Source organism: Aythya marila (genome assembly GCF_965140915.1).
Source record: "Aythya marila genome assembly, chromosome: 8".
NCBI classification, from domain to species: Eukaryota; Metazoa; Chordata; class Aves; order Anseriformes; family Anatidae; genus Aythya; species Aythya marila.
In genome coordinates this window covers 15,368,649-15,478,549 of record NC_139049.1, presented here as the reverse complement: position 1 = coordinate 15,478,549, position 109,901 = coordinate 15,368,649, and the positions used below count along the sequence as shown (strand labels likewise).

Sequence of the window (109,901 nt, the reverse complement as noted above, 5' to 3'; positions counted from 1 at the left end):
ATACTGAGACAATCTTCTCTGCCAAACACCCAGCTGTCTCTTGTTCATGGTGGGTGTCTTTTACATAACAGCAAAGAGAAAAACCACAGTACAGCAGAAGTGCATGAAATAAGTTTCAGTGTCAGAAAGTGCATGAAATTTCAGTGTCAGAAAGAAATCAGTGGACTGACATCCCTTTTGAAATACAGATTTTGGATATCTATATAAAAAAGTGTCTCTGTTTTCAACTTAAGTGAAGATATTCTCCATTAAATTAACTCTTCTTTGTCCACAAGTATCAATAGTGTATTTTGTCTTGCAATACCTTATATTTTCTCTTCAGTTGAAAGAATGGCCTCTTTTCCGCTGTACCTTTCCCTACACAAAACCACATCTGGTGCTCTGAAAACTAATGCTGCCAGAATTTAAATTGTCTTCTGTCAGCTACTGATTTCCAAACTGTACTGGGTTTATGTGGCAAGGTTTTGGTAGCAGGGGGGCATAGAGGTGGCTTCTGTGAGAAGAATCTAGAAGCTGCCCCATGTTAGGTAATGGCCCCGCTGTTGACCAGAGATGAGCCAATAAGCGATGTTGTTTGTGCCTCTGTAAGAGCACATTTAAGAAAGAAAAAACAAACAAACAAACAAACAAACAAAACAAAACCAAAACAAACAAAAACACACAAAAAAACAAAAACAAAAACAAAACAAAACAAACAAAACAAAACAAAAAAACCACTGCCTCACAGCAGCTGGGAGAGTGAGCGGAGTGAGGAACAGCCTTGCAGGCACCAAGGTCAGTGAAGAAGGAGGGGGAGAGGTGCTCCAGGCGCTGGAACAGAATTTCCCTGCAGCCTGTGGTAAGGACCATGGTGAAGCAGGCTGTCCTCCTGCAGCCCATGGAGTACCATGGTGGAGCAGGGTTCTATGCTGCAGCCCATGGAGGAGACCACAGTGGAGCACGTGGACCTGCACTGACAGAGACTGCAGCCTGTGGAGGACCCCCACCAGAGCAGGCCCCGGGCCGGAGCTACAGCCCGTGGAGAGGAGCCCACACAGGAGCTAGAAGGACCTAGAAGGAGCTGCTGCCTGTGCTGGACCCAGGTTGGAGCAGTTTGCTCCTGAGGGATGAACCCTGTAGTATGGACCCATATCTGGAGCAGTTCTTGAAGAACTGCTGCCTGTGGGAAGCCCACGCAGGATCAGTTCGGCAAGGACTGCATCCTGTGGGAGGGACCCCACAGCACAGGGCACGAGTGACCAAGAAGCAGTGGTGGAGACCAAATGCTATAGACTGACCACAACCCCCATTCCCCTGTGCCGCTTGGGGGGAGAAGGTGGAAGAGGGCGGATGAGGGGAAGGCGTTTTTGGTTTCTTTCCTTTGTTTCTCACTTCTCTAGCTTGTTAGTAATAGGCAATAAATCTTACTATCTCCCTATGCTGAGTCTGTTTTGCCCGTCACAATAATTGTTGAGCGATCTCCCCATCCTTATCTCAAACCTTGAGCTCTTTGTGTCTTTTTCTCCCCCTTCCTCTTTGAGGAGGGGGAGTGAGAGAGTGGCCATGGTGGAACTCAGCCACCTACCCGAGTAAAACCACCACACAAACATGTCCTCAAGTCCTGCCTGGAAAAGTGGGTTTGTGTGTCATTGTTCAGTACCCAAGTGTTGTTCCTCTCCAAAAACATTAAGCTTTCCTCCAGCTTGTGTTACACTTTGAGCAGGTTTCTGTGATACTCACACCATCAAATTGTTAGATCATCCTTAAGCTAGTTACTCTTGTTGATAAATCATGTTGTATTATAATATACAGAAATCAGACTTTATAGTGAGGTTATAAGCCACCTGTATAAAGTCTGTCTCAGAAGCCTTCTTTATTGAGCCCATGCTGTTTCTGGAACTCTGTGCTATATTTTTCTGCTTGGCAAAATCCCAGTCCATTACATCTGTTCACAAACATAATGAAGAACTCTGCCTCATTCTGCAAAATCTTTTCAAGTGCTGTACTTTGCATCAGTTTTCAATGACCATACAGAATTACACGGGTGATTAAAACTGAAGAGACTAAAACAAGAATGCCCCTGTCCTCTAAGAACTCCATTAAACAGAAGCTAAGTACTGATCATTTCAGTTGAAGAACTCAGACTGTTGTAAAATTATGAATGATCAAAATCAGGTGTTTACTTTAGAAAAAAGACAAAGGCAACTTCCACAAGCCTTTGGCAGCTTCAATGATAGCTCTCACTACTAGTACTAATACATAGTATTCGGTACTGCCAAGGGAGGTTTTTTGTACATTAACGTATTTGTCCTTCAAGACCTTCCTGTTGAATACACCTCAAAAGTTCCAAACAAGAAAAAAATAAACCCTCTCCAAGAAGTATAAATTAATTACTTGTTCTTATATACAGTTATGCTGATCCAGCTACTCTTTCCCCTTGAATACAGACATTTAAACAGACCATTTTTGCTTGAATGCATGAGATGTAAAAGCTTGAGCATGAGTAAAGAGGATTATTTATAGTAGCCTGAGCGTAATGTTTAAGAAAGATGATTCTTCATGTTACAAGAAAATTACTTCATACTAAGTCTGAAAATAAAATAAAGACTTGCAATGATGTCTCACACTTTTTCACTGGTATTTTGCCAATGCAAGGGTGTCATTTGTCAGTCACTTAACGAGTGGTGGCTGTTTCTGGGAAACTTTATTAAGAGTCCTGCAGGTGGTAATGAAATAACTGTATCCTGAAAGAGTTTTCTGCATCTTTCATTCATAAGTTAACAAGGAGCCACTGCTAATTCCACTCCTACTACTTAATTGGGAATTCCCTGTTTAACTCTTCTAGATTTACCTCTTTTTACTTCCCCAGGCACCTTTCTTGTGTTCATTTTCCCTATTCTTATTATTTGATATCCTTTATATGAACCAAACCTTCCATTATTTTTTCTTCCTATAGTTGAACGTCTTGCATTTTTCCTATTATTCACTAGAAGAATCACTCCATATACTATATTGCTAAAAAACAAAACAAAACAAAACAAAACACAATGTGGAATACAGTTCATTTTGAGATATGTTTTTAATGAGACAATAGTCACTTTTTAGCCTGTATGGACTGAAATCAATAAACAGAACGAATTTAAGGGTGAGGAATAATTAGTGTACTTGGAAAGAAAGGAAAGACAAATATTTCTGATTTAGTAACATCCTGCTCTATCAGACCTTTTGCATGGAAGATTTCTCCCTGTAACTTTCTGCCTCTAAAAGTCTGCTCTGTTTACACTCACTGCTTATAAACTCAGATTGTGTATTCCACGCAACATGAGATTCTAGCCTAGTTTAAGTAAACCCATGCTCTAGTTTTGAGGCTTTCTTCTTTTAGAAGAAACTGATAGGACCCACAGAGAAATATTGTAATAGCCATTGAATGATGATCGTAGGGTCGAGGCTCCAGAGGAATTCAAGCTATGCATATCTATAGGTGTAAACAGCCAGCAGACCTGCTCCTCCTCGTCCTGCTGTTCAAGGTGTTCAGTAATGCCTGCAGTTGTGCCGAGTACAGAGAGGCTTCTGCAATAAAAACTTTCTCCTACCGATCTCGATAATACTACAAAAATAACATAAACACCATGCAGATTTTATCCTTCGTCTTCCACCTATCATTATTGCCTCATCTGTTATCTCATTATCTAATCTTGCCGAGGCGATCGGCTCCAGGGCAGACGCGTTCTGCAGCGGAGCAGGGGATCGGACAGGCACGGCTAATTTTCCCGGCACCGAGTCCAGTCGAGGGAGCCGCCAGGACCCGGCAGCCCTCGCGAGGGAGGTGAACGAGGCGAGAACGAGGCGAGGCGTAACCGGCAGCGCCCCCGCCCCGGCCGTTCAAAAGCTGCCCCTAGGGAGCGCGAGCGACCAGGACGGGCAAACAGGGCGTGGCGCGGCAGAAAGGAGGGCGTGGCAGTTCGTGCAGGCAGGGCGAGCAGGAAGGGCAGCAGCGTTCTCCCCCCCGCCCATGCGAACACCTCCTCTAATGGCGGTCTACCGCTAGCTCAGCTGCAATGGTCTCCACCAGGCACGGTGCTCTCTCTAGGAAGTCTGTTCACATCCAGTCTAGACTGCCCGCTCAAAACTGCGGCAGTTCGTGTCTCCGAGTGCACGTGGTAGCCTGTTGCTACCACCTGCGGGGGGCAAAGAGACTGTGTGTGTGAGGTGTGAGCAGGTGGACGACCTGGTCTGCCTGGTGGCAGAACTCAAGGAGGAGGTCGAGAGGTTGAGGGTTATCAGGGAGCGTGAGCGGGAGAAAGACTTGTGGAGCAATTCCCTGCGCGGCCTGAAGGACAGGTACTGGGGTGAGACACCCCAAATGGGGGTGGACCCCCTGCCCTGCTGCTGTCAGGCAGAGGGGGGGGACCTAGGATTTGAGGAGGAATGGAAACAGGTCCCTGCTCGACACTGCAGGCGATGCCCCACCCTACTGACCCCACCTTCCCAGGTGCCCTTAAGCAACAGGTTTGAGGCCCTGCAGCTTGAGAGACCGGTAGCTGAAGAAGAGATAGAAAGTCTACCCAGGAGGATGCTTAGGGTGAAGAAGTCGACTCCATGCCTCAGGACTGCCTCCACCAGGACAGAAAGAAGGGTGATTGTTGTGGGTGACTCCCTTCTCAGGGGAACAGAGGGACCTATTTGTTGGCCTGACCCTACCCATAGGGAAGTCTGCTGCCTCCTGGGGCCAGGGTCAAGGACATTGCCAGAAAGCTTCCCAACCTGGTTCGCCCCTCTGACTATTATCCTCTTTTAATAGTCCAGGCTGTCAGTGATGACATTGAAGAGAGAAGCCTGAAGACTATCAAACAGGACTTTAGGGGACTGGGACGGTTAGTGGATGGAGCAGGAGTACAGGTGGTGTTTTCGTCCATCCCTACGGTGGCAGGGAGGGGTACAGAGAGGACATGGAATGCCCACCTGATAAACACGTGGCTTAGAGGCTGGTGCCAACACAGAATTATTATTTTTTTTTTTGACCATGGGGCACTTTACTCGGCACCCGGCCTGATGACCGCAGACAGGTTCCTATCTCTAAGGGGAAAATGGATCCTAGGCCAGGAGCTGGCAGGGCTCATTGAGAGGGCTTTAAACTAGGTGAGAAGGGGGACAGGGCTGAAACAAGGCTTGTTAGAGCTGTGCCAGGGGGAACAATGGCAAGGCTGGGAGAGAAGGCAATGGCCCAGCTGAAGTGCATCTACACTAATGCATGCAGCATGGGTAACAAACAGGAGGAGCTGGAAGCCATCGTGCGGCAGACAGGCTATGGCTTGGTTGCCATCACGGAAACGTGGTGGGACCACTCTCATGACTGGAGTGCTGCAATGTCTGGCTATAGGCTCTTCAGAAGGGACAGGCAGCATGGAAGGGGTGGTGGTGTGGCTCTCTGTATCAGAGAGAGTTTTGATGTTGTGGAACTTGAGGCTGGGAATGATAAGGTTGAGTCCCTATGGGTTAGGATCAGCGGGAAGGCCAACAAGGGAAGCTTCCTGATGGGAGTGTGTTATAGACCGCCGAACCAGGATGAGGAGACTGATGAGGAGTTCTACAGGCAGCTGACAATAGTTGCGAAATCGTCAGTGCTTGTTGTTGTGGGGGACTTCAACTTCCCAGACATATCCTGGAAGCACAACACAGCCCAGAGAAAGCAGTCTAGGAGGTTTCTGGAGAGTGTGGAAGATAGCTTCCTGATGCAGCTGGTTATTGAGCCTACCAGGGGAGGTGCCCTGCTAGACCTTCTCTTCACAAACAGAGAAGGACTGGTGGAGGATGTGGTGGTTGGAAACTGTCTTGGGCAGAGTGAACATGAAATGGTAGAGTTCTCCATTCTTGGAGAAACCAGGAAGGGGGCCAGTAAAACCGCTGTATTTGACTTCCGGAGGGACAACTTTGAACTGTTCAGGACACTGGTTGGTAGAGTCCCTTGAGAGGTGGTTGTGAAGGGCAGAGGAGTCCAGGAAGGCTGGGCGCTCTTCAAGAAGGAAATCTTAATGGCGCAGGAGCGGTCTGTCCCCACGTGCCCAAAGATGAGCTGGTGAGGAAGACCGGCCTGGCTGAACAGAGAGTTGTGGCTTGAGCTTAGGAGGAAAAAGAGGGTTTACAATCTTTGGAAAAGAGGGCAGGCCACTCGGGAGGACTATAAGGATGTTGTGAGGCAGTGCAGGGACAAAATTAGAAAGGCCAAAGCTCATCTGGAGCTCAATCTGGCAACTGCCCTCAAAGACAACAAAAAATGTTTTTTACAAATATATTAATGCAGAACAGAGGATTAAGGAGAATCTCCGGCCTTTACTGGATGCAGGGGGGAACTTAGTTACAAAAGATGAGGAAAAGGCGGAGGTGCTTAATGCCTTCTTTGCCTCAGTCTCTAGCAGCAAAACCAGTTGCTCTCTGGATACCCAGTACTCTGAACTGGTGGAAGGGGATGGGGAGCAGAATGTGACCCTCACTATCCATGAGGAAATGGCTGGCGACCTGCTACAGCACTTGGATGTACGCAAGTTGATGGGGCCAGATGGGATCCACCCGAGGATACCGAGAGAACTGGCAGAGGAGCTGGCCAAGCCGCTTACTTTCATTTATCAATGGTTCTGGCTATCGGGGGAGGTCTCACTTGACTGGCGGCTAGCAAATGTGACACCCATCTACAAGAAGGGCTGGAGGGCAGACTCGGGAAACTACAGGCCTGTCAGTTTGACCTCAGTGCCAGGGAAACTCATGGAGCAGATTATCTTGAGTGTCATCACGTGGTGAGTGGGTTGTGAGGCATTGGAATGGGCTGCCCAGAAAAGTGGTGGAGTCACCATCCCTGGAGGTCTTTAAAAGATATTTAGATGTTGAACTTAGCGATATGGTTTAGTGGAGGACCTGTTAGTATTAGGTCAGAGGTTGGACTCGATGATCTTGAGGTCTCTTCCAAGCTAGACAATTCTGTGATTCTTTGTGGACATATACAATTTATAAGTCATATTCTTCTCTCTACTTACTTTTAAACCATTCTGTCAACTTTTTAGGTGTTGGAAATGTAGTAAGTCTATATAGACATCAAATGGCTGACGTACGTGTCCACCTGACCCTTATTACAGTAGCGTGCTAGATCAGAATTCATTGCAATATTACTGCTACTCACAATACTCAAAGATCACAGAAAAGCCATAGACTAATACTCCTTTGTCTTAAAAGTAAGCATAAATTCTCTTTGAAATTAACTTCTTTTTTTTTTTTTTTTTTTTTTTTCTCCCTAGAATCTAGTTAAATATGGAAATAAAATGTAGCCAGTTCTGGTATGGAAGAAGGTGCATGGTCATTGAAGGAAATGCAGGGAATTGTCCTTTGGTCAGTTATCAGATGGCTCAGAAGAATTAATTGTAACCCCATGCCCTCCCACATTAGGGCTTCTGCCTCCCCTGCATTGTTCTCCTTCCTCATCCCTGCAAGACAGAAAGCCTGGAAGATCATTAGCAAGAGTGTATCCACTACGTGGATTTAAAAGTGCTTAAAGTGCTTTTTATGTTCTGTTAATCCACTTACTGAATTATCCCATACAGCACACCGGGAAGATAAACCTGCCCGCAAAAGCAGCTTAGTGATGAATTTTTTTTATGAAAAAAGAGACTCTAAAAAAGAATATTTAAAGGTACAGCCTCACAATTCTGGAAATCCTAATTTAACTTTCAGGATAAGTGACTTGGCTAAAACTCATAGACCAAGCCTGCCTCAGAATGGGAAACCAACCTGAACTGATCCTCATTGACTTCCTTAATCTCCAAAGGAAAACAAACAAAAGCCCTTCCCATTTAACCTTCTACCAGTCTTCCAAAAAGTATGCTCTTCTAAGTTAGTTTTTAGTGCTGTAGAGAAAAGTACTACAAAGAAGATTCATTTGAGATTTTAAAATATGTTTTTTGTTTTGTTTTTCTGTACAGGTAACAGAGCAAATGTGTAACAGCCTCAGTTCCCATGCATCACAAAAGTAAACGGAACCCACACAGGTTGATAAAAATCCGACATACTGTCAGATGCTGCTAGCTAAAATTGCACTGACGGGAAAGGAAGGAAAAACAACATTATCATTTTCTATTTGAAGTTCATATAACTAATGCTAAGGAATTAGTGGTCATTAGTGATCACCTAGCAGTCATTCAACTATAGTAAATACAAATGCTGTAGATGTGGATAACTGCAATTGAAATCAGGTCACAGCAGGTTAGGAAATCATCTCACCATTCATACTTTGCAACCCAATATACATCTTACCAATCCAATTACTTAATTCATAAAATAAATGAAACAATACAGCCCTACCAAAATGAACATATCTGTAAAACAAAATATCTGTAGCAGCCAGTCATGACTATCCATATGTTCAAGCTGTGTATGTACCTAATTGGCTTTTGATTTATTCATACTGCCATGTTACAAGATCACGATTAAACATTTAGAGCTTATTTTTGTTTACTTTTTATATATATATATATTTTTCACCTCATGTAGCTGTCCACTATTAACTGGCACTCAGAGCTGTACTGACTGAAATGATAGAAGTGATGAAATCTCCTTTAAAACAAGGATATCAAAATACACTTTACAATGTATTCTTGAATGTTTAGCTTGATCTAACTATAAATGATTTAAGTTACGAGTATTTTAGTATTTTTCTTGAAAATCTAGAAAATGAAGTTGATTCTATTTAACTACCCTAACTTCTTTCCTGGGTTCTAAGTATCTACAGGTTTGTACCTTTCATCTTAATCCACAGAGTTTCTGTGTCAAGTGTATAGTCAGCTCCACTAAAGGCTTAATCAAAGCTCTTATTATGACAAAGAAAGGTAATGTACTTCCTCCAGTGTATTACCTTGAATAAACTCCATGAAATCTCAGGGCCTCAGGTTTCTTTTTTCGTATAGTATGCTAATAGCAGGAAATTATTGGCAGTGTGCAGAAGAGCTCGAATACCAGACTGATACTGTAAGTGCGCCCATTTAATACTTGTGTAAATAACTACAGAAACTTTTGCAAAGATCATGCATGTTCCTAGAGCAATAAAAAAGCACTCTTTTATTGATCAGAATTAATGGAAATGTTGCAGTGACATGAAAGCTATTAGAAATGTCCACAATGCAGAAAGATTGAATGAAATTGCTTCTATTGTGGTAACATATAAATTACAAAGAAATTCTAGCATAAAAAAAGCTATTCAGTCATTGGACTGAGCACAGAAAACATTTGAACCCAGATCTAAACCCATTATTTTTCAGAGATACCTACATTTTTTCTTTAAGTGACTTAAGCCTAATGGTTAAGTGCTTTCCTCAGGTGGGATCAGTGTGAATTGTACATATTTGTTATTTTGGGATATTAAAGTTACTTTGGGATTCAAATAATAGCATAAGACAGGAGTAACAAAGCTCCGTGCCTCTATTTAAGTTAGTTTCTGTGTAAAGAGGCAGCCCCCAAGCCCTGAGAGTCAGGACGACTGAAGTTTCAAAGGGAGTTGCCTTTGGCTCTGAGAGTGCCAAGCAGCCATTTCCAGTAGTCTGAATAGTGAATGGAGAAACGCATAGACCATTAAAGCAATGTAATTCTCTTCCATTCATTCTGATGCTTTGCGTAGAATAGATGCAATAAATTTGAGACTTGACTAAATTGTTTGATTTCTAGCCAACACCTTAGCAACATTTCCATTCAGCTTAGAGGAAAGCAACATATATTCAGTGCAGAACTGGAAAATTATTTATGACTAAGTGAACTGAATCTCAAAAGTTTTTGGAGAAGAAACACCATCAGTAGTGGATAGTACTGCATAATTTTAGGCTACTGTCACCTAAGCTTTATTTGACAGGAATGAAAATATACTCTGCATTTGCCTACAATGAGTTCTTATTGCTATGCAATAACGTCTAATGCCTTCCAGATGCATTCAGGACAATTTGTTCATTTCACTCAGTAATCAAAATGTGTTTTGACTAGTAAGTCTATTTATTTTTTTCTGTAATCATTTTTCTTAATGGGAGTATTTTCCAGATGTTGTGTTAGTCTAGTCATCTGGGACCTCTTCCAATTCATGTGGAAAGTTTGCTGTCATAGGCTGTCATTGGCAGTTTTGTTTAACAAGAAGTCTAATTAGTTAACCCCAGCATAGTTACAAAGAGATATATAAGGCATTTGAACCATCCTTAAGGGCAGACATATCCTCTGTTAGGTAAGTGTAACGCCTCTCTCTACTCAGAGTGTTCTGATCAAAGTGCTCTTCCTCAAAAGGAAAATGATGGGCTGGAAAAAAAATACTTTTCCTTTTGAAAGGAGATTTACTTTTATCCTACATTTCCATTGACTTGCTTAAACACTAATATTTTGATGATAGATTATGGTTTATAAAAGTATGATGCTTAATAATTGTTTTGTCAGTTTAATAATTAATTTGACAGTTTAATAATTGTTTTTGACAATTTAAAAATATAATAGATCTATATTTATCAGTATTGTAGCCTTAGGGACCAGTGTACTAAACTCCATCAAGGTTAAAATAAAAGGAGTAGACTGTGACTGTAGATTTTACCTAATACAGTTCTGCAAAAAATACTTCCATTATTTGTTAATAGTGAATTTTCCAAGTCCTACTACAAAACTTAACAGCTAATCAACTAATAAACATGAGAGAATTTATGGAATAATTCTAAATTACTAACTCTACTTGAATAATTTTAATATGAATTTTATGTTGCTATGAAACTCATGTATAAAGATATGCATTTCAAGTTTAATTGGTTCATTATTTAAAAAAAAAATGAATTGCATGTAGTGATGTGAAATTATTCTTTTTAGGGATGATGTTGTACCTGAAAGTAAATATCAGATGGAACGCACTTTGTGTATCCTTGGTGATCCTTTCATTGTCCCTGATTCAAGAAGTGTCTTCTCAAGGTACTGTAACATACAAAGTTGAGGGGAGGGTGTCTAGGATATCAGACAAATAGTAAGAAAGCTCCAAATGTGTCCTCATAAAAATCCTAAATTCTAGAACTTAGTATTTATTTGTCTGTCTATATATTCAGACAGGCATTCTGATTCAGTTTTATCATCACTGATTACTTTCATACCTAAATTTTGGCACAGCGTGGTCCTCTTTTTTTTTTTTTTCTTTTTAGGAATAACATAAATATGAATATTATGCAAGATACATATAAGCCTATTTCTTTTTCTGTAGACATAGTCTGCAGATCCTGTTGTTCTTAGGTTGACATATTTAACCAAAGTGATTGGCAATATGCTTCAAGGAGAATCTTGAATTATAACACCCATATACTTTAGTTAGAAATGTTTGAATAGAAGAATGGGCTGAAGGAAAGGAACATGCACACCATGGTAAATTCTTTGCCATTAAATACACTGTTCTTATCACTGCCAAGGCAATTTTCAGCATTTAGGTGTCTAATACTACAGAATTTATTTTACTCCCGAGCTCTGTAGTTGACCTTTGATGAAAGTAGCACCATTATGAAGAAATGAAAGAACCTACAACCTGGCAAATCATGTGCTGTCATGGTTCTCAAGTGGCTCTCATGTTATTACAGTGATAACATGGTGTACCACTTGCTAGTAAAATAAAATTTATTACTGCTTGAGTGTAGAAGCATAACATTTGTCCGTCTGAGCAGCTCATCACAGCGCACAGGTGTCAGGCTTTACCTGCAGGTCAGAGGCATCTGGTGCTGCGCCTTCCACAGACAGAAGAACCTTCCTGCTAGCTTAACAGAAACCAGACTCATACCAACAGCAGCTAGAACCATTTGGGCATTTCCTTACAAGTACCTTCACAACTTCCAAGTCATAAACTTAAAAAAATAAACAGATGAAAAGGCATTCTTTTCTGGATTTATCTATATTTTCTTCCCCCAAGGCAAGAAAGGTGCAGCATACTGAACACATACCCAGGAATGAAGATGTCTAGCTTCCCTCTACAGCTCCCCTATTACGAGCCCATTAACTCACACCCACTGACTTCTCCATTTACTCCCCAGCTCCCCTGTGCTGATGACTTGTTATCAGGGCCCCAGCAGTCCTCTTAAGAATGGTAGTACTTATTATTTGTAAAGAAATGGTAAAAAATGTTATACCTAACTGCTGAAAAAAAAACAATATAGATTAACATGCTTAATTTTTTGTTATCTTAGGGTCTTCCTTAATACACACATGCAGAATGTGTGCTGTTAGAAATTATTGTGTTTGGTGTTGTGTTGTGTTACATGTTATTCCTTGTTATTTTCTTGTTGTTCCTCAGTGTTTCAGCTAATTATCCAAAGTCTGTTTTAGCTTGCTGATTGTTCAGCTTCTTTGTTTGTATTTAGGGGCACTCTACTTGTGGTCCTGCATGTTTCATTTCCAGAAGAAGCTGTTAGTGCGTTACGTTAGCAGAGATTTCACATAGGAGGGGGAGTTGTTCCAGGCAAATATCTGATATGGCAGATATTGAAAACTGACAAAAATGGCCCCAGGGACCTGTATTTATCTTAACAATGCTCACCAGTTTAAAAACTAAGCTGGTTTTGATATGAATAACTTTAGCAAAAGTACAATTTGGACAGACCTAATCTGTCCGTCAGGTAAGCTGGCACAGGTGCACTTCTATCACCATGTGTAGGGTCTTAAGACAGAAAATAAATCAGCAAAACAATATAGTTTTGGCTGATATGTTGCCTAAGTCAAGCCTGAGTCTGTCTCAGATGTAGTGCAGCCCCTCTCTCACCCAGAGGGGCCACTAAGCAGCCTGGGGGTGGGCCCTCTCTGCAGGCCATTGGGCGGCACCGGGCCTGCAGCTCCATGACTCCCAGAAAAGAAACAGCTTTCTTTAGGAGAGGGTGAATCTTCCCACCTTGCCCTTCAGTGTTTCCTTGTGTAGCATTTTGGTTTGGCAACGTTCACACTGGTGTCGTGTGATTTTAGATTTATGGAGCTGTACAGGGAGATGTGGGGAAGGGTATTCTAGAGAGCATGGCTGCCACTGTGATTATAACTGCCAATACTACATGGAGTGCTGCGCTGACTTCAAGAAAGTCTGCACGGTGGGTAAGTTCCCAAACACAGCCAGCTCCTGTCAGCAAAGGCTTCTCCTCCTGCTTGCACCAGTGTCTCTCTGCCGAATGCTTAAATGTTTCTTCCACTTCTCTGCCTCCTTGTTCTCCTCGCATATGTGTGGTTCCCCCCTCTAAAAGCTTCAGTGATAACCTCTCATGGACCATTCAATGAAAATTTTGTATCTGCAGTTTATCACCAAGAAAAGTTTTGCTTTTTGGAAGAGCAGAGCAAGAGGGAGATTTTCCCAGCTGCTTGCTTTCTCCTTCTTTGTGCATTTGTACTGTATCTGTTTGTCTTTAAAGCAACAAAACTGTTCAAAGCAAATCCAGGAAGGAAGGAAAGTTTCAGGGTTTTCCAGAGAGAAATTCTGGGACAATCCCATTCAAATGTAACAGATATGGAGACTGGACAGTCTAACCCAAAGTCAGAGGAAGTCCTTCCACTGACTGAAATTAACTCTGGATCATAGCCATGTCTGGAGTGTGACAGAAAAGATGACTGAACAAGTATTATTTATATGCAATATAAAACTGTATAGTGTAAATAAACACAGGTATTCCAAGCTGTTCTACTGAAGAATTCATCAAATATATGATATTCTTATAAATTATCAATATGTCAAAAATACCAGTGATTTAGATAACTGTAGTTTGTTACACTACACTGTAGTTCTAATAAGATTGATGGTGTAAGATAAGACTTCTTAGATCTAGCAATACAGGCTAAGTATTAAAACTCAAAAGCAGCACAACCTCAAATGCTAATTCTTTAAAAAATAAAAACAATTCTCACAGAGGCATGTGGAACGAATACACTGGCATCAACAGATCACACCATCTCTACACTGGTCAGAAACTCTTCAAAATCTGCCTACACAGTAATGCTAACTTTGATAGATAATTACTTAATTATAAAATAGGATTTTATGCCCTGAGTACCAGCAAGACGCTGACTTCAGAGGGACTCATGCACAGTAAAGATACAGGACAATAGATCACATGATAACGCTGGAAATACCAAGTGATAGTTAATTCTCAGCTCAATTCTATGAGATGCTAAGCATCTTAAAAGATATCCACTGCAGGTCTAACGTACTCCAATTTAGCTATCAACTAAGTACCTATTAAAGATATTACTAAATTTCAAAAAATAGTTTGTAATGCAAACATTTAAGGGCAAACTTAATTCTTGACATATATAGCAAGCATGTTTTGCTCAAGTCTATAATAGCTGCACACACACTTTCCAAAACAATCTGGTCATTATTTAGTACAAAACAGACATACCGTGGTCACTAAGGTTATCAGATGTTAACCCTTAATGTAATATTAAAAACATGGTTATTAGTCATCTGTCAAAACATGGCAGATACTCCTCTAGTATTAATAATTTAAGAACTGTATTAGATGGGGATAAAACCTAAAAAATAGTGACTTTGTGTAACTTTGTAGTAATTCATATAACTAAGTTACAGTATTTGCCTGTGGACACCTGGTACACTTAGTCATAATAAATACAGGCCAATTCTTTTTCAGAAATACTTTGGTAGACACATCTGTGTTGCTGCAGAGTGGTGCTCTGAAGCACCATCTTTTTGAAAATGTGGCCCAGAATTACTTTCTTACTGAATTTAAAAATTATTGAGATAGCTGCTGTTTGATTAGGGAAATGGCACAGGCTACCCACAGAGGCTGTGGGGGCTCCTGCTTGGGGAGTTTCCAGTGCTGCCTGGACATGGGGCTGGGCACCAGTTGGGGGGGCCCTGGTAGGGCAGGCCTGGGGCAAGGTGACCTCCAGAAGTCCTTACTGGCCTCAGCCAGTCTGGGAACCCTTCTGTGATGGGGCCTATCTAAAGTGAACTCCAAGGCTGTTTCATTCTACTATGAATTCTAAACGGTCTCACTACACCACCATGGCAAAGTGCTGTTCTGGTTACATGATTTGATGCAAAACTTGATGACTCCACTAGTTAAGCAAGTTTTGGATCAGACCAGAATAACCACCTTGGCAGCTGTTGTTTAAATCAGCTAAAGCAAGTAACTTCACTATAGAAAGGTCCCAATGTTAAATGTGAGCCAGACAAAAATACTAACTCCCTTGTTCTGCCTTAATGTAGCAGTCTCCTGCAAAGGACGTTGCTTTGAAGCCTTTGAAAGAGGAAGAGAGTGTGACTGTGATGCAGACTGTGAAAGATATGGCAAATGCTGCCCCGACTATGCAAAACACTGTAAAGAAGGTAAGAAATTTCTGTATCACAAAAGTTTTCCTACATATATTATAACTTACGTTGCCATAAAATATAAACCACATAGACTTTGTTCTTGGTATGATCCACATTAGTTCTCAGGTGAACCTTTCCATAAAATTCAGCCATGCTAGTACACCCACAGCATGACAGCCCAATAAACAGGAACCAGGAGGCAGAGACTACGTAAATGTTTGCTAACAATTCCATACCACAGAGATCCTGCACAACTTGCTGGTCTTGTCTAAAATCACCAGCACTCAGCATCAGCTATACATAGCATTAGCTGTACAAAAACAAAGAAAACAAAACAAAACAAAAATCATTTTAGAAATAAATTGGCCATTTTCTGAAGTGTGAACACTGAAGCATATAGGTAGATATACTGACATCCATCACATGATATGAATTCCACAGGGAAAGTTTTATTTTGTCTTAGCCTCTCTGGCACTCCATACCTTAGTTCACTATCAGAACCATTACTCAGAACAATACACATAAGGCCAGGTTTGACACGTGTATTTCCACTCGTGCTACTAAAATTATATCAATAACATAATTCAAAGACAGAGGCTGGGCAAAAATGAATGATGCTTTACAGTAAAAAGTCTAGGTCATATATGGAGAAGTGGTAAGGTAGGTCCAAACTCCCTTAAATTGCCCTGCAACCCACCCAGACGTGTGTAATAGCCAGTCCCTGCACTGGGGATAGCACTACTTGAACCTTCAGACCATTTGCTTGTGGTTGCTGCAATCACTGGAAGCACATGGGCAGATCGCCCAGATCTTTCCCATCCTGAATCCAAAACAGGAAGAGCAGCCCAACATAGAACCCCCTCCTGGAGGGTAAGGAGGGCCTCCCTGATGAGATGTGGTTGCACGTTCACACTGCAAGTGAGTCATTTTAAGAAAGTCCCCATTTAGCCTTCAGGCTGTGAATTCAGTTCACCGAATACTTATACTGCCCCACAGTCAAGTCACTTTTGTTTATCCAGCCCTTCACAGACCAGACAACCTAGAAGGCAGCCAATTTTCAAAGCCTGTCCTTTAGCAGACAGGAGAAGTGTTAGGGATTATCATTTGGTTCAAATTACCAACCACTCCCAGTCCCCAAGCCCTGGTATAGCTGCTTGGTTTTGCTATTCAGTTGCATAGTAATTTATACTGAAATAGACTCTGTATTGAGCACTTTTGACTGGATGTCTACGAGATAAATGTCTTAAAAGGGTCATGAGCTGAATTTGCTACCTTTGAGGTTGCTTCTTTCAGCTGGACCTACCAGGATGCCACTTGATTTAAATGACGTTATCTACTATTTTATCAGTGATTACATTCCTTCTTCTTTTTCTTCTTGCTTTTTAATCCCTGCTGTGAAACTCCTTCAGTTAGAGCAAGATTCCCAAAAAGGTGTACAAGTGTAACACTGGGACTGAAGTGGGCAAAGATGACACTAGAGCACCCTGCTTAGAGCTGCCTGATTGACCAAGTATCTCCTTTTGGCTCAGAAATCCCCCAAGAACTTGTAGCTCTGCCTTCAGGGAATGCATAGACCCATCCTGGCTTGGTACCTGGCTCTGTCTCAGCTTCAGGGATGCCCAGAGATCATTGCCATTACATTACATAGCATGACATTAGAAAAGAAGAAAAATTCTGCTGGAAATCTTAGACACATGTGTGATTTATCTGATGTTTTTCCAAAAAAACCTCAGAGAACAGTAGCAGTGGCATTCCAGGCTCGCGAAAGTTCCATTGCACTAGTGCAACCAATTTGGAAGTTCAGCAGTTTAAGATGCATGAACACCCACAGGACATACTTAGCTGTGTCACTTGTTCTTCAGTTCAAGCATAATGAAAAATTATCCAACTGTGCATGGTCTTAGAAAGTTTCTTCTAGGATTTTAGTTTCTTAGTTTTGCTATTAATGTTTGTCAAAACGAACACAAAACCAGACACCCCAAATACACCCTACTCAGTACCCAGTACTTCAGTATTTTTGCTATCTCTGAGTAATTAAGAAACATTTTAAACTTTTTGGAATAATGTAATAACTTAAGGCATGCAGTTACCTTTCACTTTGCTCTGTCTATATATCGTGACCACTTTTTTCTGGACAATAGAGCTAAGTTCATCTAGAGATCATTTTTATCTTTCCATTACTCCAAAAGCCCTCTACCCCAGAACATATACACAGAGTTAAGGACTGATCAAATATCCCTACATTGACTCATCTGAAAGCTGATTCAGCTCCCAGAGTGATTTTGTTCAACAATTGCATTTTCTCTCTCTTTCCTAATAAAAACTTCAGGATATCTGTGCAGAATTATCCCATGTCTGAAGAACTACATCATAACTAAATCTTCAAGGGAATATCAAAGTAATACACCATCTCTCAGATACCCACTATAAAAAACACTCACAAGATAGCCCCAAGATATCTGTATTAAAAAAAAAAATAAAACAAAAAAAGAGAGAAATTCTCAGAGTATAAAACTCCACTCAGAATTCTTCTTTTTCCTGAATTTTCCTGAAAATTCCTGTTAGCTAGGAATGCCTCACCTCACACTTTTGGGAAAAATATTTCTCTGATCTATGACAAACACTTAGGGATCCAAAAGATATTTTTGTCTTTTTTCACAAATAATATTTTAAAGAATATTATAGATGGGGAAAAAAATAAAAGACTTATGTGGAAAAGGGACACTGAAATTCTGTATCACTTTCTTCTTACACCAAACACCTAAAAACACTCCCATTAACAGATTATTTCATTTCTTTCAGCGCACACAGAAAAGACAACACCCAAGACTCCTCCACCAAATAAATCAACATCTAAGAGGTCATCTGCAAATGAAGAAAAGAAGCCAGAGGAAGTAACACAGCCCCATGAAGTTATAGAAGGTAGGAAAGAACACAAATAAAACAGGATGGGTGTTACTTGAAGGAATATTAGAGACCATTTTCCTGCTCTGGAAATAGAAGGGCAATGTGAGACATTACCAGACAGTTACCAAGCTTGGAACCACTCAGTTTATAAACTCATTACCTCACCTAGTTCTCAAGAAAGACTGTACTAATTTTGCAGCGCTCACTTCAGACAGATGTTAGATTGTGGTGATGTTTCCCACATTTCTATTTGATTTCCACATGTATCTTCAAAAACTACATTACATGCCATTGTCAGTTTTGGATAAAATCCATGGCTGGAACAGGAAGGGTGTTGTATTTTGGGACAGTGAAAACTGGCAAAATCAGGCCAGGAAAATCTCCTAACAGGTTTCTCTACCTTTAATCAAGCCCAGCCTCATGTGGCTTCAGAAAACATGAAGAATTTATTTTTATTTTTCAGAATGGAAAACATGTTACATTCCTGTGTTCTTTGATATTCTATTCCAGCATTTAAAATGATAATTTGGGAGATAATGTGAACTTGAAACCTGAAGTAACAACAATGAAACAAGGCTAGAAGTCAATACTGGCCAATACTTAAACTCTTTTAGTATTATTATTGCTATTATTATCATCATCACCATCAATAATAATAATAATAAATTATATATTATTATATATATAATATATTATTACATATTATATAAAATATATATTATATATTATTATATAATGATATAATATAACAAATAATAATAATAATATAATAAAATAATATATTATATATATTATTATATATTATATATTATAAATATACATAATTATATATATATTATTATTATTATTTGGAATACTTACCTTTCTGCTTTGGCAGTTTCCTTTTACGAAATCAATACAGCAGATCAAATGAAACAAAATTAAGGAAATTCAATCAACAAAATCCCACTTGATATACAGAATTACATACACTTTGGGAAGGAGGAATACTATTCTGTAATGCTCTGCTTATACTACACTGTTTCTACAATACATTTACACAGGAATTATTCCTCATACTGCAAGATCCTAAGTGTTTCCAGTCTGATGAGAGAGGCATTGCATCAGTACATTCATCAGGCCATGACTGTCAGCAATCGCTCAGATCTTGAAAGATTTTTTCCGAATACTTGTTCAAAAGATGAACAACATGACCCCAAATCACATGATGCTGCACTTGATTTTCTCAGGTTTTCAAGAACCAAGTGTTATCTCAGTGATAATGGTAGATAGTAAGGAATCATAGAAGTAAGAAGCAAACAAACTAACAAAAAACCTTGAAAACAGAACTAAATGGAAAAATATCACAAAGGTAACACTGAGAGATCAAAAAACATTTTATGTTAGTTTCTGCTGAATATATCTGTAATTTCTTTCAAGTTTGTGTAACTACATATAAAAGTAGACTCTTAACGCTGTAAATCACAAAGAGGAAAAATACCAAGGATATAGAGTATGAGATGTATGCATGTGTCTGTACTCAAAAAGTTTGTTTTCCTCCTGTTTCATTAATCCCCTCCTTCAAGTCCAGGTCACAGGTGCAGGCTTTGTTGTAATTACAGCCAAAGGAACAAATCAAAAGTACAAACTGGGAAGGGAAGTGTCCTATTAGAAGAATTATATAAGGTGGTTCCCCTTCCATGAAAAAGATAGAAACACTATGTGGTCTCACATACAAACACTGAATTAAAATCTGCTGTGCTGCGTTCATAGGTGCTACAGGTTAATCAAAGGTATTAGTTAAAACTTAGTGGACTGCTGTGAAGTCCCAGAAAGGCAAAGGAAATATACAGTCCAAGTTAGTCTGGATCTCTAATATATATGTCTTTTGGCAGTTACATAAGTCCATAACTGGTATTTATCAAATTGAACTTGAGTTTCCATGTATTTATATAAACACACACACAAAAATTGCAATTTTACACATAAGGCTTTTTCTATTTTTAAGCAAAGACACAAAAACAAGATAACACTGCTATTCAAAAAATAAGTAGCTACTTCTAATCAGCATACTAGAAAACAAACAAACAAACACCAAAAAACAGGTGTGTGCATTGAAATTAGAATGTCTTAACATGTATTTTTTCTCATAGACATGGGCAGTGAAAAAATGGTGACCAGTCCTCCTCCAACTACAAAACAGCCTGATAAAACACCACCAATCAAAGCAACCACAATTAAACCATCTACTCCAAAACCTAGTTTAACACCTATCACAAGTATTACCACAAAACCAACAACTTCCAAAGCTGAAGAGACAACCCCTGAAGACACAGAGGCTCCAACAACTGAGGCAGACCCTACCATCACACCCAAAGAGGAAGAGATAACACCTGAAGCCACAGAGGAACCCCTGACTGATACAGACTCTCCTGTTAGCCCTGAAGCTGAGGAGACAACCCCTGAAGCAACAGAAGCACCAATGACAACAGCAGACCCTCCAGCCACACCCAAAGTTGAAGAGACAACCCCTGAAGCCACAGAGGCTCCAACAACTCCAAAAGCCGAGGAGACAACCCCTGAAGACACAGAGGCTCCAACAACTCCAAAAGCCGAGGAGACAACCCCTGAAGACACAGAGGCTCCAACGACTCCCAAAGCCGAGGAGACAACCCCTGAAGACACAGAGGCTCCAACGACTCCAAAAGCCGAGGAGACAACCCCTGAAGACACAGAGGCTCCAACGACTCCCAAAGCCGAGGAGACAACCCCCGAAGCCACAGAGGCTCCAACGACTCCCAAAGCCGAGGAGACAACTCCTGAAGCCACAGAGGCTCCAACGACTCCCAAAGTTGAAGAGACAACCCCTGGGGCCACAGAGGCTCCAATGACACCCATGGCTGAGGAAACATCCCCTGGAGCCACAGAGGCTCCAACGACACCCATAGCTGAGGAGACAACCCCTGAAGCCACAGAGGCTCCAACAGCTCCCAAAGCCGAGGAGACAACTCCTGAAGCCACAGAGGCTCCAACGACTCCCAAAGCCGAGGAGACAACTCCAGAAGCCACAGAGGCTCCAAATACTCTGAAAGCCGAGGAGACAACTCCTGAAGCCACAGAGGCTCCAACGACTCCCAAAGCTGAGGAGACAACCCCTGAAGCCACAGAGGCTCCAACGACTCCCAAAGCCGAGGAGACAACCCCTGGAGCCACAGAGGCTCCAACGACTCCCAAAGTTGAGGAGACAACCCCCGAAGACACAGAGGCTCCAACGACTCCCAAAACCGAGGAGACAACTCCTGAAGCCACAGAGGCTCCAACGACTCCCAAAGCTGAGGAGAGAACCCCAGGGGCTACAGAGGCTCCAACGACTCCCAAAGCTGAGGAGACAACCCCAGGGGCTACAGAGGCTCCAATGACTCCCAAAGCCGAGGAGACAACTCCTGAAGCCACAGAGGCTCCAACGACTCCCAAAGTTGAGGAGACAACCCCCGAAGCCACAGAGGCTCCAACGACTCCCAAAACCGAGGAGACAACCCCTGAAGCCACAGAGGCTCCAACGACTCCCAAAGCTGAGGAGACAACCCCCGAAGCCACAGAGGCTCCAACGACTCCCAAAACCGAGGAGACAACTCCTGAAGCCACAGAGGCTCCAACGACTCCCAAAGCTGAGGAGACAACCCTAGGGGCCACAGAGGCTCCAACGACTCCCAAAGCCGAGGAGACAACCCCTGAAGCCACAAAGGCTCCAACGACTCCCAAAGCCGAGGAAACAACCCCCGAAGCCACAGAGGCTCCAACGACTCCCAAAGCCGAGGAGACAACCCCCGAAGCCACAGAGGCTCCAACGACTCCCAAAGCCGAGGAGACAACCCCCGAAGCCACAGAGGCTCCAACGACTCCCAAAGCCAAGGAGACAACCCCCGAAGCCACAGAGGCTCCAACGACTCCCAAAGCCGAGGAGACAACTCCTGAAGCCACAGAGGCTCCAACGACTCCCAAAGCCGAGGAGACAACCCCAGGAGCCACAAAGGCTCCAACGACTCCCAAAGCCGAGGAGACAACCCCTGAAGCCACAAAGGCTCCAACGACTCCCAAAGCCGAGGAGACAACCCCTGAAGCCACAAAGGCTCCAACGACTCCCAAAGCCAAGGAGACAACCCCCGAAGCCACAGAGGCTCCAACGACTCGTGAAGCCACGGACGCTCTAATGTCTCCCAAAGCTAAGGAGACACCCCCTAAAGCTGTGGAGACAATCCCTGAAGCCCCTGAGGCTCCAATGACCCCCAAAGCTGAAGAGACAACACTGAAAGCCACCGATGCTCCAACGACCCCCAAAGCTGAGGAAACGATCCCAAAAGTTACCAAGGCTCCAATGACCCCCAAAGCCACGGAGGCTGCAACAACCAAGGCTGACTCTTCCACCACCCCTCAAGCCACTGAGGCTCCAACGACCCTCAAAGCTGCGAAGAAAACCTCAAAAGCTACCGAGGCACCAACAACTGAGGCTGAGTCTCCCACCACCCCTAAAGCAAAAGAGACAACTCTTATGGCCACAGAGGCACCAACAACCAAGGCAGGCTCTCCCACCATCCCTGAAGTTGAATTCACTACCCCTGCACTCCTCAACATTAAATCAGACACAACTACTTCAGGTGAGAAGTCTGCAACTACACCTGTTAAAAATGACAAAACGACAACTAAACCTGTAACAACTCCTGTAACCAAAGAGACGACAACTAAAAAGGAAACAACCACAGTGAACAAAGAGATAACAACACCCAAGAAAGACAAAACTACTCTACTTAAAGACATTTTAACAGCAGGTAGGAAAGACACAACCACTGTAACCAAGAAGCCTACCATGGCTGATGACTCTCCTGAAGGTACAGACAATATTCCAAGTATAACTCCTGCAGCCAAACAAGTTGTAACTACAGCAGCTGAATTAGAAGCAACTACTGTAGACAAAAAGACTGCAGTGGCTACAGAAAAAGAAGCAATCCCGGCTACAGAAGACAAAACTCCCAAACCGAGAGAGATTTTAGCACCAACAGTTAAGGAAGAAGAACGTCCACTGGGTACCATGATTGTAACAACACCAGCAGCTACAACTCCCATGCGCAAGCCCACCATGCTGCCAACAAATGCCAAAACAGATTCAGCTCCTAAAACCAGGGAGATTGTGCCAACAACTAAAAGTGATACAACCACAGAGAATAAACAGACTGTAGCAGCAGCACCTAATGAGTGTGTAATTACCAGTAAAGAAACAACAACAGCTGGTAAAAAAGAGATAACTACCCTCACTGATGAAATTAGCTACACAACTGAAAAAGAAATAGAAGATGCCACTGAAAAGGCCCCTAGTCTTGACAAGAAAGAGGAAACTACAGTTACCAGAGGGAGAACTACAACAGATAAAAAAGATACAATAGAAGAAATGTTTATTGTTTCTAGAGGGACATCCAAGCCAGATATACATTTCCAGGAGGTTACTGACACACGTGATGAGCCTCATCCAGCCAACCCTGAAACCATGCCAGTAAAAGAAGAGCCTGATATAAACAAGCCTTTAATACAAACTGTGGACTTGCCAGTTCTACCTGGAGAAACACAAGGTAAGTGTGTTCCAGTAGGTACAAAAACTGGGAGCACAACAAAACCTCAAGAGAAGGATGTGCAAGACCTTTCTATCTGGTGTCAGAAGGAGGCACACCTATCTCAGTGGTTAACTGTGACTGTGGTGATGCAGTTGTCAGCATCTTGAACACTGGTACCTTAATTTTCAGTTGTATTGTTACTGAAATTCTCCACCTCATTTATAGCATGATCTCATTTCAGCAATTGGTCCTGCTGAAAAATATTTGCTGTAAATACCGTGGTAGATGCAGACAAAAACAACAGAAAAAGGAAAAACAAGTTAAATTTCTAAGTCTCATGGAAACACTGTTAGAGCATCAGGTTGAATACCCACTATTAGTTATAGTACCTAACCGGAGATTTTGTAGGCTCATAAGAAAAACAAGAAAGATTTTCCTTATATTCTTTCTCTGTGATTTTTGCCACAGCTATTTTTCATGTCCTCACTGTTGATTATATATTAAGGTACAGCCCATGAGGTTCTTGGGCATTTTTTCATTCATGTTTTGACAGATGATTTGCAAAAACAAAGAAGGGGTCTTCGAGGTTGAAAATATTTGTATTTTTGTCTGAAACATATCCTTCCTTTACATTCAACCTAAAATAAATGTAAATCTATTAAGAATGAAGGAGGGGAAGAGGAACCTACACTGAAAAGGAACCTACATGAAGGAGGGGAAAAGGAATCCATTAAGAATGAAGGAGGGGAAAATGAAGGAACCTACAGAAGTTTGGAGAAAAGAGTAAACATCCATAAGCATGAAGAAATTTAGTATGAGACAGCATATGATGCATTTATAAATATTTTTATGAATTATATAAGGTAAGCAATAAATGACTAGCTGTACCTAGTTATATAAACAGCTAGTCTTATGCTTCTCAGAACAAATCATGAGAGTTAAACTTTTTAACAATATATCTTGAATGAATAATTAAACCGTTTGTATGAAAAAACCTCAGACAGATCTGAGGAGAGCCCTGAACACCATCCTACACATGAAAATCCCATTTAAATGTGGCCAACGCTGCTTCAGGTGGGCAGGGGGAGGCAATGCCCTTTTTTGTTTAAAAACAAACAAAAACTAATCTGAACTATGCTATTTTGCAGTGGGCAAGACCGACGAGAAGGACCTGTGCAGCGGGAAGCCGGCGGACGGCATGGTAGCCCTGCCCAATGGCACCCTGGCTGTCTTCCGAGGTATGTTGGTCCTGCAGCCCTCTGCCCCGGCCTTCACTGGTCCCGGCCTGCCTCCGTGGCTGCCACATTGCCACCTCAGGGTGGAGGCGTGAGGAACAGGGTCCTCAGGGAGGACCGTGAGGAGAGGCAACACAGGGGCGTCCTGCTTTCTAACGCTTTTCTCCCCGTGTCTGTCTGTCCGCCCACGTGTCTCACCATGTGGCCTGCTGTCCCCTCCCACCTGCAGGTCACTACTACTGGCTGCTGAATGGCAGGAGCCCACCGACCACCAACCCCCGCCGGATCAGCGAGGGCTGGGGCATCCCATCCCCCATTGACACCGTCTTCTCCCGGTGCAACTGCGATGGGAAGACCTTCTTTATCAAGGTGGGGAAGTGCAGAGAGGCTTTGAAATGTCGTCCTGCTGCACAGCAGTTCAGTTCAGCCCTGTGCTCCAAGGCCACATTGCTCGTTTTATAGAATAAGCAGCATTTTCACACTTAGAATTGAGTGGGTGAACTGAACATATTCCTTCTCCTGCCCCACCTCCACTGACTTGGCATTGTGCTTCTCAAATAGACTTAATCCAGTGTTTTTTCCCCATAATTCGTTACTGACCGACTAACAAACAAAACCTTTAAATCTGATTATTACTTTGTTTAGTAACCATTATTACAGTTCATTTCCAAGATTTTTCCCATACTCAAAGGCACAGTTAGAAGACTGCAGAAATTTTGTGATGTTGTAATAGCTTGTTTTTGTGGACATAGGAATAGTTCCAGCCAGTTCTACATGGTGGTTATCAAAATGCTAGCATTACAATTAATTATAATGTCTGTATTGAAGCTCAGTTACCATGAATGAATTTCCTCTGAAGCTCATCTTTTGCTTAAACCACTAGGGTAACCTATACTGGCGTTTCACTAATGGCGTGATGGACAAAGGCTATCCCAAACCTCTTGCAAATGGATTTGCAGGGTTAAATGGGAAAATGGTAGCAGCACTCCCTGTGGCAAGATACAACAGCAGACCAGAATCAGTTTATTTTATCAAAAGAGGTATGTCCTGTAGTTCACAGATGATCAAAAGGTGCTTGAATTGCATTAGTGAGGAATAAAACACTGTTTCTCTTGACTGTTTTTTGTTGTCTGTTTTGAACAAAATATGTCTAAGTGATGTAAGAGGACACTAGGTAGTCAAACCATAGCCTGAGGCTTTAAAAAAATGTATTAGAATGTTTAAGTGCTTTTTAAAATAGACCAGACCACAAGGGAACATAATCTTTGCAAACAAATATTGAGGTAAGTTTTATCTGGTGGTAATTTTTTTTTTCAATCTCAAATTAATCTGAGATGGAAAGACTTTAAATAAGCTTATTAGTTCAGAACTATGCATGGAAATCTCCTTCTGTTCTTTCTATTTCTCATTTCATGCTTAAAGTGAATGTAATTTCCTTACCTAATATGAATGATCTAAATCAAAAAAAGCTGAGGTTAATGAAATGTAAATCTTTTTTCTGGACTCTAGCCTTCCTCTTGTGTACCCCAAAGCTATGGTCTTAGCTTCCTCTTTGATAAATAGGTGTGACAGCAGTAAAAGCAGTTCCACTGGAATTGTACTTACTGTAGGAAATTTGATGAGGCTGGAGGAGTTATTGCTACATTTAGAAGCATATATTGGATTTAGAGAGCAACGCTTTTCCATTGCAAGATGTAGGAATACATAGAAAAAGCTGCAGGTTGCAACAGCATTTGACAGTTGTAGATGTATTAAAATGATGCTATTGGCTTTCTGCCTGTGATATTGATGATACTGTGATCTCTGATTTAGCTTTTATTTTTTAATTACACTAATTCTCTTTTAGATGGTAACATGCAACAGTACGTATACAGACAAGAGCCAGCCAAGAAGTGCCAAAGGAAAGCCCGCATTACCATAAGATACCCAGCTTTTGTCCCAAGACTTGTAATAAGGAGACGCTTTCAACGTGCAGTAGGATTGCCAACCGTTATTCAGACTGTCAGAATCAATCCATATCCATCCGGTAGCTTATGTTTATTAAGTTTCTTTTATACAATTATTTTAATCTGAGTAGTCTCTGAAGAACAACTTTGAAAAACAGTGAAGTACTGTGTTAGGAAATAAAACTGTAACAATCTGATGATTCTTGCTTGCTGTAGATTATATAAACAGATGACAGATCTTGTCAGTCATGCTGTAACACTTTCTAAATGTAACACTTTGTTTTGTTTGCAGGAGTTCTGCGTAAAGAAGTAAAAATGACTACCTACTGGAGAGGACTCCCCAAAGTAATTCATTCAACTATATCAGTACCCAACTACAATAAGCCAGACGGCTATGATTATTACGCCTTCTCTTACAGTAAGTTAGAGCTAATGCAAGTTACTCTGTATTCCAAAATGCTCAGTGATAGGAAAGAAAGAAGCCGGTGTACCTATGAGCGTTCTACAGCACAAAGTTACCACTTACTTATGAGTCTGCAAGGCTAATTTTAAGCAAGCACTATTAAGCAGTTCTGAGAAATAAACTGTTGCCTGTAACAAAGATGTTTCTGTTCAAAATCGAGTTACAGGACAGCTAGTAGCAGAGAGGTACAATCATTCAGAATAGCCCTTCATGGAATGCATTGCCATAAGAGTACAGGTTTATAAAATGACAAAAAAAAGCTGACAACTAAATACACAATCATATTAATGATAGAATGAGATCCTTGGACCATTATACATAAAAAGATTTTTCACTGGCTTCTACAGAACTACGTTTCTGACAAAACAACAACAAAAATACAGGGAGGAACACAAAACATTTAGTTTCCCAGGAAATAACTATTTCTAATTCCACGTTAGGTAGATCCTTTCCCTCTCACCAGGCTCATCTAAAAGCATTTGTCAGAATTTTCTTGATTATTCAGGGGAAAAAAAAAAGCTCAAATACTAGACTATCCAAATACAGGATACTAAAGTAAGTCTCTGCCAGTATGATAACTGTATAACCTTCACATCAGCTACTTCACACTCATGGACCACAGAGTTCTCATGTTTACAGTAGCGCAGGATTGTTTTTAGTTTGATTTCCAAATACTTAAACATATTTCTGTGTTGTAGCAGTACAAGTGTAACTCTTCTGTACTCCCTGTTCTTGTAGCAGATTTATTAGCAGTATTGTAAAACTAAGCTGAACATAAAGAAGAACAGATCAAACAGTTGAGGCCAAAAATGGATTTTTATAGCCTCTCAATTCCATATATACATGTGAAATGAAAATCTGCTATTAATCCCTAAATGAAATTAAAAGGCAGGCTTTAATTTCAAGATTCTTTCTGTATACTAAATGTAGCTTCTGGAATTTAATTTTGACATATCTTCATTTCAGATCGGTACTACAGTTTGGATGTGGGCAAAAGAATAGCAAGACCTGTTACCGCTCTCACAGGAAAGACTGTATCCAAAGACTGGTATAACTGTCCTGAAAAGTGATGCAGAGCAGAGGATTTTTTTTAAAAAAAAGATGCCATTTGAATTTTGACAGTTTGTCTGATTTTATTAATAAAGACATTGAAGTGTGTGCACACAAAACTAAGTATAAAATGCTGCTTTAAGCTCTGGCTTCATTACACTAAAGCAACCACGGGCAAACTGGCACATTTGTATACACAGCTGTAATTACTTCACAGATCATTTAACTAATATTGCCTCTGTTCAGGCCTCCTCTGCCTCCCATTGCATGAGTTACACCTGTGTTGGGAAAGAAAACAAATGCATTAAGAGAAATCCTTCTCACCCTTTTAATCAAATATTAGTACAAACGATATTCATCCTTCTGTGAAGAATTTCTACTGCAGTGGAACACTTCCCTTCCGTTAAAATTCAATCTCCTTCTTCTTCCCCTAGATCCTAGTGATATGGATACCTTATTCTTCTGTCATTTAAGGGAATGTTGTTGACTTGTGATCCTGTCTCAGGCTCTATGCCAAAAGAACAAGTACAGGGCTCATGTCATATTTGAAATCCGTTAGCCCCCTCAATAAAGAAATGGTGATAGAGCATAGTGGAAATCTATCCTAGGTCATCTTCCTCATTACTTTTTCTTTCACTTTTTAGTTTAACAACTACACTATATTTCAATACTCATGTCAAATCTTATGGAATGTTAAAATAATGCTAAACTGAATACAATTAATATAAAGATTTTTCTGAATACAGGAATTGCAAACAATTTATTTTCCTGGTTTAACACTACATTGATTAAAAAAGCAACTGTAATGCTTACTTAAATACCTTTTAAAAAACAAACAAACAAACAAAAATAAAATCAGCATAAGACATGGTGAGATAACTGGAACTTCTTGTGTGTCAAGCAGGAAACTGACATATAATCTTAAAAACAGATTTATAATCTTATATTCTACTGTTAATTTTTAAAGCTTCTTTTAAAATTTTGCTAAGGTCTACAGTGCCGTTCACTTTCTCTCCACTGATAAAGCAAGTGCCGCAGGAAAAGTTTGCCTATTATAAAAATGCTCAGACTAATATACTAAAAAAAAAAAAAACACAGAGCTTTTAGGGCAACACACTGAAAGCTAGGGCAGGGTTGCTGTATTATTCAGTGTCTTACAAGCAAACACAAGCATATAAAGTACTGCATATATGGTCAGCAAAGAAGAAAGCAATAAAAACTGGTTTGAAAGAAAAAAGGAGCCTGAATTTGAGCAACCACACTTACCCCTCTGTCTGTTGAACTGACGGCCACGAACTCCGGTTCTTAATGTTGGTGGCTGAAGTCTAACACGTCGAAATGGTTTAGGCTGGTTACTACTTGTGTCTGTGAAGAGGTGGAAATACAGAAAAGAATGTATTTTTCTGGCGTGGTTTTGCACTGTTAATGTTTACATGACTTGACACGTGTTACGGTCTTGAATTTACCTTAAAATTATGAAGGTGAGCACTATTTCATTGACACTTCTGATATAAATAAAAGCCTCACAACAAGTAAGTGTGGCATTTCATTCATTATCTTGTGCTAGCTGGTAAATGGGTAACTGAACAGTCATTTACTTATATTCTGTGATAATTTAATTGAAAACTATTTTAAATCTGACATCAAATGTAACAGTTGATAGATTGATGAGATTCATGCATCATTCATGTATCAGCAGTAAGTCTTGCTCCTTGAAGCATTATTCTTACTATGGATTACTGTAGTCCAAGTAAAAATGATTTGCCATCAAGACTAAAGGCATCTAAACACGTTCTTCTATTCTGAGTTGACAGCTTGTGTTGTATACGCGCAGCAGCACACAATGCTAGTCCAAAGAAGTTCCTACATTTAATGATATAGTTGAAATAGTTGTTTACAGCAATTAACCAGTACCTGCAGATGAACTAGAGGGAGGATCTTGACTAGTAGAAGGAAGATCTGACTCATCAGATGCTTGAACAGATTCTTCTTCTTGCTGGCTATCAATTTCTAGGCCAGCTTCTGAAGTAATTCTAGAAGGGGGTGGGGGATTAGGATGGGGAAAAGAGAGAATTGTATTCATACTGACAAAAAAACTCAGGGAAAGAAAGCATTATTTTAGAGCAGACAGATTCCTTTCCAAACATACTTCCACAGAAGTTTTCATGTTTTCTTCAGCTTTCCCCACCCCCCTTAATTATAACAAGTTTAACTGGCTTTTAGAAAAATAGTGATATAATCCCCTTGTTATGTAGGCCAACTCCACATGCACATCTAACATTAATCACCTCTCAGAGAAAGTTATATAAGCTATTTAATAACAATGACTAAAATCAGAACATGATAGTTGTATGCACATTTAGACAGGGGAAGGATAAAGCTGAGTGACATCTACCCAGTGGTGCAATATCTAAATTTTTTGAACTCTGTCTTTTGAAGACAAAAGAAAAGCAGTATGAGGATGGAAGAGAAAAAGATAATTAAACATTCCATTTAGTTTCAATACAGCTTGCTTTTTGGTATACATTTAATAATCATAAATAATAAATATATTAAATAATAAAGAACATATAAATAATAAATATATTTTACATAATAATAATTTTACATAAGAAATAAATAAAATAAGATAAATAAATAAATAGAACGATAAACTTACATAATAAAAATGTAAACATATATAAATAAAATGTTAGAAGACAACTGAAACTCCTAAGATGCGGGAAATGTTTTTTCTGAACTACAAGCACTATTCTGTGCACCATTTAATTCATACGTGGATTTGTGTCTAACATGTCTATGTTTTGTAGGAAACAATGTGATCTTAACATCAGAAAATCCATCCTCAGCCCTTGCTACTCAAACACGCAGACAGACGATAGTGATGCAGGTTGGTGCTGCATCAAGAGAACTGCATGGCATATTCAACCTGCAGCAGTAACATTTCATTTACTTATGACCCGATCTCCTATAATCAATACATGCAAGTTTGGGTAAATTGTGAAGCACACATCTTTTATAATTATGTAACAAATAAAATTAAAATATATCATAAAATATAGCCTCTGCCCTTTTAGATTTCTAATATATTTGATCATAACACATAATACAGTAATTATTATAAATATAAAAAATGCAATGGCAAAGTAGGAGACAAAGACATTTGTCTACCCCATTTTAAAAAAACATTAATTCCTCTCCCTTGTGCGCTGGCTTAACTGAACGACTTCTGAACTCCTTTTTAGGAGTGATTTTATCTACTGACAACCAGCAATGCTTTAGCCTTTATTCATTCAAACAGGGGCCTTTACGATCTATATTTGACTACAATGGAACCCTCTGCATTCTCAGCAAATGGGGAAAATACCTTTAAAGTGACAAGTATTAGCTATGTTAGCAGAAGAAAAGCTTTGTTTTCACATGAAAAGGTCACAACACTTAGCAAAATTACTAAAGCCTGGTGGACTGACCTTTGTACCAGAACAGGTTAAATGGAAACTCAATGGATCACAGGCATACTTAAAATTAAAATTAAAACTACTATGAATTCAAGTCAAACAATGAAGGTACAGCTTACCCTTCAGATTCTGCCTCTGCAAAAACTTCATCTCCATCATCACCAGCTCCAGCCTCTGTAGTGGTGGACAGATTGCCAGTAGATGTTGTAACCATTGGAACAGACTGAGAAGCATGCTCTGAAGCATCAGCTGAGGTACTTTCAGTAAAAACTGTAACTGTACAGGAAAGGTAGTTCAATAAAGAGTTCGCTTGGACTTCCATAGATTTGCTTTAGGAAATCTTAGGCCCATAAAGAAAAGAGCTACTGGAATGCTCCTGACAGTATATAATTAATTATAATTCCCACAAAAATGATCAGAGGCTGGAGCACCTTTCCTAGCAAGAAAGGCTAAAAGAACCGGGGCTTTTCAGCCTGGAAAAGAGAAAACTCCAGGTGACCTTACTGCAGCTTTTCAATACTTATATGGGTTTTATAAGAAAGATGCAGGGCAACTTTTTGCTTAGTCAGATGATTGGACAAGTGGGAATGGTTTTAAACTAAAAAGGCAGATTTAAATGAGGTGTTAGGAGGAAATCCTTCACTCAGACGGTGCTGAAGTACTGGAACTGGTTGCACAGAGAGGTTATGGATGCTCCATTGCTGGAGGTGTTCAAGGCCAGGCTGGACGAGATCCTGGGCAGCCTGATCCAACCCTGTGTCGGGGGTTGGAACAAGGTGATCTTTAGGGTCCCTTCCAACCCAAGCCATTCTATGATTCTGTGATAATTAATTTCTGGAAAACTGAAATTTCTAACCTTTACTTCAGCTTGCCAATTTCCTGCCACTTACCTGGTGCTGCTACTTGTAAAGGTGTTGTTGGAACGCTACGACCACCTGATTCTTCCTCGTGAGCAAGGAAGAGTGGGGTTTCATACATTCCTAAACCTGCAACACACAAAGTTGTAGTGACAACTTATATAGCCAGATAAAGTACAAATTAACTGCTTTCTTCTCTCTGTACACCTGACAGAATCCAGTGATAGGTTGTTAAGAATGGAGATTTTTGTTATTACAAATGGTTTTGACTTACTGTCATAGCTAATTACAATTTCTTGAAAGGTATAAGCTTGATGAAAATACTAATTTTGATTTAGTCTTTTTCCTTACACCACTGTTTTGCTGTCAGCTTTCTTCAAAGAATAGCAGACTGTTCCATGCTGACATGGATGCAGGGGAAAGAAACTGAGTCAGGACAATAGTAAAGACAATACAGATTGCCTGGCCATCTCCTAACAAGTAAGAATATATCTCAAAGATTTCTTTGCGTTTGCAGATTTCCCCTATTATTTATATCCTTCTGGACAAAATATCCAGGAAACAGCTAGACAAATACATAATACGATGGGCAAACAATTGACTGATAGGTCAGGCTCAAAGAGTTATAGTAAGTGGAGTTGCATCAGGCTGGCAGACAGTCACTAGTGGGGTTCTGCAGGGCTCTATTTTAGTGCCAGTTCTCTAATGGTTTAAAAAAAACGGTCAGTATGCATTCAAGTCCTGCATCCAAATTAACTTTACTGATGATACTAAATTTGGAGGAACTGCTAAGGGTCAAGAGATCTTGCAAAAAGATCTTGATGAATTAGAAGACTGGGCAATCACCAACCATATGACATTTAACAAGAACAAGTGTTGGCTTCTGCACTGAGGCTGAGGCAACCCTGGGTAGATACAGACTGTAGGACAAGAAGCTGGAGAGCAGCCCTGCAGAAAAGGAACGTGGTGTTCTGGTTGACACCAAGTTGAATACATGTCAAGTGTGCCCTGGCAGTCAAAAGGTCCAGTTGCATGCTAGGGTGCCTCAGGCATGGCACTGCCAGCTGGTCAAGGGAAGGAATCAACCCCTCTACCCTGCACTGGTACAGCCTCAGTTTGAGCACTGGGTGCAGCTTTGGGCACCACAACATTAGAATGACATAAAACCATTAAAGAGCATCCACAGGAGGGCTGCAAAGATGGTGAATGGTCTAGAGGGCAAGATGTCTGAGGAGCAACGAGATCATTTGTTTTTTACAGACCAATGCAGAGCAGGCTGAGGGGAGGCCTCATGGCAGCCTGCAGCTCCCTCACGAGGGGAGCACAAGGGCAGACGCTGAGCTCTGCTCTCTGGAGACAGAGACAGGACCCGGGGGAATGGCATGGAGCCAGGACAGGGGAGGGTCAGGCTGGGTGTTAGGGAAAGGTTCTGCACCCAGAGGTGGCTGGACAATGGGAGAGACTCCCCAGTTCCAGTAGTCATGGCACCGAGCTGCTGGAGTTCAAGAAGCATTTGGACAATGCTCTCAGACACAGGGTCTGTTTTTTGGGTGTTCCTGTGTGGAACCAGGTATTAGACTCAATTACCCTTGTGGGTCCCCTCCAACTCAGGATATTCTGATTATGTGATTTTATTGAGAGAAAAAAGCTTATATCAACAGGAAAACTACAGTAAAAAGCCAGTCCTGAAATATTTCAGTTCTCCTTAAAATAAGTGTCTGGTGACCAGCAGGCAATTTGTCCTGTATAAAACTGCAGCTATGTTTCTTCAGTTCACAAGCCTGTCTCTTAGCCACAGAAGTATTCTATTTTTATTATCATTTAAAAAAAGAAGTCTAGCATCTTGAAGGAAAACACCTTTTCATTTTACTATTAATCTTTCTGCTGACAATTATTTAGAAGTCAGAGGTTTCCACATTCCACATGTACCCAAAGGAGAACTGCATTTTAATGGCTGAACTTTTTTTTTTTTTTTTTAATAAACTCAAAAAAACACAGAGGAGGAAGTATAAAAATGATTTACCTCCTTGTGATGCAAGCTGACCAAGGTCAGAGTGACTTGAACTAGTTTGTGGCATATCTTCAGGGGGTCCAAATCTGAAACGAGGAACTCCAGCTACCTGAGGGGAACTATGAAAATAAAAATTTTAATTTAAAAGAATTCTGCAATTTCCAAAGATCAGGGAAAAAAAAATTACTAAACAAAACAAGAGAACAACTTACGTGCGAAACTAAATGAATTAATAGTAACAATCAAAAGAAAGCTAAACTACTACTAATTCAATAGCGACTAGTTTCTCAAACTTATTTGGACTGCATCCAAAAGCAATAAAAAGTAGTAAAAGAGTCCTGAACAGAATATTATTTCCTTATTCATGTGATAAATCCTCACAATTTTAAGTGGATTCGTAGACATGTGCAGAACCATCCCAAATTCAAAAATGGAGGTGAACTTGTGCTACTGTTACTGGTCAGTAGCACACGTAACACAAAATTATCCATGTGTTACTAACTATTAGAATATTAGTATGGGGGCTGAAGGAAACAAATATTGGAGGTGACCTGCCTCCTAATTTGCTGTTAAGTTTCATAATACATACTTCAATGTTTACTTAATAGAGATTAGTCATATTGTATACATCATAGCATGTTACTCCCATTAGAAATTCATTTTGCTTGAATTTATTTTCATTCAAATGACAAAACAAAAAAATAGATGTCAGAATTCTACTTGTTTTTTACATCTACTTACTGAATTGCTTCAGCAAACCCATCTGTACGATGTGGAACTACTAGAGTTGGTGTGCTTGGAACTGTTCTGTCCTCATCATCAAAGAAATGCTGCTGCTGGAAAAAAAAAGACTGATATGAGAGCCTACAATGTATTTCCAGTTCCTACCAAGCCAAGTTAAGGGGTTGTTTGCTTTTTCCACATTGTTAGGAAAACAATGACAGATTTAACTGTAACACAAATTTTATGTCACCTCAGACATCTAAATCTGGGCCACATATATAGGTTGCCCTTACAAGTGACACACACACACACACAAAAAGAACACTTATCCATGACACCCAACATTTAAAGGATTTGTAGACATCTGCTTCAAGAGAAAACCCTGCCAAAGTGTCGACTACAAAGGAATCCTGAGGTGACTCATTCATAAATACATAGGAATTATCTGCCTTAGTTAATATACCTGGATTATGGGATTTTTCACAATGTGAATCAATTTGTATCTTTTGTTCCTACACTACCTACAAAGCCAGACACTTCCACTCCCTCTTCCCTCATCCGTTCCCAATCCATGAAGCATCCTCTTCATCTCCTTGTCCACATCTTTCAAACCTTTCCAAAATACCCAAGCTCCCTTCCATATGCTCATTTATTGTCTAGGCAAGAAAAACAGGTGGTTAGGCCAGTTCCAAGCAGCAACTGAATGCCAGGTACATGCAATGCAAGCAGAATAAAAATATACTGAGCTGATGCCTTTGAACACAGAAAGTATACTTTTTCATCAAAGTCAATCTCTCCCCACCCTCAAAGAACTTGCACTTGTTCTGTCAAACATGGTTGAAATTAGATAAAGGGTCAGAATTAGTTGAAAGAGACCGTCAGCAATCATATATGAATTAGCATTGATCCTTTAGTATGAAGCTGAAAACACTTTTCAAATAATATATCCACTTAAGACTCATTCTAAAAACAAGTAATTAAATCTGACTTGGACGAAGTCAGTTCAACATCTTTTTTCTCAACCAAACTTTTCTAGTATTTGCATTCCATAATTAATATATAAACTAACAGCACTGAGATATTACTTGCAAGAATTCATCTCACTCCTGACCCCAGCAGCTACATTTTTTTTCCCTAAAGATGTCTAAGAGTTATGAATTCCCTCAAGTTAGTAGCAGTAGACTTTCATACACTTACCATCCCACCTATACCAGGAGTTAGCTGAAGTCCACGTCCCACTGACTGTCTTCGAGTCATCTGGATTCTCTTTATAGTAAAGAGAAAAAAAAAATGTGTGAATGCCTCCCTGGAATTCTAATAGCACAGAGTTGTTCAATCATAGCCAAGTACAGTGGTTATATGAGTAAGAGCATAACAATTACATTTCAGTATAGAACACTGCTCAGTACACCATCATACCTTTTTTAAAGAATAGATCGTGGCAGCAGATACCCAATAGCTCACATCTGCTGCCTGGCCTAACCATGAAAGAGAAGCATGTAGGTTTAAATCCTGGGTAAGTAACATTACGATTCTATTTTATTTTCTACTGAGGACAAAAAATTTCAGCACAGAAATTTCGTGGCTCTGAACCACACAACAAGTTAATGGTAAAAGTACAGTTCCATAGTTAGATTATTATTTTATTTCTTGTAAAATTCAGGTTGTGACATTTTCATTTACAAAATCTATAAGTCTATGTCAAAGCATAATTATCAGTCAGACACTTTTGTTGAAAGGTTTAGCTTAGAAAATGAGTAGCAACTTTCCTTTGCCCAGTTTGCATTGGGACAGAGACTAGTAAAAATCCCTACTAGTCTGAGTTACATGTTTAAGAACTTTTTTTTTTTTTTTTTGTAAATAGTGGAAGTATCAGCCCGCAATAATAAATAACATTGGTATAATCATTTCAAGATATGAGTGCTTTACTGCTTTCAAATTCTCCAGCGATAATCTGTAGAATGAGACATGTTAAGTCATTTTGATCAGCTTCCATTTTCAGGATGCTAAATAGATGTGATCTATTTTTACAATATGCAGAGTACTTAGACTTGATTTAGAAGAAATCATACACTTCTTCTGAACTGCTAGGGCTATTTTATACCTGTACTGGGGGACCCAGTTCTTGAGGAGGAGCATGAATAGTTAATCGTGGAGGTAATGGATGTGGTGGTCTGCGTGGTGACTGTGGGGGTCGAGGGGCCTGTCTCTCTGAGGCAGATGATGGTTGCTGTTCTCTTGAACTTTCATGAGGAAAAGTGGACTCAGCAGCACTTGTACTTCCCTCACCTAAAACATATGGAGATATGGAGCAGTAAATGTATGCCATCCTAATATTATCAATTCAGAAAAAAATTAAGGTAGATCTTCAAATTCTGCTACCACATTAAAAAGGACATTTTTACTCTTGCAGAAGTGGGGACAGCACAATACTGTTACCTCAAATCCTTTGAAAGGGAACTTGTGCCAGCTAAGCCAACACTAGTACCAAAACAAGCTACTGATTATTCAAACACTGATTCAATTGAGGGGATTAATCTACTGAGCCATCCACAGCAGTTTCCACAGCAACCAGAGGCTGCAGGGTTATCAAAGGAATGTAGTATGTATCTAGAAGAGAACATTTCAACAGAATCTACATTTCAGGTTAAAATGATCATTAGCACTTTGCCGTACATCCTTAAGAGCAATTTTTAACACATGCAATGTGACTTCTAGATTTTCCCCTTTACAAACAGACTTTGAATAAACATGAATCAACCATACCACTATTTTGAGAATCTGCTGCCCTCTGGTTGCTTTCACCTCCTCCCAGGCTCTCCTCAGTTTCTGTTCCAGGATCTGTACCATCAGCACCCTAAAACCAACAAACAGCGTGTGATTTAGCAGCAAACACCCTCGGCTGTAAAAAAAAAAAAAAAAATATAAAAGCATTGAGAGAGTAAAAAAAAAAAAAAAAAAAAAGTCATATGAAATCTTAAAATATTCCTGTAAATACCTATGAAGTTATGTATATGTATGCAACTGTATGAAATTTCAAAAATTTTGAGTATATGTGCATGCACAAATGTGAACAACATGGTCATCATCATTTAATAACAGACAATGAAATATCCAGCTTTTTGAAGAAAGTGCCTCACTAACGTGGCATCCACATTTTTTGACGCTGGCTCTTACACTTTCCATTTTCATTCAGTCTTACACATTCAAAGTTGATTTTTCTTGTGAAAAGATCAGTTATAACAGAAATTACTACATCTCCTAGCAACCTCAATTTTCTGGGATAAATGACTTTCAAGTATTCAAATGCATTACACCACCAATTTCTTCCAAGTAATTTAGCAGACTATAAAAAGGTACAAGTCTCACCTCAGCATCATCTGCTTCGTACCCATCATTCCCATCAGCACTACCAGTTCCTTCATTACTGTCATCACCTTCATCCCCCATCCCTGTGTCTTCATCATCATCCTCATCTTCCTCTTCCTCATCTTCATAATCCTGCAATAGTATCATAAAAATACCTTTGGGAAACGCTGAAAGAGCGGCAGGAACACTTCGCATAGTCAAGTGGTAAGCTTCGCTTCATGGTACAGAGACCCCCTTTGTTTGTGGAACTCTTTCTGAAGACATTCAGTGTTTATTGCTCGTAGAGTGGATATACGTATTTTTCAACTGCTGTTGTAGGTTGACCTTGGCTGGCTACCATATACCCACCCAGCGGCTCTCTCACTCCCTCTCTTCAGCAGGAGAGAGGCACAAAATAAGATAGAAAAGCTCAAGAAGCAAGACAAAGACAAGAAGTTCACTTACTGATTACTGTCACAAGCAAAACAGACTCAACTTAGAGGGGAAAAAAGATGTGGTGTGAAGAGTCCTGTGGCTGGTATACTGTGACGGACAGTTACAGACACTTCAGGAGAGACAGACAGGGCAGATGAGGTGGAGGAGCAGCACTCTATGGAATGGGTTGGACTGTACAGCATTTGTAGTTGGGGATGACATGGTTGAGATCCACTAATCAGGATTATGAGGAAAGCTAATATAGCAGATTATGGGAGTCTGCTATAGATGACCCAGTCATGATGACAACATCAATAAAAAGTATTAAGGAAAATCTTTAACTTGTAAGGACAAGGGCAACTGATTTATTTCAACTTCCCAGATATTAACTGGGATTATCATAGACATCAACAGGGCCAGGAAACTCCTAAAGCATACTGAAGATAAATTTGACAGAGGGACTAAAGGCGCCAACTATGAAAGCTGCCTACCTCACTCTGTTGTTTGTGAATAGAGATGATCTTGTGGGTGAAGTGATGATTGGTGGCTGTCTTAGCCACAGCAATCATGAAATGGTTGAATTTAAAATCCTTTGGTGATACAAGAAAAACTATCAGCAAAACTACTACCCTGGATTTGGGGAGAGCAGACTGTAGATTGCTCAAGAACTAGTTAGTGAGATCCGCTGAGGTCCACAAATGCTAGCCACCTGTAAAGAATGCAGGAGCAGGCAATTCCCATGTGTCTGAAGTGAAGGAAAGAGGGCATGAGGCTGGCTTGGCTGGGGGTGTGTGTGAAATCTCCTTTTGGAACTCAGAGGCATTGTGGAATTTTATAACTTCAAAAAATCAAGTGGAATTAGCAAGTGTCTTTAAGACACTAAGTCCAGGCTACAGAAGTAGCCTATACAATACCTATACAGCTAAAAGGATGCTCCTAATTACACTGATTGTGCAAGATAAGCTTCACAATTTTATCTTTAATCAAATGTAAGTACAGTAACTGTTAAATAAAGTAAATCTATGGTATACATACTTCCTGCTCGCCTTCATTTTCTTCATCATCATCTTCTTCATCGTCACTATCAATCACAATGACATCATCTCTCTTGGACTGACCATCCTGAGATGAAGAAGTATTTTGTTGATCTGACTGAAGAGGTCCAAGATCTATTGGTATAGACTGAGAAGTTTCTTCGCTATCCTCCATGGGAGTGTACTCTCCCTGTGTAACACCCTGTAAAATATAAAAGTAAGTAATAAAAGGAAAACAAAATGTAGCATATGACAATCAAATACAGACAACTAAAAGTCTCCCCAGGATCAAGGAATAACCATTCCTCTTCTGAGCATCAACTCTGAGCTGCTGTTTTAGAGTTCTTTTAGTCTGGAGGAACAGTAAAGCAATTCACATGATAGCCAGAGTTTTAAAATTTTCTCCTTTCATTCAGCACAAATGTATGTTCAAAACAGTTGAACTGAATCTGACAAATATGACCAGAAATGCTAAGTAAAAAAAAAAAAAAAAAAAAAGGCATCAAGAAGAAAAAGCCTCAAAAAATGGGAAAGAAATTAGGACTCTCCTAACATACTTTTTGTAGCATTCAGGACTTCTGGTTCAGGTAAGGTAACTAGTTTTTGTTACTTTCCAAACAATGTGTCGCTGTAATGTTTTAAATTCTGCTGTAAAACAGCAGAATTTAAAATAATCACATTGAGTACTAGAACTTTTAAAGAAAGTTTAAAGATACCTGTGGAACAGACGTCACACAGACAGGATTTAGTGGGGGGATAAACATCTAAATATATAAAGGTTATTGAGGGAAAATGCCTTACTAAAGACTCAATATCCACTCTACTTAAATGAAATACATTCTACAACTCTACAGGAGACTTTGCTAAATTACAAAATTACCATGATTTGTACATGTTCCTTAAGAGAAAGATTAAATACACATTTTTCACTTGCATTTGGCTTCCTTAACTCTGCTACAATGTGCATTTTAAGTGGCTTTTATTTTAGTATCTTTGTTTGTTGTTTAGCCCACCATGACCCATCTAACACTAATCTTGCTCAAGGATTTGTGAAATCTTTCTCTAAAATTAAAGTCAGAAAGCAAAGGAGTAAATGAAGAAATGAAAATTCGAATTCTAAGACTATGACACATTTAATCTCTACATCTCAGTTTCACATCACAGAATTAGTAAAAAGATACTCTGATTTCTAAACCACATTAAATTACATTCAAAATTGCAAAGCTCCGTTAACATTCCCACAGTTACTTATGTAGCTATATGCTGAGTCCAATAAAAATTCAGTATCTATCCTTGAACATAGGAAATTTAAACTTAAAATGATTTTAACTGCTTTCTATTGAAAATCTGCGAGACCCGATTTGAAATTTCTTTCAAAGACGTTGTTTGAAAAAAAAGCTTATTTTTGCTGAAATTATGATTTTCTTTTTTTCAAATATGCTTACTTCTCCAATTGAGTCTTGTGAGTCTTGATTGTATGTTTGAGCTTCTACCTCACCATCGGTGCTCTCTTCTGCTGTCACTTCCTCCTGAAAGACCATATATTTTTCTCATTTAAAACACATCATTAGTCCTAAAGTTTGATTCTTTAACATAGTAGAGATCATTATAATTATTTTATATAAAGCTTATCTTTTCCCACAAAGAAAACCGGTAACGTTTATTATTCTCCTTTAGCTCTGTTTTTATCTAGCACCTGAAGAAATACAGTTTTCCCATTCCAGTCCACTGGACCTATTCTCTTCTACATCTCTAAAATTTTTCAGAACCAGGAAAGAAGCCTTAGTCTCCCGCTCCATCTCCACCCTCCAAGCAAATTAAGTGATTATCTTCTTACAATCTTGCCCTTCTATGTTATGCAACATCCGTTTCCTACACAGTTAATGAAGTGCCTTTGTCTTGCTTAACATTTTTCATGAGTTGTCTGCTGTGAGGTATCTCAAGTTCAATCCGTTTTTCCAGGATACCCCAACTCTCTCACGCAGTATGTCACATGCATCTTCTCTAAGCTTTTCCATGAAACTTCTAATCTTTGTTTTCTTGGCAGAATGACTGTAGATAATGACCTCCTAGACCACATTTAAAAATACTCTAAATTCTTCCTCTTAAATGCTAGAATATAGCCCCCTCTCTCGATCCACACTACAGCCAAGATGTGAATGTTGCAACTGCAACAACCTCTGCCTTTTATGTTACCCAAACACACTTGCTTTCTTTACTGTCAGAAGAAAAAGTCATGTCAAAAATTAACTGACTTGCTTTGAAGTAACACACTTTCTCTTCCCATTAAAATCAACCGAAGTGGCGGATTAAGTAGTAGCATTTTATGTTCCTACAAACCTCAGCACCAACTCTCTGCATGTTTCTCATTTTCTTTGGAAGAGGTACATCCACTGTCTCCTCTGAAATTTGTTCTGAGTTTTCCACAGTGTTATCCTCCTCTTCCTCTCGTGGACGTTTAGACAGAGAAGAACTAGGGGTAGCTGAAACTTAGAAGAACCTCTCAGTTACTCTAAGAAGCAGAACTACAAATGCAGGAAGCAGAAAATCAAGAGGTTTGGTATTTTACTCTGGCAGACCACCTCTATTTCTGCACTGAAAGATAACAGAATCAATTTCATTTTGCTGTCTCCTACATCATGAAACTATCAGCCTCTTTGGTTACAAGCCTTATGTTTTTGGATCCACATTCACTCCCTAATTGAACCCCAATATAAGATTCTCAGGATTATAGTTAAAATACTTATTCCAACATTTTTGCTTCTGACAAGGGCACCTAAGAATTAACAGAGTATCAGCTGGAAAACAAAAAAAAAAGCAGTTTACAAAAGTCTGTTTTGTGAAGTAAGTATTCTAAACCAAATTCTACACTGTGTGCAGCAAATAGACACACAACAATGCACCACACTGAGCAGTATGTGTTCTCTGTATTTCATATTCCAGCTTACGTAGTTTACTAATGACTCCTAAAATTAACCTTGCTCCAACAGTATGGTGGAAACGGGAGCAGAAGGGTTTAATGTGTTAAACCCCAACACCACTCTGAATAGATAAAGACATGAATTTTTATCTTTAAGGAATATGGTGACATCAGAATTTCAGGGGTAGTGCTTTGGAATGTTCAAGAAAGGAGCCTACTTGTAAAAATGTGTAAAATTTGCAGTAAACTAAGGGGAAAAAAATCACAAGCAAATTCTTTTTCTGAAGCTAGGCCTGTTTTGACAGTAGAGCTACTTAAAATCAATGACTCAAAAAGTTAGGCCTATAAAATGAAACCAACCTGTGCCAAACACTGCTGTAGAAGTGGAGGGCCTCTCTATTTGAGAGCTCTGTACAACTTCTACAATGGTAGGGGATGGCTCCTGATTAGCGGGCTCAATCTGAGGATGACTTTGCTGAGTGGGCTGCACAAATGCAGTCGCTTGAGTCTGCTGCTGAACAGTCAAGATGGGCTGAGAGAGAGATGTCTGAACATTAGGGCTGGTAGAACGCACAGACCCACTAGTGCTTCCAAAGACGGGAACGTGCTCCACGGGTCCTTCTGATTGCATAGCTGAAAGGCAAACAGTAGCACATTCAACTGACTTCATATTATCTAGCACAGTTCACTTTCTCCACTTCAGGATGCCCTGAACAGTCAAACTCAATGTTTCCTAGATTCAGTTAACATTGCTTCTCGTAGCTGTCTTCAGGAATTGAGAACTTATGAACACTTCTGTTGCCTTAAAAAGCACAATATTTAAAAGAGATGCAGGGACAATGAAAGTACCTTCAAGTATCTTTAAACTAATGAGATTTCAAGGGAAAAGTAGCATTTATGTTTACTGTAGATCCCTGTACTACCCTAAAATGCTCACCTTCCTGAGTCTCCACCTGTGTTGTAGGCATAACTGTGGCAGTTGGAGTAGTCGTAGGATTAGTAACTGTAGCAGGAGTAACCATTGGACGGATACTAGCTCTTGGAGTAGACTTATTCCCAGCTATTGCTGCAGCAGTCACTTTACTCGGAGTTGACACAACCGGTGTTGGCTTAATATTTGCTGTTGGTGGATCTGAAGTGCTAGCACTGAAAGACAGGATTCATGATGGTAGCACACATTTTAAAGCAGATTTTAAAATACCAAGTTTAAATATATTATCATAACCATAGCCATTTTTTAACGGTTTTGAATTTAAAAACCTGCAAAGACATAATGTCTTCCAAAATTTGCTAATAGTTTAAAAAAGTGACCCACTATACCATTAGCAGCATTTTGTCCAGCCTAAAGGCTTGACAGATTTCTTAAAGGTTCATCAACTACAAAATCATAAGCAGGTCAAAAGGTGCAGTGCATAGCTCATAACATAAGCTGCACTGGGTCTTTCTTATAATCAGTTACTAAAGCTAACTGGCTCATTCAATACAGAGCAACGTGAAGTCTTGGTTGAGACAAAGATCAGCCAAATTATAAAATGGCATTTTTAAACATCACAGCCTTGGTTTAAATGAATGCTGTTATGAAAAATTAATAGGGAGCTGTTTTTCTAAACTTAGTAATACAGTAATAATCTCCATTTTAGAGCTTGGTTGCTTTTTCATTTGACAATTTTATCTGTTAGGTGCCATCTATTTAGTGCATTTCTCAAGCTTGAGCTCTTTGCACAAGGAAGATTCCGTCCCTCAATAAGGGAAAGGTAATAATCATCTGTACTACTTAAAGATTCTTGAAGTCTGAAAACACTTAAAAAATATTTTATGTTCCACAAAAATCATGTTCCTGGTGATTAATATGCCAATTCAACACCTGACAGGATTGATTAAATCAATTTATTGATTAATTTTTTTTCTTTATTGATTAAATGTGTCTAAGAAAACAGGAGAAGCATCATGTCTCAACTGGTATCTTCCAAGTTGCTAAAGAAAATTTGTGAAAATCAGTAGTTTACTAAAAAGAAGAGCAAATAGATGAAGACAAACCCAAAAATCCCCAAATAGAGAAACTGCAAAATCCCTAAACCCTTTTAACTCACATTCCTCTTTCACCTGAAGCTGGAGTAGACTTGAGTGAGATCTGCCTCTGCTGTTCTGGGACCTACAATGTAAGATGTAAAAGTATGCTATGTAAATATGAAACAGAGCGAGTGACTTGGTGAAACACTTCAGCTGACAGATCTCTTCACTAAAAATTGGTAACATTAGTTAGATTTCATGATTACTGCAAGTTCTTCAAAATAAATCAAACCAATAATACCAAATATATCAACCAATTCAGTAATTTCTCAGATCTTTTCAGTTATTTTTTGAAGCTATTGAGACATTCAGTACTGTCAAAACCTGCTGAACAGATGTATGAAAATAGAAAAATAGAGAACAGTGCAGTTTATTGGCTGATTCACAGTGAACAATACAACTGTATGCTTGCTAACATTGGGTATTAGAATTTCCACCTGTTATTTAGGATGTTTAGAAAAAACATGTTCACATAAATATTCCCAATAAATTAATTACTGTATATATAAAAAAACAAATTAATGGTGCTAGTGCTACGAGCTGTTTTTGTAGTTCAGTCATGGAACATAAAAGCAGTTTATTTCCTCTCACACAGCTTACTAGAAGGATTTTGTACCTTATTTGTAGATTCTGGTGGCTCATCTCTCTGTTCATGGTGTCGCTCTTGCTGCTCTCTAAGCTCTCTTTCAAGACGGCAGATTCGACCTTCATACTGTGACTTGAGTGCACTCATCCGCACTTCCAGTTCAGTCTTCTGCTCTTCTAATGAACTGCTCTTTTGCTTCCACTCTTCATTTTCTTTCGTTAGCTGTTCTTTTGTACCTAATTGAATAGGAAAGAATCCAGTCTTGTCACTGTAAAACTGTCTACTCTGCATACTGGATGTCTGTCGGTTTTAAAAGGTTACTGAAGTATTTTGAAATCCTAAAAAAGTTAAGCTTTAGAAAGAGATCTTAAAAGTAAACTTTATGTGCCATTTTTCTATTTAATTGCAATTAACTAAAAATAAAAACAAAATATACAATAAATACATCCAATAAATAAAAAAAAATGAGCAGTTATAGAATGCCAAGATGTTTTCAGCAAGTTCTTGCACCACTGTTCCTCTCAACATCAATTAAAAATAGAATTGATATGTTTTGAACCTGTACATTATGGAAAGGCAGGAAAGGAGGGAAGAATTACCAAAGTAGTCAGTCTAATCAACAAGACTGCCAAAAAAAATGGCTGGCAAAACTATGGCAAAATTTTAATTCCCCCAGCATAGAGCTAGTTGTTCACTTGTATCATCTCCTTAAGGAATTTAAATTTCTAATTTTTAGAAAGATTCTGTAACATCCGGTCAAGAACATATTTTAGGGATTCTGTCTAAATACTTTCCACAGGAATAAATTTAAAAAACAAACGAACAAAAAAAAAACCACACAAACAAAATCAAACAAACAGAAGACGACACCTTAAGAACATTAAAAAAAAAAAATACAATACCAGCTAACTGTGCAATTTTCTGCTTGGCTGCAAGCAAGGTTTTCCTAGTTTTCTCTTCCTTCTCAGTGATCTGCTGCCTAAGCTGTTCTTCCTGTGTAGCCTTCTCTTGCAGATCTTGATGAAAACGAGCAAGTTCTGATTGCAACTGTGATATCTGCTCCTGAAGATTTCTAGCTTCAGTTTCCTTTTCTGCTATACTCTATAGAGAGAAATTGGCCACAATGAGCTACTCCAGCACATACAGTCTAACACGCTCCACAGTCCTATTATTAGCTGGCCATCGTATAAAAAACTTTTAATCAACAACAACAAAAGGAGTCCAGTCCTCTCTGAATGCAAAAGCTGAGAGAAGAGCATTTTTTTCCCCCCACTTACTTAGTCCAAGAAATAATAAGTCACTAGACACAGGATTTGAACCAGGTTTAAGGTTCATCTTTCCTGGCAAGGTAGAGGCATAGCTTGGTCATTTCACATTTGTGTGCACACAGATGTATGTGTACACATAAAAACAATGACAGCCTCGTAGTCTGCAGTTACTTATTTAAGATTCTAGTAGAATACAGTGCTTTGAAATTGCTCACTCTGATCTTACCTTTTGTAAACTTTCAACCTGATTCTCCAAAGCCTTTGTCTTCCCTTCAGCTTGGCCGAGAGAGTCTTTCAGCTCTTGTACCTCCTGGGCAGAAACTTGTTCTTCTTGTTGTTCTACTAAAGACTGAGTTGCTGCTTCGGCAACCATCTGAAATATGTCAAGTGGTATAAGGCTACAAGGTACTATCCAATTAGAATGTTATTGCTTCCACAAGCTGCTTCTGCATGCAAATGAATCACGTTTACTTAAACGAATTAAGTTCTGGGCAAAACATGCTCATGGACCAGATCCTCCTGGAAACTCTGCCAATGCAGAAAATAAGGTGATTGGTGACAGCCGATATGGCTTCACTAAGGGCAGATTGTGCCTGACAAACCTAGTGGCCTTCTGTGATGGAGTTACAGCATTGCTGGACAGGGGAAAAGCAACTGGCATCATTTGCCTGGACTTGTACAAAGCATTTGACACTGTCCCCATACCCGCCATGATATCTTGTCTCTAAATAGGACAGGATGGACCACTCAGCAGGCAAGAAGTTGTCTGGATGGTCACACTCAGAATTGTGGTTAATGGCTCAATGTGGAAACTGGTGGAAACCAGTGATGACAGGTGTTCCTCAGGGGTCACTGGGACTAGTGCTGTTTAACATTTTTGCTGGTGATGAGGACAGTGAGATTGAGCACACCCTCAGCCAGTCTGCTGGCGACACCAAGCTGTGTGGTGTGGTTGACATGCTGGAGGGAAGGGATGCCACGCAGAGGGACCTGGACCTTCACTCAGAGGTTGCTGAGGCACTGGAACAGGTTATCCAGAGAGGTTGTGGATGCCTCATCCCTGGAGGTGTTCAAGACCAGGTTAGATGAGGCCCTGAGCAACTTATCTAGTGGGTGGTGTCCCTGCCTATGGCACGGGGGTTGAACCAGATGATCTTTGAGGTCCCTTCCAACCCAAACTGTTCTATGATTCTATGGCAGCTTTGAGACGTGGGCCTGCGTGAACCTCATGAGCTTCAACAAGGCCAAGTACAATGTCTTGTATCTGCTCCAGGGCAATCCTAAACACACGTACAGGCTTGGCAGAGAATGGATTGAGAGCAGCCCTGAGGAGAAAGACCTGGAGGTACTGGTAGACAAGAAACTCGACACAAGCCAGCAACATGCTTTTCAGCCCAGAAAGCCAACTGCATGCTGGGCTGCACCAAAAGCAGCATGGCCAGGAGGGTGTTGAGATCTGCTCTCGTCAGACCCCACCTGTAGCACTGTGTTCATCACCAGGGCCCTCAGCAGAAGAAAGACATGGAAGTATTAGAACAAATTAGAATGGGAAGGCCACAGAGATGATCCAGGGGCTGGAGCACCTCTCCTACAAAGACAGGCTGAGGGAGTTGGGGTTGTTCAGCCTGAAGAAGAGAAGGCTCCAGGGAGACCTTATAGCTGAACTTCCAATACGTAAAGGGGGCCTACAGGAAAGCTGCGGAAGGACACTTTTTCAGGGAGTTTAGTGAAAGGACAAGGAGTAATGGCTTTAAACTAAACAAGGGTAGATTTGCATTAGATATAAGGAGGAAATTCTTCACTCAGAGGGTGGTAAGGCACTGGCACAGGCTGCCCAGAGAAGCTGTGGATGCCCCATTCCTGGAAGGAAGTGTTTGACACCAGGCTGGATGAGGCTTTGAGCAACCTGGTCTGGTGGAAGGTATCCCTGCCCACGGCAGGGGGTTGGAACCAGGTGATCTTTAAGATCCTTTCTAACCCAAACCATTCTACAATTCTATGAAAATACAAGTATTTTAATGAACTCCAATGTTCTGTTAACAATGCTGCTAATAATTAAATGATATATAGCTTATGATTTGTGGCCGTTTGAGCTAACAGCAGAATAAGTTATGTAATTTTCTGCTTCTCTCTTTACAGATAAGTGTTCCTGTAGTGTTGTCATACTAAGTGAATGTGAAAATCATTATCCAGATTATACTTAACTCTAGATGAATTTCTCTGCAAACAAACAAGAAGTTTATCTACCTTATCATGCTGTGCTTTCAGCTCCTCATACTGAGTCTTATATCTTCGCCCAATTTTCTTGACCTGTGTTATAGTTTTCACTTTTTCTTGTATGTCAGCCACTTTAGCATCTAGTTCTTTCTGCAAAGTGTCCTTCTCTGTTCTTATTTTAGTTACTTCCTCCTTCAGGTTCTGAACAAGATTCTGGCTTGTAGTCAAGGACGCATTTGTTCTAAATAGCAAAAGATTGGAAGGAGATGCAAATAAGGTATTTGAAACAATACATTTCAATACTGCTCATTCATGTAATACCATGGGTATCATCTGTAGTGAACTGTGTTATTTAGGACTTCACAGTACAAACAGATAATGCACTTTAGAGCACGTTCAGTTAAGAGAGAACTTCAAAACAATTCATGTTTCATTTATGTATTATCAAGCTACAGTAAGAATATAAAACAGCTACATTGGGATAGTTAAGAAAGTAAATTTCCAATTGGTGTTTCATTATAAATGAAGCTATGCATGGAAGTTTTTACTAATTGATTAAATACCATACCTGGCTATTTCTGCTTTAAGCCTGCCCGTTTCTTCACTCATTTGTTGTATACGCTTGGTGTTTGCCTCCTTCTCTGAAAGTAGCTTGCGATATTCTTCAAGATCAGTGTCCTTCTGTTGACTCAACAAATGCTGAAAGGTTGACAAAACAGTTTGCATTTTCAGAAGATGACTACACAGTTACACACAAATTCATTTTTAATTAGAGTTGCTGGTTTTGTATTTTGACTTGGACTGCCAATGAACTAGAATAGCCTATTTTAAAACTGAATTAAAAAGCATTGCTCATGCAAATACATTTCCTTGGTTTTGACCACTTTTTGCAATATAGCTTACATTTTTTGTTTTAAAAGAGCTTTTAGAACTTTTTTTTTCCCCCCCAAGGGTTGATAATTTATTCTCCCCACCCTGCCCTCCCCCAGAACACCTTGTTTTAAGAGATGCTTTTAAGAGATGCATTTCCCACCTGTGTCCGGGCTTTCCAGCGTTTGACATCTTCTTCCAACAACTTTTTCTCTGCCTGCAACATTCCACTTTTCTCACTCAATTCAGCATTAGACTCCTGCAGAGGTAGAATGTCTGCCTCAAGCTTGCGTACCTGAAAAAAAGAATAGTTGGGGATTAAACTACCTGGATCTTTTAAGACTGAAGAAAATGGAATATGATAAGCCTTGAATAATGGTGGTAAGAGGGACAGAGAGATCCGAAAAAAACAAAAACAAACCCAACACAAAACCACCCTCAAGAAGTCATGATATAGCTTCTTTTCCCACTCACTGCCCTTCAGTAGCCAACTGTGTGCAGGGAAAGCAACAAGGAGCAAAAGCAGGGTACAAGCCTACAGGGAAAAAAATTATAAGCACACCTTCACAATCTCAAGATTCTCACTTTGTACCTTGCAGTAGTAAACAGATTATCAATTATGTATTAGAAGTCAAGCAATGCTGCACTGGATTCTATCGAAGCAACTGGTATGCAGAAATGTGAAGAGGCAAGTATGTTCCTTTTAAATTCTTAGTAAAGCTATGGACTGCTTTGTATCTATTTCTGTGCCATTTTTCATTTACCTGTTGATATTGCTGTTACAACTTTAGCCAGATTTTCTCTTCCATTTAAATCAAACGGAACTTTCGACTTTCCAATACTCTAGGAGAAGCAGTGTCTTATAAAATTCTCAATGGAACATTTCCTCGGTTGTGTATGATGTAAAGGAATAATCCCAGTTTAAATAACTAGCAGTGATATATCCAGACATTAACTGTCTGACTTGAATACACAGAAACAAGTGAAATACAGTACTAACCTTTGCTTGCATTTGTTGTAGCTCTTGTTCTAGCCTCTCCTTCTCTTCTCTTAGCATCTTGTTGGTTTCTATCAGTACGTTCATGGTCTCTGTTTTTTTCATTAATTCTTCGTGCTGTGCAATGGTTTTTGCTGTTACCTTTTAAAAAAGATTGTACTTACTCATTTGCTTTGCTTTGGCTTACATATGCTTACATACTTACTGGGATCTGTCTTACATAGCTATTGTGGCATTCCTTGTGTCACACACATGTTCAAAACAAGTAAATATCAATAACAAAAAAGGATGGGGGAAAAACTCAGAAAAGATCTTTATTTTCCCTATTTATGTGTTTTTGGGATTGCCACACTGCTTCACAGGACCCAGAACAAGACCGTCCATTTGGCTATATACTAATCCCAGCTTAGCAAAGGCAGTAAATGAGAGAAAGTAGAACACAGAGAACAGCCCTCTACTTACTGAAATCATAAGCAATAATATCCAGCCATACCTGCACCTTCTCTCTCTCAGCATTGAGACTGTCTTGTAGTTCCTGGAGTTCCCTTTCAAGGTGTTCCACTCTCTGACGATAACGCAAACTTTCCACCTGTGCCACCTCAAATCTAGTTTCTGCTATCTCCTTTTCTCGACGTATAAATCTGCAATAAGAAAATGAACAAAGCATTATGTCAATGAAAATGCAAGACAAAGCATTTTAAGTTGAAGTTGAAGCATCTTATATCTGAAAAATTACTGAGTTCAGAAAGATCAAGAAGAAAATACTAGAAAAAAATATTATAGAATGATTTAGATAAACTAAAAACAACAAGAAAATAATCCCTATGAAACTTGCTTGCCAATCATATTTTTCCAAAATCTGCTTTAGGTTCTTGTCGAAATTGACTCTCAGTTTCTTTCTAGGAGTAGAAAGAAGTCTCCTTTATTAGTGATGCAGGACAATCTCTACCAAGTTAAAGGGTACTTACATTTTACACACTGTGCTTGAAATATAAAGCAAGAAAGAACGATTTAATTTGGCAACTGAATTTATAAACACCACCAGAGGGAGCTAAGTTTACCTAAGAATTTCTAAGATTTGTTCCTGGGATTTCCCTTCCTCGTTGAGAGAAACATTCAATGCAGATGGCATGGCTTCTTTCATAGATGTCACCATCTTGTCACTCAGACTTTCCAGTTGTTCATGTAATAATCGATTTTGTTTTTCCAAGTCCTCACAGCGGGATGCAAGTGTTGAAGCTTCATCCTACAACAAAATGGTTCAATGACTGAAACCTATATAGACTGGTAGATAAAAACACCTACTAGAACCATAAAAATGATCATACCTTCATCATTCTCTCTCTCTCTTCCCAGGAAGCTTTACACTCTAGCAATGCAGACTCAGCTTTCTGAGCAGCTTCTTCAAGCTGCTGCCGTACTGCTGTATTCTTGGCAACTTGCTCTTTAATAGCCTGTAATGCTTCAACATCAGCAGCATGAAGCATTAATTCCCGTTCATATTTATTTTGAGCTTCAGAAGCCATCTTTGCCTGCAGAAAAAAAGGAACAGATTCTGATATCCTTAATGTTAACATTTAATATATACATAGAGATTCTCAAATGCTAGACAAAATTAGTGATCACTAATGAAAACCACTGGCCAAAACCTCTGTCATTCTCAAGTATGAAAGAAACAGATATTCTTAGAATGGTTCCTTTTAAGGAACTATTATTTTTAAGAAAAGTTAGAATTTGTAATTATTTCCTTTAGTGGCTAGGAGGAGCTAGTCTACAATCAATCCTCTTGCTGCAGATTTTGCATGGATGCGATGCAGGAATTCTTTCAAGAACATCCACCGAATAGGCAAAGATATTTATCACATGAGGGTAAAAAACTTAAGACCAACTGCAGTCATAGTATTAGGTAAAAAAATGGAAACGCCTGCCTATTAAATTTTGGGTTGGATGAACCAACAGCTAAAAGTTGTTCTCTATCCTTTACACTAATCAGTGTTGCTGGAGTTCTCACCTACAGGTAAGCAGATTCACTGTGGAAACATGGCTAACAAGACAATCTTATCAGGTGCTGCTAAATATCATATTGCCTGCAGTTTTAAAAGATGACAATTATGTTTTGGGTTAAAAAGGTATTTTCCCCATTGTTTTGTTGTGTTCATTTTCTTTTTCCTTCCCGCCTCAGAAGAGGGAACTAGAAATTCATTAAAAAGTTAGTTACTTTCCACAATCAATCCTTTCACAATGAAATAGACCTTAGAAACAGTGAGTGGGTGGCACCCCTGCCCACGGCAGGAGGGTTGGAATTCGATCTTCAAAATCCCTTCCAACGCAAGCCATCGTGTGATTCTCTGATAGCACCTTCTGCTGTTTTATTTTTTTTCTTCCTTTTTTTTTTTTTTTTTTTAGTATGACAAAAACTATGCCTGCAACACTATATTATGTTCAACATCAGTTTACTCTGTAACACCAAAATGTTTGATAAGGTGAAACAACAAAGCATTAAATAAGCAGATGTTCACAAAATAGGAAAAGAATTTTAAGAACATCTTCTCTATCTGTCAGTCACTGATTGGAAACACAACCTTAGAAAATGTTTTGAATTCTGGTTAAAAAAAAAAAATGATGAAAAGATTACATTAATTTTACTACCATTGGCTAAAGTAGTCAAACATTACAAACATACTTGTTCCTGGCAGTCACGTCTGGCTTGCTGTTCGTTATTTAGAGCTGTACTGGCTCTCTGAAGGGCTTCCTGAACTTCTGACTGCACAGTTGTAAGACTCTTCTTTAGTTCCAATAGCTGTAGTGAAAAAAATGCAACCAAACAAAACAAATCTTAAAGACTAAATGGTAAAGTATTTTACAGAATGTTGAACTCTGCAATGCTTTGAATGTAGAGAGTTACGAATCATTTAAAGCTTAAGTATTATTTTACAACAAGTTGAAATGTAAAATGAAATACTTCTATGGCTTTGACTTATAAACACTCAGAACTCATTCCTGGCAGAAAAATATTACTGTTCTTTCAGAGTCAGGCTTGAAGCAATACTAGCTGCAGTCATCATGCTTCTTTCAAGACCAGTAAGAGCCCAAACGCAGAACGAACAAATAAGGGGAAAGACTGCTCCAGTTTTAGGGTATATGAACATTACAAATGTGTTTTTGGTTCATGTTACAAAAATGTTTTTCTGAAACCTTTCTCAAAGGTTTTTACTTGTGTTTTTTTCTGCAACTAGTGCTCAAAGTTCAAGAGGACAGTGACAGTTCTAAATACACCACCACCCTAATGAAGCGATAAACTTAATGTACTACTCATGTTTGGTCATCTCTCAAATTTAGTTAGGCTTTTGTATATCCTAAAAGATTTATTTTGGACACTACTACACCGTATTGCCCCTACAAAAGGGAGCGAGAATAAATCTATGTTTAGGAAGTTAAGTAAAAGCATAGTCTTGCAGACTCTTCGGAAAGGAGCTTAAGGGAGGTGGTATTCGATGCATACCTGTTGTTCCATATTCTCCACAGCTTTACGTTTCTCCTCTTGAAGTTCCTGCTTTTCTTTCTCTGACTCCATCAACTTCTTTTCCAGCTGTGCTTGATACTCTGAAGATTCCTTCAGACGAGCTTCAACAGCTGCACGAACTTCCTCTGTCACCTTCATCAAAATCCATCATAAGAGGTCAGTATTTTTTTGTCTTATTTTGCTTTAAATATGGTATTCCAATGTGAAACCAACATTTCAGTGATATTTTAAAGTCAGAGCAGGTATTCTTAAGATCTAATTTAGAACATCACTGAAAATGTTGAAAACCACATATAGCACAGAAGAAAAAAAAAATCTGTTTTTTCAAAACTGCAATACAGCATGAAGTACATGTAAAAAAAAGTTTCAGGTGACTATATTCAAATACACAGAAGCCAGTATATCTTCTTAGTACACACTAAAGTCTACAATACTCATAAAGCAAATGAAGCTACAATGAGATTTTTACAGAATGAGAACACAGACCAGAAGAGAACTGGATACTAGACTAAAAACATGCTGTCTTCTTCTGATGCTGTAACTTAAGCAGAAAATGAGAATTCTGTTTTCCCAACTCTTATTTTGACGTGCTGAACAGCTTAGAAGAAGGGGTTAATGTTCACCATTAACACGGTGAAGTATTTGACAGAAGGGAGACCACAAAGAATGTTTTCTTGCATCACTGAAGACCATAACATTTTGATGGAAAAGGTAGGGATTTAACTGCTTTTGACTGAGAGCTTAATAAATTTTTTAATCACTGATCTCAGTGTTATAGGAAGAATTTTTAAAAGATAATTCCACTCTTTCTTCTACAGACACGGGCAGAGTACAGCTGAGTCAAATCTATGATCTAACATTCTAAAAATATGCTGCAAAAAGTATTTCTATCACTAGAAGTATTTTTAATCAATTTTGTTTGTTTGTTTGTTTGTTTTTTGGAACGCCTTCTAAACAAGCTTGACTTTCTTTGCAACACATCCCATAATTCTACAGACTTCAATATGAACCAAAAATTACATCTTTCATTTTGCTTTATTCAAGAATGTTAAATGTTAACTACTTACTTGTTTTTCCTTATTAAGGGATTCCTCTAGACTAAGAACCATGGCCCTGTACTGTTCCACATTATTAGAACTAGTCTTAAGTCTTTCTCTCAGGTCATTAACTTGTTCGTCAGCTTGCCTTAGTCGAGTTAGAAGATCATCCACATCTTCACTTGTACTAGGCTGACCTGTAATATCAGAACATACTGTTAACTGTGGCAGCTTTTAAACCACTGTTCTATTTAAAAGCTGAAGTCTTTTAAGGGTAACAACAAGAAAGAAAACAATAATAATTATAATAGTAAAAGACTCTCACAAAGTTTCTCTACAGAAAATTGTCATCCCTCGTCAAAATAGAAACTTACAGTAAACAACTGTTTCGCAAAAAAATGGCTTTTTAAGAACAGGTAACATTATAGATGGAAGAGCCTTAAAACAAAAATAAAATGGATCCTTACATAAGTTTGGCTTTAATTTTTTTCCTTTGTTAAAGTTGATCCGGGGTTAGATATTACTTTAAAAACTTATCCTGGTTATCTTTTGCTTGAATCTGTGGTTGCAATAACAAAGGTTTCTTATTTAGAGTAATGATCTTACTCTAAACGACAATTTTTATCGTTCTGCAGAGAGCAGCATTTAATATAAAAATTAAATGTAGGAAATTCAATGTAGGAAAACACCCTACCTTTCCCTAGAGCCCTCTGTGATGACTGAGATGCTAGCTGAGCCTCTGTATTATTAAGTTGTTGTTTCAACACTGTAGTTTCTTTCTGGGCATTCTTCAGAAGTTCCTTTGTGTTAATGTGACGGTTTGTCTCAGTCTCTAGTTGCCTCTTAAGATCCAGGATATGAACCTGAAAACACAAGATTTTTAGACTTGTATTTAATTCACACATGACATGAAGCCCCAACACATTTGTAAATTTCATGTATGAAAAACAATGCACTGTATGCTAGCAGAAGCCATGCAACTCAGGTTTTATTTTCACTAAAGCAATTATTACATATTTATAATTATACTTGCCTCTTGATTTTTGGAAAGGGCATGTCTTTGTTCCACCTCATTTTCTAGTTTCTTCTTTAGCTGAGATATCTCACGCTCTAGCTTTTCTATCTGATTATTGAGTCTTTGTTTTGTTTCTGTTTCAGACCTCTCCAGTATTCCCTGATAAAAAAGCATCACACAGTATGCTTACAACACATTTCAAAAATTTTTTTCTGAATTACTGCAGTTCACAAAAGGTTATTGTCACAACAATTCTCTTATCCACAACATAATTACTGCACAGAACAAGAAATAAGAGGTAAACATAGAATACTATGAGAAGTCACATTTAAAATTTATGACTTGGTTTTGAAATATTCTTTAATAACATCAATACAAGAACTACTATTAGAAGAAAATCCATTATCTAAGCAGTCCAATATTAGGGATTAAAAAAACAAAAACCGACTACAGAAATAAGAGTCAGTCACATGACAAAGTGGGCAGCCTTCAATATTTACGCTGTATATAACTAAGTACACTTTAAAACAGAAAACAGAATTATAAAAAAATAGGTACCTTAAAACAATATAAAAACTACCAAGGTGGACATTTATTGTTATAAAAATTAATATATCTTGTTTTCTTTGTACTATTATTTCCTCCATATTTTACTGTGAAAATCCTGCTCCTTATCTAAAAATTCTCTATTTTATACGTGGATAAAGTCCTGAGTATCATAATTCAGGATAGGAATTACAAACTTGCTTAAACAAGTTACTCAAGTAATTTACAATCAGTGTCAAACTTGTAGTCAAAAAAACCAACCTCTTTTCAGAACAAATTCTATTAATGCTGAAGTCAATTTCAATTGGTATTTATTGCTAACTCTGACAGATAGACCAGATTTATCAATAATACCACATACCTGAATAGTTCGCAAATTAGTAAGTAGTAAGTTCTGTCCTCTTTGTTCAACCAGTAAAGACTCACGTTGCTGAGTCAAACGTGCATCTGACAACTTCAAGATATCCTTCTCTTTTTTTAAGTTTTCTGCTCTCACCTTTAAGATAACAATTAACAAGAACTTTGTTATCAATCCCAAATTTGTTTGTTAATTTTAATTTGGACAATACTAGTTTATAATCTGTTAATACTCATGAAAAAAACAAGCATTCTATGTAAGATTACAGATTGTAAATTAAGATTTATGCAAATAGGCCAAGAACAGTAAGAACATAACTGTTTTACTAATCACTTTCTGTTTTCTCTATAAATACGAGTTTTGAAACACCTTGTACATTTTATTTCACTTCATCTTTAGTCAGTACTTAAGATTTTTTCTGGAATGTTACAAAGGCACCCATAAATACAATGACATACACGTACACAAACTGGTACAAATGTAATAGCTGGTACATTTCAAAAATCCACACGTTCAATTTTCAGTTTTTAATTGTATGAAAAATTCTTCTACAAACTCAGAATATCTGAGACTATAACACAATATACTGCTCACCTCTGCCACAGCCAGTTTTTCATTAGCTCCCCTCAGGTCTTGAGTCATAGTGTTAATAATCTGCTCTTGCTTCTGAGTTGTTGCTGTGAGTTTCTGGGTTCTTTCATGCAGAGACGTTATTTCTCGACGATAGCCTTCAACATTATCCTGTAGCATCTCATAACTTAGAACAAAGCAAAGTATGTTCGTGATTTTTTTTTTTCAAATTTATTTGTAAGAGGTCTAAGTACACAGCTACATATCATTTTCACGTGTACGTTTTCTCATAGCCTTATGTGGCACACTCATCTAGAAAGTATGTTCTTGATCCCACCTTCATGATTTTGTGTTCTTAACAGAAATTGACAACTCTCCCAGAGCAACCTACATCAAGGAGTCAACGTGACTCTACTGACAAAGAACACACACATATGGTACTGCAATTAAGTAACTGATTTACCGTTTGGATGCAAATTCCAGCTGTGTAGATATCTTTGCATTTTGTGACCTTAATTCTGTGACCTGCTCCTGAAGCTTTTCATTTTGTTCATTCAGCAGCTTGTCATTCTCTGCTTTTTCTTTTTTATAGTTCTCAAAAACTTCCTGCAACTACATTACAGAACAGATGTTGAAGTGCTTACAAAAGTAAAAACAATGATAGTTTTCTACCATGTTTACTGAAAATAATACCTGCTTAAGTGCAGCCTTAGCCTCCACTGTCTCCACTGACTCACTCATCGACACTGGAGCAGGAGTTGACATGGCCTGAGGTATGCTTGAGCGCTTTGGAGTAGATGTAAGAGAGATCTCCTCTGTTAGTATGCCTGATGCTAAAAAAAATAAAATAAAATAAAAAGGGTAGAAATGGGAGGGGCTTTTAAAGGCAACAATTGAATGAATGCTTGTCAAAGCATCATATAACCATATTTAAACATGGCTAACAACAGTACCACGTTTCCTAGAAAAGCCTTGGGCACTACTGAGAAAGCAACTGGTTGTCCATTCTTTATAGTACAACATGCTACCAGATAACATATGTAGTCACCACTACAACTCAGTCGTTGTGTGGTAAGTTATTACACTGCACAAACAGAATCAGGTGCTGAAATCTAAAGTCATGGGTTTTCTAGCGAGTAAAACTTGAATACCAGATTAACAAGTTACTGGTCACATTTCAGCATCATCACTGGAAGCTCATAACAAAAAATAAATAGAACTAAAACTGTCATTTGAGTGGTACAGAAACGTGAAGCTTACCTTGCAAAGGAATGACAGCTCCTGTGGTCTGTGCCAACAATATGCGGAACATGTCACGCTGACGAACTATAGACTCAACGAGCTGCAGCTGATGATGACGTGATTCACGCAGTTTTTCTAGCTCATTGAGAGCTTCCTCAAGCTGACTCTGAAGCTCAGAAATTCTGAAACCAAGACCAGTTATTTTTAGTAGTATACAAAGCAAGGTTTACCAAGATTACACATAATCCTTATATTTTGCCCATCCTACTAACTTGTAATACAGAATTATATTATCTGTGGGCTTTACAGCTAGTGAAACAGATGTGTGTGCATATACTCAAATTTTTCTCAGCTAGCAAGAATGAAAACTTAATCTTCCTTGTTTGAAAAACAGCTGTGTGTACCTACATTCACTGAAATGAATATTCAGTTAAGTTTTTCAATGACTAATATTTTTCTTGAACAACACATTTTCAAAAATTTTTCAAGGATTTTCACACAAATCCACTTCTATTATAAAAGACTAGCATTTCAGTGTGTGTTCTTGCATCTGTGGATTGAAAAAACAACGTTTAGGAAGAATTTTTGGAAGAAATATTATTTATCATTCCTTTTCATCATTTTTTTATTTGGCTAAGGTATAAATCTATAAAGCAATTTTAATCTAAAAACCAAGACAATGTTGCTTAATTGCTGTTATGGATTACATAGTTGTTCATGAGTATACATGCACTTATATATACATAGTATATATATAGTATACATAGTAAGTAACAATAAGAAGCAAAATGTACGTGAATAAATCCCTGTTACTACTTAGTATAAGCACTTTACTAGAAGGAACAGATAATTTACTTAGATGATGTTGTTTCTTGCTCTTCTTTTTCCCTAGCTTCTCCTAGCTCCCTAAGAGCCACCAAGAGACGCTGATTCTGCTGCTGAAGTTCTTCAATATTTCTGTAAGACACTAGATGTTGAGATATTACTTCAGAAGAGCTACTAATATCAGCAGAGCTCACTTCTTCATCACGAATCACATGATTGCCTCTAGCTTCTTCAAGTTCCATTAAAAGGACACGAATCTGGAAGAGAACATTCTAGCATAAGACACAGCTTTAGAAGTTTGCTCTGAAAAACAGTATTAGAAAGTGCTTGAAATTATATTTTTCTACAACACATGAACTATTACTATCAACACATCATTGTAAGATAACTGCATTATAGAAAAGTTTGGCAAAAGAAAACCGCAACAGAAATGGAACTATTCTTGGTGTTCAGTTCTTTGAAAATAGCACAGGACACTCCAATTAAACAAACGAAACAAGTTATACTTTAGTTTTCCAGCCAGATGTTGAACAGTACTATGCTAAAGCAGCATCCCTTCCATCCATAAACTTATTCTAATTTAGCAGAAACGTAAATACATTGTCCCAAGGAGATTTTTTTTTAATAGCATTAGGGCTCTCAAACACAACTCTTCCAAGAAGACTTCATAAATACAGTATCATATTAATAAAAAAAACTGTAAAGGGTACATTTTAAAGCCATAGCAACATTTGTTCTACCTGCTGTGAAAGGTCTTTTACTTGTATTCCCAGTCTCTGGTTTTCTCTTTCAAGTGTAGAAGCCTGCTTATTGGCTTTATCAGCAACATCCTGCAATCGCTGGATTTCCTGCAATTCAGAAATATAAAGCAATTCATCCATTTCTTTCCATAAAGATATGTCAATAGCTCTCTTCAGTTAAAGCGAGTTACTTGAAGAAGTAAAGCTTTGGAGTTGCACTGTAAAGGTTAAACTCTACTTACTTAGGAATCAAAAGCCATGATGTTTTATGCTCTATTAGTGTGCTTATTAAAATTAATAGGAACTGTAGGAACTGGGCACCAAGGTGTTTTGTTTTTTTTTTTTTTTGTTTGTTTGTTTTGTTTTTTTAATTTTTTGACAAATACTGATATTTGCTTATAAAGAATTCTACTTTCACAAAGAATTGGAGATAAGTCACTGCATTTAAGCCTTCAATGTAATAACCGCTGAAGAATGCTGTTTCTGTGAAATACAGCGTTTCAGGAAAATAAATCTCAAGCTAGAAAGTTCAATGGACATTTTCCCCACAGCAACAGCTGACCAAAAGATCTATTTTATACATATAGGATTAAGGAAGGATTATATGCAGGATTAAGGAAGTACTAATCAATTTTTTCAATATTTTTACATGCCCTTTTCTCCTTCTTTTATACTAACCTTCATAGCTTGTTCAAGCTTTGCAGACAGACTAGCAACAGCTTTTTGGGAACGCTCAAATTCTTCACGCTGACGTTTTAAGATTGGTGCTTTGGCTTCCACCTCCTGCACTATTTCATCCAAATATTTATTAATTCTCTTATTCTCCAGCTTTTCCAAAAGCAACTGATCCTGAGTTTCTACATATGCATTGTACAGCTGCAAAAGATTTTATTTTTTTTTAAAGACATCTGTCCAGATGTGTCAAAGAACCATTGGTAATTACACCATTAGAGCAGTCAAATTTTATATGGAAATAAACTAATTTCTTCAAAGAAATGAGTATGACAAGTAAAATGTTCTTATGGGTCATACCATGTCAAACCAATTATCCTACTAATTTTAAAACTACAAACATTTATAGTACAACTGTATATAATAAAAGAATAATAATAATATATATAATAAAAGATATGCAACTATATATAATAAAAGAATAATATCCCATAACAGGGATAAATTTCAAGCAAGTTTAAGACAAAAGAAATATAAAAAAAAGCAGCAAAAACAGAAAATTATTTAATGGATGGACAGAATGAGCGATAACAGAAGGAAAATAATTCATGGATATGTTCATTTTTCTGCAAGAATAAGCCAATACCACAGCAAAACAAATCTAAATTATGCAAATATGCATAAAAAAAAAAGGAAACAGAAGAAAAGCTCCTATCAAAAATCCATACAGAAAGTAAGTTGATGTGCTCAAAACACAAACAAACAACCCTGTGAATATTTTGATATACCAGGGAAAATCTGTCATTTATGCCACATAAACATCCCAAAATCATAGCTAATAAAGCTAATAAAATCCTCAAACACAGGATTTCATTGGCTTCATTCAGGCATTACACCAAATCCTAGACTGTGCATGAAAGTCTATTTAATTTTGTTATTAGTGCATCTGTTGGCTATTCAAGGGCCCTGAAACTTGAAGAACTTCTCACTTACCTCTGTTAATTTCATTCCAGGCTTGACCACTTTAGCTACTGCTGCAGCAGTGGGAGACATAGCTGCCAGTTCTTCCTCAGACAAGATAGCTCCTGAATAAATAATCCCACCAATTACCATTAAAAAGTTGCAGTAATTTGCATCTTAAATATTCTTTATTGATATAAGAAGTGTCCTCATACACCTTTGCACTTTCTTAACTACTGTATGTTAAATGATCGTATTTTAACTTCTTAAGGTTACTGGTGCAAGAGTTTTCTGCATTCTATATTATACATACGCATGTAAAAGTGATTGATATTATATTTAATATTCTTTTCATTTATTATCAAGCCCTTTCACTAGTTTAATTTGAAATGACGAACAGTTTTTACTATTAGACTCTTAAGACTTAGATCGTGCCAGAAGGTAAATAAATTGAGATAGCTGAAGCAGAGCTTAACATCGTATTTCTTGGCAAACTGCAGAAGGTTTAGAGTGGCAGAGCGCTTGTTGACTTTCACTACATTAACATAAGACGACAGAAAATTTACTTAATGCCTCTGTGTTCCTTTCTGTTCTATTCTCTCTTGCACATAATTACCTTCAATATTACAAACATTCAACAAACAGACTATTCTTTACAACTAGAGCAGTTAATACTGAGCAAGATTTAATGGTAAACAAATTTAAAGACCAGCATGTCTGGTGTTTGTTTATAAAGAGGAAAATAAGAATAGTTTACCATCCCCGCTCCACTCTGCAGAAAACCATTACAAGCAGGATGATTCAGCCTTAAGGAAAATATTTTCTTTTCCATTTTCTTTGAAAAGGTATGTCAGATTAACAAAAGAACTTAAGAAAACATTTTGACAGAAATGCATTTCTCTACTGGGGGAAAAATATGTATATTTATACTTTATAATATGTATCTAATATATCTATAATGAATATAAAAGCATAGTAATTTCATGGTAGACTGGTAAGGATAACGTGCCTGAGGCTTCATGTATTTTAGATCTTAATGTTACCTTTACGTTTCGTTGTGGATAGAAGATCGTTAGCATTCTCTAGCTCCTTTTCCAGCTTACTGATCTTCTCTCCCAGTTCTTTTTCCACTACAGCTTTTGACTCTTCCAACTCAGCCAAATGCTCTTGGGTTGCTTTATTAGCTAAAATTAACAAGCAATTTTTATTTTTTCTTCTTAAGACAAAAGTTGGCATATGAACCTTAAACTCCACTTTGACTTTTATATAATCTTCAGATCACGCTGAGAAGAAAACTCAGTAGTATGACAGAAGTTAGAACTGCTGCCTATCCCCTTTGCATTCAAGTGGGATAAAAATAATAACTGCCCATTTATCAATGGAATCTAAAGCTAAAAAACTAAGAAAGTAAAATGAAGAGATATGCTTCTCTCTCCTAAAAATCCAAAGTAAAATTCCAGGTATGTTTGAAGATCCCCCTGCCCATAAATGCCTTCAAGTAAATTCAAACATAGTAAAATGGTAAAATTTCTGTTACAAAATTTGATTTTTCTATCCCCGAATCCTAGAGATTATCCCTTCAGAAATGCTCAACATCTATCTTTCAATACATCACCTTACTTATGAAGGAGAAAAGTTCTGTTCCTCCCATTTGCCATTTCTGACTCACAGCTTACCTTCACCTGCTTCCTTCAGAAGCTTGTGCAGCTCTTCTACTGCTCCTGTCAGTTCATTGCTCTTTGCCTCTGAGTCATCAGCAGCACTCTAAATAAAAGCATTCTATTTAAGCTTTTATTACATAGTAAGAGCAACTATAGAAGAAAGCTTGAACTGACCAAAGATTTTAAACATACAGATTTTTGAGTAAAATACTAAGAGATTCAGCTGAACTAGATAAGTGTTTCCACTGGAATTAACTTGATGCAAACTGTCTTGAGAGCAAGAAGTGTCAGACACTGATACAATAGGACAAAACCAACTAATATGTATGTTTCTATGCCCCTTAGCTGCTTCACAGGTGGTACTAGGTTTTTCTTTATTGAAGAACAGGAACAATTTGAAGATATTTTCAGTGTTTGATTTTGATCATTCTTAAAAATTTTAATTTTTCAAAAATCTTATATAAACAGTCTATGTTTCTTTGCTACCAATTAAAGATCTCATGAGTGCGTGACTTCACAATACTTCAGCAGTTCTGCAAATCCATTGGAAATAACTGAAATAAAGTTGAGAAAAGTCTCAGAGTAGGCCCTCATGTGAGGACACTAAATCCGGACACCTTTAGTATAAAGTCAGCGATTCCGAACATACGGCGAACCTTATGTTAAGTAGAAGGCAAATATTCAAGCCCCTTCAACCCAGCACTTCTGTAATTTAAAGAAAGCAGTAAAAAACAACCACCACTACCAAACGAAAAGATAAATGGTGATGCATGGGTAAATTAGCTATTGACTGTTAACTGAAGGGTCATCAGCTAACATCTGGTCAGACACAATATTAATGCAGAATTCAAGCATTCTATTGCACTTAATTTTAGGTGGGTATTTATGCATTACAACTCTGGAAACAGAACTAATTAGCCTGACATGCGAACTAATGACCATTCAGTTGGCCTCTTTACCTATCTTTGTCTTATTCAACATACTATAGAATATTTTTCACTCTGAGCCGACAAAACAATCAAAAATTACTTGCTTAGATACTGCTAGACACAATGCATGACATTCAGCATTCTCAGCTGGATCTCTAACACTTGCAGAGTTTACAGAAGTAAACTTCTAGAAAATATAAAAGATTGCTTCCACTCATCTTTTATGTAACATTTAACTCCTAATACATCATAAAATATAGCTACTGATACAAATATGAAGCACTAAAACAGTCAGCATAAAGTTACTATTTTAACCAGGTTTGTTTAAACTACAAAATGATGCAAACATGTTGCCTAAGACAGGATGTTTTACAATGTTTTGTAATGGAGGCAGTCTTCCTCACATCCTCTACTTTGCAGAAGGGAAAAAAAAGAAACAAGCAGAAAACTCACAAAAATTGGCTTGCACTACACTTAAGCCTAAGATCAGCCACAAGTAATACTCTTATTGCTGAATCATTAAACTTACCTTATACAAATTAGATAATTTTATGTGGGCATTCAGTTCATTGTGGAATCTTTCCTCCATACTAGCTTGTTGTTCTTTTGCCTAGTAAGTGAAAGAAGAGACAGGGCAAGGGAGCATTCAATCATTTCTATTTCACACTTTTTTTTTTTATTTTATAGAATCAACTGTAATGCTGTTACACACGTACTTCAAGTTACCTTACCTCCTTCAGTTTATTCAAAAGGTCTTCCACATGTTTCTGAAGATTTTCATTTGACTGTTTTAAACTGTTAACCTGTTCCTCCATTCTGGAAACCTGTTGCAACAGTAAATGAGGATACTATGTATAAATTTGTCTTTATTTTAGACAAATTAGTAATTAGTTTCGAAAATACCTATCCCATTGATAGAAAATGTAAACTTTTATGCTCTTTTTGACACCTTTGTTTGTTTATAAGTATAAAACACTCTTGGCTCCAACACATTCAGCTAAATGAAATAGTGAGAATCCTCAAATTGCTCATATTATGTATATCCAAATAGCCGCATGATCCTCAATGCAGGTAAGCACTACAGAAAGCCTGACCAACTGACCCGGTTAAAATAACTGTTTAGGTACCTAAACAGAAGCTCACTAAAGTTGAATATTTGCAAAATACAGCCACTGATTCTAACACATATTTTGATTCAGGAAAACAAAAATATCAGCAACTCACCTCCAAAAGGAAGTTAAATCAGATTCTTCTGCCCCTTTCCCAATTAAGAATTATATTCCTGTACATTTTAATTGCATTGTATCGTTTTATCCTTTTGTTATCAGCGATTACAAAGTTTCTAGCTTACTGTTAAAAATTTGACAGTCATAACCATTCGTATTCCTTACAATTCTCAAGTTAAAAGAAAGAACTCCTTACTAATTGCATAAAACACATTATTTTTTCCTATATTTTATACAGCTATTTTATACATTTTATACACCTATTTTATATTTTATACAGCTATTACTTATGTTTGTTAAATTTGGGTAAACAGAAAATAAAACTTTAAAAAAATAAATGGCAAAAACACTCAGAAATTACATTACCTCTTCCTTCTTGTTCTCCAGATTACATCTGAGCTCCAAGATTTCATTGCCTTTCTCCCTGGCAGTATGTAGAAGTTCATCTGTTTTGGCTTTCAGCTCTGTGTTCAGCCAGGTGTTTTGACTCTGTAGCAGTTCTTTTTCTTGCTCCAACCTTTTCTCACGGTACTAAAAAGAAAATCACACATTGTAATTGTACTGGTTCCCTAGAAAATAAAGTAGCTAACCAAGTACTACGATCAGCGTAAAAATGATGCATATTAATTTGGTAAATAACACCAAATTAAAGGTAATACACTGGCAATACTGAGTTACCAATCTCAGACTAAGAACTTCCTGACACATAAGTTAGTTTCCTCAATAGTTATGTCAGTTGGGAACATTAACTAGGGTAATATCTAGTTCAAAGAAATAAATTAAGGTATCAAAGTATTTCTCCTCTCTTCTCCTTTCACCCTTTCAATTCTTTATGGAGTTACTTCTGTCCACAGAGAAACGTTCACAAATAATCATTTTTCTCCCTTCTACCTGCCTTTGCAGAGCCCTTCCTCCTAGCTGGCAGAAGCAGCCACTGTTGCCACTGATTAGGCTTGGATAAGCTTGCCTAACTCAACGTTCCCCTCTCCTGCTTGTCTTCCATGAGTATACTTCTCACTTCCAGGCCCAACAATCAATTTTAAAATAAAGTCATTTATCTTAAGTAACAGGAGTAGGCTTGACCTACTTTCAAAGTCAATAATGACAAAATGGTTACATCACATATAAACAACTACTTACTGGTAACACTACGACATTAACAGGTACTACACACGTAGGAACTACTCACCTTCACAGTAATATCTGATGTTTGAAGTTCATCCAGTTTTAGCTGAAGTTTCACCTTTTCTGTGTTTGCTTCTGTTAGTTTTTCATTTAAGCGTTTAACATCCTCTGGGGGAAGGAGAAATGAAACCATTGTTAAAATCAAAACGTAATTGTAGAACTCAGTTTTCATTACTGACCAAGTTTAAATGAATTGTAGAGAATGAGAACAAACAACATATATATATATATATATATATATATATATAAATAATGTATAAATAACATATATATATCAATATATAAATCATAAAATATACAATATCTCATTACACAAGTATGATTTTATATCTGGAAAACCAAACATCAGTTATCAAACTACTGTAGTTTTGTGCAGCTGGCATAAAAATTCCTGCCTTGCTTGCTTCCTTTTCTCTAAATAGCTTCCTGATAATCCATTATTTGGAGCTGCCTATATAAACTGGATATTCCATAGTGGTCCAGTCATTCAGGGAAGTGTTCTACTTAGCATAATCATATGAACCAATTCATTAATATATTCTTGGTTATACCATTTAAATGTTCAACTTCCTGAGATCGTCTTTCGCTTGTTCGAACCAAATCTCTCTTTTCAGCTTCCAGTTCTTCTTTTTCTCTACTTAATTGGTTCTGGAAAAAAAAAAAATAAAAAAAAATAAAGAAAGAGAAAGCTGATTGCATTTAAAACAGTTCAGACAGTATTTACACTTACCATAACAGGGAAGCTTGCTAAATGCTATCCCACCCAACTCCAGAGACTGAAAACTGAGATAAGAAGCTTCTACAGTGGACAACCAAAACAGTCTAAACTAAAGAGTATGAAACTATGGCTGAAGTCCGTTGTTTCCATCATGTTGGGAAGAAGTCAAACAATTTCAAGTTAATGTACCTACTCTTCTAGAACCTAAGAGACAACAGGTTTCAGTTCTTTTTCCCCCCCATAAATCATTCTGATACTAATGTCCAACTGGCCTTTTGTGCTTAAATGCAAAATATCAAAGATCAGACAGCAAAACAGGAAGAATTATAACACAGCTTTCAAGACCAACATACTGAACAGGTAGTCTCCATGCCTTTGCATTTTAACTGACATTAAGGTCTGGACTTCCATAAGACTCCTCCGGGTTCTAGCTGTATTTGAACGAAGACTAAAATGAAAAATTTTGTACATACAGCAGATAAAATGAACTGAAGGCCTAGAAAGAATACAAATCAAACAACAAGAACTGTTCAAAACTACATCTAATTATAACATGCTTTGAAATACAGCATTTTTAGATATGGTGTTCATTGAAACTGTTTTATTTGGTTAAATAAAAGATAACTGAGTAACCGAGGAATGAACACAAGTGAAAAAACAAAAAAAAAAACAAAGTCAACAGTCTTGGATTTTTTTACAGGCCATAGCATTGCCTTTGTTTTCTAAGGTGGCAATACAAACCACTTCAGGCAGACCCATGTAAGGCCCTCTGGCAAAACAATCACATCCGCCTTCTCATTGTGGAAGAATCAATATAATGATAACGTTTTTCTTTCCTGCTCTGAAACTAGTGTTCTGCTGGATCAGTCATCCAAAGTGACTCACTCTGTAACCCCATAACTTCTGAGCGTAATGCAATGAAAACTGTACCAGGATAGGGGAAAGAATGGAAGAAAAACAGGTCTCCACTTTAATTTGCAGCTCAGCATTAGATTAACCGTAACATGAAGTTTTTGTCTGATTTTTGAGGTTCATCTTAAGGTCACTTTGGAACAGGTTTCAGATGGGATGAAACTAATCTATTCAAAATGAATTAAGAGCATCTGCTTTGACATATGTTCACCAGTAATTTAATTTGCTAGAACACAAACATACTCAAATAAACCAACATAAGAAGCACGTGCAATTTTCCTGTACACATGTCCATCTGGACGTGTGTATCAATACAAAGTTGTGCTGATATCGACACAGCCCAGCTTGAAATTTAATTGTGTTCTTCACTGGCATCAGATAAACTGAAGTCTTACTGCCTAGTTCTTCCAGTACCTGGATGGATGCATTACGATCCTGAGCATCTTCAAGCTCTCTGTTTTTCTCGTTCAGTGACTTCAACTGCTCATCTGTTGGGTAAGAGCACACAGTAGTGAGGTGTCTGTAATAAAAATCTAGTAAGTGGATTGAGTGGACTAGACAGTATTGTGGCAGCCTCAAATAGTCCCTGGGGGCAGAGGCGTTTATTGTGAAGAAAAATATGTAAGCCACCATATTACTATTACAATTTTTTCCCCGTTAAAACAGAAAATTCCATTAAAAGACATACATAAGCATAAAACCTCCCTGTTTGCAGATGTAATAATTGCATTTGATGGTTGAATATTCAACTCCTATTTAAAACTTAATGCATTTCAACATAACATTGGACTAAAGAATTAAAATCCCGTCCAGTCTTAAGAATGCATGGTTATACTCACGAAGCTTTTTAACCTCCTCACGGAGAGTTTGACATTCTTGTGTTTCGGTTACAAGCCTCTCCTGACTTTGAGCCAGTCGCTTTTCTACTTCAAAGTACTGTTGTTCTGAAAAATAACAATATTATCTCAATTCTGATTCAAAGCTGTTATTCTTCTTTCTTATATTTATCGAGGATCCATACTTACAGACTTTAGACAAAAGCAGTATTTGTCAATAAAATATAGAATACTAAGATAGAATTTGAATAAAAACGTCTTTTTGAAGCTAAAAGATAATCTTTTACATATACTTAACACCGTTTAATGCATTTTTAATATGGAAATATATGTTTCCAGAAATGATCCACAAAATAACAGTTTTGATTAATTTTTATACTTCTTCAAAATTTTTATGTAGCTAGAGAGTTATATTAACACAATCACGTAGTGGGCTCAGTTGAGTCAACATAAAGATTCTTATGTCTTTAGATGTGAGAAAACAGGCTACCTCTACACATATACAATGAAAGCCACATAAGTCTAGGTGTTGAGATTTAATTTGGAAAACGTTTAACAGTTCTTAAAAAAACTCTTGTGCTCTATGCTGCGTTTCTCGTAGCACTAGAAAAAAAAAAGATCTGAACTTTGATTCATCACCTGAAACACTCTGTCGCAGAGTTTAACTGTTAAATGCTTTGTTAAATCAGAGTTAATTAATCAGGCACAGTGGACTTGTAGGGAAGTACTGAGGGATTTATTTTTATTTTTTTTTTTTTTTAACTTATTTTATACTTCCTACCACATTTTAAAATTCCAAGTAATGCTGCCTTCCAGCTACCTGAGAACAACCAGCACACAAAAGAGACTAATGCGTTAAAACTTGTGATTTACCTTAACTTGACATGTCAAGTATACTTGCAGTATACGTACCGTACATTTTAATCACTTACTGTAGCTAGGCTTTTATCGTGAAACAGATAGAAAGGTTGAAGGAAAAATAGAATGTTTATGCCTAGTAAGTAAACTAACTTATTTTGTCAGCCATGTCCAGGGCTTACACTCATCTACCCTCCTTCCACTTTAGCTCTCCACAGCCATCAGTTTCTTCATGACCATGTAATCTCCAAACCAACACAAAGCCTTTGTTTGGATTAGGAGCACTTTACCCGGAAAGGTCGCAGTCTCCGGCGTGAAATTTAAAAGAGAAACTTGGGGAGTCGAGAGAACAAATCAGTACTGCTCCTCCACGAGGAGCTAACCGAAGCGAGGCACTGCCTCTGCAAATCTAGCGCAAAACGCTCCATGCGCCCATTTTGGAGAGGTTCTGATCCTATAGGAGACCTCGAGGGAGCAGCACCACGCTCCCCTCGCCGCCCCACGACGAGCGACCCCTCCGGTCCCGCTCCTCCCGTCAGGGGGCAGCGACGCTCCCGGCCCAGCCCCTGCTGCCCCTCGCTTACCGCTGTCCACCTTGAAGCGCTCGTGCCTAGCCCGAAGCCCGTCGATCTCGCTCTGCTGGTCGGCCAGGAAGCGCTCCAGCTTGCCCTGCACCGCCTTGGGCAGCTTGGCGAGCTCGGCCCGCTCCAGGACCTGCTGCAGCACAGCCGCCATCTTGGCGCCGCGCGCCGCACCTCCCTGCCCAGCCACCGCCGGGCGCCGCGCAATCTTCCTGCGCGGCGGCCGGCGCGCTGACGGGCACTTCCGCTTCTGGTCGGGCATCTCCGTCCGCCATCTTGGGTGAGGCCGCACCCCCAGTCGCCCCCCGAGCACGGCTGAAACGGCGCCGCGAGGCGCTAAGGCTTTGCGGCTGGGCCCGTCAGGGAACGGCTCGCTTCCGCGGGGCGTCCCGTGCGGCTGAGCGCTGCAGCGGTGGGGGGTGGGCGGAAGAGAGCGGCGCTGGGGCTTCTGCCGCACACAGCATGGCGGCCAGTCCTCTCTCTGCGTGGCCCGGGAGGCGGTGAGGGGGCGGCCGGGGCGGTCCTGGGGAGCAGAGTAGAGCCGAGCCGAGCCACTGTTGGTACGGCAGCACGGGCTGAGGCGCGGTGAAGAGCCGTGAATTGCGGTCCGTGCCCGCTGTGTGCTTCGGCCCAGCCCTCAGCTGCAGCCCCGCCGGCCCCAGGCTGCTTTCGGCCGCAGGCGCTGCCCCCTCTGCTCCCCGGTGCCCACCGACCTCAGCCGCGGCACCTGGGGCCCTTCCCGGCACAGGGCTGCGTGTACGGGCGCGGTGAGTCCCCCTGTCCACGTGCTCTCCTGTGGTCACTGTAAAGACGGCCTCTTGGAGAGTTCACAGCCGCCTTGCTTTTAATTAATAATAATTAGGGCTAAATTTGCTCAGTGCAAACGTGCAGTACAGCTGCTCCCTCCCAGAGGGGGCTGCATGTGGAAGCAAACGCCCCGCTCATCTCTGATGTGACGTGATGCAGAAAGAAACTGTTACTTGGAAGCATGTTTTTCCTGTCATTTTCCTCCAGGGTTTTAAAAAGCTTTCTTTCAAGTAAGGCTTGTGTGTACTTTTCCTTCTGTTTAGAGACTTGTGTTTTTAAGTTATAAAGAACTTGAAGTTCACGAAGATAGTTAATCTTTGCTAGATAAGAATTAATGTGTTCAGGATTTTTTCTCTGAGGCTTACTTTCATGTAAGTACTTTTCATTTAGTTGCCACTATATACTGTGACTTCATGTGTCTTGTTTTGTAGGCTGAAAATGCAATACTGAGTCAAACCTGCAGCAATGGGTAGAACTTACTTTGTTGAGGAAGCTATTGGGCAGTATCTTTCAGACCTCAGCACGAAATTTAAACCTTATGTCACTGGCCTGTTAATAGGGCAGGTAAGTTTGTGAAGCTTGTAGCATACGTTTGTGTTAATAGGAGAAATTCCCCTTAGTTTTAATCATTGTTGTTAAGTCTATTAAATTGGATGACCATGCTATGACCAGAAAGGATGCTATAAAGTGTTTGCAGCATCAACTGAGTACTCAAGTTTCCTAAAACTTTTTTTTTTTTTTTCCCTGAAAGATAGGACACAAAGAAAAGTAACTAAAAATCTCAGTTGTAAAACTTTGCATTAAAATCTCGTTTAGAGTTAAGGCAAATGAATCACACGAAGGAAGTAGTTTTATGGCAGGTTATTACAGAGTTTAACGCTACATGCTGTAAGGCAGCTTTTAGATGTATTGTGTTATATAGTATATTACCAGATTTGATATAACCCTAAGGCTGTATTTGTTCATATTGATGTTCTTGAAAGTGTTCATCACAAAGAGACTACGTTATTCGGGCTGTTCGAACACCTCCAAAGGAAGAGCAGAAGGAAGGCAACACCAGCCCTTCAAAACTGGAGTCCATTGATGAAGAATGGATCACCGCACATGCAAGTCAGGTAGCACAGTGAGTTACTGAAGGGGATGGGAGAAACAGAAAGGAAGTATAACGTACAGAAATTTCTATCACTTCAGTAATCTCTAGCCTCTTTCTCAAAGTAAAGGAACCTTTTTAGGCACACGGTCTGGTATATTAATTAAACCAAAATACATGTATTTATTGTTTTCAAAGTTTATGATGAAACAGTGACCTGATAGGGCTGAAGTGGGAAAATCTGAAAGATACTCTCTTCTTCCATTTCAGAGGATGCGGTATGGGAAAAACAGCCTTGCTTATTTTATTTCTGCTCTCTGCATACTTCTCTCATTAGGAATTTTTGGTATATAGACACCTCTGCTGGATATCTGATTTCTATTAATACATGTTCTTTTCTATTTTTAAGGTTTCTAGAATGCTTCCTGGAGGTTTATTAGTTCTTGGTGTATTTATTATTGCAACTCCAGAACTGTCAAAAGACAGTCAAAATGCTTTGCGCAAGGTAAGTAGAGGAAAGAGGAGGAAAGATGAGCATAATTTTAAGTGTGTAGCTGAGTAATTTTCTATTATTGTTTTCAGTAATCATGGTTGTTTACGCTTTTAGAAATAAAGCAGCAAAAACATTCTGTTTTGATTTCTGGTTTTGAGATTGAAACCTCAGAAACTGCTGTCCTTTGGGAGTGTATGGCAGCCCTCATTTGCTAGCTTTCTGTGTCTTACAGTGTTACTGCAATAGCAATTCTTCAAATATGCTATTTTAAGGTGCTTACTAAAAGTGGGCATTCTGTCTTAAAGAGAATATCTTTAGAGTTGCTTATATTAAGCTAAATCTTTGTAGCACAATCATTAGTAATGGTAGCCTATTATCTTTGTGGCTGATTGAATTGTTTAGAGGTACTTATAATAGTGTGAGACCTATAGTTCCGGTTTCTTTTAAAGGAATATTTTGTATATAAATGTTGACTTAGTCATGTGGGGTATTATATTTAAAAACTATTTGCTACTATGTCTAGTAACATGCCTTATTGTTACAGGATCAGAGCATCTAGTGCTGCATTCACTTCTTGTTCCCTAGATATAGGTTCATTTTCTTTTTTTCATAAGACAAACATAAGTGACTTTAAATGAGTAAGATTTAAAGCCTTGGGTCCAAGACTGAACGTTGGCAGTAGAATATAGTTATAGTGCAGCATAATCAGGTCTCAACAGTGATTATTGAAACTAGAAACCAACATGAGAAAATGATTTCTGTATAGGTGATCAGTGATTGCTGAATTCAAATTTGTTTATTGGCTTAGTAGCTGTTTGCACAAGCAACTTTTTCTTTGGAGTATTAGTCTATGAATCTTTGCTGAATGTTCTTTTAATGTGATAATTTGGTGACGTATAAGCTGTGTTTTCAGTTTATCTATAGGCATGATATTGTTTGGCTTACAACTTTTAATGCATTACAAGTTCTGGTAAATAGTCTTGCACTATTTGTGTGGAAAAATCCATAATACTTAATACTGTTTTTTAATCTTTAGATAATCTTCTCAATAGAAAAGTCTTTGATTAAAAGAAGGCTCTGGAAACCTGCTGAGGAGGAAGTCTCAGACAGAGCAGCCCTTCAAGTTTGTTCTGCTACAAAGAAGTATCCTTTATTATGAGGCCACTACCCCCCAGTCTGTTTTTTTTTCTAATTATTTTTGAATAAAAGATTGTGTTAAGATTTCCAGGATTCATTTGGCCCACAAGCCGTAAAAAGCAGTGTGTCTTCTGGTTTGCTCTATTCACTGCACCATGTCCATTTAACATATGTTGTCTGTGCTTAGTGTAACCAGTCACAAGGTTTGGTATGGCAGGTGCAGCTCTCTCTTTCTTGGTATTCTGCATGAGTACCTAGGATAGGGTATCAGACTGCTCATACTAGAAACTATATTTTTCTCTGGATTAGAAGGAATGGGTGTGCTATGTTTGGTACTTTTGATGTGGAAACTGCCAGGTGAAACTCTGTGTTCTGTTACCGATAGACATAACTGTTCTTTCTTTTTTCTTCAGAACTGGAATAGAGAACAAAGTTTTAGACTGGTAGATGAATTGGGAGGGTAAATTTGTTTGAGTTTGGGTAGACCAGTAAATTGCAATCACAGTTTTCTGATTAGCCATAAGTAAGGCTTCTGGTTTTCTCACTGCTACTAACAGTGCCTTTCACCAGTTTTCTTGATTTGTATAAAATAAAGGGAGCATCTGAAATACTGTACAACTTAAGATTGCAGTTAAGTGGTGCTCTAATGGTAGTGGGGAAGTGTCAAGCGTGTGGACACTAGTGCTGCAGAAGGATGTTGTGTCCGTTGATAACAGGATAAGCACAAGAAAAAGCAAGATTTTCCAGAGAAAAGTGAGAGAAACTAGGACAGATTGCAAATGTGTACATTGGTGGTTGTAAAAACACGTTGATCTTAGTACTTGTAAGAGATGGGACAGCATCACTATGGTAGTTTGAATTTACAGTCAAATGTATTTGTACTTTTTTTTTTTTTTTTTTTTTTTTCACTAATGAAAGATGCAAATTTTCTTCAAAGCATATACTGGAGAAGAATTTACTGTATAAAGGATAGAGTAATTGTTCTTACTTGCTTTTTACTTTTCACTGAATCTTTTTCTTTAAGTAGTGAAGAATAGTTTGCCGAACCTACGATGTACAAGATCCAAAGGTAAGTTTGACTTGTGTTTTTGCACAGCTTTTAATGCATGACAATGTTCAAAAAGGAACAACAAACAAACAAAAAAACATTATGTTAGTTATGTACTGTTTTGTATAGACACTTTCTTGTTCATTTCTTCGTTCAGAGTTCAGCTAAACCAGCAGATTGGAAATATCAGAGTGCTCTGTCTGCTTCCTGGTTGTCTTTGGACTGCACAGTAAATGTTAATATCCACATTCCACTTCTTGCTACTTCACCCAACCATGACTTGGAGAAGAATACCAAGGTAACTAACTGGTTGCACCAGCCTTGTATTTAATTTCTACAGTATTTTTTCTGCTGAAAATTACATGAGACAAAGATTTGAATACACAGTGTGAGTAGCTGAGTAGGACTAGTAAGCAGGGGATGTTTGACACTATTATTCATCTTTTAAATGTTATCTGAAGTTACTGTGAAGCATTCCTAGTATGAAAAATGCTGACAGATATTTTTTTTTCTGCTATGCTTAGTGTTGGCAGTTCCCTTTTCTCAGAATTATTGGCAAGGTCACGAGGATCCTAATTAAAGTCTCTTCCCTTTCACCTGGTGAAAGGTTGCACCCAGTTAAAATGGGTGGGGTGCTTTTAATACAAATTAACTTTAATAGAATTTACAAAAATATAATCATGTGTTGCATCTCTGGGGTAGCACTTATCCATTAAGAAATGAATATTTTAATATATTCTGAATACTTTGTTTTTAAGATTTGGTGTAGAAAAATATATAAAAGTATTTCATAGACTTTAGAACCTCCTCAGAGTAACTTCTGAAACATGTATTTCTCTAGTCTTCAGCATGATACTGTCCAAATCCTTTAGTGAAGTTCTTTTTATGATTTTTTTGCCTTTGCTTTTCTTAAAGAATGGATTAAATCGATGGTCAAAACAGATAGAGGACAGCGTTTTCCTGATCAATGGACAAGTTAAAGATGATGATACAGAGCTGCTGGAAGGACAGGTGAGTGCTGTACAACAAGGAATTAAACTCTAACAGATTTGTACTTAGAACTCCTTGTGTAATAAAACAGTGAATTGGAGGTCTTCTGTACAATGTTGGTTGATGCAAGTGGCCTCTTGCAAATAAGTAATGCACAAGACTCCTTGTTTTCCCATCCTCACTGCAAAAAATTGCCTCTTCTTCCTCTACCACAGTAAAAGCAATTATTGTGTGTGAAGTCTGACTAAACATTTTTCTGTATGTTGTCTCTGGCTTTTTTGCCTCATTAAACAACCTGAGTCAGGTGTAAATGCAGGTGATGAGATTTCTAAGACCTATGTTTGTCAAAATGCTCAATAAATAGTGGTTGCCATGTTCATATCTCCTTTGAGTTTTGTAATTATGTTCTCATGGCTGTTTTCCATAAGTTTCTGTCTCTTAAAGGCTATAAACTAGGGCACATTTTATGTTATTGTGAAGATAACTGTAAAGTAGCTTGACATAACTGATTCAGGAAGATTTTTCCTATTTCATCTGACATACTCATTTTCTCTCAGAAAAAGTTAAGAGGAAATACTCAATACAGCACTCAGATTTCTGACGTCAAGGTTTTGACACAGCTGGTAAGTAGTGCACTCTGATACAATACAATAAAAAATGAAAGAACATTTTTAAATGTTGTCTAGGAATCCAGCTTAATTTATCGCAAGGTATTTTCCCCGTTGGATATTGACTGTGAAACTGACTATGGACAGATTGGAATGCTTTTTGTCTTTGAAATTATCATAGTGTGATAGTCATGTTGTATAAGAATTGCACAATATAGTTGTGAGGAAAATTTGAACCGCTGGTTAGAGAAATTAAGTCCTACGAACTAATTCAGTTAATAGTAGGACACCTGTACCTCCCTGCATACAATATGTTCACAGTGACTGCATTCTGATGTTCAGAATGAACCCCATGCTTTAGTTTGTCATGGCTATCTTCGGACGTTTACTTGAATGCTTTCATCAGAAGCTCAGTCACTGGTTTGGGGTTAAGATACAGATCCTGTGAGCTGAATCATAATCTGGAGCTGTTGGGTCTGTATTAGAAGTTTCCACTCCAGCCGAGCTTATGTTGATGTGACATTTTAATTAGGTGCCCCAGCCATGTTTGTAAAGCCCAATGTATAGGCATTGTTTTGTAGGCTTCCATTTGTAAACAGGTCAACCTGTTTTGGCACATAGTATTCTCTAAAGTTGCATCTAGAAAAGCATTTATAAAGTGTCATTTTTAAAACTTGAGAGAAACTAACGTACTTTTGTTGATACCTTGCTCCAATGGTTAATTGCTTCGGAGGAAGGAAAGCTTTTTATTTTGACATTATTGTAGACTCATAGAATGGTTTGGGTTGGAGGGGACCTTAAGGATTATCTGGTTCCAACCCCCTGCCATGGGCAGGGACACCTCCCACTACAGCTGTGTGCTCAAAGCTCCATCAAACCTGGTCTTCACTTCCAAGGGTGGAGCATCTGCAGCTTCTCTGGGCAACCTGTTCCAGTGCCTCACCACCCTTATGGTAAAGAATTTCCTCTTCATATCTAATCTAAATTTACCCTTTTAATTTAGAACCATTACGCTTTTTTAAAAGGTTTCCAGTCATGACATGAGTCAGTTAAGCAGTTCATGTGGAAGTTACGAATCCACTTGTTTCCAGGTATTGTCTTAACGAGTACATTCTAGAAAGCATTTTGTTTTGGTAATCAGGTTAACTATTTGTACGCAGCAGCAATTCGATACAGTTCTGAACATGACCAGATTTGTGACTTATTGCTGATTGATGGGATGGCTTTCAGGATACCCTAGGTTATGCTTACTACATAGTAAATGTATAAACCTCTAAATAATAAGAATAAAAAAAAGCCACAAGCCACTTCCCTGAAAGGTTTAAGAAATCCTAAAATCACAAAATATGGAATGTCTGGCAAAGTAAATACATCATACATAATGGAAAAGGAGAGAGATTCTTAGTTGTAGCTAACAAAACAAACAAACAAAACCCAAAAAATTATGAGGGAAGACAGATTATGTGTAAACATCTTAAGGTATGCTATTAATTTCCTTGTTCTGTTTTTTTCTTAATCATGCTGCAAGTGCCTAGGTAACAAGATAAAATTGAAACATTTATTTTTCAGTCCCAGGGTTCAAGTCATAGATCAACGGCAACAGTCCAAGTCTGCAGTGGTTCCATAAATCTCAAAGGTGCTGTGAAATGCAGAGCCTACGTGCATAACAACAAGCCAAAAGTTAAAGAAGCTGTTCAGGTAGTGAAAAGGTGAACTAGCAGTTCATCAGATTTGTGTTTTTGTTTTTTTTCCAAAATACTTGAAGTTTATCATACCGTTTTTTCTTTTCCAAAATTGTAAGGTCTAAACTGGTGTTGCAACATTCACCTCTTGAACTTAAAGGTTTGTTTCTGAAATCAATTGTGTGTGTGATAAATTCAATTCCTTTCTCGCTTTTAGCAGATAGGTCTTCTGTTAATGCTATTCTCTGGTGAATCTTTGCACAATTCATAAACATGATTAGGCAGTGACAATTCTTTTTTAAATTAAGAAAATATTTCAGACTGTATATTTATGTACACATAAATGAGAAAATCTAGTTTTGTTCAGTGTTTTTTCTTGTTTCTTATTAAATCAATGCCTTGATTTTCTTTTGTTTTTAGTAGTAATTTTTAGTTTTTAATTTAGAAATTCAGAAAAAAAAATAGAAATTTTTAATTTAAAAAAATTCAGAAAGTTTTAGTTCTATTTTTTTTGTCTGCTTTCATCTTTGCTTTGTTGTTTTCTGGTTTATATTCTTGTGATGTTAGCTTGTCTTTATTGTACTTTTAATTTTCTTTAGAGTGTTTATTGTCTGGAAAACTAATCTTTCAACAAGGACTTCACCTATGAGGGACTTCTTTTGTTGTTTCTTACTAGTCAAAAGGTTTGCAGATGTCTTTTATATTGCTCATGCTTTGTCTTTCTCTTTGCAGGCTTTGAAAAGAGACATAATAAACACATTGAATGATCGTTGTGAAATACTGTTTGAGGATCTCGTTATAAATGAAGGACCTCACAAAAAAAGTAGGAATTCATGGAAAAATCCATTTACACTTGCAGTGAATTTTGTGTTTTTATAGAAGAATCAGCTGGCATACAGAATTTCCACTATACTTAGAGCAGAGTAAAAAGCAAATGGCACAGTTTCTATTCGGCAGCCCTTACTTTTTCTTAAATCCAGAGAATTTGGTTAAGTTTCTATATGTTCATTGGTATCACAGTTTTCAAACAAACTTTGTGTTCAGTTCTAACCACAAAATGCAGTTTCAGCCTCTTTCTCAATGATTGTGAATTCTCTAATTTTTTTTATAATTCTGTAGTTGAAGCTCCTGTTATTGAACTCCTAATTGTAACTAGCACACTAGTGCTGTGTGTTTTTTTTTTTTACATCTCCCTATGGTATTCCTATTAATATTGAAATTAAAGATACAAAGTTTGTCAAGATTAAAGAACGAGCCGGACATGGCTTTATTCTTACATTATCCGTATTACGAATGCTAGTGGACGTGATCTTTGAAGTCCAGTACTTCATCTCTGTTAAATTAAATATTGAATTATATCTGGTCATTATGGTGTGCAAAAGTATCCTAACTCTCATTTTTTAATTAAATATGCAAATATATCATCCATGTTGGCTCTTCCCACAGAACTTCTAATCACTTCAGATTTCATTTTATAGGCTTGGTATCATTTAAAGAAGTAGATTGTACTTCAATACCACTAATAATTGCTAAATCGCTTTGGCTTGAATTTATCAGAGCATTCTAACAGAAGCCAGAACATGATGCAAGTTGATCTCATGACAATAAAAGTTGTCCTGATTATATTAAAAACAGATGGGATGTGTACAGAGACCAAATCTGCTAGCTCATGCTGGATGATTCTTTAAACTTCTTTGAGACAGTGTTATCACTATTATCTACTTTTTTTTTAAATATTAGTTGAAATATCTGTTTGAAGATCATATATAGAGGACAACCTTGTAGGAGATAGGATCTTTTGTAGTGGTTTTAGAAAAGATGGAAAAGAAATAGAAACAAGTTGATTGTATAAGGAAAAACAATTTGTGTTCAAAATTATCATTTACTTTAGGATAACAGTTCTTTTTGGTGTACTAGTAATGTAGAATGGTATGTCAGCTAACTTTTATCTGAACTCCGTGCTTTAAAGTCGATGCTTTTATTTGCATGCAGTTTTCAGTTTCCTCTTTAGATGGCACCCATGCTTTGTGGTTGCGAACATGCAAAAAAAGCAGCCAAGTGTTTGCAAATCCTCTCTGTTGTTGAAATTATGTGCTGTCCTGCTTATCTTAAGTCTTTCCCAGAGTTCTTTGGCTAGTTATTGTAAACATGATAAAAAGTCTGTTTAACATTTTATAGTCTATTTTGGAGGTCTCTCAGATATTTCTGGAGAGAGTAATGTGAAAACATAAATCAGTATAATCGCAGCCAGAACTTTCATGAAATAGTAACAACTAAACAAACCATGCTTGAAATCAGGATTTTTACATGGAAACCTTGAGCAGGTCTTTTGCAATAGCTTTGTTTCTCTGTCAGAGATTAATTAAGAATCTTATCATAACTGACAAGGCATTTATTTGGATGGTATTTTTCCCCATTTTCTCTTAGATTTTGAGAGGATATATCATGTCTTACCTCAGAGACTGTTTGTCCCTTTTGCTGGATCCAGTGTGATGCTCAGTGATTATAAGTTCGGTGATGAGGCTGCTGTAGAAATTCAGGAACGTTTTGTTGAGATGTTGGACCAATCTGTGCAAGATGAAGATATCCATATAGCAGAAGAACTTAACACAGGTAAACAAAGTATCTGAGAACTAGGATAGAAGGAATCTGTGATTACTGAAATGTTGACTAATATCATAGGCCTGTTTTTCCCAGATATGGAATGTAGTATGTTTAAGGTTGGTTTCCTTGTCAAGCTTAAACATCTTGTTATATAAATCTAATTACATTTTGTATGTATTTCTGAAAAATGGTAAGGGTTCTTGCAGCTTCTGAGTTTGGCTTGTAACAGAGTGCTTGCCCTCCAGAAAAAACTATGCTTTTTCATTGCTTGCATTATCTGTGCAACTATGGTTGCAGCCTATGAAGTTCAGACATATAGTAGAAGATGAAACTGTTAGCAAAAAAAAAAAAAAAAGTCTTTCAAGAAGTTTGCATGATAAGACCCCTTCAAAAATATCAAGTCCCTTCTTTGTTCTGAGCATTGTAATTTATGTACCAAATATGGTGCTTCAAAATTGAAGTTTTGTGGTTCATTTGAAAGGGAAAGAAAATCAACAGAGATTTTCATCTACTTATAAGTTTATGATCTGTCTGAGACTTTTTTTAATACAGCTATTGTTATAACTGTTTATTTTTTTCTGAATAATCTGACTTAAATTGTTTCATATTTTTTCCATATGAGTTTTATTTTAACGTTGAAGCCAAATCTGTGAAATGGATCTAGTAATACTTCCTGTCACCTCTTGGAAGAGATTCCTCCCACATGTCGTTATGAGCTACTGGTTAGAGTTTTGTAACATGAATACAAAAAAAGCCTCAGTGATTCACAGATAATAGCAGTAAACACTTTTTTATATTGATACTTGTGGGCAAAAAAAGGAGATGTTTAGCCAACATGCGCTCAAAGTTCAACTGTGATTACTGATACTCTGTGTACTCAGGGTTTTTTTTGTATTTCTTAATTTGAGAACTAACCACAAATTCATATGTCTTTTTGAATAAATCAGTATTCCTAGGTGTTAGCTAAACCTGTTAGCAGTGAATGACTCCTCAAGTTGAGAAGTAAAAGATGTCCACAGCTCAAGAGCCTAAAGAAAAAACAGTAAAGCCAATAAAAATCTGCCTTGTATTATAAGAGTAACTTTAGTAATCTTAAAGCTAATTGTTAGTGAGCATTAAACAATTAGCATAACTTAGGGAAGTAAATTAATATTGTTGTAGCAGCACTAAAGGTAGGTGTGTGTGGGGAAACATGATGACTCAGTTGGGGTTTATTGCTTATGTAAGGATGTATGATCTGGAGGCAGGAGGAAAGCATAATTTAGAGTAACAGTTATGCATCACAAAGATTTGATGCCACTAATATGTCTAAAGTGATGTCCAGATACCCAAATTCACTTTGTCAGCTGTTCTCATCACTTGCTGGTTATAGGGCTAGGCACATGGTATTTCTTTAATGTGAATTAAAGTAAACATATAGAAGAAGAAAGGGGAAAAACATACTAAAATGATTTCAGAAAAAAAAGTTAAGACCTGTTAAGAACTGACCTTGCCCCAGTGAACACCTAAATGTTTGTCTATAAGAGTGAGTTCTGTTAACAGTGGTGGTGGCAATAATGCTATGAATGCCGTGCTGTTTGATTCTGATAATTATCGCTGTGAAATTATTAGCTTGTCATTTGTTAAAATGCCTCTTCATTTTTATTAATCCTAGGAGGCCATTTTAGAAATTAGACCTGTTAGCTGCCTGCTCTTCCCACCCCCCCACTATTATCTATTGTAAAGAAAAGCATTCATTTGGCAGCTTGACTTTTATTGTTACTTTGAGATGAAGTTTTCATAGATTGCTGTAAACATGTTTTTGTGGCATAAATTTGGGGTTTCCTTTGTGTATTCACAGTGCATCATCCTAATATGGGTGGGATTTGTTGTTTCTCAGAGCTTGGAGCTGGCTTTAGTAATGACAGTCAATATTCACTAATACTATAAATTGTTTTGCTGTGAGTTTTGACGTCTTTCTGTTTGTATCCCAATTATTGTGGTTTTAGACACCAACCTTGAATTAACTGTGGGAATTATTTCCATTACAAAATTGTGGGGAACCTTTGCTTTTAAAAAGCACTGTTTAAAATTCAAAAAAATGAGCAGGCTTTTTAAATGATACTCTTTAAAACAGGAAACTTGTCAAGAAGAACATCCAGTCAATGCAATGTTAAGATTTTTTTTTTTAAACGGCATTTAGTCAGCACATATGACAAAGATATTTTGAGAGGGTCAGGTGTGCTTTCTTAATATGGCCTGCTGCTGTCTCCTGCAGTTCTATCCTCTTAATTCTTTGAACAGCTCTCCAGTGAGGTCGCTATGGGCCATGCTTTAAAATTGTTACTTGGAAAAGAGAACAAAAATGACCTATTTGTAATTGAAAGGTATAAACGTCTCTAACACTGTGGTTTCAAGGTATTTAGTACTTTAATACATGCAATTGAAAGCTCTGCATTTATTATTGGCTTTACTAAATCCCTGTTCCTCCTTGGGGTGGGGGATGTTAAATACACTGAGTAGATGAGGTGGTGGTGGTAATCTCTTCCCCATCTTTGTTAGAAAATTGAAGAATTAATGAAGAATTAAGGATTCATATAATTGGTAATGGAAAGCTTCTGCTTTCAAAAACTCCTTGTGATTTATACCACAGCTGCTTCAAATACAGGCCTTCCATAACTTAATGGTATAAATACCTTCAGTAACTAAATAGCTTGTGTTTTTTTTTTTTTTACTGCTTCTTTCCTTTTTTTTTTTTTTTTTTTTTTCCCCTGAGCAAGTGAGCTTTGTTGCCTTGATGTGCAGCTTCAACAGTTTCTTTCAGAGAGGTGTAACTGTCCTTAAAACAGTGGGTAAAAAAAAAAATAAAGCTAAAGGGCCCAAACTGACCTACTTGCTCATCAGAAATAAAGGAGAAGGTAATCTGCTGGATCTAGGCTTCAATGGGGACCCAAGAAATATGGTCAACTTCTCTAAAAGATGCTATTTAGGGAAGTGAAAACTATTAAGTACTTTAGAGAGAATGTGATGCTCTTATTTTGCTGGTTAAGGTATTTACTTGAAAAGCTATCTTGTAACAGTTAATAGCTTATTTAATGTATGCTTATTTAATGTATGCATACATATGTATGAAGGAGATATCTGCAACTTGTTTTCCTTTGCACAGAAAAAATAATGATGAAACGACATCCTCAAATGGACTTTAAAGTGATGATAATTCCCATTCAAAAAATCACTCCCATGCATTGAAATTTTTTGCCATTATTTTATGTATTTTGTGCAGGTTGCAGAGACGTCTTAAAGCTGTGTTTATGCTTGGTGTGTGTGTGTGTGTGTGTGTATATATGTATATACATATATATACTGTTAAGTTTCATATCAAACAGTTCTTAACTGCTATGCTGTAGTACATCCTATACAAAGCCAGTCGATTCAGGGGTAGAAATGGCTAAAAACAGTTTGTAAAAGATGAGTTTGAATGCTTTTTTTGAAACTGAAGATATTGTGCAAGTCAGACTTAAGATTCTGAAGATATGTATACATGACTCATCCTACATGACAGAAACAGCCCATCTGATCACACACTTGGTTTATACGTTCCCCGATATTTTATGATAAAGTACTTTTCCATGAATCATTAGCACATGAATCATAATGGGATGTGCCTTGTATTAGTCAGCTATGCAATTTGTAATTAAAGCAGATTGACAATCTCACTCTGGAAATGGGAAATCCATTTATTATTTAGATCAATATTTTGTAGACATGATAATTGGCACTGCTGTATTTTTTTTTTCCTCTTTGTTTTCAGAACAGGAGCAGTTTGCTAGTCTGTCTCATATGTCTGGGGTAGCTGCTGTAGCATTTCTACTAGAATAAACTGTTGTTTCTAACATAAATATACTTTGTAAAGTTGATAGTATTTTGCATTAACATAAGTATGAAATGCAGATGTTAGCTTTTCACCTGGTATTGTTCACTTGATTTCCATGCAGTTGATATTTGTCCAGTTACTGAAAACACAGATGACACACAACAGAAACAACTGACAAAAGCAACGTTGCTGATGAAACTGCAACAAAATATGGGTATGTTACTTCATTGTTTCTGCTGTGGCAAATCAGAAATTCTAATGGGTTCTTTTCACTAAAGTTTGCTTCCATGGTGGTGTTGTTATTCTCACAGCTGGCAAGGTTAATTTAAAAATGTCTTAATCCCTCCTGCTGTCCTAATGCAACAGCTTTTTAAAGATGTGCCCTGATTTCACAGCTGTAGAGGCAGGGCATTTTGGGGGAGGAAAGAACTGCAAGCTGCTATTTGAACAAAACCAGTGCTTGCAGTTTGTTCAGCCTACAAGTTGATACAGAAAGCTTAAGTAGATTTTCCTTTGTTGGAGAGCCATCACTTCTATAATTCTGTAGTTGGAAAAACAAAACTACAGTTGAGTGGCTTGTTCAAGTAGGCATATCGTGAAATTGGCTAGTGACTTATTAAGCTTCTTCTTATGCTGATAAATATGTATGGGCTTGGGTGGTAATTGTCAGCCTCAGAAACTGGGGGAAGAGCAGTCGCAGAACTCCTCCAACTACAACATCTCCATGATATCCCTTGGTCTAGCTCTCATGCATCTGGCTGCACTTATTGGAATTCTCTTTGCTGTGAGCTTTGACTACCTTTTTGTCTTATAATAATTACACTTCAGTCATCAAAACAATATCATTTGTTTTCCGTTAATTCTTAAGCCTAGAACATGGTAACTGGAAGATTAAAGCAGAAGAGTATTAATTTCTGTTTGTTTTGCATATAACCGTGTTTTCCTGTGAATCATCAGTCCTTTTTTTTCCTGTACTTAGCTTTTGGGGTGGCTTTTACTGTTTTTCCTCTTGCTTGTCATTCACATTGACCCTGCCCTCCACACCCTAGCTGCTCATGACTGTGCTGCCACTGCCACTCATTGAATTATTTTCTTTTGTTGTTTTTAGGTGTGGTAATAGCAGCTGCTGTTGCAGTCTTTGCATCAATCTTCTCTTTCAATTACTTCAGTGACTGAAATCAAGAAAAAGAAGCCTCATTGACATATTGATCAGTAATCACACTTACACAAGACTGAAACATCTGAGTTTAATACATTAGTAACTGAGAATTGTTACTCAAATGACACCAGTTAGATGTGCAATATAAATTCTAATGATACCTTCAGCTACCTTGTTCCAGCACATAGTTACTATATCAGGTAGCCAGTGAATCAAGTTCTTAAGAAGCTAGCTCTACTACTGTGTATAAATTAATTAATAGTAGTATGCTCTAGAAAGAGCCCCTAAACCAATACAGAACCTCAATTTTTCTCTGACTTGCTATTTTAATGTAAAATGCTCCTCATGGTGTTTTTCAGGCTATTGGTAATACTAGCAGAGTTTCCCGGTATGGGAATTCTTGCTTTAGAGGTTCCATTGTTAAGAGAAATCTTATCTCATTAAACTTAATTAGGGAAAAACTAGGTTTTATGAAGCCAACATCTCACCACATGCATTTTTAGGCAATATTAGTTAACTGTCTTACTAGGTGTACAAATAGTTTCTGGTAGACTAATTCAGACTGTAAATACCTTAGTTTAAGACCCGGAAAACTCAGAAATCAGTAAAATATATTGAACTTCTGGGATATAGATATGCTGTCTTTTACTTGCTGACTTCTGATGACAATTTCTCTGTCCAGTCCTGATTCAGTCATCTTTCTCTTAAAATGTTAACTATTTCAGCAACAGCTTCATCTAGGTAGCTCTAATTATGTTTTAGATAACTAAGTTGTCAAAATTTGTTTGCTAATCATGACTTATAGAATATAAGCAGATAATTTTTCATTATAAGATATTCTCCTGGGTATGTTAGGCGATAACATTATTGTAAACTTGCCATGAGGAAAGCAGGAGGAAGGAAAAACTCCAGTGAAATTAGTAAAGGCAATGCATATATAAAATATGATGTTTGTTTGGATCTGAATTACAATAGAATAGAATTCCAGATTTTAGGGCATTTTAATACCACTGCAAATTTCTTTTTAGTGTAAAGGTTCTGGAGCACTATGGAAAATAAACACTTAGGTTCTAAAGCATAATCAAGTATGTATTGATACCTTTAATAAAAGGCAACAATGAAAAGGATGCATTTTAAATCCTCTTGTCTCTGTATTCTGTTTTCACATATTTGTTAAAATTATCTGCTTTGAGTGTTGAACTGTGTTTTGGGACACAGTGCTATCTTCTGTGCTCAGTATTGCTCAAGTAGAGCCTCTCAGGGAAAAGTGAATGTTATAATTGGAAACACTGCTTTCAGGTAAGTCCTTCAGCTGCTGCATATTTTATAGATGCGTGTTGCTCTGTGCAAATGAGTGGAATCAGTATACAAAGTGACATTATGCAAAAGCAGTCAATTCCGGCACTCCTATGGTGGAAGTTGGGTGCTGTCCAGAAAATGAGATGAATTTACCGATGTGCTTCAAAACATGCTTGGTCTAAAAATTGTTCTACTACAGCCTATATAAGAAGGTAGGGCAGGGTAATAATGGGAAGAAACAGTTGGGTTTTTTTCCTTACCTGTCATTCTATTTGTCTCATTCCTGTCTGGGTCTCTGGAGGACCAGGGCTTGATTTCGTAGAAGTTCCCTCTTGCTTTTTTAAACAAGCATGCTCTTAAACTTGTATCCACTTGATATTTTCTTGCCCAAGTGTGGCTGTTGTCTGGCTTACTTAATGGTTAAATGATTTGGTATGAGATTAGAAAAAGCGTGATCTTTGTACCCTAAACAACAACAACAAAGTCACTAAGTTGCACCCCTCTTGCCAGTCTCCAGCTGGAGTTTGCCTGCAGTTTCTGTGGGTGTATTTTACTCAAAACTAAGCCAAGGAAGGGAGAAGTACAACATTTGAGACACACTTGCACCCGAAAGGAAAATTGTCATGAAATACTCTTCCTATGGCTCTTCGTTGTGTTTGGCAGCTCTGGTACAAAAAGTACAGCTTGTTTAGATGTTCCATGGTTCCCCTTGCAAAGAACTCTATTCTCCCTTCTACATGCAGGCATATTTCAAAGTGTACTAAATGATCTTTGTGATGTTATCACATTAATTGTAAAATTAAGCCTTCAGTTTATAATTTCCTAAGTATCAAGGATCTATGATAGTTTAGTATTGTAGTTTGAGGTTGGAAGAAGGTGAAGAAAGAAGTTGCCCTTGATGAGCTTTCTGCTTTAATAAAGGAGACTGCATTTTGTAACTACCTGTGCAGTAAGAAAACAATTCAACCCCATCAAAGCAAAAATGAGTAATTTGACTTGTATCTACAGATTGCGCCTTCCAGTCATCCTGCTGTGAGGAAATAGTGGTTGTAGAAGAAAGCAGGTTCTCACTTGTTTAAGAATTATGGAAGGGATTTCATTGTCTTCTTGCTTCCCATCCCTTTTGCACTGTTAGGCCATTGACAACCTGAGATAGTGATTTATTTTAAGGAAGATTAAAAGGTATGTGTTAGAAAAAAGAAAAGCAAACTTCTAAATGTCTATTTATTGACTTATTTAACTTTTGTTCAGGTCTTACGTAGGCACATCACTTTCCTGATAATTAGACAATCTAAAGCTTTCCGTATGTGAAAATACCATTGTGACTGAAATAGAGCTTGATTAACTCGTAACTATATCTGCAAACAGATTTTTATTGTAATGTGCAAGAGTCTAGAGGAACTGTTGGAACTTCCATGTCAGAAAAATCTGGCTCCTCTAAATGTAGTTCTAAAATTGAAATTGTGAAATACTTTAAACAAACTTTATTCTCTCTGCTTGTCCCTTTAATTCATCAGTATTTCTTTTGCTGTTTACATCTAGAAGCTTCAATTCTAAGGGTTATCTTTCAGCATGTCAATAACTGACGTGCACCTACTAGAGCTTCTATTCTCAGTCTGATCAGCAGTGACACCACTGATAATTAGGGTCCCCACCTTCATTTTTGTTTGTGTTGGTGTGTCTGAAGGTGTGCAGGGTCTCTGCCACTTTGAGTCAAACAGAAGAATAACTGTAGATGAGGATAGCAGGAAGGCTGCTCCCATGTGCTTGTTAAAACATTTACTACTTGTTATTCAAGAGTCTCCTGTACAGTAGGATGATGTTTGAGTCAAGTCTTGCTTTTTGTTTTTAAGTTTCTAGTATGTGTTTTCTGTTTGTTTGTTTTCCCTGCAGAAATAGGGATGACTGCTGTGAGCACAGCTTTATATGAAACTTAGTCATGAAGTTCTGTTGAGGCTTGGTGTCACATTTATTTTTTTTCTTTCTTTTTTTTTTTTTTTAATTACAGGTGGAAAGAAATCCTGCTTAAGCATGCTTAATCTGTCTTTTAAATTGGATTGTCAGCTTGTTTCTTACAACTAGCTATTAATGTAACTTCTGGGTTGGTTATTGTTTCTAAGGGTTTTTTTGCTTTCAGTCTGGTTTCTCAAAAAAATGAGACTTATGTGAGTAGACTGCTGGTGTGCATCTCCTCTGAACTTTTGAACCATTTTTGATGAAGAGGGAGAGTTCTCAAGAGTGTTAACCTCCAGCCAGTTATGTGGAGGTTTTCTGGTGTGTAAAGGACAAACTTTTCATACCTCCTGTTTCAAACATTTCACCCAGGACAAATGTCCTGCTATTTAGGGAGCTATTTTTTTTCTGACGAACAGAAGGTAATTTGTTATTTTCTGTATAACCTGCTATATTAATATGAGATTTTCAAAATGTTAGGTATACCTGCAAAGAGTAGCTTTTTGAAAATTTGACATGCTGATGCAAATGAAATACTAAGATTTAGGTGCTTTTAACTGAGGGGTAAGCATCAATGCTTGTTGAAGGGGGAAAAGGTCTGCTGTAAGGGAAGAGAGTGGTGCCAGCATTATTTCATCAGGACATCCACCAGAAAAGAACTTATATCACGCTTGTATTCATAAAAAAAAAATAAATAATAATAATAAAAAATATATATATAATACTGAAATCGCGGAATTTTGGGAAGGTACTGTTTGACACTTGTTGGTGAAATGAAACCATGAATTGCTTTACAGATTGAAAGACATTGTGTTGCTGAGATACAAAACTTCATATTGCTTTATTTATGTGAGGTGGTGTTTTGAATGCTCCATTAAAACATTAACCCATAACAAAACAATATTAAAAGTAGAAATTCAGTTCAGTAGTATTTTGATGGCCATTAAAATTGGACAAATAAAAAACTGTTTTTTGTCATTTTTCAAAAATGAGTCAGAAGTTGGGTCTTAATCATTTCATTTAAAAGGCTTTATGGTGATTCCTACAGTAATTTTTTACAAGGTCATATTTTTCAAAAATGTTTAAAGCATTATTATTTTGTTGTGCAGATCTTTTGGAAAGTAGTGACTTTTGGTTATCCTGTGAATTTTCCATGCAAAGGAAAAGTGGAGGAAAATGTGTTTAAAAGAATAATGAGGAGCCTGCTTTTAATGTGGTCATGGAAGTTGAGCTATGTGGTTTGTATCACTGCAGCAATAGTTCCTTGATGCTAGTCACTGAATCCCAACTGATCCATGTTCAGACTTTTCCATGGTGGGATTCTGACTGTGGTGGTTTTACTCAGGTGGGCAGCCGAGCTCCACCACAACCGCTCTCTCACTCCCCCTCTCCTCAAAGAGGAAGGGGGAGAAAATACAACACAGAGAACTCGAGGTTTGAGATAAGAAAGGTTTAATTAAAGAGAAAGGGAATGGGAGGAAAAAAAACAGAGACAAAAGAAGCAATCAGTCCGCGCGGAAGCACAGAGGGAGGAAAAATTATTCTCTACTTCCCATCAGCGAGTGGTGTTCGGCCACGTCCTGGGAAGCAGGGCCCCAAACGCGTAGTGGTTGTTCAGGAGGAACAGCCCCCTCCCCCACGAGAGCCCCCCCTTTTATTGCTGAGTGTGACATCAGGTGTTATGGAATATCCCTTTGGTTGGTTTAGGTCAGCTGCCCCAGCAATGTCCCCTCCCCATCACTTGCCCACCCCCAGCCTGCTGGCTCTTGGGGGCTTGGAAGGAGTCCTGATGCTGTGCCAGCACTATGCAGCAATAGACACAACACTGGAGTGATATCAGTGCTGTTCCAGCTACGAGTGCAGAGTACAGCACTGTGTGGGCTGCTGCAGGGAAAAGGTGACTCCAGCTCAGACAGACCCAACACACTGACCTGAAGCAGAACTGGAAGCTCTCGCTCTAAATTGAGCAAAATTTGAAACTACCAAATCAAAAACTGATAAGTGAATCAGTTAAGTCAAAACTCGTCTTTTAAGATTGTGGTAATCTCAAATGTTATCAGAAAAACTGTGATCAAGATGTAGATATTTTTATCATCAGAGCAAGATACAGATATTTCTGTCTTTAAAGTAAAGTTTAGCCTTCAGATTTGCCACAGTGCAAAAGTCACTGAAACATTATTAATGTTTCGCTTTTTTGTATCAGAACTGGAGGAGCTGGATGTCTTTATGCCTACAGGGAGGGGGAAAACCAGTGAATTTATAGTTAATTTACCATGTATCTTCCTTAAACAGGTTTATAAACTGTAGTTCTCTGCAGCATCCCTTTTGCTAACACTAAAACTTTGAATAAATGTTTACTAATATTACCCATATTTTTAAGGTTAGGGGTATGTATTGCAAGCATATTTCACACGCCTGATGGCAGGTTTTGAGAGCTGTTAAGTTTTATTCAGAGTTATTACATAAGCACAATATAATTTTTCAGTAACTTGCAAATATTTTAAATATTACAGTTCAAAACATACAGCAATGATATACTGAAATTACCAGCTAATTTGTTTGTGTTAGCAGTTTGGATGACAAAGTTAATAAAAGCGATGAGCTAACTTCCGTATTTTCACAATTACTAAAACTGAAATGCAGAAACATAATGCCCTGCCCGTGGCAGGGGGTTGAAATTAGATGACCGTTAAACCCTTCCAACCCGAACCATTCTGTGGTTCTATGAGATACCTAAGCCATTTAGGAATGCAAGGAATTCAGGCTATTTGTTTGTCCTTAAAAACTGCTGGATGAGGTCTTGTTCCTACTGAAGGTGGTTGGAGAAGTGAATCTCTTGAGCCAGGCCACTCCATAATTTCAGAGCCTGGGGATGGCTTTTCTTCTGTGCAGATGGGTAGGTCAGTTCTGTTGCTGTTGAAATGCAGTAGGTCTTGTGCATGGTTGGGCTCTTAATATTGTGTGTCCCTGATTTCTTAGAGATCACAGATATTATCCCATTCTTCCTATTGCTTGTGGCAGGTATATAAATAAGTACGTACAGGACTGGCTGTTGTAGGTGTTTTCAGTAAAATTCACATGCTAACAGTTAAGGAATATTTATATGTGTATCTTACAAATAAGTTAGGGAGCAAAGAGATCCTTCTCTAAATGAGATGGGTGTTACTGAGATGGATTTATGACATACTGAGGGGAGTCATAAGAGTGAGGATTGTGGCTCTCTAATTACTCAACATCTTGCTCATCGGTGTTACCATTTCCCAGTGCTGGAAGCTCCCTTTCAGGTAGCAACCCATACTCATTTAGGAAAGACTCCACATCCACAGCAAAGAATTCATCGTTGAATTGTTCAGAAACGCTAATGAAATTGCTCAGGAGCTCCCCACCCTTGTAGACGAGCAGGGTGGGAAGCACTTCATCTGAGAAGCGGTCTCCAGCCCCAGTGTCAGAGGCTTTGATTTTGCAGAACTTCACAGTGGCGTACTCAGCAGCAAGGCAGGTTAAGCTGCTGTTCAGAGCATCACAGCCCTTGATGCCATCTTCATAAATGTGGACAATGACGGTGGTAGTCTTCCGTTCTTTTTCAATGGCTTCCAGGAACTGTTCTCCGTTTTGCAGCTCACACAGATAACCATATTTAGGCCCAAAACTTAGCCTCTGGTGCATATCCTGCATGCAGCGTTTGCGGTATTTTTGTAGGCAGCTTTCATCTTCTTTCTCATCTTGAATTAATTCATACTCCTGCATACTCATCTGTGAATATTGAGAGAATGCTGTATAAATTAGTGGTCATTTGTTGACACTCAAACAGGAAGAGAATAAGTTGCTGTCTAAAGAATGCTGCATAGAAAGCTTAGCAAGAAGAACAAATTCCTAGTGTTTCTTTAATGTCTCTTGAGACAGGCAGGAAGATCCCATATCAAGGTTTTTAAGCACACTAAAAAAACTTTTAATTTCCTTAACCAAGCATTGACCATTGAGGCAGGGAAGGAAGCATGAAAGGTCAGACTCACCGGATTGTGTGGTATGTTGTTGTGAAGTATTCTGTTTATTTTACAGAAGTTAGACCCTGCTGGAGACAGAGCTAGGTAGACAGTTGGATCTGTATTTTAGATCAGGTGTTGCTATTTTCATGGTAAGCAAGTCTTTGTTCTTTGAATATGCTCTCATTCAATTACACTACATAGCTGCATGCCACTTAGTGTTAGTAGTGTAATCTGTGCCCAAGGGGATGCTTTATATTAAATTTACAGTGTTATACATGGAGTGGTAATTCGTGTCGAGAAAATGTTTGATAAAAAAGGGGGAGATTTGGGAGTGTGGCCATGGGGGTTGGAAAGCCACGTGGTTGATGGTAACATCAGACTCTTAACGATGGAATGTAAAAGAGTTTAGGGGGAACAAAGGATGATTCAGGAGACCCCATGCAGTCTCAGGTTTCTTGTTCTCCAGCAGTTAAGGCATGGAAGTTTCTGCGTGTTTGCTGTTGCTGTTATATGCAAAGTTGTTTGACCAATGAAAAGTTCTTTTGAAAAGAACTGCTGTGGGGAGAAGGATATAAGAGGGGAGCCTGTCTTCAAGATGAAAAAAAAAAGGCAACACGATGAAGTTATGTCATCAATAAAGAAGCAGGAAAGAGGAATGAAAAGGAACAGGCTAGCAGAATGGAGACCAGGACAGGAACAGGCACATTGATTGCCTCATGAAGATAGGTTCGGCCAAACTCAGCAAACTGCTCAGAGAAGCTCGTACTGAAAGTCGCTGGAAATAGGCGCACCGGAGCTGGGAAGAAGCTCAAGCTGAGAGAAGCGGACCCGCGCACACAACTGCCCCTCGCTGGTAAGCAGCCGGGCATTATGGGGAATCATACGTCCTTAGAAACAAAGACTGTCCTGGTAACCTTACAGCTTATTCTCCTTATTAACAATCAGACAGTTTATGAGCCTGAAATAACGGGACCAAATTGAGGTCAAGGTGTGGGACTCTGAAACTAAAACCGACAAGGTTGCAGTGGGATTGCTTGGCACCTGGCGAGCAGTCCCGAGGCCCTAAAGGGTGATGTGGGACCACAGTCAGAAACGTGTGGTTTGGCAGACAGTGAGGGAGCTGCGGGCTCCTTTACTGATCCGACTGCTACGCCATCGACCCCTCTGCCGCTACAGCCATCGAAGGCTTTTGCTGTTCCGCCCCCTGTTGACCTGGACGTGCCTTTTGACCCAGGCCTCATTGGCCTTGAAAAGGAGATGGATATGCTTTTCTTCGATCCGGGAAGAATGGGATACATAAGGCCTGAAGACCTAGTTGCTTGACAACTTAAAGCGAGACATATTGTTAAAAAGGAATGGAGAATGGAGACTTGTTTGTAATCAAGAAAAGGAATGGAAAATGGAGACTGTTAAGTCATGGAACCTAAAGGATTGTTACCTTTCCTGATTGTATGTATGTATAGGCATACTCGGGTTTAGTATGTAAAGCAATCTTCTATATATTTAGAATGCTTGATGTTTGTGTGTGCGTGTTGGTGCAGCGTAGACTCCCCGCACACCCAGCGCCGTTTACTTGCCCTTTATAGCTTTTATACTTTTTATAAATATTTCTTTTATAAATATTACAAAATTCAGATTGAGTTGAGACTTCATTTATAACAACAGTATAAATACAAAGGAAAGTTAGTCAGTAGTTCTGTCCAAATTTGTTCTGTCCATATGACAAGACCTTTCCTAAATTGCCAAGGAATTGAGTCTGGTGAATTCAGGATTTTCATGTTTATAGACTTGTGCGTTTTATATGGTATCAAAATGTATTTACTTTGCTTATTTTTCCTCTTACCTTACGACAGAATCTCTCTCTGGTGTCTTTATCATCCTTACTGAAAGACCTGTGTGGAGAAGACATCTGTCGAAGAATTTCTTTCTTGCTCAAGGGTAAGGAGTCTCTGTCTTCACTTTCTAATTTAAACTTTCTCCAGTCATTGATCACACCTTTGGGCCCTGAGAGAGAAGAAATTAGATGAAAAACTGACTGCAACAAGAATCTGTCTTAAGTTTCTGCCCTTTGTTGTCTTGTCCTTCTGTGCAGCAATTTATCCACCTCTTTTCATTTCAGAGCACTCTCTAGGAGTGCTGAAAACCAGAGTTTTGGAACCAATATGTTACATGGACCCCCAAAAGAAAAAATAATGTATTTCTAACCTAGCATCATTTAGGTGGTCTGGTACATGTCATGATCATATAAAAGGATTTTGGTGAGCTATGTGAATAGTTAATGGCAAATGAAAGCCTATTAAAACTGATGTCTTGGCTAAGGCCAATGTTTTGTAACTGTACGTTTGTCTATCTTTATGACTGGGGTCTTTGAATATGTACCATGCATAAGGAGTGGACATTGATAGTAAAGTTAAGAACATAAGACACTCAAGATTTTTGTTTTTAAAGTCATATCAGTTCCCTGGGAATAATAACCTGTAAGGCATTGGTATGATAATTCTGATAGTAATGCAGATCTTGTTCTTTGGAGCTGGTTGATTGACTAAACTAGGGGGGGCGGGCAGAAGACACTTTCAGCTCAAAAGTCCAGTGTTGTTTTTCAAAACAAAACACTTAAACCTGCACCTTACATTATAAAGCAAAACCAAGGAATATTTCAGTGTTTTCAGAGGTGAATGGAGGACGTAGAAAAGGCTAGGTAAGAAGCTCACCACCCTCTCCTGAGATAGAGGAGAGAGTACTGCTGCCATTTTTCTAAGAGTCTGTTTTGGATTAAATTTCAGCATCTCAAAGAGGCAGCTAAAAGCACTATACCCCTAGGTGGAAAGGGAAGGTGAATTATCTTCTGTAGATAAGATTCCAAGACAGGAATTAACCTGAAAGGCTTGGCATAGTGATAATGATTTAAGTATACAGTGACCTGATTTTCCAAATTATTCAGAAGACTAAGAGTGGATGTTGTGCCTACGTTTAGGTCTCTGGAGGGGGGGGGGCGGGAAATCTTAACCAACAGCAGCAAGGCTGCTTGGGAAACTTGGGAAAGAACCCTTAAAATGGTTGTTATAAGAGCTGCAAGAGTTGTTACAGCACAAGAAAAAGAAGCTGTTGGAGCACGGAGAGGGATGATTGTCTTAAAGCATACAGTGACCTGTTAGGGTGATAGGATGAAGTGATGACTGAAGAACTGAGTACAGTGTGAGTACTCAAAAAAATTCATGGTGATTGAGGGCTGTTTTAAAAAGAATTGTGGTCTGAGCAAGGATGCTTTTAAAGATTTTAAATGCTATGCTGTATTTGCCAAAAGGATTTATAGATATATTTTTAACACTGAATGTTCCTTCCATAAGAAGGAAAAATAATCTTTTTTTTTTTTTTTTTTAAAGCAAAACCTTGTAACCTAATTCTAGTGCACTGTGATTCTTCTTCCCACTCCCCCCCATGCCCCCCCCCCCAAAGAAGAAAGGCATTTTGTTTGTGACTGATGCAATAAACTATTAAGGTCTGCATTGGGCAGTTGCTGTCCTCAGGTGTCTGAATTTGTCATTTGTTTGAAGTACAAGGAGGACTGGTGTCAAAATTAGTTTGATGTTACATGCCCTTCTATGAGGGGCATCACTGAATCCAAAATACCATAGTCATAGAATATCCCAAGTTGGAAGGGGATTCCCTTCCAACCCCTGCAAGGATCATTGAGTCCAACTCCTGGCACCACACAGGTCTACCCAAGAATTCAGACAATATGACTAAGAGCACAGACCAAACACTTCTTAAACTCTGACAGGCTTGGTGCCACGATTGAGTCCCTGGGGAGCCTGTTCCAGTGCGTGACAACCCTCTCAGTGAAGAACCTCTTCCTGCTATCCAGCCTGAACCTCCCCTGTTGCAGCTTGACTCCATTCCCTTGGGTCCTATCACTGGTCACTGAAGAGAGTAGATCGGTGAATATTCTCACTGGATTTGCAGCATACATTTCTGTGCAAGGATTTTGGCAACCCAGTGAATATACCTGGATTCTAGGCTTTCCCAGTGAGCAGAGACAGTTTAGCTTTCTTTTGGAAAACAAGTATAGTCAGTTTTCTTGCCTGTGTGTGTAGCTTGTCCTTCAAAATCTTCGTCCAAGCTAGTGTTTGCATTTTCTTCCATTTTGGTCACTGGTGCAGGAGATGCTGCAAGTTCAAAAAGGAGAGCAATTAGTAACAGGATGGAAAAGGAAATAAGTATCCTTACAGCACGATACTGTGCAGTGTGTAATTTTCTGTAGCAGGTAGGTATCAGTGAAGATCAAAACACATGATAATTGTAGAGCTTCTCATCAGCTTGTAAAAAGCAATTAGGATCATATGGCAATCTCTTCTTAAAGATCTCTGACCAAACCCTTACTGAAAATGCCTGGGCAAGGGTTTCTTCATTCTTCTGTTTCTTCTCAGTCATCAGAGAATATAAAGAACTTAGAGTTCTGAACACAGCGTAGAAATAGTGCTAGTAAAGCTTTGTAGCTTTGTGCAAGGGTTTCCCCTTGGAAGTGGGAACCTATTCTCCAAGTCCTGCAAGTGTGTCTATTTTTAAGGAATGTCCAAATAGCTCATTCTTCATATGGAGGATGGAGCTGAGTATTTGTACTTGTTGGGCAAAGAAGAATTCAGAAGATAAGCTGAGTTTTGGGTAATGCCAGAGCATTATAAAGCAGCAGGATTTGACCAGAGCATTTGGTCTCAAACTCATCTGGTCAGGCTGATGTTCTGCTGCATCCTGAAACTTCTCGAGGTCCTGCAACTTTCACAAGCAGATCAATTTCCTATGTCAGAAGTATATACTGGGAGAGAAAAGTACTGATACTTCAAATCCATGTTTGGTATCCTATATATTCCTTTGTATGAACTCAGCCACCACCTAGTAATGAGTGATCTCACATTACATGTCAAGCAGAAATTTCCTTTTTAGTTTAAAATTTTAATTATAATATCACAGTGTCACTGTCCATAGAGGTCTTAAGGCAGAGAATTTGAGTGCTTCCATTCAGCTTAGACTAGTTTTTAGCTTTAGGTGTTCGGATGTTAAGATGGGATTTATTTGACTTCATGGCAAATCCTATCTTGAAGCAAATACTTAGATGTTATTATGCCATGAATGTCATGTTTAAAAGTTGGTGGTGAGTTAGACCCATATGACTTCAGTATTGTAGTTTGTATACACAAGAGGAAATGGGCATTCATTTTTTACCTATCAGTGTCAAAGGATGAAGAGGAATAATGGCTGAGCAAGGCACAAAGAATCTGATGCTTGTGTGTATTAGGACTAATTCTAATTAGTAAACGTGGATATGTCATTCCATACATATATTGGTGGCAACTAATCAAACTTGTGGAAAGTCTTGCAAATTAGTTTTGGATAGAAGTAGGTAATGAGTTGGTAGAAATTCTATCTATAGATAACTATAGATAGTGTAGATCCCGATTACTGGGTCAATTGCTATTCAGTCAATTCTGAAATAGAAATATGGAGCTAATCCCTTTCCACATGTGCCAAACTAAAAATTGTCATGTCAGTGATATACTGTTGCATGGGTAAGCTGGGCCTTGTAAGGCATTCCCATCATTTACACTGGTGTCTACAGAAAGCTCTACTGTGTGCTGATGCTGAGGATTTTTTTTTTCTTTCATGGGGACAGAGAAGGATTAATTCTCTGTATGCTTTGCTTTTTCGTATCTTTTAGCCCTGAAAAACACTAAAAACACAGGATATGATGCTAAGCGGTCTGTTACAGGCTTGAACCAGAAAACTGGCCATGTTTTATGTGAACATTAATGATGGAAATTGATTGCTTAATGAATGAAAAGTCTCTTTAAAATTTGTGTTACTGATCTGTTGTACCTAATAAATCTGAAAAGATTAGGTGACTCATAATAACACAATGTTGCATTTCACCACTGTTCTGAAGTATGACATGAGGCAATAATCTTGGCAATACACAGACCAGTAAGCTGACCATAGGCCTAGGAGTGGGGAACTCCTCAAATTTAATCCTGGCCCTCAGCTGAGTCAGTCTGTGAGCCTGGAGCAAGTCACGCAAATCATTCTCTGTTCCTCTCAGTGGAGTTATAAATATTTATAGTTTTAGCTTGGTGCTGCAGGCACTGGGTTGTCCAAGCCAGGTGTTTCCCAATCAAGCACCTGAGGATAAGGGCACATGAACATGTAACTGCAAGGTGATCTGTGGGAAGCTCAGCTAATAGCATGAGTTGGCTCTCCTCTATACATACTCTTCTGTCCAAAAAAGCACAGTGAAAAAAGGTGTAAGGTGTTGCATTTACTGTTTTGTGTGGGCGATTTCCTACCCTAATGAGGGTAGGAGATTCTCCTATGTTCTAGTGGAGGATATGGATGTGGTCTTTGTTGCTACTGTTCGTTCTTTCTTTCTTTCTTTCTTTCGGTGTAATGAGACAATCATACAGCATTTTCAAAAGAAAAAAATAAATCCCTAATATTTGGGTATTTGGGTGCTACCAGGACTGGAACATGTTGTGTAAATGCCTCTAGGTAGAAAATATGCCCAGCTGTTACTTGTACAAAGTTTTAAAACCATGCAGTCAGCCTAATGCTGAGATAGTGAAGCAGGTTGTGTAAAAGAACAATTTTTAACGACACAGCACAAAGTTCCTTGGACCTGAAGTTGCAACTTCCCCTGCTGCATAGGTGCACCGAGCTCTAGTGTGCCCAGGAGCAGGGGCAACTAAAGCTGTATTTTGAATGAGTCAGCAGCTTTCCGAAGAGTGACTGCACCATGCAACCCCATGGATGGACCAGAGTGTGTTCACACTCCCATCTGCCAGTGGACCCTAATTAGTGGTCTGACTGTACTGTCTTTCAGAAATGTGATGTAATCTGTTAGCACAGTGCTATTAAACCTGAATCAGCCATACAGCCTGGTGGACTGCAGAGTTTGGAGGCAGCAGTTAGTTGCAAAGGAGTGGCACAGGTGAGGAGGATTATATGACCATTGGGGAATTCCTTCTCTTGTCACTCTTTGGTGCAGCTGTACACAGTGACACAGCTTCTGTTCAAACCTCTCTGGGTTGCTTTGCAACAGTTTAATTCTCCAGGCTTTTCAATGATGATGCAGGAGTGATTTCTGAGCAGAAGCTGACAAATATACTCTACAGGGTAGCTTTGTGTGTGGGAAATAAAGACTATGAACTCAATTTCACTTATTCTCTATAACAATATTTAGACTGATGTTCTCCTGTAAGCCCACAGAAGTTCCTAGCTTTTCCATTTTTGTTTCTTATTTTTGGCTCACAGGGTATCCAGAACCTCTCAGGAATCCACGATTTGACAAAGCATAGCCCATCAAGGTCGGTACTCTCTGTTTGGTGGAGGCTTCTGTGAAAGGCATCAAAACCAAGTATAAGAATGTGTGTGCATCAGGTGGTAATAGGACAATATATTTCTAGAGAAAGCTTTTTCCAATTTACACTTACAGGGTTGGACTTGCACGCTGGAGAACTTAAGACCTTGTCCAGTTGAAACCATCTCATATAAATTTTTTTCTGCTTCAAACACAATTTTTTCATGAAAATGTGCCTTCTTGGAATTCTGCTAAATATTTGTTCTGTGTAGGAGCACATGGTGAGAGCCAGAACATCCTCAGATGATGGTCAAATAAAGCGATGACATATTGTCACTAAAGCTATTAGTTGTGTCAGCTAATTCTAAGGAAGTGCCAATAGACCTTTCAGGGCTCCAGCTGTGTTGCTGTTAATCAAAATTTTTCTCTTTGCAACATTTTAACAGCATGTGATGCCCCAGATGAATAAAAATCTTGGGGGAGGGGGGGCATTTATTTAGAAGATATATTGCATTTTAATTGATTTTTATCATTGCTTTTGACAACTGAAAACTGTTCCTTATATTTTTATTTGAAAAATGTTGGGGTGAGGGCAGTTCCTAATCAGTTCTGTTGATCATCAGTGCTTTAGATGATATTCTGTAACATGGATGGTGACTTCCTGTATATATTTTAGGAGACTGGTGATTCTATAAATTCTTTACTTCCCTGCCTTACTGTCAAACTTTCTGAGTGAACAAAGCAGAAAGTAGCGTTTCTTGGTAGAGGATATTTGGGTCCTTTCTATGTCTCTGCAGCCACATCTTCAGCAAAAGCAAAGCCCAATCCCCTAGCATATGCTTGAAACTACAGATTAATTTATGTGAGCTTTGGAGTTGTTGTTCAAGGATATGTTCCTGGCCATTCACATTGCTGGTGCTTATCCTTCTCTTGTGATAAGACCAGGCAGGCCTGTCTTACTACAGTACAGAAATGACCATTTTTAAAAGTGTTTCCTTTTAACCAGTATGAAATAATCCTTCTTACTTATATAGTAAAAATAGCTTGTATTTTTGACCTTCATAGAGTAGATTTCTGTTTTTACTATTCCTATGCATACTGAGATTTCAAGGTAGCTCAGCAAGAAAGCATGTTGTTACCTTTGTATTTGTAATAATGGCTTATTTAATCCTGGTAAGATATTGCAGCTGCAAATGCAAAATTAGTATATTTTAGTAATAAATTATAGTTACAGGAGGGAAATAATAAAAAAAAATTATAAACAAACTGTAAAAGGCAAGATGTGTTCTGTAAAGGACAAAGCCAATAAATAAAAATTGCTTCCTAAAAAAATTTTGCTAGTGGTCCAATAAGTAAACATGAGAAATATTTTTCTCAAAATCTAAACAAGCTCTAGGCACAAATTTTCTGCTCTCCATATGTGCAAATCCCACTCAAAATGCTGTTCTGTTTACATAAAGTTATAAATCAGCGTCATGCTAATCCCCAGCAATCAGTGGAAAATTGCCTATGAACTATGAAATTTAGGAACTTGTGGAAATGGAAGAATGGAAAATAAATGATGTCTCAAAGCCATCTTCGTCAGTGAGATACAATTGCAGGTTCATATTGAGCTGTACGTGGGCAGTTGGCTAGCCAATGTGTGCACCCGGATTGCCCTGTTGTCTCCTCCCTCGTGGAAAAAGTAATTCAATATTAACAGCATTTCCCTCTCTCCAAGCACTCATTTACATCTCTCCTCTCTACTGTTTCCTGTTTTCCATTTGTGTAATTTCTTCCCTGCAAGGCTTGTCCCCTCTATCATTTGATGATCAACTTGGAACTTACTAGGAGGATGGAGAGTTACTTAAGCAAGCCAAGAGGAGTGAGTAGCTATGGACTTAAATGCTTAGGTTGCTAGAAATTGGAGGAAGCAGGTGAAGTCAGATACTCTGAATGTTATGTTAAGTGTCAGTCTACATACTACTCCAGATAGACTGGAAATAATACTGTAGCACCCATTCTGACTTCAGTTTCTGAAGTCAGTGTGTATTTTCCTGCAGGTGTTTGTATTTTCCTATGGGCTTTGTCCATGAGAGAGTTGTGGAAATGCAGATACTGCTGTGAAAATCTCATGTTGGGAGATCTGAAGGACTGCTCCCTTTAAGTTCTGCGTGATCCAGTAATGAGATGTCAAGTTCCTCTTGCAGACTGTATTCAGTCCTTGCTCCCAGATGCCGGAATGTGACATCATCCACCCCTACGTAGGTGGAGGCAGTTTTCCAATATAGCAGAATCAAGAGCCCTTCATGTGTGAGACACTGCACCTTCTGTTGGGACAGGAGGCAGCGCCTTCTGTGCTAGCAACAGAGACAAATTTCTGAGGAGCCTAATCTAAAGCTTATCCATGTCATTGAAGCCTTGTCAGTAAATAAGTGCACTTTGTGTGCACCACAGGGTGTGATCTGCACCAGTGAACACAATTTGTGTGTTTGAGGTTGTTTGTATGGTTTCGTTAGTTAGGATATATGTGCTTCAGACCCAGATGTGATCTGTCTCATCACTGCTATAGTGACTCTGTAGTCACTACATTTGTGACAGATTTTGCATTCCACGTTCATGTTGTGTTGTTCTTGCTGTTAGCTAAAATGCATGTTTGCTGAATAAGAGACGTAGTGGTGAGGGTAAAGCCCGTCAGTACTGAGTACTGTACCATCAGTACCACCAGCTGGTCCCTTTAAAAAAAAAAAAAAAAAAAAAACCTCAATCCTCGGTTATGTATGTATTTAGATTTGCAAATGGCATTAACGTCATTACATAAGCAAAACCAATGTCAAGGTCTGAGTTCAGAATTTCAGACCCATTGCCAGAGCACTGCAGAGGCAACTGAAAGCCTTAAGCGCCTTTAATCATCCAGAGCAGATCACTGACGCTGGGCACCAAACCAGGTAGCTGCTAGTCAAAGTATCCGCAGCTCCTATGACCTTCAGTGATGAATGGCTCACTCCCATTTGTTGTGCTAAACAGCAGTTTCAGAGCCAGCCTTCACAACCTTGGTCGCCCCATTTGACTATTTGTACCAGTGTAGTGTTGCTGAGATATGTGAATGCAGACTTAAGTGGGTAGGTGAACATTTTGTGGGTTTACCTAGAGGATAACTTTGCTGGGGTATCACGTAGTGATTAGATCACTATGTTTGGAGAGGAACAAAAAAATCTCAAAAAGCTGGAACGGGACAATATTAGTTTAAAGAATAGGTCTTATGATAGGAAGAGAATATAAGCCAGGATGGGTTGACGCAGAAAGCTGTCAGCTTCACTGCAGATCATTGTGATGGATGAGAGTGTCACTGGATTGGATTATTTGGTCTATCCGCTTTAGGAGTGTTATGCTGTTCTTTATTTGTAAGATGGAAACATTTTAAGTAGATGCAGTTCAATGTTTCATTTATCTTTAAGGCTTTGCCAATTAGGAAATTCCATAAATTCCTTATGTGATCACCCCTGGCTTCATGTCTTTGTATTAGGTTAAACTCCACAGGATAAACAAAATACTTCTTCCTTTTTATTTCTTTTTAAGAGTACTTCAAAATTCGACCTACAATTATGTATGAGAAATAATTCATATGTTATGGATTATGTTTTATGGGTTGCCAATTTCTTTTGTCATTCACTTATACAAGTGCAAAATCAGATTGCCTTGTAGTAGTTAAACAATTTATTTCTGGATTTCACTCTGAAATGGATAACTAGCTCCACTTCTTTTACATCAATCAGTGCTTCTACCACAGTGTCACTGTGTCTTGTATGGAGAGGCAGAATGCAAACATTTTAAAACAGGATTTGTTTTGTTGTTTCAGGAAAATAAAAAATTAACATTAATGATGTCAAATTTCAGTTAACATTAACCAGGTTTAAAACAAGCAAACAAAACATCTAAGTTTTGTGTATTAAATAGTAAATGTCTTTTGAAATTCAGGATTTGACTCAGGGTTTGAATTTTTGGAATGTGTGCAGTTACATATTTGTTAGTATGGTGATGAATATTTTTACTCTTATTTATCTTGTTTTTAGTAAATGTGGATTTTATCAAATGGGGTACAATGGGAGGATTGGATACCAAGAAAACATCTATTTGCAGCAAAAGCAGAGCAGCCAACATTTTCAAATGCACATATCTGAGGCCACAAACCTCAATCCATGTTTAACCTCAATTCCTGACCTGATTTGTCCTTTGAAAGTCAGGACAGATGTTCAAGTTGATGTTTAAGTATGTATTTAGTTTCTGAACTCTAAGTAAACATCTGTACACCTGCTAGAATTGACATGTCCTTGAGAGACTTGGTTGGAGCTTTTTGCAGGTTGGCAAATGCCTGCTGAATAGCACAAAGCCATGGAGAGTTGTTTTTTTTTTCAAGCCTGATGGATGCTTGGCAGTGCCTCATCCCAGTAAGTTGTCAAAAATCACCTATGATAGAGCTGTAACTCTGACAGTGACTAGAGAGAGATGTTTAGAAAGGTTGATGGCCATTTTTTATGAAATTGTCGTGGAGTTCATTGAAAACCTAGAGGAAGAAGTACCTTATAGGCACTTTGAAGGGACTCTTACTGCTCCTTTTTGGCAAGAACAAAGGGCCCTGCAGGGAGGGCTGGGGGAATCAAAACTCGTGAAGTTGGGAGAACATCCACCGACTGCTTGGGGGTAGGGTTTCATCGTGAGGGCTCTGGATATGCAAAAAAATGCCTGCAGAAAAACAGTTAGCAAAATAAGTTTGGCTGTGAAACAGCAATATTTAATTCTGCTGGTCTTCCTTAGCTGGGTTGAAAGTTTTTGAAGTGTATACTTGTATTTGTAAAAGTGTATCAGTAGGCATTCTTGCTTTTGCTTTCTTCATATCTACAGTTTCTTATCATTATCTGCAAAAGGCAGGCTTGACTGAGCCACCAGGCTCAGTATAAATGCAGTCTACATAAACAGTTTTACTGTCAGATTTGATAGAATAAGGTAATTTATCAGAAGTTGTTTATGACAACTTTTGAATTCATGTATTCTTCGTTCCTGGCTTTCTCTGACTGTTAATATGCATCCTCTGAGATGTGTGAAGATTTTGTTTGCCATGTTCCCATCATTTGAAAAGTTGTGTTAGCTTCCAGTTCTGATGCTTGATAACACTGGATTAGTACCTCTCTCTGCAGCTGGACCTGTTCACACCAGTTGGGTGTCCCTGTGCAACTTCTAATGCTTTAGGCAAGCTAGGGCAGTCACTCTTGACAGGGAGTATTTATTAACTTCTTGGTTGCTGTATTAGATTTACATATGTCTTGTGGTGATGATTCTAGGGTAAGGTAAGTCAGAGCAGACCAAGAAAGACTGCTCTGGTAAGGAGCAGGGTTTTGATTTGTCTTTGACCTGTGCTCTCAAGAAGCTCTTGGGTCTTGCAGCTTGCTGCCTTGGAATTGTTCCTTTAGGACTGACAGAAGCAAGCAGACAGGGCTTGCTTGTAGTTGTGAGGTACTTGTTATTCTTCTATTCCTCTCCCCCCCCCCCTTTTTTTTAATTTTAATCATTTTGGTAGACAAATAAAACTGGCTACATATCCTTAGAGTCTAACAAGTACATCTACATGTTTTAGAAGAGTTGACAGATGTTAAACAGTTGTAACAAAATACAAACTTAAGGCACCAACAATGGGAAGCCATTTTTTTCTCAACATGATCTTGTCAACATGTGGGGTTGCTTTACAGAAAACAAGCCTGCTGCCTTTTTCAAGTGTCTTTGTTTTGTTGACCCTTCTAGGAAGCTGAAGAGACTAGCTGTGTAACAGATCAGGCTGGGCTGGTATGAACCTCTCATCTTCCTTGCTGTTACATTGTTAAGCAGATACTCTTTCTGCATTAATAGCTTTCACTCACTATTAATATGGGAAGAGCCACCACCTAAAGGTAGGTTGGGTTCATGGTTCTGTTCTCTCTTCCCAACTGTCCACTAAAGTTTCTTAGGCGTGTGGAAAGAAGAACGGAAAAACGTTTTTCTTCTGTCCTTAATGCTTATGCTAACACAGTAGCTACATCTGCCAGCATTGGATTTAGAAATGTTTTCCCTTCATAGAACAAAAAGTGAAACTTGCTAGTTTTGGGATTAATTTTCATATTTATCTTAAATGAGTAGTAAAAGTGCATGTAAAAGTGATATATCCTTGATTTGTCAAAAGGCAAAAAAGACACTGAAGAGAACACAGGTAATCTTGAGTAAGATCAGCACATCTTAAGTGGGAGGAAAGTAAGTTTTCTCTCTTGAGCTGTAGGGCTGTGCCAGTTGGATGTATTACAACAGCATGATTTTTACTTGACTATTTACAAAAAAAAAAAAAAAAAAAAAAGGAAAGAAAAAGAAGAAGGTTATAATGGTTTAAAAGGTATTTGATTAAATGATGGATGTCCAAGTCCCATTTCAACCAGCTGCAACTTTACAGTGTATATGGCAGGATTGCCTAGCCCTATTACTCACGTTATCAGGAATAACATCTCCTCTATATGATCCTGACATTCCTGTGGCAACTACTATTGAGTGAAACAAAAGCAGTAATAGGAATGTATTCCTCATGTTACTTTTATTAATGAGAAGATGAAAGCCAAAGCAGACAATAGCATGTGCCCACAGAGAACCCCAGAGAGCTGTAATTTCTATAGAGCTTCTTGGTTTATTCCTTTCCTGTGTAACTCTTTTATACCATTGGTGTAATTCCAGAGGTTTTGTATTTTTCTTCAGCTTACTTATTCTTAACTATAAACAGTGAACTTTTGCCAGCTAAGTTGTAAACAACTTTACACATGGCTTGTAAAAATGCAGGAGATTAGAATTAACATTTGTGTTTCCTTTACAGACCAAAACTACAAGTACACCTCCTGTTTTCCTATATCAACTAATGCATTTACACAGGTTTTCTCTGAACATGAAAAATAAATGTCACAACTTGGAGAAAAGGCTGATGACTTAAAAGACATGCCTTCCCTTCCCTCCAAAAACATAGCTCAGATAAACAGCATAGTAAGTCCTTTTCCTGGGACTTAAATTTATTTATGTAGAAACTGAGGTGTAAATTCTGAGCCAAATTTTCTGTTTAGATCTAGTTGTTCCTAATACTCTTTCACAAGGGCTGCCACAGCTTTATCATGAGATTCTGAATATTTTACCCTTTCCCACGGTCAGGCTGCAGTTGCATCAACCCATAATAAGCCAGGCTTGTTGCAGTGATCTAGTAGTGTTTTTTATTTTTTTTTTCTTGAATGTTTCCAACATGTATCTCAACACAAAAGAACATTAACATCAAAAGAAAATGGCTTGTTGTAACAAGAAGTACAAGATACAAGGAAGCTTATTTGTTTAGGGAAAGTGGGGGAAAAGATGGGAAAGGGGAAAAGGAAAAACGAAGGGAACAAAATAATCTTATCTGAAAAAGATCTCACTGTGAATGCTTCTGATTCATTTCAGGTGCTTCTTTAGTACACAGCAGCACAATGTGTACACCAATACAGTATTCAAATACCAATTTACCTCCCAGTGACGGGATTTGGAATGAAGCCCAAGTTCAGCATTACTTATCGCCTGCATGATACGGAAAGAAGAATTGCGTATGCAAAACAGAAGAAATGACAGTATCGCAGTCCTAGGTATGGGCAAAGATGTCTGAATTCCTTTGGTTTTCACTGCTAATTTCAAGGATAAACTGACAGTGAATTTCAGCATGAATTTCTGGTGAATAAAATAGGAATTGAATGGCAAGTGTCTGAAAAGTGTTCCTTTCCATAAAACACATGTGTAGGCATATTGTGCCCACCAGCTCTGCAACAGCATTACTGAGAGGTTTGGTGCAGCTGTTGTAGAAACTTGATGCAGAATTTAGGTACATTCTGTAAAGGGAGTAGCTCTGTCTCATTGCTGTTGTGGCTGAAGTGATAAAATTAGCCAGGTCCTGACCTCTTCTCTTTGCAGCAGCAGGTCATGTAATCAAAGATATAAGATCAAGAAGTCCTAAAGGTGTTCTGGTGATGTTTTTTCATCTTCTTCCAGTTGTGATTATGCAGCAGAGCATAACACTTGGTTAAACGTGACCTGCTGTGGGTACCCAACTTCGCAGCTTTGGAGTTAACTGCAACAGACACGAGAAGTGGATAGAATAGC

The 109,901-nt window shown here is 38.4% G+C and overlaps 4 protein-coding genes across 13 annotated transcripts; 2 read left to right on the top strand and 2 right to left on the bottom strand.

The window, feature by feature from the left end:
- Positions 1-10,845: 10,845 nt before the first annotated feature.
- PRG4 (proteoglycan 4) lies at positions 10,846-28,630 on the top strand. 2 transcript variants are annotated; one of them, XM_082765878.1, is made up of 11 exons: positions 10,865-10,944; positions 12,964-13,086; positions 15,215-15,331; positions 18,119-18,238; positions 20,356-23,823; positions 24,954-25,043; positions 25,270-25,409; positions 25,924-26,080; positions 26,887-27,066; positions 27,279-27,404; positions 28,416-28,630. In XM_082765878.1, the coding sequence occupies exons 2-11, from the start codon at positions 13,047-13,049 to the stop codon at positions 28,517-28,519; spliced, it is 4,542 nt and encodes a 1,513-aa protein (XP_082622004.1). In that variant the 5' UTR covers positions 10,865-10,944; positions 12,964-13,046; the 3' UTR covers positions 28,520-28,630. The 2 variants fall into 2 exon arrangements, with proteins under 2 accessions (XP_082622003.1, XP_082622004.1); XM_082765877.1 differs by lacking the exon at positions 12,964-13,086 and having other exon boundaries at positions 10,846-10,944; positions 15,212-15,331.
- An 8-nt stretch (positions 28,631-28,638) lies between these two features.
- On the bottom strand, positions 28,639-71,882 carry TPR (translocated promoter region, nuclear basket protein). Of its 7 annotated transcripts, none has more exons than XM_082765874.1 (51): positions 71,691-71,882; positions 70,252-70,356; positions 69,827-69,900; positions 68,334-68,430; positions 67,787-67,890; positions 66,964-67,128; positions 66,103-66,195; positions 65,901-65,981; positions 64,458-64,545; positions 63,825-63,965; positions 62,815-62,906; positions 61,828-62,025; positions 61,150-61,257; positions 60,440-60,666; positions 59,603-59,766; positions 59,036-59,175; positions 58,806-58,954; positions 58,367-58,529; positions 57,776-57,910; positions 56,887-57,027; positions 56,548-56,716; positions 55,884-56,050; positions 54,796-54,948; positions 53,977-54,093; positions 52,622-52,825; positions 52,355-52,539; positions 51,787-51,934; positions 51,297-51,434; positions 50,460-50,591; positions 49,995-50,125; positions 49,457-49,667; positions 47,436-47,582; positions 46,844-47,042; positions 45,972-46,177; positions 45,376-45,437; positions 44,223-44,431; positions 43,646-43,918; positions 42,706-42,854; positions 41,811-41,894; positions 40,367-40,567; positions 38,918-39,049; positions 38,315-38,405; positions 37,653-37,837; positions 36,746-36,814; positions 35,567-35,676; positions 34,838-34,944; positions 32,848-32,943; positions 32,077-32,233; positions 30,414-30,532; positions 29,766-29,864; positions 28,639-28,777 (listed from the first exon to the last, which is right to left on the bottom strand). In XM_082765874.1, the coding sequence occupies exons 1-51, from the start codon at positions 71,839-71,841 to the stop codon at positions 28,722-28,724; spliced, it is 7,122 nt and encodes a 2,373-aa protein (XP_082622000.1). In that variant the 5' UTR covers positions 71,842-71,882; the 3' UTR covers positions 28,639-28,721. The 7 variants fall into 7 exon arrangements, with proteins under 7 accessions (XP_082622000.1, XP_082622001.1, XP_082622002.1 ...); XM_082765875.1 differs by having other exon boundaries at positions 35,567-35,661; XM_082765876.1 differs by having other exon boundaries at positions 35,567-35,658.
- On the top strand, positions 71,877-88,285 carry ODR4 (odr-4 GPCR localization factor homolog). Of its 3 annotated transcripts, none has more exons than XM_082765881.1 (14): positions 71,877-71,967; positions 72,926-73,058; positions 73,478-73,609; positions 73,994-74,089; positions 75,114-75,220; positions 76,247-76,283; positions 76,420-76,560; positions 77,178-77,273; positions 77,810-77,875; positions 79,430-79,558; positions 80,275-80,365; positions 81,970-82,155; positions 86,121-86,213; positions 87,108-88,285. In XM_082765881.1, exons 2-14 carry the CDS (start codon positions 72,960-72,962, stop codon positions 87,173-87,175), a joined length of 1,341 nt encoding a protein of 446 aa, XP_082622007.1. In that variant the 5' UTR covers positions 71,877-71,967; positions 72,926-72,959; the 3' UTR covers positions 87,176-88,285. The 3 variants fall into 3 exon arrangements, with proteins under 3 accessions (XP_082622007.1, XP_082622006.1, XP_082622005.1); XM_082765880.1 differs by lacking the exon at positions 71,877-71,967 and adding an exon at positions 71,979-72,454; XM_082765879.1 differs by lacking the exon at positions 71,877-71,967 and adding an exon at positions 71,979-72,724.
- A 5,350-nt stretch (positions 88,286-93,635) lies between these two features.
- On the bottom strand, positions 93,636-98,539 carry PDC (phosducin; the record flags this gene model as incomplete). The annotated part of the gene is made up of 3 exons (XM_082766027.1): positions 93,636-94,163; positions 96,240-96,400; positions 98,479-98,539. 3 exons carry the CDS (start codon positions 98,537-98,539, stop codon positions 93,636-93,638), a joined length of 750 nt encoding a protein of 249 aa, XP_082622153.1.
- Between the last annotated feature and the right edge of the window lie 11,362 nt (positions 98,540-109,901).

Coding starts and splice junctions, on each gene's coding strand:
- ODR4 (XM_082765881.1), top strand. CDS start 72,960: ATGGGTAGAACTTACTTTGTTGAGGAAGCTATTGGGCAGTATCTTTCA. Junction 74,090..75,113: donor GTCAAAATGCTTTGCGCAAG/GTAAGTAGAGGA, acceptor TTTAATCTTTAG/ATAATCTTCTCAATAGAAAA. Junction 77,876..79,429: donor TCAAGGTTTTGACACAGCTG/GTAAGTAGTGCA, acceptor TTTATTTTTCAG/TCCCAGGGTTCAAGTCATAG.
- TPR (XM_082765870.1), bottom strand. CDS start 71,841: ATGGCGGCTGTGCTGCAGCAGGTCCTGGAGCGGGCCGAGCTCGCCAAG. Junction 51,435..51,786: donor CTGAGAGAGAGAAGGTGCAG/GTATGGCTGGAT, acceptor CTTTTTTAAAAG/GTAACAGCAAAAACCATTGC. Junction 45,438..45,971: donor CACCAGAATCTACAAATAAG/GTACAAAATCCT, acceptor CTTACATTGTAG/GTCCCAGAACAGCAGAGGCA.
- PRG4 (XM_082765877.1), top strand. CDS start 10,848: ATGATGTTGTACCTGAAAGTAAATATCAGATGGAACGCACTTTGTGTA. Junction 25,410..25,923: donor GGAAGACCTTCTTTATCAAG/GTGGGGAAGTGC, acceptor TTAAACCACTAG/GGTAACCTATACTGGCGTTT. Junction 27,405..28,415: donor TTATTACGCCTTCTCTTACA/GTAAGTTAGAGC, acceptor TCTTCATTTCAG/ATCGGTACTACAGTTTGGAT.